The sequence below is a fragment of the Canis lupus genome, chromosome 1 (genome assembly GCF_048164855.1).
Source record: "Canis lupus baileyi chromosome 1, mCanLup2.hap1, whole genome shotgun sequence".
Taxonomy (NCBI): domain Eukaryota; kingdom Metazoa; phylum Chordata; class Mammalia; order Carnivora; family Canidae; genus Canis; species Canis lupus.
This window is the reverse complement of record NC_132838.1, coordinates 17,790,757-17,908,573: the sequence shown is the minus strand read 5'-3', so window position 1 is coordinate 17,908,573 and position 117,817 is coordinate 17,790,757. Positions and strand designations below refer to the sequence as shown.

At 46.6% G+C, this 117,817-nt stretch overlaps 2 protein-coding genes across 16 annotated transcripts in view; both read left to right on the top strand.

Moving 5' to 3' along the window:
* The window catches only part of ZNF532 (zinc finger protein 532), a 108,618-nt gene extending 91,719 nt beyond the window's left edge, over positions 1 to 16,899 (top strand). For 12 of the 14 annotated variants that reach the window (XM_072822042.1, XM_072822067.1, XM_072822048.1 and 9 more), the window contains 3 exons: positions 10,446 to 10,558; positions 12,629 to 12,776; positions 14,293 to 16,899. In XM_072822042.1, coding sequence (XP_072678143.1) covers positions 10,446 to 10,558; positions 12,629 to 12,776; positions 14,293 to 14,787 — 756 coding nt within the window. In that variant the 3' untranslated portion in view covers positions 14,788 to 16,899. The remainder of the gene's footprint in view (positions 1 to 10,445; positions 10,559 to 12,628; positions 12,777 to 14,292) is intronic. The other 2 variants (XM_072821999.1, XM_072822080.1) reach the window with 2 other exon arrangements.
* Positions 16,900 to 25,200: 8,301 nt separating this feature from the next.
* On the top strand, positions 25,201 to 94,482 carry LOC140630948 (O-acyltransferase like protein-like). 2 transcript variants are annotated; one of them, XM_072821965.1, is made up of 15 exons: positions 25,201 to 25,403; positions 43,468 to 43,607; positions 44,938 to 45,016; positions 55,090 to 55,231; positions 56,393 to 56,601; positions 60,601 to 60,780; positions 61,758 to 61,860; positions 68,434 to 68,535; positions 74,394 to 74,559; positions 76,175 to 76,254; positions 83,764 to 83,877; positions 85,842 to 85,974; positions 88,873 to 89,059; positions 93,526 to 93,668; positions 93,883 to 94,482. In XM_072821965.1, the coding sequence occupies exons 1-15, from the start codon at positions 25,250 to 25,252 to the stop codon at positions 93,895 to 93,897; spliced, it is 1,947 nt and encodes a 648-aa protein (XP_072678066.1). In that variant the 5' UTR covers positions 25,201 to 25,249; the 3' UTR covers positions 93,898 to 94,482. The 2 variants fall into 2 exon arrangements, with proteins under 2 accessions (XP_072678066.1, XP_072678059.1); XM_072821958.1 differs by having other exon boundaries at positions 25,202 to 25,403; positions 93,949 to 94,482.
* Positions 94,483 to 117,817: the final 23,335 nt, after the last annotated feature.

Sequence of the window (117,817 nt, the reverse complement as noted above, 5' to 3'; positions counted from 1 at the left end):
TTATTAAGTAAAGGCTTACTTACTTACTTACTTACTTTATTTATTTATTTATTTATTGAAGATCTTAATCAGGCTCCATGCCTAGTGCAAGCCTGAAGCAAGGCTTCATCTCTCGACCCTGAGATCATGACCTGAGCATGAGTCTCAGGTTTAAATGACTGAGCCACCCAGGTGCCCCTTGTTTGTTGTTGTTTTAAGCAAGCATAGCAACTAGCACATACTTGTCCTTAGGAACATATTTTCAAGGCTGTTACCTCAGCGATCTAGACACAGCACCGTGATCCTGGTGGTACTCAGGACATATTCTGAGTCTGTCCTCAGAAAAACAAACCCTTCTCCTTACTTCATAGCTATGACTTGTTTTTTTCCTAGATTGATTACCTACTCTGTTAAATAGATTTGGTTCTGACTTACTGAGACTTGGCTCTGGTTTTTAGAAGAGTGTGAGACAGTGATCTAAGTCAGGGCTCTCAAACTATGGTTCACAGGCTGGCCACCCATTTTTGTAAACAATTTATTGAAACACAGTCACACCCACTCATTTATGTATCGTTGTGGCTGCTTTTGAACTGCAAGGCATAGTTGAGTAGTTGCAACAGACTTTATGGCCTGCAAAGCTTAAAATATTTACTGTCTGGCCCTTTACAGAAAACGTCTGCCAACCTCTGGTCTAAATTTATACTCTGTGTTTAAATATTTCCCCAAAACCACTCTGTTCCAATTTGTAGAAACTTGGATGGTTTAGTACTCAGAGCTTGTTGGGTTTTTTTTTAAAATGCTTTCAGACATACGCAGTCTGAGTTTCCTATGCTGTGCTCAGCTGACTACCAATTTATTTGTGTATTCTTGGATGTAGTGAGACCAGATCTCGCTTGTGTCCTAGATATTAAATTCTCAGAAAAGACTTTAGCATTTATGACTCACAGTATTCCATACTTAGGGGAAGGCTACCTGTCCGTGTAAAAGACCATTTTCTAGGAGATGTGGGTGGCTTGGGTAGGTGGGTTTGTTTCTTACGTTACCCTCTATAACTATAGGTGTAATTTGTGCAAACAGAATGAGAGTGCCCAATTTTGTGGGCACATACTGACAATACCCCGATCTCAGATGAATAGATGAAGACCCGAAATCCTTATGAAGCGTTATATTTTATATACCCTGGTGAAAAGTTTCAGGACCTCTCAGAGTGAAAATTATACCTTTATTCATTTAATACATATGCTAAGGATATTACATATTTCTTCAGTGAATTTCTTCTTTTTTAAAAGCGACTTTATTGGGTTGTAATTTATATGTAACCTCAGTACATTTCTATTCTGTAGAAAAGCTAATTTATTTTACAGGCAACATAGACTAGATTTTTGTAACCTGTTCAAATTAATCTGTACTGTTTATTTCTCTTGTTCGGTCTTTGGTTTGTCTGGGCACTTGCATATTACAGAATAATGCACAATTTTGAAACTGTTTAGAATGGGCCATTCATCTGTACTTTGGGCATGTTTAACTTTTAATCATGTTTATTCTCTGTGTACCTTTTTTAAAAAAAAAATTCTATAAATATTTACCAAGTTGCACAGCATTTGTTATGGCAGAGAACAAATGATATAATTCTTGCCCTGCAGATGCTTACAATTGGGTAGAAAAAGAAAACATAAATATTTTAAAAGCTGCAACTAATATGAGGCTTAGAGGAATCACAACGCAGTATGTAATTAAAACTAAGCAATGGGTGCTTCCAGTTCAGATTTCTGCTCAATACTTGCTGAGGTTCTGTGAATGGAGCGAGTGATAAAATACAGTCCAGGCTTAAAAGAAGTCAAAGGAGGACAGAGTGAAATTAAAAATTAAAGTTGTGCAGATACATGGAAGAGAAGAATTAGAGTCATGTCTGAGGTACAAGGACGCAGGGATTTGAGCATCCCTGTTTCCTGGGGAATTGGCAGGGTTTGGGAGATGCCAGGGAAGGCGTCCCAGAAGAAATGCTACCTAAGTAGGTAACTGGAAGACACACAGGAAGAAGAGCCAGTGTATGAGCAGCAAACGGAGTACGTGCGGTACAAACCAGCGTGACATTCCAAGTGACTGCCAACAAGTAGTTCTGGAGTGTGAGGTTCTGGAAGGTGCGGAGGGAGGTTAGGATTGGCCAGGCAGGCAAGTCCAAAGACTTGAGCCCTGGAAGGTACAGAGAACAGGAGATGAGTTTTAGGCAGGAAGCGAAACATTGATATGTGTTTTCCAGTGGTTTCCTCTGGTAACTGTGTTGGGGTACGGGCGAGGGAAGGAGAGGCTTGTGGCCAGAGAGGTGAGGAAGGCCACCAGGGGCTGAGAGGTGAGCCGGCCAAAGGGGCCAAAGGGTTCGAATGCTTCTCGAGGGAGAGGGAAGGCGGTCTCTGAAGGGCAAGGGAGGAATGCGTCATTGGTCTTCAGAAGATGTGAATTTGAGTGACTTTGAATGTACCATTTATGAAGTCCTAAGAGATGTAGTCAATGGTGGACTGAGGATTAGATTGCGGACAGTCTTGAAAGCCAAGAAGTTTGGATTTTGCCTCACACCTGAGGAGAGACAGGTGATGAGAAGCCCCTTGTATCTGCACGTGCGTACTCCTCCCTGACCTGTCACCAGGGTGGCTCTGTGTCCCCGTGAGGCCCACCCCTCTGCACTGCAACCAGCCCCCTTCTTGGGCCACTGGGGGACCTCACAACCCTGCTCGTCCACTCTCCTCTGCATCTCCAGCTTTTCCTGGATCGTTCTCAAAATCCTCAGTTTCGCCATGGTACCTCTTCTGACTGAACAGCCTTCCTCACCCACTCGCCTACTGCCACCTTTCCTCTGCTTCCCTATGCTTCCCTCTACAGCGAACGTCCCTGAGATCACTTTGTGTCCCTGTGCTCCCCACGTCCTCCCCTCCTGTTTAGGTGTTCCTGTAGCTGCTCCACAGAAGCTGCTCGTCGAGTTCTGCGTGTCCAGGGACTTGTGCAGAGGGGTTTTGGCGTTCTCAGTGGAGTCATTTGATCTGAAGCAGTGGCAGGCCAGGTCCTTGTGGAAGTGCTTTCTGTGCTAGGCCTCTTGGTTCTCCTCTTGCCTCACTGATGGGTCCTCTCTGTCTTTCTCCTCTTCCCAGCCTGTAAATGTTGGTGTGCCCTTTAGTCTCAAAAATTTCTTATACAGGTCCATGACTTTCTTTTTATTTACTTTTTTAAGAGATTGTATTTATTTACTTATTTATTTGAGAGAGCAAGCAAGAGAGTGAGAGAGAGCAGGAGCAGGAGGAAGGAGCAGAGGGAGAGGGAGAAGCAGACTCCTTGCTGAGCAGGGAGCCCGAGGTGAGGCTCCATCCCAGGACTCTCCATCATCTACGAGAGTGATGGGAAGACAGCAGTGGGTTTGAGCAGAGGACTAATATGATCAATGTATTTTATATGGGTCAGCCTGGCTGCCAAGTGTGGAAGTGAAGAACCAGTGTGGTTGCTGTCTGTAACAATCCAGGGGACAGAAGAAGTGCTATGGGTTTGGAAAGTAGAGGTGATGAGAAATGACTGGATCTGGTATATACCTCAAAGGTAGATCTGTGGATGGGCTGAATGTGGGTGACAAAAGAGAGAGAAAAGGGAATCTGTGTATCACTCCACAAAGTATCACTCCAAATTCCTTGGCTGGGCACTTAGTAGAATAGTTACCAGTTACTAACTGGGAAAGTAGGAGAGAAGCAGGTTTAGGGATGGAGAGGAATCAAGAATTGCATTTTGGATACATTAAATTTAAGAAGCCAAATGGAGACCTATGTAGAGATGCTAACTAAGTGGTTAGATTCAAGTCTGCAACTTGTGGGGGAGCGGTCTAGGCCATAGACAGAACTCCATGAATTGATTGATTATAGATGCATTTAAAGTCATGCTCCTGGGATCCCTGGGTGGCTCAGTTGGTTAAGCATCCGCCTGCAGCTCAGGTCATGATCCAGGGTCCTGGGATCGAGCCCCACATTGGGCTCCCTGCTTTTCGGGAAGTTGCTTCTCCCTCTGCCCGCTGCTCCCCCTGCTTGTACTCTCTCTCTCTCTCTCAAATAAATAAATAAAATCTTAAAAAAAAAAAAACCGGTTACAAACTAAGATGTATAACGCAGACTCATTCTTAGAAGTGCACATGAACATGGATTCAGAGGAGAAATAGGAAACTGGAATTTGACAGTGCTTATTGCGATCGCTGAGATTCAAAGCAGTCTGTTTTCTCATTTATTTTATAGTAAGTTATTTTTATAATCGGAAACAGTAAGAGAAAATGAAGGCTGTATTACCTGGATGCACCACATGTACTTCACTTTGAAATGGAAGCTGCCGGCCAGGAGTTCCCTTCTATATCCTGGTCCTTTCTCCACCTGCCCCCCTGACCATAATGAGCATTCCACCTGTCTATTGATGGCACCTTCTTTCCAGTCCCACAGGAAGACTTGTTCTTCCTTCTGTCTGAAGTACCCCTCCTGTCTGGCTCCTGTCTGGCCTCTGTCCTCAGTAGCTTCGTTTGTCCACAGGCTCTGATTATCCGTACTTAACCACGTTCACGTCTGTCCCATCTTCCAGAAACAAGCCGTGCTTTCTCTGTGTTTAGCACGTTACCCGAAATTTGCTAGTCTAGCATTAACTTTGTAGAACCTGTCCATATTTTTCCAGTAGATAATTGTGTTTTCAGTGATTCTTTCCTTTATTCATTGACACAATAAACATTTGCTGAGTATTTTCTGTAGCTGAACGCCGGGGGTATAAGGGTTAGTGATGTCTGGCTTCTGTTGTCAAGACATTTACAGGGCACTAAAATTCCTCCTGAAATAGAAATTAAAGACTAGAAACTTGTAGAGTTCCAGGTTTTTCTTTGGAGGAAGAGGTACACTATATGAGTAGATGTCTTGTCTTGTCTCCTGAAAATCTTTTACCTTAATACCGTTAGTCATCAGAGAAATGCAAATTAAAAGCACAGTGGAATACTCCTAGGCACCGTGTAGAATGGCCACAGTGAAATGGCGGTATCGGCAGAGGAGGAGCAGCGGGAGCACTCCTGCATTGCTGGCGGAAACGCAAAGTACAGCCATTCTGGGAAACAGGTTGACAGTTTATTTATTTTACATATGACTCCACAGTCTCGTTCCTGGGTATTCACCCGAGAGAAATAAGATCATATGTTCACGCCACAATTGTACGTGTGTGTTTGTAGGGGCTTTAATCCCTAGCTTCCAAAAGCTGGAAACAACCTAGATGTCCTTCATCTGGGAAGCAGATAAACGAAGCGGAGCAGATCCGTAGCACAGCATGCTGCTCCACGGTGAAAGGGGATGGGTTGCCGACGCGCTCAGCAGCGCGGATGAATGGATGAATGGTGCAGGTACAGGCCCGTGAAAGGAGCCAGATCCCGAAAGCTACGTGCTGTACCACATGGTTCCATTTATGTGACAAATGCAGGAGACAGAACAAGGGGATAGAGAAGACAGATCAGTGCTTGCCAAGAGCTGGATGTAGGAGCTATAAAGGGATGTCGGCAATTTTAGGGGAGACGGAACGGCTCTTTGTCTCCACTGTATGACTTTACCAAAATTCATAGAACTGTACATGAAAGAGAGTGAATTGTACGTTTTGTAAATTATACCTCTGTGTCCCTGATTTTTGAGGCACCAGAAGAAGGTTTTTTTTTTTTTTTTTTTTAATTTGGACTATGTTCACATTTTTTGACTTTGCAAACCATATGAAGGAATAAGGTGAAAAGCTTCATTCCTACCCTTGCCACCCATCATCGCTAAGTTCCTTATGTATCTTAAAATGTCTCTAGGCAAGTATCATCATATATGCATATAGGTTCTTTATTTTACTTCTTTCTCATGCAGAACACAGCTTATGAATATAATTATCTGCACTGATTCCTTCTCCATATAGTGTATGTTCTATTCATATCAGTACATCAAGATCTTCCATTCTTTTCCACAGCTGCATGACAAGAATGTTGTTGTATGAGTGCATATGATTTATTTTACCAGTTCTCCCTTGATGGAGCCAGATTTCCCCCCATCTTTTCCCATTATATGCAGTGCTGCCCCAAATAACCTCGTATATACAGTCAGTTCTGCTATCATGCCTGTGTTGAAAACAGATTTGTTCACATGCAGTTGATCTATCAGGGAACAGTTGGAGCCTAACATGAATTCCGAGTTTGCTCATGTGTGATTACATCCCTGGGAAACACTAGGCGAGCACAGAAAATCGTGGAATGGAGTTGTGTAGGAATACACAAAACTCACAGCGTGCACTCACCTCAGATTGCCGTCCACGACATCATCTTCCCATTGGGTCACACTGGTCCGCACCTGGTATTACACTTTCCCTTCCATGCTCTGATCTCAGGTGACCCTCCTTCCTCCACTTCACAAAATCTTAATAAGCCTCAACCCTCCCTTGCCCACTTACACAGGTACCCTGCATAACACCGTGCCACTGTTTTTATTAAGTGTGACACGGACAAGTGTCAAGTGTTATGTCCCTACTTCATTTTTGCCAGAAGCCCTGTGATTTTTATTGCGTGATTTTGTACAGTGCAGTGATTTATGACCTGTGATATATATGAATCATGTGATTTGAACGGACTGTACCGTGTGTGGGCGTATCTGTAGAGTAGATTTCCAAGTGGAAAGGTCCAGAGTTTAGAGGAGTTCTATCCTGCGGGATTACTGCTGTGATAGGTTGAAGTTTATGCAGGTGGCTTGGGTTTTCCTTTTTCATAGAAAGTGTTTATGGTAGAGCTGAAGGGTGTGTGTCAGCGTGGGAATAATTCTCCCTTTCATCTTAAATCTGGGGGTGGTTCTGGATGTATGATGGTAGTTGAGGGAGGCAGATAACCCTTTGCATGTCAGGGGGAGGCGGATAACCTCATGAAGGCAGGAATCTCAGGAAAAGACCAGAATGGATGTCTGGCTAGATGGATGTCTGAAGTTGAGACTTTTTTCCTTCTACTTCTTCAGAATCGCCTGAAACAGAAAGAAGGCTTCAAGCCAAGACAGGAGAAGGGCTGGTTATCAGAATGGGACGTGTCTGGTGTATGTGCCCATGGCAATTCAGGACACATTCACCCAGTGCCCTCCAGAAAGAATGGCCTTCAGAGGCATTGCAAATCCCAGAGCTCAGACCTTGAGCCCAAGGCTAGGGCACTTAGGGCAAAGGAGTTTGTTAAGAGGAGCTGATGCTTTCTTTCCTAAAGAATGTGAAGGTAAAAGAGTCAAAAACTAGAGATTAGGGAGAAATTTTAGGAAATGTACCCAAGTGTTTGTTTTATTTGGTATTTAAAGTTTTCAGGGATCCCTGGGTGGCGCAGCGGTTTGGCGCCTGCCTTTGGCCCAGGGCGCGATCCTGGAGACCCTGGATCGAGTCCCACGTCGGGCTCCCGGTGCATGGAGCCTGCTTCTCCCTCTGCCTGTGTCTCTGCCTCTCTCTCTCTCACTGTGTGCCTATCACAAATAAATTTAAAAAAAAAATTAAAAAAAAAAATATAAAGTTTTCAAAAACTTTCAGACCCTGCTAGCTTATTTGTTCACTCCTTCTTTCTTTCTTACTTTAAAATTTTATTTTTATTTTTTAAATTTATTAAAAAAAAAACTTTTTAAAAGATTTTATTTATTATTCCACGAGAGACACAGAGGCAGAGACACAGGCAGAGGGAGAAGCAGGCTCCCCATGGGGAGCGTGATATGGGACTAGATCCCAGGACCCCAGTATCATGACCTGAGCCAAAGGCAGACGCTCAACCACTGAGCCACCGAGGTGTCCCCCGTTCACGATTTCCTTAGATAGTTCTATTTAGAAACAAACAATAATTCATAATTGAATATGACTAATTATAAGGAGTCCACTCGAGGCCCCAGTTCCCGCTGTATCAGCTTGTACCACATTGGAGCCAGGAGGAAATAAATGACCTTAGCAGTCTTGAAAACAGAATGACAGCAGACCTTATGCCTTTTCAATAGTTTCTTTTTTCCCAATTTTGTTTGGTTGATAAAAAATTGCTTTCTGTGTCATAAAACAGCACTATAAACTATTATAATACTGAAGATAGAAGTTAGGAAAATAAATTAGGTAAAGCACCTTTGAATAAGTTAGTATTTAAAATTTAACAAAGAAGGAAGTCATTTGTTTTCTTAGGTAATGGGAAAACGGCAGGTCTGATCCGGAGACTGGTGTTTAAGCCTGTGATTTTCTTGTCACCAGTGATTTTGAAGCCCTGCTCCATTGTTTGGGGATTGCATGGCTCATTTCTGCATTTTTTCATAAAGACGTTGGAGAAGAAGAGTGTCTCACACATTGTCAACTCTTTCTGAAAATACTAATTATTGATTCAGCTAAGGTGCTCTTCGTTTAATTTTTTACCTACTGAGGATTTCTTTACTGATATTTCTCTATTAAAGTTTCGTTTGATATTAATATAATGACACTATAACAAGAAGTGGAATTTCAAACCCTTCATCTTAATGGAGAATCCGGTCTGCATTCCTCTGAGGCCTCTTGCCCTGTTGTATGGTTAGGAAGATACATGGCAGTTCTCTACATGTTTTATAGTTATTTGCTATCACTGTCTTGCTTTTAGAAAAATGTCTTGTGTTTTGACTCTCTCAGGTGATCATAACACTGTCCATCTTATAGGTACAGAATTCAAGAATTAGATATTAATACTTAAATACCTTTTTTTTGAAACATAGGACTATTCATGACTGACTGTTCTTAAATCTTTATTCTGGAGAAACTTCTTACTCATTCTCTGGCTACATAAATGTTAATCCAAGATACTAGGGATTGTCTAGGTCATGTGATCAAGATGTTTATGAAGGAATACCTTTGGGAAAAGATTGTGGCTCAGAGGCATTAGTTGGTTATTTGCTTTGTTTTCTCTCTCTCGGCCCCCCAAGATTATTCTCATAATATCCCAGATTATATGCTTAGGAAAATGATAAAAGCAATAGTATGACTTTCACCTTGAGTATAGAGAAGAAACGTCCTTCTTTGCCTCTGTCTAGGTTTTTGAATACTTGAACAGCCATGTGTTTTATTTAAAAGACAGTATTTTCCACTCTTGAGACACAACTGGATATACAACTTTATTATTATTCACTAAAGAATATTTTTTGAGGATTTCTCTGTGTCCCGAGGACTGTGCTGACTCTCTCATTCCCTGCCCATCCCTCCTTCCCCCACGCCCTCTGAGGAAGGGACTGTAGTGATCCCCAACTCTCAGTTTGAGGAGTGGATGTTTATGGAGAAACTTCCCCAGGATCACACCGTTCAATTCGTGAGCTGTAGAGACAAGGCACCAACCCATTTGTAGGTCTCTAGAGCCAGACTCCCATCACTTAAATAGCTGTGCTTACCAGTTTGAATAAGGGCATGTTTATCAGGTGATTAGTATAAAAACATTGTTTAAAAATATTTATCATTTCTTTAATCACTTTATGCACAATTGCTTGCTTATCTCTTCTTATGCCAAAAATAGTAATGTTCTTTCACACGAGAACTTGTTTCTACTTCAGCCCCTATTTTTAAGGAGGATTTAGCCAAAATTTATTCCATGCACGAGGCTGACGGTTATTTCTTGATCTAATTTCCTTGTGATGTGACATTGTTTGATTCCAGGCTGCAGTGCATATTGTACCCAAAGAATGTGTTTTAAGGTGAAGCCACTAATTTTACTTCAAAGGTTCCACATGAGGATCTGTTGAATTAACATAAGTATGTCATAGCCAAAGTGGAAACTTTTAAGTTTATTTTTATTTCTCTCACTCTGTCACTGTTCGCTAGCACCCATGCATACATATACTAACGGCAGCCTCCATAAAGTGGTTTCAGACTTTTGTGTTCTTGAGTAACTAAATGGTATTCTTCAAAAGGCCTTTTGGAAAACTTTACTCTTATGTAAGGAATAATTAATCATCAGGGGGGAAAGTCAAAATGTCTAAAATCAGCTAGTGATTTAATTTAAAATGGCACACTAGATAAATTCTTTCTGGATATTGCAAACTAAGTAATGGTTTTATTTGGTATTTATTGAAGAATTATGTTTTCATCTAGTGTTTGCTGTATGAAAGATTAAAAATAATGTTTCTATCTCTTTTACAAAGAAAATTTAGTATTTTCAAATATCTGGGGGTTTGTGTTGAATTAAAACCATAAGTGTTTTGAGAAAAAAATGTAAAAATTTTACTCTTAGGACAGTGATCCTCCCATTCTCTAGATTAGACCCTTTGTGGTTACCCCAACCCTGTCCTTCCTTTTTATTGCATTTTAAGAAGCATATTTTAGTTTTGTCTTTGTATTGCTTAAACAATATGGTTATATAACTTAAACTATTATGAAGATGTTCTTAGTTTTTAAAGCAATTCTGGTTTTGTTCTCTTAAGTGACTTTCTATCTCTTTTCTTCTAATAAAGCAAATGAAAAAACACCCTTGCCGCCAGTGTGACAAATCTTTCAGCTCCTCACACAGCCTGTGCCGTCACAATCGGATCAAGCACAAAGGCATCAGGAAAGTTTATACCTGCTCGTAAGTTGTAATTTCTACTGTGGGAAGTACAGTGAAAGGCTAAAAGCTGGAATCTCTCTAAGGTTTTTCATATTTTGCCATTAATTTTCCATTTCTTGGCTGCAGTTTATAGATTTCAGTTTTTAGTTATATTCTGTTGTTTGGACAATACAGCTCCTTGGCGGGGTTGTAACACTTAAAAATAGTAAAATGAACAAGCCCCTTGCATACCCTGTGTACATTCCTGGGTTCTTACCTGTTGTCCAGAAGCATATATTTTCTTTACCTGAGCATTTTGGAGAAGTGATTGATTGGCAGGCACACATTTGAATGAGATACTCCTTGGTCTCTGAACACACAGGGAGTTGCCAGGTTTGTTGGCAGGTTGACTGGCTCTTTGCTTGGTTCAGAGCAGACCTTAGTAGGGCCTGGTCATGGAGTTAGTCCAAGGCTGGACTATTTGTCTAATGCAGGACAGCCTTTCCTCAACACTCACTTTTGGCTAAGAGACCAAATTCAGGAAATTGAGTGGACTAGTACGCTGACGAGTTGGTGGTGCTACTCTGGACAGTCATGAGCTACTTCTTTGTATATGAGAATCAGAACTCATTATATCATTAGTGAAAGAGCTTTATCACCCACTCAACCAGAACATGCCTCAAGTGACTTGATAGAACAGGGTTACTTGCTTTGAGACACTTGTAAAAGAGAGGACTAACAGACACAGAAGCCATGTAGCCAGCGTGTAGTGTGTGATCAAAGCAGGGCACAGCGTACTGTGTGGCTCAGGATGCTCATGAAGGTTGGCTGTAAGTGTGGCGGGGGCTTCACTGTTCTGGGTTAGCTAGGGAGAGTTTCTCGGGCGGGAAAACTGAGACATAGACTTTCCTTCAGTGAAACAGAAGCTCGAAGTGATTTTGATGAGATGAGAACGTTCTGTGAACGAGGCCTACATGTTTGAGACTGCACTGAGAGGTTCAGAGAATGAGAAGGAAGCCCTGGCTGAGAAGAAGGTAGAAAGGGAGCTTTCTGGCCCCTGGCCTGGCTTTGTCCTTCCTCGGATAGGCTTGTGTATCTCTCTTTGGAGTCCCTGTAAGGCAGCGAGATGCTCAGATTGTCCGGCCAATTTCCTTTATTCTTTGGTGTTGGTGCTGGCTCCCAAGGCTGCCCTGGTAACGGATCTCTAACACGAAATCATCAGGGTGGGGGGCCAGACACTAACAAAATCTCCAGAAGCCTTTTTGAAGGCAGCACATTTGATTCTGCATATGACCAAGAGGCGTTTTTCCCTCTCACTGCAGCGATATTCTTGATGTCCACCTTACAGCATCCATAGTCACCACGGTCATTAACTTTTTTTTTTTTTTTTTTTTGTCCATTTCATTAAGAAAATGGTGAATTCATATCTTCTAAAGGAAAAACTATTCATGATCTACAGGTTTGGGGTTTTTTTTCCCACACAAGGTGAAGTGAAAACTTAAAAGATTGGCCTATTTGGATATCTGTTCATTTTCCTACATTTTAATCTCCTGAATGAACACATGATTCTGAGCCCTGTGCTACTGTGTTTGTGCCTTGGTGAGGAATTTGGCAAGGCCAGACACCCTGGCTTACGGCAGAGTGGGCAGGCGTAATTAACATCCACATGAAGGAATCAGGGAGGGACTTTTTTCATATTAAAATATCTCTTAAGACATAAACTCTGAGAGAACACTGAGTCATTGTAAAGAAAACTTTTGAAATTTGATACTCTATTTAAAAATTAAAGCCGTCTAGAATTATAAATGAAGTAATACCTCAGCCAAACCTAGAAAATAAATCCTCCATCTGAACCGAATTAGGCTGGTCCCATAAGGGCACAAAGAGCAACAGAATGCCTTTTTACAAAAAGTACAAAAATTTTACTCGCAAATTGGAAACTGCGATTCAGAGCGAATTTGCTCTTTTGTTTCGGACCATTGGTATTCATGCAGATGGCCTTGACCCCACGGAGCGTACTGTTGGCTGGTGGAGGTCTTTCATCAGTGAGTATGCTCTTCAGCGTGGGTTACGTTCCAGCAGGCAGGTTACCTCCTTGTCTTTGCTCCACAGGCACTGCCCAGACTCCAGGCGTACCTTTACGAAACGGTTGATGCTGGAGAAACATATCCAACTCATGCACGGTATTAAGGATCCTGACTTGAAAGAAATGACAGAAGCCACCAATGAGGAGGAAACAGAAATAAAAGAAGATACCAAGGTCAAACATTGCAGATGTTCTCTTTACAGTGACGTTGTGTTGACTTGCTCTTTCCATTCATTGTCTTCATTTAAATTTTTCTAAATCCAAGACTCTGCACGAAGGTATAAAGTGATAGGTCATCTCCCTGTACACCCATTCTGATCTTTCATCTTGTTCCAAAAAGGTATTAAGTTCCTTCTGCATCTGTCCAGCAACAGCTTTAGGGACCCACTTACGAATAGAAGCTACAGAATTTTGTGCGGACTCACATACACGGTCTCTTAGCCAGGAGGAATGTAGGGAGCTAGATTCCTTCTCGTTGGCAATCTATCGGTTGTGAAAGGTACCTGGTAAGAAGGAAGAGGTTTTTTTGTTTTGTTTTGTTTTTAGTTTTACTTTGTAATAGTAAAGGAAAAAAATCACACATCTCTGCATTGTCCTTAGTTCAGCGGATAGTGAACTTGAATCAGCATATATACTAATCTGTGCATCAGGCATGTGTGTGCCAAAGTGCTGTTCGAGGACGGAGCAGTTCGGCAGACATTAGGGAGGTTCTGCTGTCTTTGGCACTGGGCTGCGTCTGGAATGTACCTGGGTAACAGCCTGTGTGTGCGTTCAGGGAGTTAATCATTGAGTAAATCCTAATCAGAATACAAGTCAGACAAGAGTCGCATTCAGTGGTAATCTTTTCTCCCCTCAAGTGATGGGGTTGGTGGAGGTTGGGATGGAATGAATCTACGTGCAGGGGCAGCTTCAGGTCAACGGTGTATGTGAGTGGTGCCTTGTCCACACGGCAGAAAAGACGGGCCACTGAGCAGGGAATGGCCCTCTGGCTTGGACTTTTGGGGAGCTGGAAGTGAGGGGGTTGAATGTGGGTGGGATTTAGAAAGCCGAAAGGAAGGAGAAAAGCATGGGCCGAGGGTCAGCCGTGAGGCGAAGGTGAACGTGCAGGGAAGGTGAGTGTGCAGGGAAGCTCGAGTGCTAGACCAGCTGGGGCCTCCAGGGCCTCTATGCCAGTCACAGAAAAGGCGAAGCCTTGATGTTTTCTCAGCCTGCCCCTGGCCTCCTCTCTGTACCTCCTGCCTCAGTTCCCCGTGCCTGGACCCTTGCCTTCAAGTATCCCTGTCACTGGGCCACCCCTCCTGCTCCCCTGCTTCCCATCCCCATCCCATGCCCTGCTTTGTTTCCCTGGGGTCTGACACACTGTCGACCTCCTGGCTTGTGGTTTTCTGTCCTGCTCTACGGGAGCCCCCATTCCGTGGAGGCAGGGACTTGTTGGGCCCAGTGGCTGGGGTGGTGCCTGGTAACATAGGAGCTCGGGTCCCCCGTGTGGAGTGGATGAAAGGCGCTAGACTTGTGGGGAGCAGGGGTTGGGGAGGGGGTGCAGACACACCGCTGTAGGAAACTCTGAATCCCGAAACCCATAGTACTGGTTGCCCTCGCAACTCGGAGGGCCTGGAGAATGGGGCATTTGTCAGAACGTGTGGGGCAGAACGATTTTCACTCGTGTCATCCACTTTGTTTTTTCTCAAAGGTTCCCAGTCCCAAGCGGAAGTTGGAAGAGCCAGTTTTAGAGTTCAGACCTCCCAGAGGGGCCATTACCCAACCACTGAAAAAGCTAAAGATAAATGTTTTTAAGGTCCACAAATGTGCCGTGTGCGGCTTCACCACCGAGAATCTGCTGCAGTTCCACGAACACATCCCTCAGCACAAGTCAGACGGCTCCTCCTACCAGTGCCGGGAGTGCGGCCTCTGCTACACGTCCCACGTCTCCCTGTCCAGGCACCTGTTCATCGTGCACAAGCTGAAGGAACCGCAGCCCGTGTCCAAACAGAACGGGGCCGGGGAGGAGAACCAGCAGGAGAACAAGCCCAGCCACGAGGACGAGTCGCCCGATGGCGCTGTGTCAGACCGAAAGTGCAAGGTGTGCGCAAAAACGTTCGAAACTGAAGCTGCCTTAAATGCTCACATGCGGACACACGGCATGGCCTTCATTAAATCCAAAAGAGTGAATTCAGCTGAGAAATAGCCACAGCCCTTCCGTAAGGAAAATCCCTGTCCACATTGGAATAAAAGAGACATTTTTGTTACAAAAAGTTTGCAGTATAATAGAGTTAACAGTACTGTCTAGGCTGTTGCAATATATTCTCTTTGAGTGTACCTTCCTCACCTCGTCGTGTATATCCTCGATAAGTATTAAAACAGTATTTGAGTTTAAAAGAGTTTGTATATATTTAAATGAATAACTTTTTATACTCTTTGTTACATGTTTGTATCAGTATTTAGTGGAAAATGTTTTGAGGTTTTATTGTTTTCTTTTTTGTTTTTGTTCTTGTTTTTGTTCTTTTGGGTTTTTATTTTGGGTTAGAATTTTTTTCTTTTTTTTGTACTGTTCCTTTGACACAGAGTTCTTAGTAACAGGGGCAGTTCCTGAATTCAAATAAACCATTTTGTATGTTACCGATTTGAATGGGTTAACTAATTACAGGCTAAGATAAGGCCTTTTTTAGTGTTTTTAATTTTTAGAATTCACTACATAAATTGTAGGTATTGTGGGTCTCAAAAACACTAGAGACTTTTAAGTGTCTTAGCACTACCCTCAACGTGCCTGCTCTGAGTCAGCGAGTGCACCTTTTCGCGTGTAACTGCACTCTGGCGTGTGGCATCGTCTTCCAGGCCACGCCACACGGTGTCTAAAGCAGCCCTGCCGGTAGCTTCTTCCCCAGTGGCGGATTAAAAAAACAAAAACAAACAAAAAAAAACCAAACTTGAGCCAGAACTCCCGTAGGAGCGTGGATTTCCTTAATTCCACTGTAGAATGCAGAAGGAAGGGAGCACCAGAGGCTGGCGGTTCTCTGGGCATCTAGGTTTGCACGGCTGGCTGGAAGAGCACAAGGAGGTCACGTCACAAAAGGGCTGGACTACTGTAAAAGTTACACACATGTAGTTAGACCAATAGATTTATATAGTCGAGTTTTTTGTCATGTAATTTATTAACTATTACAAAGACACAACTAAAAATATCAAGTATTTCTCTGGCTCTTGACAGGAAAAAAACAAATCACAGTCGACTTAACCCTTTGCTATCTAAAGAGTTGGCATTTCCTGTTCTGGGTGCTACTGCCAAATGTTCTGGTACTTGGAGTTGGGATGTACAACTTCCACCACCGACCTATCAATGCAGCGAAGTGCGTGTCGCGATTGGCCTTGCGGTTACGCACCGGAGCCACTGGGCTTCAGTTCGGTCGTTTCGATAGGCATCTTTACAATATCAGCAGTTCCGCTTCATCGAAGTGCAGCAGGGGTATTCCTCTGTCCCTTCCGTTTATAGTTCTCTGGGAGAGTTCTATTTTTCAGTTTTTGTTTCTGTGTTTTCTTTTGCATTTTATATCTTGTATTTATCCCTAAACATGTTTTGTACCTTTTTTTTTTTAAAGAAAAGAAATGCGTTTGTGTATATATAGATACTTGCATGATATACTGTAGTCAACGTTCGGTTCCTCAAAAGGTCTTGCTGCTGTCAGGTGTTATGCACTACATCCATCATAACTGTATTAAACACATTTCATATGTAAATAAACGTGGGACATTGGCCCTTGTGCTTCTGTGAGAGAGTTATTGATGGTGGGTCTCTGACATCTTCATGAAGGTTAGGAAGTGATTAATTGCAGGGACAGACTACAGGATATTGTAGATTTCTTCCCCCTCAGAGGAGTGGCATATTCGTTCTCATTAGCAATCAGCTCTTTTGTCACTTCCTCGTTGACTCCATCAACTCATGGGTATAATGCCAGGGCGGGATTAAGTATTCCTACACTTGAAATTCAATTGCTGTTACTTGTTATATTTATACTTGTATTGCTCTAAGTTGTATTCATAGCACTTTTCATGTGTTTCTGCATTTGAACCTTGCAATAAACCTGTGTGGTGGGCTGCACGGGTCCTAATAATCTAGTTTTACAGTTTGAGGAAGCTGAGCTCAGATTCCGTTCTTTGCCTAAGCCCTCACAGCTGGTAAGTGGCTTTGCATATTAGAACCCAGATATTCTTGCTCTAAATCTTAGTGCTCGCTCTCTGTGTTTATGTACATATTGACAAATATTCACTTATTCAACAAATAAAAAGTATGTGCAAAACACGATACTAGAATTTTTGTTTGTGGCACTATGGCTCTTATAAGAAAGTGGAAGTCTCTACTCTTCAATACCCAGAAATGCTTGCAGCTGTAAAGTAAGCATCTATAAATGCCTAGTTGAGCATCCAAGAAAGTTTTAAAAAAAATGCCCTGAGATCCGAAATGAAGACGAAATTGAAATCCAGAGTAGAAAAACAGCACAGAAGCCTGGAGCCCTGGGAGGGAACCCAGATGGCTCAACTGAAAAGAGAATTGGTGAACCGGAAGATCAGTCATGATGAAATTACCTGGAATACACCGAGGTAAGGAGATGAAATCTATAGAAGAGATTAGAAGCCAAAAGGACAAAATTACATAGTTGGTAGGAGTTCCAGAAAGAGGGAACAGAATTGGGAAGGACCTGTGTGGAAAATTTTTAGCCATTAAAGACAAGAATACTTGAGTTAACACAGCGAACACTGAGCAGAAATCCAGAGTGAAACTTGTGAGCTCTACCCGTTTGTCATTAGTGGCGGATTTGGATGAAGTTGTGGATGTGAGCACTTGAGAAACGGTATGTTCAGGCCAAAGGCAGAAACTGCGGCGTGCTCCATGAATTCTTAGGAAGCCCATGTCCTCTGTTGGTTGGGGAAGTGGAGCTGAGGCTTATAGCGTAGGTTCAGGCCAACATGTAAAAAGCCTTGAATGATGGACTAGAATTTGTACTCCGACAGAGATGAGTTTTTTGGACAGAGGAGTGATAGAGCCAGACTAGTCAGTGGCTGCATTTAGGGTGGAAGATGGAGGAGCTTATCAATAAGGATAGGTTAGATTATGCAATGGTTAACAGTCCTAAATCTTAGTGTCTTAAAACAGCAAGGCTTGTTCTTGGTCACATTTGATGTTCGTTGTTGGTTGACTAGGGACATAGCTCCAAATCCCCTTTGACAAAGGGAAAGTGCCAATGTTCTGGCCCAGAAGTGAGAGATGTCATTCTTCACAGTTCACTGGCCAAAACTGGTCCCGTGATCCTACCTCCTCACAAGGAGGCTGGAAGTACGATCCTGTGTGCCCAGAAGGCAGAAGGCTGCACACGTTTGAACACCATAAATGGCCATCACAGTAATTGGCATAGGCATGGTGCTAGCCCAGCCATGGTCATGAGGACTTAACCCGAGGTGGTGAGAGTAGGCCTGGAAAGAGGCTGTGGTTGCAGGCGGCATTTCAGAGGTAGTACCAAGAGGATTCCATGCTGTGGGGCACAGAGGAAGGGAAGAGAAGTCTGACTTACTTGGGTGACTTCTTAGATTTTTTTTTTTTTTGCAAGGTTTAGATGACATAAATAGAAATATGAAAGTCAAAATGATAGCTAGATATGGGGAAGTTGGCACTTTCGACAATACAAGATACGTTTTTGCTGAAGGTGTGGTTGGATGATTTTATTTTATCAATAATTGAGTAACAGTAATGCATAAAGAAGAACACCAACAAGGGGATGAAGATTAAGAAAATGAGAAGGAAGATGTTGGCTTAGACTACATGGTGTAGACCACTTCCTCCCAGACACATTTCCTGCCAATTCTTGGCTCCTACTCCAGTAAGTATTCCAAAGAACAACTGTTCCATCCAAAGCTCCGGTGGGCGTCTCTCTGGGTCAGCGGGCTAGTGATTTATGTCCCAGGATCTTTGACCAACAGGAAAATTGACTGTTGGAATCTTTGGCCAAGATTAATATATCATTTCATGTTAATGTGTTCATCATCCTGTGAGCACTGTGACTTTTTTTCTTTTAATGCCGAAGTGGAAGGGGGGAAAAAGGAAAATGTGTTTGAAGAATTAAGTAAAATAGGACTTAATGGACCATCCCAAATGGTCTGAGAATGATGAGGGATGTGCTAAATGTGGAGAGCTGCTTGTGGCATTTATAAATGTTACACAAAAAAAAAACCACAGTCACTTGGGAAACATGATGAAAGGGTCCCCTGTTGGAGCTCTTCAGCCTAACGTACATTTCCTACACAAGGAACGTAGGTGTCGTTACCTTAAATACGTGGCTCCTAATCTATACAATTATCTCCTTGCCTAAATGGACCCTTGACTCTTCTTTACTTTAAGTTTCTTCTTGCAGTTAACAAACCTCCTGTCCCTCCAGCGTTTATTGTAAACCTTTGGGATAGGACAGTGTGAACTTAGGTCTCTGCAAAGGAGAGACCTAGGAGCTTCTAGACTAGCCAGTTGTAATTCTATCGTTAGCAGTACTCCCAAACCTCTGATCTTGATTGAGTAGCCCCGCCTTGGTCCACATGAGTCGGCTTTGAAGCTCAATCTGAAACTTGGCTACTGCCAGTCTTCCCTATAAAACAGAACATTGTCTTTTCATATCCATTTTTGCCTTCTACTGTCCCAATAGATTTTGATGAACACTTCAGTGGACTCAAAATACTGGATGATAAAAGTTTCATCATATTAGCCTGTTTTTCTAGGAATGTGTTCATTTATATTCACTGCCTTCATTGGAAAGGTAGATCTGGGAGTCCCCAGCATTAGATCCTTTATGAATTAGGGTCTTAGCAGGACACAGCCAGCGCACAGAGAAAAGTTTCACTTTAAAGAAATTAAGGAAGGGACTATTACAGAAGTGCGGGCTGGAACAGGTGATAGATAGCAAGGCACTCGGGGACTTAGCAATGGTGGGGAGCCCTCACCTCCTTCAGGCCTGCTGAGCCGGGGTGGGTCTAGAGCCATGGAACAGGGCCTTGATCAGAGCCCTGGCAAAGCTAGAAGAGTGTAGGATGGAAATTATAGGGAGGCTGTTGAGACACTTAAGGATCTGTCTTCTGCTCCCATTGGTCAAAGCCAAATAAAAGCAAGAGAACAAGCAAGGCTCCGTAATCTCTTATATCAGTGTGCTGGGCACAGAGCAGGACAGAGAAGGACACATGAAGGATCTGGGTGGAGAGACCTAATAATTGGAGACACCGAGCATGTACTTTTGGAAGCACCTGCCATATACTTGTTTTATTGTCCACATGCAGTTTATCCCCTATAGGCTTGCTGTTAGCTGCGTCAGGGTACTTTGGGTTCCACATTGGCTTTTTCTTTCTAATTACTTCTCCAGGTTTATCCTGGAATTATACCCTTTCCTTAGTGGTTATTTTTACCTAAGGAAACAGAATAGCGTTTCCCAGAAAATATTCTTTGCTAGTTTCCAATTCAATTTGCGAGGTTAGTTCTGACTCCAAACAGTACTATTTATAATGTTTCGCAGCATTCAAAGGAACTGATTATTCAATTTGCTTTGCTATTTTATTGCGAGCTGCTTATCCTGGAGCTTTTCTTATAATTGTAAATCACACTACTGTGGCAGTTCTGTTTCTAAAACAGTCCTTTGCAAGACTATGTATTTAGGGGAGCTCTATAATTACAGTCCACTATCACACTTCCAACTCAGTTCCAGAAAGTGTGGGTTTAGTCCAAGAGTAATTTTCTGACCTCCAGGTCAAGTCAAGTTGGATTGGTTATTTCTGAAGAATAAACTTTTTTTTTTTTTTTTTTTTTTAAAGAACAAGGAAAACAGAGATCCGCTGACTGGAGAGGATGGTGTGATGTTGACAAGTCGGGAGAAGGCAGAGCTGCATGTGTCTTAGGGCAGAAGAGTGTCTCTCAGTAGGGATAATGGACATCTATCCTTGCTCTTGTCAGTTCTGCATCGGACCCCTTCCCGGGGTTGGGGAATGTGCCATGGCTTGAATCTCAGCAGGAGATGGGTCTTGCCTCCTCCTCCTGAAACCAGAAGGTCACTCTAACCCCCAGCAGCCGAACCTCAGGCATGGGTTGGCCACCACTTGGCCAAAATGATGCTTCTGCTTTGACTTTCAAGTGCAAGACATAAAAAAGATGGGACGCTTTGAATTCACTCATTCCGGTGGCATGGTGGCAATGACATTGCTCAGCATCTCTGTTAGCAGGCCATCGGTCGGCCTTCAAGGAACCACTGAACCGTTCGGGATCCAGACGGTGCCAACATCATGGTGGGACATTCAAAGCTTAGGCTCCCGCTTCCCTCTGTGTAAGACACCATGGAAGCAGCATGACAGTATTGGTTATTTTTTTTAATGATTTTTTATTTGTTCATTTGAGAGAGCACAAGCAGGGGGAGAGGCAGAGAAAGAGGGAGAACAGACTCCTCGCCAAGCAGAGAGCCTGACGTGGGGGTCGGTCCCAGGACCCTGGGAACATGACCTGAGCAGAAGGCAGATGCTTAACCATCTGAGCCACCCAGATGCCCCGGTATTGGTTATTTTAGAAGAGACTCAACCAAGGTAAACAAATGTGTGCCATCAATAGCCATGTAGACCCCAGCAGACCTGTCCCCACATCCTGCCCCCCCAACCCGAGTTGTTCCTGTCACACCCTGTTCCCATTCCCTTCCCAGGGCCTGGCACTGGCTGTTTCCTCCGCCCGGAATGCTCTTTGCTCAGTTGTTATTCCCACATGGGCCTCTTCCTTTTTTTCTGGTTGGTTCCAAAGTCACCTTCTCGGAGAGCCTTTCCAGGTCCCCTTGCGGGACCAGGTCCCCCTCTGCTAGCAGCACACACCCCTTGTGGTATTTAGCAGCCCCGGTACATGCTCACTTGTCAGCTGTCTGTCCTCTGGATACATGTGCTGAGCTTCTGCATGAGCTCTACCTGCTTTGTAATCTGTGGTTGCCATTCCCTCTCATCAGAAGAGGCACAGCCTGAAAGCAGCAGGTTCTAGAACGTTCTCTTTTTCCTCATCAGGTTGATCCTTACTCTTGTTGGCAAAGACAAATGCTTGTTCCCTCAAAGTCAGTGCCAGAGGAAGAGCGGCTGAGTGCTCTTTCCTGGAGAGCTACTTACTTGAACAAAATGACCGTGGCATTAATAACAGCATCAGCTGATTGCTGCTGCCTCGGGAAATGATGAAGCCCTGCTTTCAGGAAGGGAATGCATAATTTACTTTCACGTCCTATTTTTATGCCCAACGCATTGCCTTGCATGAAGCAGGTGCCTACAATGTCTTCGTTAAACAACCAAGTCTCCGTGAACCTCCACCGGTCATGATTTTATTTCTCAGGGTTTGGGACAAACACTAGAAGGGTCCTGAGCTATTAATTGCCCAAAAGTAAGATTCTCTTTTTCCTTTTACATGGGTGGTATTTTAAAAATCATTTTAGATTATTTTTATTACTAATGATTGAAACGTGGATGTGTGTTCCGCTCATTATGTATTTTCCCCCAGATAACAAAAGATGGGAGTATTTAACACTGAATTCTAAGAGCTGTACCAGTCCTAGTTTCAGTGACTATAGACCCATTGACAATGGAGTTGGAAATTGATGCAGGAATCAGAGGTTTTTTTGCTCATTCTTTTTTTTTTTTTAAGTAATCTCTACACCCAATGTGGGGCTTGAACCTACAGCCCTGAGATCAAGAGTCGCATGCTCCATGAACTGAGCCAGCCAGGCACCCCTGTTTAGTTATTCCTAAATATGCAAATTATCTACACCTCTAATGTGGGGACCCCCCCCTTTTTTTTAACATAGGAAGATAGTTAAGCCCAGGAGATACATTTGGAACTGAGAGCTCAAAAACTCTCAGTTGAATCCTATTCGTTTAGGACTCAAGAGCTCTCATTTAATCTTAAGAAACAACTGTGTGAGGGAGGATGGTTTTATAATTTCACAGATGGGGAAACTGAAGAAGTCAACCACTTAACCCTTGTTTCTGGTGCTAAATTAAATCTCCTTTTTAGTGGACATTGCTGCATTCTCTATATAGCTCCAGGTTGGATCTTAATCTTTCATTTTTTTTTTTTTTTTTGCATTGAACTTTCCATTTCTGCATCAATTTAAGTACAACTGTAGAGTGTGTGGTGACAAACTAATGCATTAATGGCGGGAAATAATTTTGAAGGAAGACTCCAAGGGTTTCAAGGTCAGAGAAGACTTTCAAGGTTGTTTGTATAAGAACCATTTGATGCTGGATCTCTTCTCTAACACCACGATCCAGTGTTCCTCCACTACTTGAGCACTTCCAAGGTTGGAGAGTTCTGTGCCATTTGAAAGAGCCCAGTTCATCTTTGGGTAGTTTTGGCTACTAGAAAGTTCTTTTTTATTGTTTTAAGTCCCAGGGTGCCTAAAGGGCTCAGTCATTTGAGTATCTGCCTTTGGCTCAGGTCATGATCTCAGGGTCCTGGGATCTAGCCCCTCATCGGACTCCCTGCTTACCAGGGAGTCTGCTTCTTCCTCTCTCTCCTCTGCTCATGCTCTCTCTCTCTCTCAAATAAATAAATAAAATCTTAAAAAAAAAAAAAAAAGACTGTCCCTTTGTAGTATTAGATCTGATGATCTATTTTTTCAAGGAACTACTTGGCCTGTGTACCTGAATCCTTTTTTCTTTAGTCCAATAACAATGACAAAGAATAATAGTAAGTTGTCACAATAGTTATTGTCTATTAAGGGTCTACTATGGGTCAGCCACTGTAAAGTCCCCTTGTGTATACATTATCTGGGTGTCTGGTGTATATACTATCATCTGCCATGTGTGCAAGGGGCATTTAGAATATAAACATAATAGCTAATACATCTCAAGTATTCATGATAGGCCAGATGTTCTCTTAGTATCTTAAATGTTTTATTTAAATTGCAAAATAACTCCAAGAGGTTGAGACTATTGTGATCTTAATTTTCCAGGGGAAGTAAATGAGCAGAGACTGCCCTGGACACAAATGTTAACTTTGCTCTTAGCTGTGATATAAATCCCCTCTCAGAAAGGCACAGGGGAACGAAAAGAGCGCAGTCTCTGCCTACATGGAGCTTCCAGGCTATGGGAGAGGGGAACACAGAGGAAGACATACTCCAGTGTGAGGGAGTGAAGGGAGTCTACAAAGGCAATGGGGCAGCACAGAGAACAGGCACCTCTCCTCACCTACGGAGAAGCCCAGGAGGACTCCTGGAAGAGCCAATACCTTAGGAGTGGTAAGGTAATGCCTAGGAGGTGGTGGGCTTGGAGAGGCGTACCAGGGACCTAGGGCATAGCATGAGCAAAGGAACAGAGGTGAAAGACAGTGGAGCATGTGTGAGGGAGAGTGCTCTGGTCTGAATGTTTGCGTCTACCCCCACATCCATATGTTGAAATCCTAAGCCCCAAAGATGGTGGTATTTGGGGGTGGGGTTTTGTGGAAGTGATTAGGGTCAGAGGGTGGAGGCTTCATGAATGCAATTTGTGTCTTTATAGAAGAGACTCCAGAAAGCTCCTTCCCCTGCTTCACCCTGTGAGGGCACATGGCCGTGGCCCTGGAAGAAGTTCTTCACCAGGATGTGATCGGGTTAGAGCCTTGATCTTGGACTTCCCAGCCTGGAGAACTGTGAGAGATGAATTTTTGCTGTTTATAAGCCACCCAGTCTGGGGTGTTTTGTTAGAATGGCCCCAACAGACTCGGACAAAGGGTAGCGGTCTGGGATGCTAGAGGCTGCCCTGAAGCCAACGAGCTGAAAGTACAACTGAGTCACGGCCACCCACACGGGTGGATGTGTTCTGGCTGTGTAAACAAGGTTTGCATCACATTTTAAATGTAGTTAGGGAGGTTACTATTTAAAGAAAGCCTTTCTGGAAAGAGAATATTGACAGCATGAGAAATCCAGATTCACACATTTGATGTTTTCCTAAAGTAGATGAACATCATTACCATGGCCTTTTGTCAGCATCATTTCCTCCCCAGGATGTGTGTCTGAGCCCCCACATGAGGAAGCAGGAGCTTATTTGTCCTACTGCAGGGCCGTCTCTTTCCGTGGGGGAGTTTATTCCTCCCACACCTACATCGCTCTCAAGTCCGGCAGACACATTCACAGATGCATGAGATATCCAGATGATCATGAAGAAGCCCTTCTTCGCTTGTGACTTAATCTCAGTGTCTTAGAGGTCGGATTCATAATCATTCCTGGGGTAAAAAAAAAAAAAACACAAATATTGCCACTTAACATCCGCCATAGATTTTTTTTTTTTAAACCCAGAGACATTTACAAGAGCATCTGGCTGGGGGAAATCTGGCCTATCCATGTTAGCTGGCAGTGTTAATCTGCGTCGCTAAAGGGAGCCAGGTGGTCAGCGGCCCCCACATCCACAGCGCTGAGTTTAGTGAACAATAACAAGTTGTGTATAAATCGGTTTCCATGGTTTGTTCATCTCAGCTGCTTTGCAGGTGGCTGAGGACACACAGCTTGTCTCTGCATGTTAAGGAGTGAGCAATATGACAATGTCACATTTCCCCCCACCATATTAGAGACTGGGGTTTCATACATATAAGACTCTTTGTCCAAGAGGGGAGTTTTATCCTGACCAGTTAAGGGACAACGATGGTCCCGACTTTATTATTTTGTCTTTTCTCTTTTCTGTTTCAATTACCTTTTGTGTTTCCTGCAGGAAACATCTCTCTCAAATGCAGGCAAGACACTGATGAATTCCTTTCTGATTTGAATTCAGTGGAGCCCAAAGAATACGCTCTAAGAAGTAAGTAGGGTTTTTTTCTGTCCTGTTGGGTAGGTGAACACAGGGCAATCTGAGGTTTGTGCTGGGAGGATTCTGGAAAAACTTGATAATTAAAAACACAGAACCATAGATGGAAGGCAAGATGAGCCTCCATTTACGAATTGCTCCAGGAACCAAGGAGGGAGGAGGAATTTTTTTTTATTGCATAAGGGCAATAGAGGAAGTGGTATTTAATTCTAGCCAGAAGGAATCTCATGAGGACCAGCCTCTTAATAAGATGAGAACTGTTTATGAACTGTAAGGTGCTGTTTACTAATATTGAAGTTGGTAGCATTTTACTGTCATATGAGAAACTTTGTTTTTCTAGACATTTAGTCTGTTTTTGATCATGAATTACCTCATTGCTTAGGGAACCAGTTTTGCCCATTATGTATGTGACAATAAATTCTGAGGAGCTTGTTGGTGAAGGCTGGACTGACCCATGCTGGGAGAAGATTGACTGTAGCCAAAGCTCTTTGCATGTGGTAGGGGCAGACTCAGGCCACCGTCATTTATTTTTTGTTAGTTTCTCAAAATTATTCTCACAAGTAAAGGGACACATACCTTCCTGCCAGAAAGGGGCAGGAAATCCGATTCTTTTTCAGTGGGGTCACCTCCTGGAGAATGATTCATTGTTGATGCTAAAGGAAACCACTAACAAGGAGAAACATAGAAACTCCATTCTCTCCAAAACTATCATGGCAATTTCCATTTGCATTTAAACACGACTGATTTATTTTGTATTGGAAAACAGTAGCAAATACACATCGTAAAGATAAAAGTTTTTCTCTAGTATTGGGGAATTCAGAGTAGCACACGATTGGAAGCAGTTGCCATTCTACACTGGATTGTATGTCCTGATATTTAATAAAACATTGGAAAATATATAAATCTAACTAATTCAAGGGCCATCTTCAAATCCCATTTTAGAATTGTTACAACACTTACTGAAACCAACAGGGAACATTCTGACAAACCTGGGCCAAACACGCTCGCCAAGAAAATCCCGGAAGGTACAGGGATTGGCTGAGACCGGCGGTGATGAGGTGGTGGCACATGTTGTCATTGTTAGTCACCCAGCTGTGTTGACACTTTCTTTGCCTTACAAGTTACTCCTGGTCACGTTCCAACAATATTCCATCTGTAGGGGCCTGGAAATTCTTTCACTAAAAAAAAGTTTCCCAAGGTGAATGGTCCAAGAAAGAATCGGATGATTTGTATACATGGTGATAGATGACCATTACTTAATTTACTAGAGGAATACCATCTGTAGTTGTTTTAATTGATTTGCTGTCTACCGTACCAGAGAATACTTGACATTGTTGCTTTGACATGTTGTCTGAGAGTTTTGAGCACAGAGCATGGTTCTGACCTTCCTTCTCGATATGGTTTTCCTGACAGTCATGTGGATGGAAAAATGATGTGTTCAGTATTTAGAGAGCACTTTTACATGGAGGACAGTTCCCAGCCTGTGAGAGGGTTGTCCTACAGAGTCCTACCTGCCCCACCACGAGCAGGGAGTTTTCTCTGTTTTATAAACGAGAAAATGTAGCTGCAGAGATGTAAAGTATCTTGCCGGAAATAAGTGGTAGAGATAGGATTTGAGCCCAGGTCATCAGATTCCCAAGCTTCCGCTTTATTTTTTTTTTAAGATTTTATTTATTCATTTGAGAGAGAGAGAGAGAACGAGAGCAGAGGGGAGAGGCAGAGAGAGAGAGGGAGAAGCAGGCTCCCTGTGGAGCAGGGAGCCCAATGTGGGGCTTGATCCCAATACCCTGGGATCATGACCTGAGCCGAAGGCAGATCCTCAACTGACTGAGCCCCCCAAGCTTGCACTTTCAATCTCTGCCTAAAATAAGCAATGAGAGAGACGAGAAAAAACATGGCAAAAAGGAATACAGCAGAACCACATGTAAGGGGAATATGCAGAAGGAACAGCAAGAAAGAAAGTTGTAGAAGAATGAGGGGATGTAAAGGTGCCAAACATGCAAAATAAGGTGCTGTGTGGCTCAGGGAGACATGTATGTGTCAGACAGACAGTGGAAGAGATGCATGAGGATGATGATCTCCAAACTGAGTTAGACGTGGCCTCGGAGTGAGAGCTGCTCAGGCCAAGGGTGTGACTGAGGTCCCCTCAGATGTCAAATGATGAGTCATGTTTCATTTCTTAACTTGGGCAGTAGGAACATAGGTGTTTCTTATTTTCGTCTTTATGCCTTTTAACATATTAAATGTCACATAATCATGTGTTAAAGCTCCATCCCCAAGCCAAAGCACTGAGATGACAGCAGCAGGATCTCTGATAATGGGCGAGGGTCTGAGGAACACAGTGGGGAAAGAGGGTTCGTGAGAGTTCAGGGGAAACCCAGGCAGGAATGGTCTTGCAGGAGGGAGCTGGAGTCGTGGTTGGTTGGGGCGGGGAGAGACTGACATTAGAGCCAGATACCAGCCAGCTGCGGTGGGGGGTGGGGTGGGGGTGGGTGAGGGGGTAGGTCAGGGTGTGGAGGGTGAGGGGGGTCAGGGGGAGCAGAGGGTGGGGGGTGGAATGGAGAATGCATTAAGGAGTATAGACATGACTAGAGGGACGAGTATGGTGCTGGGACTCCAAACTGGAGTTCCATTTCTTTCTTTGCACCATCTCTTTCCAGTTGCTTTCCAACACACATCCATCATCTCAAAGGGAACAAAAGCAATCAAACACTATTTGTGTGCCTTGATTTTGCCACCCTCTCGGGTCACCATCTGGTTTTTATGCCTCCTTTGTTGCTAAAGTTCTTGGTTTTTTGTTTCTTGTTCTGCTTTTAAACTCCATGATCCACTGCAATCTACATTCAGTTTCACATCACATACAAACGTGGCCCCCTCAAAGACCTCTGGCCTCCTCCCTCCTGGATAATCATTTTTCTGCCTCTCAATTACCTTTTTCCATGACCACTATGGCATTATCTGCCTTCCTCCTTAAATGCATCTATTTCTCTCTTTTCTTTTTAATGATTTTATTTTTTTTTATTCATGAGAGACACAGAGAGAGAGGCAGAGACATAGGCCAAGGGAGAAGCAGGTTCCAAGTATGGAGCCCGATGTTGGACTCGGTCCCGGGACTCCTTCTGTGAGAATCAGTTGGTTATATGTGGAATTTATAATAAGTTTTGTTGATTTCATTATTATTTGTAATTTGTGTGGTTTATGGGCTGAATTGTGTTCTCCAAAATTCACTTGTTGAGGTTCTAACCCTAGTACTTTATTTCAGAATGTGACTCTATTTGGAGGTAGGTCTTTCAGGAGATCCTAAATGAGGTAAAATGAGGTGATGAGAATGGGTCCTAATCCCATCTGACTGGTGCCCTTATGGGAAGAAGAGATGAGGACATGATACTCACGAGAAGGACCAGGTGAAGACACAGGGAGATGATGGCTATCTATAATCAAGGAGAGAGGACACAGAAGAAATCAACCCTGTTGACACCTAAATCTTGGACTTCAACTCCAGGACTGGGAGAAAATCCATCTCCATTGTTTTAAGCCACCTCATCTGTGGTGTTTTGTCATGGCAGCCTGAGCACATTAATATAGTGTGCTATACATCTTTTATATCAGTATAACTAATGATAATCTTCCTATTTTATATATATATAAAGTTTTTTATATATATATAAAATATATAATAATGTGGAAATATAAAACATAATGTGGAATGATGATGTGGAATATATATATATTCGGAATATATATATATTTTCAATTTGGGTAGAGAGCAGCTTACGAGACATGGACCACCACTGCCAAAGCCCCATCCAGCTGCTAGCTGAGCCCTTAGGAGCTGGACCTAAGAATCTGAATTTCAATTTCAGCCTCTTGTGAATTTTGATAATTGTGATGGTTAGATGAAAATAGGGACATTTTCTGGTAGTTACTGGTAAAAATATAAGTCAGACAAGTTACCAAAAGTAGACACAAAACCCAACCCCTTCATATTAGCTTGTTGGGGCTGCTGTCATAGTTGGGGGACTTAAGCAAGAGAAATCAATTTTCTCACAGTTCTGGAGGCTGGAAGTTGAGGACCAAGGTGCTGGAAAGGCTGGTTTCCTCTGAGACTTCCGTCCTTGCTTGCAGATGGCTGATGACACCTTGTCCTTGGTGTCACTCTGTATGTACAAATATGCTTGTCTATGGACACCAGTCAGAGGGGATTAGGCCCCATCCTAACAGACTTGTTTTCACTTAATCACCTTTTTAATTTCATTATGATTTTGAGAGAGAGAGAGAGATTGGAGGTGCAGAGGGACTCAAAGAGAGAATCTGAAGCAGGCTCCACGTTCAGCTCAGACCCTGACATGGGGCTCGATCCCATGACCTGGGATCATGACCTGAACCAAAATCAAGAGTCAAACCTTAACTGACTGAGTCACCGAGGTGGCCTTCACCTTTTTTCAAGACCCTAACTCCAAGGAGAGTCACAGGCTGAGATACTGAAGGTTAGGGTACCAAATAAATATTGGAGGAAATATTCAGTTCAGCCCATAACACCCTGTAAAGCCCATGTTAGACTTCTAAATTCCAGAACTATAAGGTAATAAATTTATGTTGTTCTAAGCCACAGAGTTCTGATAATTTGTTATAGCAGCTGTAGGAAACTCCTACAGATTTACACAGGAAGCTCACTTTTATGATTTTGGCCACACAGCTCAGTGACCACATGCCTATCCTTTTGTTCTATGACCACCTTCCATTCTATGCTCCCACATGTTGTTTTTCTTGCTGTGTTTTGAATATTGGCCATAATGTGGAATGATAAATTTATAGAATTTAGTGACTATGTCCTAACTGTAGCATTTAGTGAATAAATCCTTATTAATTTATAGATAAGGATGGAGATATATCCATACATCCATATATCCCATTGGGTTGTTCTATTTGGGGACTTACTCCTTTGGGCTTTGTATATGTTCTAAAATAGTGATTTCATGGGTTTTGTTCTGTCTTGTCTTTTCTCTGGAGAAAGGGCTCCTGGAAGCAAAGGCCTGTAGTTTATGCCCTTATATATAGGCATTTGGCAATAAATGCAGTTATATGTTCTACCCCTGAGCTATATCTCCATAGGCACTTGGTATATATGTACATAGTTTTAAAAAATTTATTTATTTATTTATTCATGAGAGAGAGAGAGAGAGAGAGAGAGAGAGAGAGAGAGGCAGAGGGAGAAGCAGGCTTCATGCAGGGAGCCCGACATGGGACTTGATCCCCGGATTCCAGGATCAGAAGGCAGGCGCTAAACTTCTGAGCCACCCAGGGATCCCCATATTTACATAATTTAATGAGCAGATGACCAGAATGCATGATAGAAACTACTAAAAGGAGATGTTGAAGTTGTGTTATGTTTCTTTGGTCCTAGGAGACACCTGATTGGCTGTTTCTGCAGATCTTTTCCCGTGGCCCACCAGGTTCTCCAACATCCATTATCCTGGGATCGTATCTCTTTATAAACTTATCACACCTACCCTGAGCACATGGCTGCTTCTTGCCTCCAGGCCCTCAGCATCCCCAACCAAGTCACACAAACATCTTTGGTTTGGATTAGAATACCCAACTGGGAAGTGCTGTGGGTTTAATTGTGTCCTCCAAAAAGATATGCTGATCCCCTAACCCTGGTACCCGTGAAGGTGATCCTATTTGGAAATAGGATCTTCACGGATGGGCTCAAGTGAGGATGAGATCATGCTGGGTCACGGGGAACCCTAAGACAATGGCTGGTGTTTTTGTAAGAGGGAAATTTATACACAGAGACCCACAGGGAGAATTGCCATATAAGGATAGAGACAGAGATCAGAGTGATGCATCTACAAGCTAAGGAACGCCAACGATTGCCAGCAACCACCAGAATTTAGGGGAGAGGCATAAACAGATTCTCCCTCAGAGTCTCCAAAAGGAACCAACCCTGCTGACCTCTTGATTTCAGACTTCTGATCTCCAGAACTGTGGCACAATACATTTCTCTTGTTATAAGCCACCCAGTTTGTGGAAATTAGGAGAGCACCATGAAAAACCCAGAAAACTATGGGCTCCCAAACACACCCTCCAGAGTAAAAAACATTTGCCTCTATTTCTGAGATGAAAAACAAAACAAACAAAATATGCAGTCTCAGGTAGGTCCTGGAACTCATTTTCTTTGGGATGTACTGGGCTCACGCACGCCCATTTCATAAAATCCACTCGGACCATTTATACCCCCATCTGCAGTAGAGGCCTTTCAGGGGATGCTGTTTATGTGGAATTAGAACTGTGCTGAGCATAGCGAGGCCCCGTGGGTTCACACGACGTCTGCATGTTCCTGCGCTTTATTCCTCAGGGATGGAATCGGGGCGGGGGGGCCTCTGGTTCCCAAGTAGTCTGCAGGGCTTTTCATTTCCTGTTTTCTCTAATCTCATAACATCCTTGAAATCTTCCCCAAGAAGCTATTTGTGCTTTAAAAATCTTTAACCCTTTAAGTCCCTGGTCCCTGTGTCAAGTTTCTCAGCCCTCCCTGACCCGGGGGGTGGGGGTGGGGGGAGGGTTACTGAGCTTCCTTCTTTGATAACTTACTCGCTTAGGCTTCATCTCTCTCTTTCTTTCTTTCCTTCCTTCCTTCCTTCCTTCCTTTATCTTTCATCTCTTGGAATGATTATTTCCTCTCTCCTCCCTGTGTGTCTCATCTTCTTTCCTGGAAGGGAAGGCCCATGGTTTATACCCTGTTTCAGGAGGCAAGCTGTAGGTAGGTGCTCACTGGGCTAGCTGGTCACTGATCCCAGCTGAGCCTTTGTTCTCTTGTTATCATTGGAGGACTGACCATCAACTTGGTTTGGATTCTCAGACGTTGCCTCTTTTCCCATCTGACTGTCAGTCTGGAGGCTGTTTTACTCAAGGCCAGCCCCTCCACTCATGCTGGAACTAGGAATAGAAAAAATGCTTAAACAAATAAAATCTTTTAATAGAGAAAGGGTGACACAGTGGCATCCACTGACATCTCTGGATTAGCTGAATTTCAGACACATCCATGCTGTGGTAGGTTGAAACACAGCCACGCAAGTGATTTCAACATTCTCATTCCTGAGACCTGTGAATGTTACCTCATATGGAAACAAGATTTTGCCCGTGAGATTAAGTTAAAGATCTTGAGATCTTGAGGAGAGATTATCCTGGATTATCCAGATGGGCCCTAAATGCAATCACATGTACCCTTAGAAGTGGGAGGCACAGGGAGATTTGACACACAGAGGAGTAGGTGATACAGCCACAGAGGCAGACATTAGAGTGATGTGGCCACAAGCCAAGGGGTGCCAGCAGTCGTTAGAAGCTGGAAGGGACAGGGACGCCTGGGTGGCTCAGCGGTTGAGCATCTGCCTTCACCTCAGGGCGTTATCCTGGAATCCCGGAATTGAGTCCCACATCAGACTCCCTGCATGGAGCCTGCTTCTCCCTCTGCCTGTGTCTCTTCCTCCCTCTCTGTGTGTCTCTTCATGAATAAATGGATAAAATCTTAAAAAAAAAAAAAAAAAAGGCTGGAAAGGGCAAAAAATGGGTTTTCTCGGGGATCCTCCAGAAGGAGTGCGACTCTGCTGACATCTCGATTTCTGCCCAGTGATACTGATTTTGGACTTCTGGCCTCCAAAATTGTGAGAGAACAAATACCTGTGGTTTTAAGCCACCAATTTTGTAGGAATTTGTAATAGTCACAGAAAACGAATATACCTGCTATTTGTATTCTCCAAGTCCAAGATTAATAGTGACCAGACACAAGGGGGACTACCAGAAGGTGTTTGTAAAAAGCTGCTTTAGGAACTTTGGATATCAAATTGATTAACACCTTCAGATCTCTTTCTTACTACCAAGGAGGTCTCTGGCAACAGAGGGCTAGTATTTTATGTGTATGCCTTGTATCATCCTCTATAGTGCAAGGACTATTCAATTCTAGTTTTTAAAATTCTCCAGTGTAACACAGTGATCTGGTGGGTGCATAATAAATATTTGCTGTTAATGCTGTAGATGATAATTTCAGAATTTATTTGTGGTTTGGCATTCTAGAAGCTTCTGCTGCCTTCAGCTTCATGGTATAAGTGCATTCATATTTTAAAATATAAGACCACTGGACCAGGGTCTTTCTTTCCTCCTTTCAAACTCAGAAATTAATCAGCTCTATATTTTAATATCTGCATATCATCACCACCATGTGAGAAAGCAAATCTGTCTGCCAATTAGCATTTCCATTCTGGCAGAATGGAAACGAGTTGTTTTTCATCTTTTGGAGATGAAAATTTGAAACAACTGCCATGTGATTTGAAGTAGCAGGTGGGATTAATCATTAGTTTATCCTTTGCCTCCCTCCCAAGACAATCACTTTGTATTTTTATTTGGATGGTGCCTATGGCCCAGCATCTCAGCTTCCTGACAAAAACCAATTAAGCAGGAGGCAGGGAAAGGGCAACTTGTCCGATTGAGTTCATAATCAGAAAGGAAGCAAATGCAATTGGAAATTTGCATAGCATTCAAAATAACCTCAGCCAGAAAGCCATAAATCCAATGAGTTTACAAAGCAGAACCCCAACAAGAAAAAAAAAGGCGGAATTTGATCTTTTCAACTGAATAATTAGGTACCCCTCTCTATTAATCCTTTAGAGTTTTATGTAAGGGTAAAGTCAGGCTTGGTATCGGCATCTCTCTTGTTTTAATCTCCTTGGACTCTTATTAGTTCCAGTTCCTTAAACTTCCAGCTACAGTGTTTGAGATACTCAGTGATAGAGAATGAAACCAGGGAATCATTTAGCTTATCTCTAATAAATACATCCAATATTAAAAAATTATTGCTGGTTTTCTTGACACATGGAGGACTTCAAAATATATTCATGGAGCTGGATTTTTGGCATTTAAATTTTATTTTTTGAAAGTTTAATTCATCTCAGCAAATGTTTTTTTGAACTCCTCCTCTGAGATATCCATTAGTGGAAACACAACCCTTCCCTCGCATGGGAGACAGACAGGTGAACCATTACACGCCTTTTAGTGTGATACACCAAGCAAGGGTCTAGACTCCATCCCAGGGGAGACCACCTTTCTGCCAAGACCCAAAGGATGATTCAGCATTTGCCAGGCAGACAGGAAGGAAGGGCATTCCAGGCAGAAAAACAGACAAGTGCAGGCCTGGTGAGTTCTGTATAATGGAGCAGAGGAAATGGGTGTGGGTGTGGGAGGATGAGCCTGGAGAGGCAGGTTAGGTCATGAAGGGCCTTTTAAACCACCCTGAGGAGTCTAGAATTAATCCTAAAGATCAGAGCCATCCAGCCTGGCTGCACAGAGTATCACCTGGGAAAATTTAAAAATTAATGCCCAGTTAATGCCCAAGCCACACTCGGAGCTCATTCTTTGTGAGGGTGAAGCCTGGGTCTTAGTATTTTTTAAAGATACCGCAGGAGATTCCAGTGTCTATGCAGGCTTCAGAATCCCAGCTCTGGAGAAGAGGTCTGCAGTATCCCCCTGAATGACCAGATAGTAAATATTTCCCTTTTGTGGGAAGCCTTTGTTGCAGCTACTGAACCCTGCCTGTATCTCTAGAAAGCAGTGTTAACAACGTGGAAACATGCGAGATGCTGTATTCCTATAAAAGTTTACTTACAAAAAACAGGGCCACAGTGTGCCAGCTCCTAACTCTACATAATGAAATACCACTGAAGAATTTAATATATATATATATATTGATTAAAATTTTTAAAACATATTTTATTGTTTATATATCATATTTACTAAATAATATATGTATCTATTCTCGCTGTAAAGGAATCAAAAAAATACAGACCTTTTTTTTTTTAAGATTTTTATTTATTTATTTGAGATAGAAAGCACGAGCAGGGGGAAAGGCAAAGGGAGAAGGAGGGGGAGAAACAGACTCCCCCCTCAGTAGGGAGCCTGAGGTGGGGCTCGATCCCAGGACTCTGAGAAAATGGCCTGAGCCGAAGGCAGATACTTAACTGACTGAGCCACCCAGGTACCCCTAGTACAGACCAAGTTTAAGCAGTTTCTTGTTTCCTTATTTAATTCTCAGTCCCCAGCTGTTATCAATAGGTATCTATCCTTCTAGAACTTTCTAGAACCTTCTCCTTGTATTTTTGGGTCTATATATCTACTAGGAAGATATCATATTGTTTTGTAAAATTAAAAAGTATTTTTTAAAAGATGAGATTATTTGAGAGAGAGAGCATGCGAGCAGGGAGTGGGGCAAAGGAAGAAGGGTAGAGAGAGAATCCTCAAGCAGACTCTCCACTGAGCATAGAGCCCAACATGGGACTCCATCTCATGACCCTAAGATCATGACCAGAGAGAGGTGAAATCAGGAGTTGACCACTTAACCAACTAAGCCACCCAGGTGCCCCTACATTTATTGTTCCTGAACTTTTTCCCATCAGAATAGTATCTCTTGGAGCATTTCCTATAGCAACAAATAGAGATCTATCTTATTTTAGTTGTTGCAGAGCATTATAAAATATGAAAGTACCATACATAGTTCATTGCACCTTTGCTTGACAGAGCAAATTGAAATTTGAAATTTCTGACATTAAACAGTTCTTGTCCCACAAAATGGACTTTTCATATGGTCCAACCTAATAGTTTGTGTCTATCTTTTCTTTGCCTTTATGGACATTACTGCCACAACCATCTTGCAGTTGCATGCTCGTATGTGTTTCCCTGGGGCAGATCCTGAGCTGCTGAATCATTTGCTGGATCAGCTTGCTGGATCACTGGGGCTATCAGTTAGGAAGGAGTCTTTGGTTCAACCACAGATGCCAACTCTGAGAAGTGTCAGCAAAAAGGGGAGTTTATTGGCAGACCACGAGGCAGCTCACAGGATGATGAGGAAGCCCAATGACCTGCTGAGCTCAGAACTGTGCCAATACTTACCATGGCCGTGCCCAGTCTGCAGCCTCCCAGCCGACCACTGGTAGATGAACAAAGCCCAAGCTTTGCCTTGGGCCTTGACTTTACTCCACACTAGCGCCGGTTGACCTCATGTCACAGGGAATGGGAGGGTAGAGTGACAGCAGCTACCAGGGACCCCACTGGCTACTAGTGACAGGAAAGAGCACTTTGATTGTCAAGACTGTACACAGGGAATCCCTGGGTGGCGCAGCGGTTTGGCGCCTGCCTTTGGCCCAGGGCGCGATCCTGGAGATCCGGGGTCGAATCCCACATCGGACTCCCAGTGCATGGAGCCTGCTTCTCCCTCTGCCTATGTCTCTGCCTCTCTCTCTCTCTCTCTGTGACTATCATAAAAAAAAAAAAAAAAAAAAGTGTACACAGTAGGAGAGTGGTAATTGTCCAAGCACCTAGTTGCTGTTAGCGGGGAGGATAGCTTCTAGGAGGCCAAACTGATAGAACTAATTCTTCATATTATTACTAACATTTAATTCCGTCAACCTTATAAATTTTTAAGCCATCAGATGGGTAGAAAAGAATGGTGTCTAATTGTGGTTTGCTGGTGAGACTGAACAACTTTCTCATGTTTTTTGGTCACTGGGATTTCCTTCTCCAAGAGTTGCCTGTTCATATCCTTTGCAGATTTTAAGTTAGCTTCTTTGACTTTTAAAAAATAATTGATTTGTAAGGGTTCTTTATATAATCTGAATACAACACTTTGTCCAAGTTATTGATACGGTAAATATGTCCTCTTTTCTGAAAGTTACCTTTTAACTTTATTCTTAGTGTCTGGAAACAATTGTGACGAGGGACGGGACATGGTCAGTCTTGTAATTCAGACAGTTTAGCTTAAAAGATGATTGCTGGCTACAGATGACCAGATGGATGCCAGCTCTAAAATTCGGAGTGGTCAGAGATTAGAGAGGGGGGAATAAGGGAGGGTCAGCTATTGTCATTATAGCAACAACCTGGAATAGTTAGAATCATTTAAAGAGGCCAGTGATAACAGACACCTGCTGGCTCAGCCCAAGTGGCTTGAGCAGCAGAGCTGGCCAGAAGAGTCGGGAGCTCCTGGCGAAAGCCTGGATTGCTCATCAAGGACTATTTGCCCAGTTCTGGCTAGGAGATTTTTAAAGTAATGTATAGGTTGTTTTTTTTTTTTTTTTTTTTTTTTTTTAAAGCACAGCATGGTAAGCAAGATAGAGTTCCTTCAATTTGATTCTTAGGTTAACTCTCAGAAACCCAATTATTAGTAAAGACAAAGGCAGAAATGCAAGAAGAGGTGCATAATTTGCCAAGCTGTAGGTGGGGTTTTATTCCCCACTCATCCTAAGGAATATCATTATCTTCAGTTATATATATAAGAACTTATATAATTGACAAAAACAGAGTATTTTGGGGTACTTCGGAGGGCAAGAGTCTATGGGTTCAGGTCAAGATGGATTTGAATACACGGCTCTGATCCTTACTAGCTAAACACCCAGCTCTAATTCTTGTGAGCAGTTAAGAAGGGGCAGATTCATGTTGTTGTTTACATCTTTTGCCTCAGTTTATAAATCTGTAAAATGGACAGGAAAATGATTACTCATAATCTCATTGGATTGTGTGCAGGGTAAATGAGAAAATGCACAGAAGGCATTCAAAACAGCGCCTGGCACATAATAGGCTCCATATGTTGATTATTGTTGGCATAATGTGAGGATTATAAAATACCAAGTAATTTTAAGGGAAAGTGATTAACTGAATCCTATTAATCAAGCTTAAAAGAAAATCCAACTATATCATATTTACTATATTCTTGAAGCTAATGACTATGAATTGAACAAATATGAAGCTGAATTATTGGAACAGATATGTCATCAAAGATTTAAAATAAACACAGTAGGGGCACCTGGATGGCTCAGTCAGTTGAGCATCTTACTCTTGATTTCCACTCTGGTCATGATCTCATGATCAAGAGATTGAGCCCCGCATTGAGCTCTGTGCTCAGAGGGGAGTCTGCTTGGGATTCTCTTCATCTCCTTCTCCCTCTGCCTCCCTCTTCTTTCTTTCTCAAATAAATAAATAAATCTTAAAAAAAAAAAACGAACACAATAAATATAATCAGAGCTAATGAAGAATACTGGTAATATAAAATATGAATAAGAAATCATAAAGTCAAGGGCTGCCTGGGTGGCTCAGCTGGTTAAGTATCTGACTCTTGATTTCAGTGCAGGTCATGATCTCAGGGTGCTGGGATCGAGCCCTGCATGGGGCTCCCTGCTCAATGGGGAGCCTCCTTTAAGATTCTCTCCCTGGCCATCTGCTCCTTCCCCCACTCACGTGCAAATTCTCTCAAATAAATAAATAAATAAATAAATAAATAAATCGATCTTTTTTTTAAAAAAAGGATCCTAAAATCAAGAGGGACTATTAGAGTAACAATAGTTGAAATAGATAAATAGCACAATAGATGGGATAAATAGTAAGGTACATTGAGGCCAAGGAACACCAGGAGCTGGATGATCCATTTAAGACGACTCTCAAAATGTAGCCAGAGGGGATAATGAGTTGGGAAACAAAACACTAAGAGATTTTGAGGTCAGAAATGCCATCAGAAGGAGAAATGTAACAAAACAAGCAGAAGGAAGGAAATGTTTAACAAATAATAGCAATATTTTCTCCAGAATTAGAAGATAAAAAATGTCAGACTGTAATGGTTTACAGATCGCCAAACCAGACTGATAAGGAAAATTCACATCAGCGTACACATCAGGACAGACCTAGAATTGAGAACATGAGAAACAATGAGGAAATTGTGAAAATTTCCAGAAAGAAAGATAATCAGTTACTTGACTTTGAAATGACAAAAGCAGAGCTAAAAGAGAAACCCTACATGTATGGAAACCGAGTAACATGTTACTAGAGAGCCCTTGGGTCACAAAAAGACACCGTAGTGGAAGATTAAAAACAAACATGTTTACAAAACACTTAGAACACTGAATGACCATGAAAACCCCAGGTTTCAAAATTAAAAACTCTGAAAAGGTAAAAGCCGCTCAACACTTACTTTTTAAAATACCTTTTTATTTTTTTTAATTTTTATTTATTTATGATAGTCACAGAGAGAGAGAGAGGCAGAGACACAGGCAGAGGGAGAAGCAGGCTCCATGCACCGGGAGCCCGATGTGGGATTCGATCCTGGGTCTCCAGGATCGCGCCCTGGGCCAAAGACGGGTGCCAAACCGCTGTGCCACCCAGGGATCCCTAAAATACCTTTTTATTTATTTATTTATTTATTTATTTATTTATTTATTTATTTTTAAAAGATTTTATTTATTCATAGAGATGCAGAGAGAGAGAGAAAGAGGCAGAGACACAGGCAGAGGGAGAAGCAGGCTCCATGCAGAGAGCTCGACGTGGGACTCGATCCAGGGTCCCCAGATCACGCCCTGAGCTGCAGGCGGCGCTAAACCGCCGCGCCACCAGGGCTGCCCTACCTTTTTATTTTTAAAGAATGATAGATTTACAGGAAGTTGCAAAAATCGTATAGAAGAATATCAGTTGTGCCTTGATTTATTTTAGGCTTTAATTTTTGGAGGTGACTGAGTGACAACATGAAGAGGTCAATGCCATTGGAAGATTTTTATTACTTCTATTTCCCAAGGTGGGGGCATGCCATGCGTGTCGAGGGACCATGTGGGGAAGCATTTGCTCTAAGAATTGGGTAACCGTAGGAAGGGTAGTCTCTCCCCAGCCAGGGAGGCAACAAATGTCAGAGCATCACAAATACAAAAAATAAGAAAATGTGGTTAATTCAAAAACTGGCCCCGTGATAAAAGGATGCCAAGGGAAAAAATACAGAATCTAGGAAAACATGGAATAAGAGGGGCCCCATGTCTTTCCTCCAGTTCTTCCCAATGGTTGCTTCGAACGTTATTATAGTACAATATAAAAAAAAATTGCCACGGGAACCATGTGTGTGGATAGCTCTGTCATTTGAGCACATGTGCAGATTGTGTGACCCACACCACAGTCAGGGCACCGAACTATCTATCACCACGAAGATCTCCTTCATGTTGCTGATGTGTGTAACCCCTCCTTCTACTATTACCAACTCTTAGCAACCAGTATTAATTATGGTTGTTCCAGAAACTACGAAGTATGAAAGCTGCCCAATGCACTTTATAAATTTGATTATAATTTCAATTCCAAAACTAGAAAAGGGGGGGGGGGGAAGTGGTATAAGAATTGACGAGGAAGAAATAAGATTGTGAAACTAATAAGAATGTTCAGCAAATGTGCCAGATGCCAGAACCCATTACAAAAATCAATGGCATTTTTCCACACCAGCGACAATCGATTGGAAAATATAATTGAAAATAGAACATCAAGGAAAACAACCAACTATACACCATCTAGGAATTGTTTATACAATCTGTTTTAAGATTACCAAGGAAAGATGTAAAATTTCATGTTAGAACACATAAGAGGACTGGAGTAAATTGCATGACACCCAAATGATGCCTTAATACAAAAATGGTGTCAACTTACCCCCACATCATCTATAAATTTGAAGCAATTTCAATCAGTATTCTAGTTAGATGTTTCAAGGAGCTCAATACACTTTTTCTGATATTTTCTGAATACAAAGTTTCCGAAATTTGTATGAATGCTTAATGGCCTACAAATTAGCTCAACTTTGAAAAGAAGACTAAAGGCAGATACGTAACATACTACAAATCCATATTAACAAAAACCATATGGTTCTGGTTTTGGAACCAGGACTGGTGTCCAAGACAGGTGACCTTTGCAGTTACACAAGGCCCCACGCGTAAAAGAGTCCCATGCTTGCTTTAGGTATAATTTGTTGTCACCATCTCGACATTCTTAATAATTTTTAAACCGGAAGCCCTGCATTTTCATTCTGCATTAGCCCTAACAATTACGTAGCCAGACTTGAGCAGAACAAAGATTGTTGAAAGCCTGGAACAGAGAGTGCAGACTTGGAAGAATGGATTTCTGTCCAACAGAGGACGCCATGGGTAAGAAACCTGCAGATGAGTCTGAATGTTTTCAGTGACTCGTGTAGACAAGGACAAGTAGATAGAGTAAGAAGGAGCTCTTACACATCAAAGAGCAAATCTATTAAAAATGGGCCAAGGATACAAATAGTACTTCACATTAGACAAGACTTAAATGGGTGGCTGACAAACAAAAATATCCCAATTTCTTTATATTAGAGACATGAAAATCAAAACAACAACTGGATAGCATTTAATTTTAATTTTTTAGAATGATTTTATTTTTTTATTAGAGGGAGCATCAGTGGAGGGAGGGGCAGAGGCAGAGGGAGAAGGAGAAGCAGATTCCCCACTGAGCAGGCAGCCTAATGTGATGCAGGAATTGATCCCAGGACCCTGAGATCATGACCTGAGATGAAATCAGATGCTTAACTGCCTGAGCCACCCAGGTACCCCCGGATAACATTTTAGCTATCTTCCCCCCCACCCCACCAACACACTCTACACTCAACATGGATCTTTAACTCATGACCCTGAGATCAAGAATCATATGCTCAAGAGCTAAAGCCTCGCATAGGTCTGTATGGGGACACTCTGGGTGTTTCTGTGGGTTAGAGATCATCTCTGTCACCCAGGGAATAGCTAAGTCTAAGATTCTTTTTTTTTTTTTAAGATTTATTTATTTATTTATTTATTTATTTATTTATTTATTTATTTATTTATTTATATGATAGACAGAGAGAGAGAGAGAGGCAGAGACACAGGAGGAAGGAGAAGCAGACTCCATGCCGGGAGCCTGATGTGGGACTCGATCCCGGGACTCCAGGATCGCGCCCTGGTCAAAGGCAGGTGCCAAACTGCTGAGCCACCTAGGGATCCCCTAAGTCTAAGATTCTGATGAATTAGTACAGGTAGTTAGAAGGTCTGGACTGTGAGAGCACAGTAACACCATAAATATAACATGAATAATACTACAAACATAGCACTGAGTGATATAAAATCCTTTATATGAATTATAAATTCACTTACACAAAACAAGAACACCTATGAATGAGAGGACAGACATCAAATGTATGGGGTGGGGGTAGTGATGAAGGGAGAGAGGAAGGGAGAGATGAAGAAAAATGAAAGAAATTAATTATTTAAACCGAAGGGCACAAGGACATAAATGAGCACAAAGCAAACAAGAAGGGATTTGCTGGACCAGAGTGAAAAGTGCCATTATCAGTAGAGCCTGATGACTGCTCTGCTCCTGAGGGTTTAAAAAAAATAGGGGTGCCCCGGTGGCTCAGTTGGTTAAGTGTCTGCCTTTGGCTCAGGTCACGACCCTGGGGTCCTGGGATCGAGCCCTACATTGGGCTCCCAGCTCAGGGGGGAGTCTGCTTCTCCCTCTCCCTCTCCTCCTCCCCCTGCTTGTGCTTTCTTTCTCTCTCTCTCTCAAATAAATAAATAAATAAACAAATAAATAGTCTAAAATAAGTTCCCATAAAACTGGATAAAAAAAATGTTAAAGACTGTGTATTTTCTCCTGGCTATATGGAGGAGAAAGAAAATCTACCAAGTTTTATTCCTGCATCTTTTTTTTACTCCCTCAAAGCATTTATTTATTTTTTTTATAAATTCATTTTTTTCTTTTTTAAAAAGGTTTTATTTATTTTCTTGACAGAAAGAGAGAGACAGAGAACATCAGGAGGGGGAGCAGCAGAGGGAGAGGGAGAAGCAGACTCCCCCATGGAGCAGGGAGCCTGATGTGGGACTTGACCCCAGGGCTCCGGGATCATGACCTGAGCTGAAGGCTGACACTTAGACCCCCTGAGCCACCCAGGCGCCCACATTTATTATTTAAAAGAATTCAAATTCCTAAGTTTTTCCCCCAGCAACAGACCATGCAACCGAATCGAGAACATACATCGTCGTTCTCCCTCAGTGACGACAGGGGCTGCGGATCCAAGATGCAGCCTCTAAGGATGGCCTCTGAATGCACCTGCCTCTCTGCGGTCAGCTCAGACCGATTGCTTGCGAAGGTGGAACCGAGGGCCTATAAATTCATCTGAAAGTAACACCGCAAAGCTAACCTCGCCTACTTCTTTTGCTTTGAAATTCAGTGTATGACTCCGCTGGGAAGCTTGGGAGCAATGTTCTTAACGGAAATGTGGACAGGCTGGGATCCTACAGCGAATGCCTCTCCAGCCGGGCTCCCTCGGGGAGTTTCCAAGGGCAGTACTGCAAGCTTCGTTTCCTGCAGGTGAGCTTGGGGGGTCTGCACGCATGCTCTCGGAGGACAACTGAACTTCATGATAGGGAGCCCCATACAACACCATCAGTTGCTTTTCTTAATAAAAAAAGCCCCAAAACTATTAAGATGTTTTGCAGAAAGTTAAAACTAAATTGCAAACAGCTGCACTTGCATGTTCTGAGTGTGGAACGTTCTAAGGGGCAGTTGTCCACAAACCGCATAGGCCTTCAGACATTCTTCCCGCCACAATGTATGGGGCAAGACTTCTGGACAACCTTCATGCGGAATCCAAGGGCAAGTCCCAGCCCATGTCTCTGGGCATTAACTCCTGACTCACCATCTGTTTTTGGAAATACCAAAAGGAGGCCGGCCTTCCCATTACCTAAAATCTTGTCCCAGAAACAGAGCTCTGAGCTAGGAATTTGAGGTTATTTTAGCAGATGGGCCAGAACTTCTATGAAAACATCCCTACATCTGACTGAGGTCTGTGACTGAGGTCACAGGGCTCACCAGCTCCAAAGCACGTTAATTCTTCTGCTGCTGAAAAATAAAACCGGGAACAACATGGCCTCCTGTCAAATACAAAAATAGATTTTATGATGTCACACGACACAAACAAAAAAATAACAGGCTGGCTAAAAACAGCCATATAAAAGAGCTATAAGAAATCCAAGCTCTAATGCTGTAGAACGGTCTTGCACTGGTTACTAATTAGAGAGAAAGAAATTAGCACCCAGCTCCCCTTATCCCACTGAGGGTGATGACTTGAGGGTTTGATCAGAGGGTACAAATGTCATATCTTATTTTTGAAGCAGATTAATGGTTTTGATGTCAGGCCAAAAGGTCAGGCGTAGGCAGTCATATAAGTTACACGTTTAGAAGAAGCATTCTGGAAATGCTTTAGTTGTGATTTGATCTTTTCTTGATTGGGACGGGCCTTCAAGTCATGGGCTTGATTGATTAGCAAAATCTTTGCTTGGTATGTTGTGTCCAAAGAAATTGCAACTTGGCGATTCTGTTGAAAACTGTAGGACTGTCGGACCTTACCGTGACCTGTCCTGTGGGGGACAGGTTCTCCCGGGCAGATTGTCCCACGAAGCAGGGGGGTGGCTTTTTAGGTAATCTGCGTACTTTGATTTAAATATGAGCGCAGCATCTGATCCTCTGTGAATTTACTCAAACCACTCTGTGATGGGAAAGCCATCTCCCAGATGTCAGCAAACTTCCTTCAGTCCCCTTCTCTCCTCACCCCAATCTTAATTCTCGGGCAGCGCTCAACAGCGGCCTTAGAGGTGACGGTGCACGTAGGCTGAGCACGTTGTGACATTGCGTTTTCCAGGATGGAACCGAATACAGCGTGGGCGTGTGTGTCCCTGATTCTTGCACTGAAGAGGATGTGACCGTGATGTCCCAGTTGGGTAGGTCTGAAAGATAACCGGGGAAACTATGGTCGCAGCGTTAAAGTTTGAAAGGCACCCCCCGCCCCCCAACTCCTTGGAGCCAGGAAAGGCCATTCCTTCAGGAATGTGCCAACCTTTCATCCTGTTCAGTCCAAGAAATGGAGAATAATGGCTTTTGGGGGATTTGGGAATGGAGGTGGTGGGAGGGGAAGGGAGTAGGTAGGAAGGGGGAGAAAGAATAATGAGAAGGCAAAGGCTAAAATTTGACACAATCAAATTTTATTTGATTTTTAAAAAGATTTTCTTTATTTATTCATGAGAGAGAGAGAGAGAGAGAGAGAGAGGCAGAGACACAGGCAGAGGGAGGAGCAGGCTCCATGCAGGGAGCCCGACGTGGGACTCGATCCCAAGTCTCCAGGATCACTACCTGGGCCGAAGCCAGATGCGCAACCACTGAGCCCCCCAAGTGCCCCGACACAATGAAATTTTTAATGTAAACGATCTCCCGTCCCCCACAGCGCCCGGTTGGGCCTGGTTCTCTGTGGTGAGCCTTCTGTGCCGGGGCCCAGGGGTGGGAATCTGTCCCCTGGCAGATCCAGGCCATTCCGGACCCGGATGCTGGGGAGCCGCTGTGTTGTGATGGATTAGCACTAGGAGGCCCCAGTCTGGTCCCGGGGTGGCCTCCCCAGCTGTGCGATCCGGCCTGGGGCAAATCACTTAATCTCCTGGGGTTCCAGCCACTTCCTCTGCAGGGAGAAGGGAGCCAACAAAGCTCAGTGAGGCTCCATCTCGCTGCAGCCTCACAGGCTCTTCTGGCCTTAGCCTCTTGGGATGAACATATTTCAGTTCCAACTCTTCTAGAATTTTCAAATGGAGAGTTTTAAAGCCCAGGGCTTTGGTTGCTAGGGTCTTCTGTATTTATTACGGTTTTACAAATAGGAGCTCACACAACACATTCAAAGGAAGACCCTCTTTCTCTATTCACGGAACACTTCTGACCCCAAATGCGTGTGTTTCCCCAGTCACCTTGCACAACCCTGACGCTACCTACCTGGAGACAGTGCTGATCCCACAGGTGAAGGGCTCGTTCTCTCCCACAAGACTATCCCCCCAGCTTCAGTCACCAGTGCCAAGGAGGGGGTCCCGGGGTTACCCACACTCCTGTCTGATGTGCCTACAAATCCGGGGTTCCCATGGTGTCCTCCTCAGGTTTGATCATTTGCTCTCATGGCTCAGACGCTTTACTACAACTGGCTTATTATAAAGGAATAACCAGATGGAAGAGATGCCCAGGGCAAGGCATTGGGAAAGGGGTGTGGAGCTTCCCCGCCCTCACAGGGTACCCCCCAACCCGGTACCCATGTGTTCACCAACCTTGAAGCTCTCCGAGCCCTTTTGTGTGGGGTTTTCATGGAAGTCCCATTATGTAGACACACTTGATTAAGTCACAGGCCATTAGTGATGAACTCAGCCTCCATCCCTCCCGGAAGTGGGAGATGGGCTGGAAGGTTCCAATCCTGTAATCACAGCCCCTTCCTCCTGGAGTCATCTTGTTAGCATCAACTCAAGTCTGGTTGAAAGGGCCTTATTGTGCATAAGAGGACGCACTCCTCCCACCCCTGCTGCTCAGGAAATTCCAAGGGCTTTACGAGCTCTGGGCCAGAGCATGTAGACCCGGCACGAAGACCGAATATAGATTTCTTATTATATCACAATATCGCACGCTTATTAAACATCTTCTTTTAAGTGTTCATCCTGCAGTTAGTTTTCAATGACCTGACACCGTCCTCTGAATTTATGATCTTCCCTACAGATTCAGGTCGAGTATCTGTCTATCTAGGCCAATATTTTATGTGCTGTTAAAAAGAAAACCAATTGTGAAGAATTAAATTTCAATTTCAGTTCTGGTTGGCGAGGCCATCAATATCCTAGCAACGAAGATGAATGCACAGGGGGTTGTTATTAGATTAGCATTTCAAGTGAATAAATGGCTCACTAAGTCTGAGTTAATGTTCATTATTATTTAAGAGATTTATCAATTAGCCTAGTTTTTCTGGCAAATGCTTAGCTGATTAGCCGGAGTTGACATTAGAATCAAGTGGAAGGTGAGCCGCTATTATCAATACAAAGATACCTTGATGATTACCTTTTGAGGAACTGGGCAGAGGAAGGGCCCTGCTCTGGGGTGGTTGGGGGGAGGGTGGTGGATATAACGGGGAGCTTCCTCTTACCACCGAGGGGGTCGCCAGCTTCTGCACAGAGGCAACAGGTAGAAATGGGAGCTTTTTTTGCCCAGGAAAAAACGGTCTCTGTCCGGAAAGGATTCGTTGGCTGTCCCTCAAAGCTTTTTGCTGGAGTAGCCAATATTCCCTTTACAGATGTGGGGGCAGCCAGCTGAGCAGTGGCGCCCGTAGGTAGCTGTCTACGCAGGCCTCGCTCACCCAGAGCAGGAGAGCAGGGAGTTCACGTGTGGGGACCATATGGACAAGCCAAGAAGAAATGAGCCCGAGACTGCAGAGAGAGGGAAGAAGGTTCTGGACAGGGCACAGTGTATTGCTTCCAGGCAAAAAAACAAAAACAAAAACAAAAAACTGCACAGCGTGGTTGGCGTAGGATATTCTAACATTTCAGCTACCTGACTTTGTGCGAGCTCTGGAGAAGGAAAGTATGTCACACCAGGGTGCTGAGCGTGTGGACCCACAGAAGGCCAAGCCAAGTGGGTTAGCAAACCCTTTGTTCGTGGTCTCCCTGAGGACTGTGGCCCAGGTTGTCCTGAAGAGCAGCTCCGAAGCCTGTAGCTGCAGGGGAGTCTATACAGGCAGTAAAAGGGGGACCCACGCCCGCAAGCGGTTCCCCAAATATGTGTGAGTCACAAGGCATGATTTGTTTGGTCGTAAAAGTAAAGGTTTTCTCATTTCCACGCAGACACGTGAAAGACCCTTAAGTCGTCTTACTCGATTTCTGGGGCACCTGGGTGGCTCAGTCGGCTGGGTGTCTGCCTTCGGCTCCGGTCATGATCTCTGGTCCTGGTGACCCGGGAGAGCTTGGCTCTGGTCTCACGGAGTCGAGGAATGAATCTTGCGGACACGGGGGAGTGAGTGAAGGGTTAGAGGTTTATTAAGTCAAGGTCCAGGGAAAGCTCTCAGAAGTGAGCGGGGTCCTCGCAGGGCTGCCCCTGAGGGTTTGTAGGGTTGGCCTTTTATGAGAGCCTAATCGGGGAACCTAAATCCCTTTAACGTTATCTGTTGGCATCACCACTGAGTAAGGACTAGTGACACCATCTTTAATGGCTCACTTCTTCTTTGGGGTCTGGGTTACTCCTTGTTGGTCGCAAGTAGCTGTTCTAACAGGGCACCCTCCCCACCCACCCCTTTGGGCAGGGTGGCCTGGCTTGTTCCTCTATCTCCAGTTTCCTTATACCTCAGCATTTTTGGGGTTTTTGTGAGCCTGCTTCCGTGCCCCCCTGCCTAGCCCTGCCTTGCCCCACTTGTCCCTAACTCACTGGGATCGAGTCCCAGGGTGGGCCCCCTGCTCAGTGGGGAGCCGGCTTCTCCCTCTCCCTCTGCTGCTCCCTCCTGCTCATGCTCGCTCACCTGCTCTCTCGCTCACCTGCTCTCTCTCAAATAAATAAAATCTTAAAAAAAAAATACATTCTATTTCTATCATATCTGTTCCAAAATAGAGCCTGGGTGCCTCCGCTAAACTGGCTTTCCGGTTCTGGCATCTCCTAGAAGTCGCTGGAGAGGGTCGAGGAGGCTGACAGTCACCTCCGGCACGAGGGTCCAGATAGAATTTGGGGGTGAGGAGCTCAAACCCGGTGATGGCCCGGGTGATGGCTCAGCCCCCTGAGCGCCCCCGGCCTGGCCCGCTTGGGTCCTGGAACAAAGTGCCACAGGCCAGGTGGCGCATCCCTCCTGTCTTTACCTCCCTGGTTACATGGCTTTCCTCCCTGTCTCTCTGCTACCAAATTCCCCTCTGTGTCTGAGGGCCCAGGATTTAGGGACCACTCACATCCTAACCAGGGAGGACCACATCTTAAGTTGATGGTATCCACAAAGACCCTGTTTCCCCCAAGGCCACAGTCATAGCCCCGAGGGGTTAGGGAGCTGGGAGGGGGCGGGGGGGGGGGGGGGGGAGAAACACAATTCAAGCAGGACTATTTTCAACCCAGAAGGCTACCCAATGCCTAGTTCCTAGTTTGCCTCCATCCCTGAGGTCCCTTAAATGCCACAGGTTGTCGGGAACACAGTGACTCACAGCCACAAACCCTGGGGCCCTGCACTTAGAAGGTGCTTGATACAAGGTGGGCAAATCGGCCTGGAGTGTAACGGGGGAGCACAGAGCTGGAGAAGCAGGGGCCTTGGGGGAAGGGTCTGTAAGCTCGAGTTAGCAAATTTTATCCAGACTCCACTTTGAAGGGCTACATATTTCCATTCTTGGGGACTCACTCTCAGTCTCCTGTCTCATGGAAATTTTATTTTATTTTACTTTATTTTTAAAGGTTTTGTTTTTTTATTCATGAGACACAGAGAGGCAGAGACACAGGCAGAGGGAGACGCAGGCTCCATGCAGGGAGCCCCATGCAGGACTCGATTCCGGGTCTCCAGGATCACGCCCTGAGCCGAAGGCAGATGCTTAACCACTGAGCCGCCCAGGTGCCCCTATTTTATTATTATTTTTTAAAAGATTTTATTTATTTATTTGCTAGAGAGCACAAGCAGGGCGAGAGGCAGGCAGAGGGAGAAGCAGGCTCCCCACTGAGCAGGGAGCCCGATGCGGGGCCCGATCCCGGGACCCTGGGATCCTGGCCTGAGCCGAAGGCAGAGGCCTGACCCATGGAGCCACCCAGGTGCCCCCTTCACGGAAACTTTATGACATTATATGGTGGCCACTGCGTCTCTGTTGTCAGTGGCCCAAAGCAATGAGAACCGGGCTGCCGACCCTCAATGTGTGACCGTCCCTGACACGCGTCCTCTCTCCCGGGCTCCCTTAGGCTGGTTTATCCCTCCCTGCCTCGTGTAATCAAGACTAGGAGCCTCTATAGACCGACGGCGCTGGCACGTCGAGGGGTGACTTCTCCCCCTGCCCCCACTGTCTCTCAGGGAGTCCCTGAGCTCTGATTGAGAAAATGGAGCTATTTTAATAGCGTCTCCGGCATCACCCACACGAGCGCCTCAGTAGGACTCAAAAGGCATCCGAAACGTTTCTCGGAATACCAGTTTCTCAGTTTAATCCAGAAAATATTCCTTGGCCTCTTCCCGTCTGGCCTTTGTGTGCTGTCACCTGTGTGCACCGGGAGAGGGAGAATCAAAGGACTTGGGAGGCGCTCATTTGGGGGACCCTACAATCTAGGTAGTGGGGGAGGTGTGTGCCTGGAGCAGAAGGCTGCGGGGCAGTCGGCGCTGGAGCTCCCACCGAGGGCTCGGGTCGGGCAGCCGAGCAGAGGGGCTCTGGGGTGCTCTGGGGTGCTCTGGGGTGCCGCGGGGCTGCCGGGAGAGAACCAGGGTGGTTAGGGTGAAGGGGCGTGTGGGGCAGAGCTGCCCTGTGTTCCTGAAGGGGCTGCAGATGGTGCGTGGAGAGATATTGGTGGGAAACAGAGCAAACAGAGCTCTCCTGTTCCCCCTGTAGAGACCTAGAATCTGGCAGTGTAGACACTTCCACTGGAGGTGCACAGGCCGCCGGTTGGGCTTATTCTGGCGGCAGGGTTTAGCACGGGACTTGGTGCTTCTTCTCAATGCTGCTAGGACTGAGGACGTTGACTCCGGACCCTTGGGGAGGGTGGGCGAGCCCAGGAAAACCAACTGTCCACCCACCCTGGCCCGAGTGTCCACTAATCGAGTGTAGATACGGGGCGAGTCTCCGGATTGTTGGCCAGAGCTGCCCCAACAAAATACCACAGGCCGGGGCACTCAGCAACAGAAATGCACCTCTCGGGTTCTGGGGATCCGGGGTTCAGGGCCCGGGTGTCGGCAGGGTTGGCTTCTCCTGAGGCCTCTCTGCCGGGCTCGCTGGCTGCATGTGTGCCCACGTGTGTGTGTGTGTGTGTGTGTGTGTGTGTGCGTGTGTCCAAGCTTCGTCTCATATAAGGACCCCAGCTGGACCAGATCCCTTTCACCCAGTCCCCTCTCCAGAGGCCCTACCTCCAGCCGCAATCTGAGGTCCTGGTGGTTAGGCTACAGCAGGAATTTGGGGGCACAGGGGGGGACACGATTCAGTCTGTAACAGTGTCTTCTGGGAGTCCCTTTGATTTTAGGGTCCCTTCCATTCTGTTCTACTCACTCTCTTCCTCTCCTGACCCTTGGGCTCCCTGATGCCCTGGGATTGGCCTGAGAGGAGGGTGAGTGCCTTGGAGGCTGGGAGAGGGGTGCCGTCTGCAGTGCAGCCCTCGGCCCTCGACCCCACACTTTAAGGGCCACCCCTCCGGCCTTCCTCTCGCTGTGTCCTCCCCATGGGATGAGGTGTCTGCGGGGCCATGCCCACCTTCTCTCCTCTTCTAGTCACACTCTGGGCATCTGGAACCCCAGAATTCCCTGCCCAGCTGGCTTCCAGCCCCTGCTTAAGTAGGGGGGGGCTATGGGCGGTGGGTAGGGAGATGGGGCTTAGGTTGTCCACACTCCACAGGTAAGGAACTTAGTGGTTTGGAACAGGGAGAAGGTGGGAAGAGAAAAGTGTTGGGGTGGGAGCTGGTGGGGGCGTCCCGCAGAGCCCCCCACTTGTGTTGTTGCCCCGTGGGAATGAGGAGGGGCCCGAGTGTCTGGAGGCCAAAGCTGATGACCATTTCAGTGCGACCGAGGTCAACCCTTTCTGCTACGTCCCCCAACACACACACACACACACACACACACACACACACACACACACTTGCCACATTGTTCTGGCTTCTTGGGCTGGCCCAGGGATGCCTAGTGCTCTAATGGTTGGTGTCCAACAGCCTGGAGTATGTTTGGGGTCACGGCGGGGGGCAGGGTCATCCCGCTTCTGGCTGTCCAGGTCTGGACACTGTTGCTCAGCCCTTTAGATTTCATCCAGGGGCGACCGCTGACCTCCGGGAGAGATTCCCCCGGGGAGACTGAGGCAACGTGGGTTGTAAGCGGCTTTCGTGGGCCTCGGGGCCTGTGCAGACTCCCCATGACGGGAATGCAGGGAGACCATCATCTAATGGATGAAGAAGATGTAGTCTATGTACACAATGGGATATTCCTCAGCCATTAGAAATGACAAATACCCACCATTTACTTCGACGTGGATGGAACTGGAGGGTATTATGCTGAGTGAAGTAAGTCAATCGGAGAAGGACAAACATTGTATGTTCTCATTCATTTGGGGAATATAAATAATAGTGAAAGGGAATAAAGGGGAAAGGAGAAAAAATTAGTGGGAAATATCAGTGAGGGAGACAGAACATGAGAGACACCTAACTCTGGGAAATGAACTAGGGGTGATGGAAGGGGAAGTGGGTAGGGGGATGGGGTGACAGGGTGACTGGGTGATGGGCACTGAGGGGGGCACTAGATGGGATGAGCACTGGGTGTTATTCTATATGTTGGCAAATTGAACACCAATAAAAAATAAATTTGTAAAAAAAAAAAAAAAAGGAAGACCATCATCTGAGATGACGCGAGCGTGTTCCAGCCTCCTGCAGCCTGTGCCCCTGGAGACGGGAAGCTGCAGGTCTCAGGAGAAGCAGACTTTTATTTTTTTTTAAAAAGATTTATTTATTTATTTTATTTATTTATGATAGACAGAGAGAGAGAGAGAGGCAGAGACACAGGAGGAGGGAGAAGCAGGCTCCATGCCGGGAGCCCAACGCAGGACTCGATCCTGGGACTCCAGGATCATGCCCTGGGCCAAAGGCAGGCGCTAAACTGCTGAGCCACCAGGGTTCCCGGAGAAGCAGAGTTTTAAAAACAATGGAAGACGAAGGAGGGAAGTTTAGTCTGGCAGCCCAGACAGACGTACACTTTATCATTTAATTCCTAATTCCGTGGTCTTGTGGTTCTCATTATGTCCAGGGCCTCCTGGATTAAAAAAAAAATTTTTTTTTAAAGATTTTTAAGAGTATGAGCTACAAGGCTTTGTAACACCTCGGTTTTGGATTTCTCTGTGGCCTCCAGCACGTGCTGCGCAGTTCGAGCTGACAAAGGAAGGTTCTGGTTGTTGTGGCCTCCGAGGATGCTTGCTGGTCACCACAGGGATGGAGCAGGGCTTTGCTTTGTAGGTCCAGGAGGCTCCCAGTGCGTCCGGAGTCAGGCCGGAGGGCCTGCTACAGCCTCCCCAGAGGCTCCCGAGTGCTTCATGGATCGAACAGATTGCCAGTTGATTCCTTTTAAAATTAGACAGAAAGCTTCCAACGGGGACAGACAGGGCGGCTGGTGCGCACGCTTGTGTGTCAGTGGAAGAGTCTGGTAAATTCAAGTACAGCCAGGCAGCAGCTGGGCGGGGGCGTGGACTCCGAGCAAATGGAATCAGATACCGAGGAGTCTGCTGCTGTGTCCCCCTCTGGGGACCTGCGTGATGGAGCACCCCCCCTTGGCCAGTGCCGGGGACACCTGGACAGCTCCGCCTTCCTTCCTACCTCCACCCTTAGCAGGTTACAATTAAGAATCACGGTTAATACATATTATTAATCTTGTAGTGACCTATTGGCACAGTTCAGAAACCCTCTGGTCACACTCATGGCAACGATGGGTGTTGGAGGTAGAAGGGACATTAGAAGACAGTGTGTCCCACCTACACTTCCTCATTACCCAGAGGGGGACTCGAGACCCAGAGAGGTGAAGTAACTTACCCAGGGTCACACAGCAAGCTGGCTCAAACCCGAGCCTCCTGAGTGCCAGTCTAGGCAATGCGTTGTGGTGAACCGAGGTAGCCTGAGGACCACGCTCTTCAGGTTCATACAGACCTGGGTGAGTTTTGTCCCGGCCACGTAGCAGCAATAAGAGAGACAGCTGACGTTTATTGAGCTCTGACTGTACCAGGCGTTTGCTAAGTGCTTTACAGTTATTGCTACATTTGGTTTTCGCAACGACCCTGTAAGGAACCGTTATCTCTGTTTTGCAAAGGGGGAAACTGAGGCACAGAGCAACGAAGTAACTTGTCCATGGTCATATTATAAAGGGTAGATGCAGGCTCGCAAAACTGCAGAACCTGTATTCTCAGCTACTATGCTTAAGTGCGTGAACTTAACCCGAGGAGAACTTTCCCCGTCTGTAAAATAAGGTAAATAATAGATCCTTGTAGGTTTTTGATGGATTAAAGGTAATGACCGAAACACGTCTCATACCCAGTGGGCGCTTAATATTTTATTTTATTTTTTGTTGTTATTTATAATCAGATTAGCTGTTTGATGAAGCCACACTGTGTCCCCCCAACCTTTGCTGAAGCTTCGCAAGTTTGCTGGTCGTGCAGTTCTCAGTGTGTGCGCCCTGGTCAGCAACATGAGCACCTGGGTGTCTGCTTAGAAAGTTCTCAGGCCCCACCCCAGACCTACTGCATCAGCCTACAGGGGAGGGGAGACAGGGAGCCCTGGATGGAGCGGCAAATGGATGATTTGGAGCACTCCAAATCATCCACATGATTCTGGAGCACTCGAAAGTTTGGGACCACTGCCCTCCTTTTACCACTAATGTCCCTCCGTACTACTTGCAATGACAATTAGACATGCCCTGGGTTGGTGCTTCTAAGCTTCAGTTTTAGGGAGCACCTTTCACCGGCCTGGGGGCTCCCATTGCATTTTTTTCATCTCCTATTGCATTTCTCTCCCTCTTGTAGGAGCTTGTTTACAAACAGATTTGAGCTGGCAATGGTGCCTTTTGGATCATCCTTCCCAGCGCTGTGCCGGGGGAGGATGCGGGAGTCTGGGCTAAGAATTCTGGGGGGCTCGGGCCACACCAAGTGCTGGGCTGGGTTCCTCCTTCTGTGAATCTCAGCATTTTCGTGCCTTATTTTCCCCATCTGTACATTAGATTTATGAAAAGCCAACTGCCCTTTTAATATCAAAGTTTTGTTTTGAAATAATAGACTTAAGGCTCTTGGAAAAGTCTATTTATCGTGTTATTAACACGATCTCTCTTTTTCTCCCCCCTTCGTAGATATTTTAAGAATCAGAAACACTTCATTTTTGGCCCCTTCTCTCTCCCTCTTCACAAGAAAGCCTTCCTCCTCATCTGGCACCGGTGTGGCTAGATGTGCTGCTGGAATGTTCCCCCTCGACACCTTTGCTGCCGTGTGTCTGTGAGTATAGTCACGTGCATCCGAGGTACCTGGTTGGGAGGTTTGTGTCCGGGCCGTGTCATCAACTGCCACTTGCCAACTACGTGGAGTCATTTACTTTTTATTCCTGATTGATGTCTGGCCACGTGCTCCGTGGCAGGTCACCTTGTACCTTAACCCAGAAAATTTGGAAGTGTCGGAGGGGAAGGCTGGCCACACCCATGTGTGATTGAATTTCAGAGTCACTGAGAAATGTCTCCCGTCCCAAAATACTCCTGTTCCTGTCATGTGACCTCTGAAGATTAATTTCTTTTGTCTGAGGCAGGGCTTCTCCCACAAGCCCTCCCCTGTCCCGCCTGTTACTTTTTGTTTGCATCACACCTTGGTCCTCAGGATACATGGATAGAATTGGCCCGTAGCTGGAATTGTTGGTCAGAAAACCTCACTTATGTGACTGCCCCCTCGGAGACATCCACGTCTATACCACCACCCCATCACCCGCATCAAAAGTTACCTTTAGGGGCCCCTGGAGGGCCCAGTGGCTAAGCATCTGCCTTTGGCTCAGGGTGTGATCCCGGGGTCCTGGGATCGAGTCTCGATGGGGAGCTGCTTCTCCCTCTGCATATGTCTCTACCTCTCTCTGTGTGTCCCTCATGAATAAATAAGAAAAATCTCAAAACAAAACAAAACAAAACACAAAAAAGCCACCTTTATTAAAACTGGTTACCAATTAGGTAGGTTAAATAAATTGGTTTAACTAACATTTAAAAAAATGATAACAAAGAGTTTTCTCCCCCAAGTTTATCTGATTCCTACCTTTCATTCCTCTTTCCCCATGTGTGTATGAGTTGGGTTCCTACTGATTTTGAACCCATATAATGTAGATTAAAGATAGGAATCCTTAGTCCTCTCAGCTGCAAGTATCTTCCCCGGTGTTTAGGGTGCTTTGGCTTATGATCTTTCTTTACAATTATAGTACAGAATTTAGTTAAATCCATTAATCTTTGACTTTATCATTTTTCATTATTTATTCTCGAACGCCACCCCCCCCTTAAAACTGTTAGGTATTTATCTGTATTTTAGTGAGGGTATAGTGGTTTGGGTGTCACTGGGCTGTTTTCTCTGCATGTTCCTTGGTGCTGGCGTGATGAGGCTTTGCTCACACGAGTCTTCTCCCTGCAGATGCCTCACCGCGCTGGGCCTGGCCCTGCCCCTGGCCGGGACTGTCTACGAGGCAGCCAGGCGGAGGGGGTCTGACGGCCGGGCCTCCCCGCTGCCTCCAGCCACCGACCCGAGTCTGCCTTTGAGAGAGATGCAGAGGACTGAACCGAGACACGGAGCGGGGTGCCTAGCCCAGCTCTCACTATCAGGAACCCCAAGCAGAGGAAAAGGTAGGCATTCTAAGAACCTAAGGCCACTCACGAGAGGTGACTCAGACGAGTTGCAGTCAGAAAATAAATCCTTCGGTGCTGGAATCTAGTGAAAGCCCAGCAGCTTCCAAATGCCAGTGTGGAGGTTGGGTCTCTGCTCTTTACAATCCCATCTTTGTTTGCTGTCAAAGTGTTGAGGCGAGGTCACTAAAAATGCTGCTTTCTTTCTTGGGTACAATTATCCAGTGTCCTTTGTGCTCCCCAACGACTAGGTCGGAACAGAGCTTGGGTTTCACTGGAGTAATCCTTTAAAGGACAATCCCATGATCCCAGTGCCTATTTGCAGTGTCACAGCTACGCAGATGACTCACAGAACCTTCCTGGCATCACTAAGGTAAAGGATTTACGTGTCAATCGAAGCCAGGGAGTCATTGTGCAACCGGTTAGAGCCTGGCAGGGGCAGCTGAGCCAGGACCAGATAACCAACCCACTTAACGAAGGGCGAGCTGGACCCCAGTGAGCAGGTGGCCGCCTTGCATTGGGTTGAGGTTAAAAGTCAAGTGCATTTCCTTCATTTCTGCCTGCCCATATGGCGAGGCAGAGACCACACCCCCCCTCTGAAATAAGAATAGCGTCCCCGTGCGAACATCTTTAGAATATGGGGAATCACGTCCAGCAGAGCCCCTGGAGGGGCACGTAGCTGACCTTCCCTTACTCCAACTAAGAGGATAAAAAAGACACAACTTCAGTGACCAGGCCAACAGATTATGACTATGTGATCGAGCAGCTTCAGGCAGCATGTCCACCTGCACAATGGAGGGCACAGTGATGATTTGATCAGATCCTTTGGATCTTCAGGCAAAGACAAAAGCGAATGTTAACACCACCACAAACTCCCAACAAGGAAAGCAACACAAAGCACGCTTTGTGTCAGGATGACATAATAGAAGAGCTGAGAATGCTCGCCCTCCTTCGCGTGTCCGAGGGCGCCCAGGGGCCTGGTGGGTCCCCGGCACCCATTGTCCTCAAGGGAAGTGTTCATTGTTCGGCTCCTGCACGGGGGTCAGTCCCTGGGCTGCTTCGTAATTCCTACCCACCGGCCCTTGTTTTGCCCTATTTTTACTCCATCACATCAGATACCGGGGACTGATATGATGGGCCCCCGCCACGTCTCAGAGTTCCCTGCTCACTCCTCATGTGACATGGCTCAAGAACTCGGCTCCCAGGCTGCCACCTAGAAGGTTCCATGGGCATGGCACAACCAGCACATGCTGAGTGACCCCCCCACCCCTTGGTCAAACCTGCCTTGGTTTCTAACTCTGCCCTTGGTCAGGTTGTTTGACCTCTAGGAGCTCAGTGTCCACGTGCATAAAACAGGGGCATACGCTGGGATTTGCTGAAGGAAGTAAATGAGATAATGTGAGCTGTCCTCCTCCTGATTCATTGCTCATTTCTTCATTCTCTTCCCTTAAGCCAGAAGGAGGAAAGGGTAGCAGCTTTAATTGGCCAAGACCTCTCACTAACACTGACCTTGCTGAGGTCAGCTGGGTCCCGGGCACCTGCCACATGCTTCTGGTTGTCAGACTGGGGGTGAGCCTACAGTCACCAAGATTCACCCTCGGCTAATATTCAGGGGAAGGCTGAGCCTCAGAACCTGATGTTCTAAGGCCAGATTGCAGGATTTCAGGCAGGCACACCTGGTATGGTGTCAGGAATGAGCCTCTGAGACGTTAGGGTTTTAATCCAAAATAGGACTGTCTGTGATGGGGGCAGGAGGGTCATGTTAGCTTTTTCAGCAGCCACATTTAAGTGTGGCTTCAAAAAGGCATATTGGGGGGCGGTGTCTTCTGTGTTCTGTTGCTGTAGCAATTTTTTTTTTTTTTGTATTTAATACCATCAGAGTAAAATATCACATCTTGAACGGTTGGAAATAAAAATCAAGGCAGAGAGAGCCCTAGGGTCGGCATCATTTTCCCTCTCCACGTTTACACTCACCAGCGAGTCAAATCAACGTAAGACTACCGTGTCTTCTCGAAGTTCAGAGCTAAATTGGGTATTTCAGATTCCTGGTTCTTTATCCTCCAAATAATCATTGCATTCGCTTAGGGCGGTTTCCTGTTACATGAGCCTGTCCTTTCCTACTTAGATGACAAAAATATGAGTTCGTGTTTGAGGAAGTTTCCATGAAGTAAATAGCTGTGGATTTCAGCCCTTGGAACAGGGCTCTTGGTCTGTGGTCCGTTGCTTGAGGTGGGCTCACCTCAAGTAATAATCACTGAGAAAATCCAAAAGGGCCACCAGGCTTCCCAAAGCACCGGCACACCCCACGGTTCTCAAACTTTGGGGAGCATCGGAAGCACCTGGAGGGCTTCAGCACATCACAGCACAGATTGCTGGGCCTGGTCCTCGAAGATTCTGAGACAGTAGGTCTGGGATGAGACCTGGGACTGTGCCTTTCTAACAGGTCCCCAGGTGATGCTGAAGCTGCTGGACTGCGAGCCCTCACTTTGAGAACCACCGACCACATTCTCCCCACGCCCCTTTGGCTCATCCTTTCCATCTACGAATGGGTACATGGGGCCCAGAGGCCATCCTCCCCACAGGACCAGTTATTTTCAGACAATGTTAGAAGCTGCTACTAGTTAAGTTCACCCACAAGTAGAATTTAGATAGAAAAAAGTCAAATGGTAGCAAAACGTATTCAGTGCTTGCTTGCCAAGGTGGGCATCAGGCCAGATGTTTGACAGACGTGCTCAAAGGCTCACAGCAGCACCGCCAAAGAGCGCGCTCAGCTTAAAAGTGAGGGAAGGGGTCCTGAGAGGTGAAGAGTGAGGTGGGGCCGGGCAGAGAGAGCCCGACCACGTCTCTCCGCTGTGGCAGGTGGCTTCTCAGGGCCGGGCCAGGTGCCGGTGAGCGCAAATGCCTCCAGCCGACGGGGTGAGCTCCGAGCCTCCGGGCAGGCCCATGGTGGGAGTGACCCCAGTGGAGAGACTCCTACGGACAGCTGGAACCTCAGAAATGGGCAGAACTGGGCAATTTCATCCTCCCATTTAAGAAATTGGCGCCCCGTGACAAGCCAGATCTCATTTGTAAAGAAGTCTCAATTCTACACCCTTGCACCTGCAATGTTTAAGCACCAAAGCTACATCCAAGAGGAAAATAGGAGTCTCTCGGAGCAGCTCACTCAAGCCTTCCTTCGGAGGTGCTGGCTCATGATTCCAGCTATTTGGAATTGATCTAAATGCATCCAATTAATTTTTTTTAAATGAGAAGACATGAGTTAAGGAGAAGGGATTAGAGCAGCAGGGCTTAATGTAGTGAGCCGAGCAGGTGTGCTAGCATCTCGTTTGTTCTTCACGATATTCCTACGGTTGTAAGATCTACGTCGATTCCCGTTTTGTAGATGTGGAAACATAGGCTGGAGAATTTGACTCACTTGCCAGAGGTTACAGAGCATCCAACAAAGGACAGCCAGAGTCAGAGCCACGAGCAGCCAACTATAAAGCCAGCATCCTTAGCTGCTGCACCACCTGCCCCTGTTCTCACACCTGTACTTGACAGGTAGGGATGCTGTTTGCAAGTAGTGCGTTCTTGAGAGGACGGAAGAAATGCCATTGTCAAGTGAAATGCTGGCTTTATGGAGCATGTGGTTTCTGAAGGATGCCTACGTTCTCTTCCCCACCCTCCTCCAACCCGCCACTTTTGTCCAACAGGACTGGGGTCAGGTGTTGGCATCCCGGGGGCCTGAGCTCGGTTAGCATATTCTGTGCGTGGCAGTGTGGACACCAACGTCAAATCGGGCACGTTAGGGAAAAGGAGGGAGAACACACCCAAAGGTGCACAGATACATCAAGAGGGGGCCGTGGAGAACGGGGTGGAGCAGTCCAGGGTCACAGCAAAGGAGTGTCCATGTGACAGCCAGGATCACTGGTGTGTGTGTGTTTGGACTCCTGTTTGCGGGCCAGCGTGTGGGCTGGGCTGGCTCTCAGCGTGGCCTGTAACACCTGTGCTCTTGTCCAGGGTTTTTAGGAGCCACGGGGCGTGCGCTGACATGCTTTTCTTGGCAGAAGAACATGCTGGCCATCTGGACCGCAAGGACGCCAGGAAGCACGTGCTCCGCGCTGAATGGCATCCGAGTTCTGAGCCTCCTCTGGATCATGTCGGGGCACACCAGTCAGATGACTGCGTGGCTGTCTTTGGGTGAGGAGGACTGATGGGTCTTTGTGAGCAGTCGAGGAAGAGAGACGCTCTCAAGTGAGGGGAGCACGTTGGGCCACGGGACGCGAGGCTGCAGCCTTCCCCAGTTTTAGAGACAGAGCCGTGCCCGCCCACGAGTGAGTTTTCCAGGCCAACAGGCCGGTGCCCGTGGTTGCATTACCTCCCCCCGAGTGTGAACCAGGCACCTGATTACCAGGTGAGCAGTGATGCCTGAGGATTGTAGGTTCGTTGTCCAGAGAGCTGGGTTCCTTCTAGTGATGATTAACGAGGCCAGAAACGAACGCTTCCTTCTCCTGGAAAAATAGGCATAAATAAGGATTGTGCGCTGGTGTTACACGAGCGTTTCTCGGCCCTCCGCCGGCTGCCTCCCTGGTGGAAGGCCGCCAGCAGCAGCAACCCTGCGTAAGCGTGGTCAGCGTTGAGGGGAAGGCCAGCCTGGGGGGGCTCGAAGGACCCCGTGGGGGATCGGCACCCAGTCTGTGGGCAGGCGATGCAGCTGGGGCCCCCGAGTGGCCGTGGGCACCGTGAGAGCAGGAAGCAGCTTGAAGCCTTGGTCACGGTTCCACGGTGCCCCTGTCACCACCTCCAATGCCAATCTACCTTCTCCTCCTCTTTTTTTTTTTTTTTTTTATAAGATTTTATTTACTTATTTGACAAGAGGGAGCACTAGTAGGGGGAGCTGCAGGCAGAGGGAGAGGGAGAAGCAGGCGACTCCCCACTGAGCAGGGAGCCCGACTCGGGCCTCGATCCCAGGACCCCGGGATCACGACCCAAGCCGAAGGCAACTGTCTAACCAACTGGCCACTCAGGTGCCCCTACCTTCTCCTCTTAAGTTGTGGGGTTGCCCAAAATCCCCTTGATGCTATGAAAGCTGAAGGCATTCCTCTTGGTTTTTTGAAAACATAAATCACATGACTTTCTTCCGTGAAACCAAGACACTGTTTTTATGTTTGTTGCAGATAATGTGCTCGAGTGGAAGACCAGAGTGCTTAAAAACCCACTGTACCTTTATTCTCGGAGTGGCCCGTTCTATCTTGGGGTTGACACGTTTTTCCTGATCAGGTAAACTAGGGTGTTTTCTCTGCTACTGTACGTGTCTCTGTTTGTCGGGGGACAGGTGCATGTCTGGGATGCCATTATCACTTTAGTGAGAAAAACGGAATGACTCCTATTTATTTCCTCACCTGGCCTTTGCTTCTGTCCCACTGTGGATAGTACTGCTGTCATAAGCTCCTCTCTTTTGTATCTTCAGTTTATTAAATGAGTTAGAATGGCTCTCTGAATTTTTTTTTTCCCAAAAGGTGGTTTTATTTGAATCAAAATTGATTATTTCAGTGGTTCTCAAATTCCGGCCCGTGGACTGATGAAAATCCGTGATAAAGTTGACAGTTCTCACTAGAGTGAAGTGTGAACAAAGATGATGTGACATTTCATGAAGCTATCTTTATTTAATTTAACTACTAGGAGGTACATCTTCTTAATTGTGTGATAAATGTCAGGCACCGTGTTGAGGGCTGCAGCGTTACCTCACTTAATCCTAACGATGTCCCCATACAGTGGGGGGTGGGGGCCACTGTTAAAATCCCCATTTTCTTCTCTTTTTGTTGCCAAGGTGAAATTCACATAACAAAATTAAGCTCCTCAAGTGAACAATTCAGTGGCATCTCGTACATCTCCAGGATTGCACAACCACCCCTTCTAACTAGTTCCAACACACTTTCAACATCCCCAAAGGAAACCTTATATCCTTCAGCAGTTATTTCCTAACCCACTCCCCACCCCAGTTCCTAGAAATCTGCTCTCTGAATCCGTGCATTTACCTCTTCTAGATATTTTGTACCAATGGGCCACATAATGCTTGGCCTTTCTGTGCCTGGCTTCCTTTATTTAGCATGATGTTCCGGACACTCAGGTACATCGTGGCACGTATCAACACTTCATTCCTTTTCACGACCAAATAATATTCCATTGTATGAATAGACTACAAAATCTCTACCTCCAAGGTAAGACCTCTGAGACTGAGGGAGATGGTCCTGGTGTGGACTCGCTATCCAAACCCAGGCAATCTGACTCTAGAGTCCATATTCTTAGTCCCCACGCTGACGTGCCTTGGTCTCTTTGGGAATAAATGCCTCTTCCTTCACAGGGAGATGGTGATAGTAGGTGGCAGCTGTTTTTATCAAATGCTAAGCATTCATCCATCAACCATGATCTTCTGAGTCCCTGTTTGCGGGGCATCGTTCTAGCCGCTCAGGGAGACAACCATGGATAAAACAAACAGGGACTTCTTATGGGGTTTCCAGTAATGTGTGTGTGTGTGTGTCCAGCAATAAGCAAGCAAATAAACAAGAAAAAATGTTTTAGTAATAAATACTAGGAAAGAATAGAACAATGGTTGTAGAGTAACTATTTTGACTCATCGGAGAAGGGGCTACTGGATCTAAGTGGCAAGGGGAGCTGGACACGGGAAAATCCAGGATGAGAAGGTTTCAGGCAAAGGGAGCCACTAGTGCAGAAGGGCTAAGGAGGGAGAGAGAGAACGTGTGTGTCTTGTTAAAGGAGCAGAAAGAAGGCTGAAGCATAGCGAAGGTGGGGAGAGAGGGAGGAGAGGGAAGAGCGAGCCAGGCAGGGCAGACCCCAGGGGACCGTGTAGTGAGACTCAGGAGTTTGGGCTTCGACTTGGTGGGACAAGAAGTGGTTGGACAGTCTCCTTTGAGAAGCCGTATCATCTGACATTTGAAAAGCGATCACTCTGGCTCCTGTGTTAGTCACAGGCCTAAGGATAAAGGCCGGGATGGAAGTAGGGAGGTCAATCGGGTGACCTTGGCTGTGCTTTGGATGAGAAACAATAAGGGGACGGAGGAGGGGTGAGGGACAGAGGGAGAAGGTCACGGTCAAGATAGGCTCTAGAGGCAGAAGCAGGCCTATTGCTCATCGGACGAGATGTGTGAGACAAAGGGGACTGGAGAGGGATTTCTGGTGTGGCTGGGTGACCGAGGTCACGGAGGTGACACTCCCTGAGTGGAGAGCCTGGAGGAGAAGCCGGGTCTGGAAGGAGACTCAGGCTTTCTGCTGGAATCGAACGGTCCCCACCAAGTGAAGATAAAGGGAGTCCACGTCGAGGTGTCGGCAGGGCTCTGCAACCTGGAGCTCAGTGGGAATGTCGAGGCTGGAGAGGGTGACCTTGGAGCCCTTGGGTTACGGGCAGCGTGGAGGCCACAGAGCTGGGCAGATTGTGCCGGATGGAGAGCGGAACGGCGGGTCAGGCCTGGGTGCCAAGGCCTCTGCCGCCCGGCCTGCAGGCTCCCTAGGGAGTCTGAGAAGGAGTGACCGGTGAAATGTGAGGACAAGTGCGACGCTGCAGGCACCAGGGAGCCAAGACAGGAAAGTGGTTCACGAAGGATGGGCGTCATCAACAGGCCCGCAGGACAGGCATTGACTGTGCACAGAGGCGACCTCTGTGTATGGCTCTGGGGTGGAGGCTGCTGGGGTCCCCGTATGGGGCCCGGGGGTGGCCGCCCGGCAGGTGCAGCAAGGACGGCGTGGCGTGGAGGCACTGACCGTGGCAGGGGTGCCGCGCCGTGTGTGGGGAGGGTCCCAGGAAAGACAGGGGACCCCACCACATACCTGCATCACATGCTGGGAAGGACCCAAGGGAAGCACCGCGCAGCTGCACAGTGGTGCTGGCCAGAGGGTCTCGCAGCCAGCTTCTGGTAAGGGCCTCGTAGTTGGCTTTTTTTTTTTTTAATTAAAAAAAAAGTTTAAAAATTTTAGTCTATGATATTCTTGGGACGCCTGGGTGGCTCAGCAGTTGAGTCTCTGCCTTTGGCGCAGGGCATGATCCTGGAGTCCCGGGATCGAGTCCCATGTCGTGCTCCCTGCATGGAGCCTGCTTCTCCCTCTGCCTGTGTCTCTGCCTCTGTGTGTGTGTGTCTCATGAATAAATAAATAAAATCTTTAAAAAAAAAAAGGTCTATGAAATTCCAAAGTGTACGAGCCACCAGACTAGGAGGGAGCTAGCCCACAAACAGGGCGGAGCGTCAGGAGGGGGCCTACTGACCACCAGTTTCTGCAGCACTTACCTACCGGGTGGCTTGCTCCCCGTCCTCCTCCAGACGTTCGCCCAAACGTTCCCTTCCCAACGACGCCTTGATTGTCCTCCGTGTCGGAAACGGACCCACCAGCACTCTTAGCTTCATTTTGCCTGATTTATTTTTTCTCTTTATCATACATGCTCAGAGATGCCACTTACTTATTACTTCGTATTAATCATCCGTGTCTCCCCACTGGAGCATAAGGTAGGACTTTTTCTGCTTTGTGTCCTGCTGACATTGGTGCCTTAAATCAGTGTCAAGTGTATTGCTCAATAAGTAGCTGTTAAAATTATTTTCCTTCTTTCCTTTTTTGTTTTGGAAATGATTTCTTAATTGTTTTAGCCCTAGATTCTGGTGTGATAGTTTCTTGGGGTTAATGGAGAAAAAGTAGGGTATAGAACGAGCTGAGACCGGGCCACCAGGGCAGCAGCTCATGCTAGGAGGTGGCCAGGGTGACAGTAGAATGGCCCACACAGGCAAGGGTCAGAGGCCACTGTCTGCAGTGATATGGGAACCACTAGGCACCAGACTTTCCAAGGGGGCACAGCTGAGTCTAACCAGGCAGGCAAAACCCAACTGCAGGGACCTGGTGGGTGGGGAGGTCTGCCCCAGAGACAGCTTTCAAAGTCTGGACCTCTGTTCCCTGCAAGACGACTGTAAGAACAAGGCAAAACAAGACACCAAATGCTGGATGGGACTGAGTGGCACAGCTCCAAGCCGTGGGAGGGAGGCTGGCAAGGACGGATCGGGATGGCTGGAAGCAAAGCCAAAACTCAAGCTGGAGGACTGCCACCAGGAGGGAAGAATGAAGGCCTGAAAAGCCACTGGTCGTGCCTGGACTATGGTGCGAATCTCTGAGACAACAGGGACGCCATTGGGTCAGCCCTGAGAATCCCAAAACACAGGCCAGGGCCCTGAAATTTCAGATGTTCAAGAAAATGACAAATATGCGCCCCTTTATTGTAAAGACTACATATCTGACTCCTGGCTCGCTCTGGGGCCTGGGAAGTGCCGGGCCTTTTATTGGTTCTCAGAATATAGCCCCAATGCAGTTGTTCCAGCATCGTCTGGAAGGCTGTTAGAAATGCAGATTCTCGGGCCCCGTCCCAGACCCACTGAATCATACAGTCTGGGCTGTAAGAAGCCCTTGGGGTGCTGCTGCCATCTGCTCAAGTCTGCGAACCATGGTGTGAGGAGCTGAGGAAGGCAGAGTGGAAACCAGCAGCTCCTGACCCAGCCTAAGAGATCAAGGCAACTGTCTCTTTTCCCTTTTCTCTTTCTCATAGCCTGGCTCAGGAACTGTTTTTTCCCCCCTTCAGTATTCTTTTTTTTTTTTTTTTTTTACTTAGAAAGTGCACATTGGAGGTGCCAGTGTGGCTCAATCGGAAGAGCAGGTGACTCTTGATCTCAGGGTCGTGAGTTCAAGCCCCACATTGGGGGGCGGGTAGAGATGACTTAAATAAATAAACTTTAACAAATAGAAAGTAAAAAAGAAAGTGCACATATTCTCTTAAATAAAATTTTCATTTGGACAATGGACATATTACTGAGTGATTCCTCGTATTGCCATCACGCTAAGAGCCTACGATTTTTTTTTTTTATTCCATTTACTAAACCCAGGAGGTTGGAATGAATATCATGCCCGTTTTTACAGCTGGGAAAGTTGATGTGCAGAGATGAAATAACTTGCCCCAGTCCCCCCAGCTAGGAAAGCGAGAGTCAGAACGGAAGCATAATGTCTGTTTTGTGTCCGAAGCGTGTCTTACCCACCATGTCACTCATATGTTTACGTAGTACAACTAAAGACTTCTGACTCTCCCTGGTGACAGCTGGGGGGACCCTTTCTAGCCCTCGAGCTGACTTCGCGCATCTCTACTGCGGGATTGTACTCTTCCCCAGTGGGGTCAGGTCTCTGGGTCTTCCCGGCATCCTATAGCGACTTCTGCTCACAGCCTGTTTCCTGCCAGCCTTCCTCTTTGTCCTCCGGATGAACTGAACGGCTGGATGGTGCATGCCCGCAGAGAGGGACCCCGATTCATTCTTTCCTGAAATGAAGAGGAGGCCAGAATTGGAATTGGCTGTCCTACTTCCACATCCCAGTGCTCCCTTCAACATGTCTCTATCAATTGTGTTCCTATTATAGTGAACCCAACTTGCTGCGTTTCAAAAGAAAATCGTGCTGGCAGAGAACAAAAACATTCTCTCACCCTCCCTGATCCCTTCCAACACACACACACAGCCTTCTTTCGCAATAGGAAATGCATTCGTTCCTTAGGGAAACACCCACAAGGATCATTGGCATGAATGTCGAAAGGTCAGGAAACTCACTCACAAACTTGCTTGTCATCAAGTTGGCACTCAAGAGACATAGCCTGTTTCTTTAGCTGAACATTCTGGGGAACACATTTGTCATCAGGATGTGTTGGTTGAGAATCTTGGGCAACCTCACTGAGTCTTTGAGCCTCTATTGCCCTACAAGGTAAGCAGGGATCGTAATATCTTCCCTTTTACCAATCACTCACTCAACAAACATTTATTGCCAAGTAGTTTGGTATTGCCCTAGAAGCAAAAGCAACACCATTAGTGAAAGTACTTTGAAAATGAGTGGCACTGGGACGCCTGGGTGGCTCAGCGGGTGAGCATCCGCCTTCAGCTCAGGGCGTGATCCCCGGGTCCTGGGATGGAGTCCAGCACTGGGCTCCCTGCAGGGAGCCTGCTTCTCCCTCTGCCTGTGTCTCTGCCTCTTCTCTCTCTCTCTGTGCCTCTCATGAATAAATAAATAAAATCTTAAAAAAAACAAACAAACGATGTGGCACTATAGAAGTAGAGGGCTTTGGATGTTATTACTTCAAAAGGCTAATGTGGTAGCTCTTAGAGTGGTTCACCAAATATTTCTGGTTCTCTTTCTTCTAGGCCCTTGATAACAGTCTACTACTCCCGGTCCCACTGCAGTTGGGTGGGAATGAGGTCTGGCCGATGATGGGTACCTGGTGTTGCCAGTATGCTAAAGGGCTTTAAACATGTCACTTCTGGGCTAGAACATTTATTTTTTTTTATTTTTTTAAAGATTTATTTATTTATTCATGAGAGGCACACAGAGAAGCAGAGACACAGGCAGAGGGAGAAGCAAGCTCCATGCAGGGTACCTGACATGGGACTTGATCCCAGGACCATAGGATCACGACCTGAGCTGAAGGCAGATGCTCAAGAGTTGAGCCACCCAGGTGTCCCTGGGCTAGAAGCTTCCATTGCTGGTTTGAAGCCCTCTCGCACGCTCTTGTTCTCTGCCCTGGTTGCTGGTGACCTTTTGGATAGTGACTGCTCCCTCAGCCTGGGTCTCCTGGTGAGGAAGATGCTGACCTCAAGCATCTGGCCATGGGCATGCGGCCTAAGCACGATAAAAACCTATGGTTTTAGTATTGGAGGTATCTTGTTACTACAGCATAACTTACTGTACCCTGATAGAGAGCCAAGTTAACCATCCGGTGAACTGCATCACTGGTAAGTTCCTTCTGTGACTGGTCTTCTCTCTCTCTCTCAGTGGCTGGTTAAGTGCAAGGTCATTTTTAAAGATACACCAGGATTCAGACCAAGGAAGAACCCTCAGCGTCATACTCAGATATGTCCTCAGCCGCCTTACAAGGTAGGTCTCTTTGTATAATCTCTTTTTAAAAAAAGATTATTTATTTATTTATTTATTTATTTATTTATTTATTTGAGAGAGAGAGAGAGAGAGAGAGAGAGAGAGTGTAAGCAGGGGGAGCTGCAGGCAGAGGGAGAGGGAGAAGTAGGCCCCCCGAAGAGCAGGGACCCCGATGCAGGACTCGATCCCACGACCCTGGGGTCATGACCTGAGCCGAAGGCAGACGCTCAACCGACTGAGTCACCCAGGCACCCTGTATAATCTCTTAATTCATTATTACTGTGTAACAATTTATTACTTTTTGGTATTTAGCCCTCTTTTGAAATAATTTTCAAAGAGAAACCGAGAGACATAGTTTTCTTCATAAAATTGATTTTTGCTGGCTTAATGGCTTTTGCCAGTGGAAGATTCCAATTTTCCTGCTATTTGTCCTAGGAGAATTTGAGCTATATTAAAACAGCCTTATTCCTCAGCTGACGGGCAGCAGATTTCAATAAATGTACTGTCAGTTTTCCCTGGAATGTGTATTCAACAGGGGAATGTGCATGGCTCCTCTAAATTGGTAGTAATGGGTCCTATAAGTCAGAGTACTAATGGTAATGATAAAAAATAAAATAAGATCGAACAAGGAGAGGGGCAGGTGAAGCTTGAGACGGTGGTCCTTCTGCTTGGAGCGAGGCAGGGAGGACATGGTCCTCTTCACCAATGTGTGGGTGGTTGGGGCGGGAGGGGATGCGATATCAGGACGGAGGATGGAGTCCCTGGGTGGCAGACAGGTAGTGATGCAATCAGACCCACAGAGTGTAGGGAGAAGAGGAGACTTCAACTCAACCCTTTTGTACATTCTCTAAGTCATGGGATGTTGCCGGCCGAGCTGGACCAGCTCTCGTTACTTATGGTCCATGCCTCTCCTGCTACGCTTCACTGTCACGAAACAGGAAGGGGGGACAGTCTTCTGACCTAGTAAAATGCAGTAGGTAAGATCTGACTCTGCTCAATCCCCCACCAGCTGTGTGACCTCGAGAAAGTGGCTCCACCTTTCTGTGTTGGAGTTTTCTCATCTCAAAAAATGGGAAGAATAATGGCATTCATGCCATTGGATTCTCGTGAGGATTAAATGAGAGAACGTGTGCTAAGAACTTAGAAAAAATGTGTGACACCCAGTAAGCCTTCCATAAGTACAAGCTGCCATCATTATTGTGGTTGCTACTTGCACCTTGTAACTTTTCTGGTAAATGAGGTAAGAATGAGTCTGAGCTAAGAATAGACCTCTACTGATTTCTTTTCACTATGACCTTTGTGGTTTCTTCCAAATGCTATTAAATCCAGCCCCTTGACCTGGACACTTGGCAGAGTGCTTAGTCTTTCAATATCTTTTGGGTCCTTGGCACTGGGTTTAGCTTATTCTACCCTGGGGTCTTCTGTAGAGGGACCGGCATTCAGACTGGAGTTTCTTAGTGGGGGATGTTGATGGGTTGTTAGGGGTGGGGCGTGGGATCCAATGGCACACTGGGTTCTGGCTGGGAAACCTGCATCAGAAGGAAAGTCCTAGAGCGGGGGACTGAAGAGTGGGAAGTGTTTTAGCCGGCAGATACAGCAGTAGTGGGGGCAGAGAGAGAAAGAGAGAGAGAGAGTGTGTGTGTGTGTGTGTGTGTGTGTGAGGCCTCATGGGGCAAGATGGCGGTGAGGATCCCATAATTAAATTGTTGCCATATCTGGGCTGGACAGCAGATCTGGACTGGTGTTGGCATTGGGAATGGAGAGAGGGCAAGTCAGGAACACTCAAATTTTCTAGCCTGAACAACGTGGTGGATGGTGGTGATGCTCTTGAGATAGGGAGCTCTGGGAAGGTAGCAGACAGGAGCCAGGAAGAAAGAGTTCAACCTAGGACAAAATTTTGTTGAAAAATTAGAGGAAGTAGGGATGCCTGGGTGTCTCAGTGGTTGAGCGTCTGCCTTTGGCTCAGGGTGATCCTGGAGTCTCGGGATAGGTCCTAATCGGGCTCCCTGCATGGGCCCTGTTTCTCCCTCTGCCTGTATCTCTGCCTCTGCCTGCGTCTCTGCCTCTCTCTGTGTCTCTCATGAATAAATAAGTAAAATCTTTAAAAACCAAAAAAAGAAAAGAAAAGAAAAATTAGAAGAAGCACCACCAACTGAGTTTGAACTCACTCTGTGAGGTAAACCCAGTGAGAAAGCAGCCACGCTCCTAGCCTGTTTGATATTCTCATTCTTGTTATTATTCACTTACGATGGATTGCTTGCCTACTTACCTCCAAGAGGACTGGAAGTAAGATCATTTGTTCACTCTCTCCTCTGTATTTGAGGCCCCACACCGTGTGCCAGGCGCTGTTGTAAGCCCTGGGGACTCAGCAGCCTGAGGGTTACATTCTAGTGAATAGAGACAGGCAGTCAACAAATAAACAGGCAACATTAAGTTGCAACGTGCAAATACATTTATTACAGGTCAGTGATGAGAAGTGTCACACAGGGCTAATGTGGAGAGGGAGGCATGATGCGGTCTTCCTCTGGAAGGGTAGTCAGGGAAGGTGACATTTGTCAAAGGAAATAAAAGAAGGTTCTTTTTTTAAAATATTTTATTTATTTATTCATGAGAGACACACAGAGAGAGGCAGAGACACAGGCAGAGGCAACGGAGTCAAATTTGAACTCGTCTCCCTGCGGGCCATGTAGGGAGCCCAACGTGGGCTCGATCCTGGGACTCCAGGATCACGCCCTGTGGGCTGAAGGCAGGCGCTCAACCGCTGAGCCACCCAGGGATCCCTTAAAAGAAGGTTCTATGCAAAGAGAAGGCTGTGATGGAAGAAGGGCCTATGTGAGGAGTGGGTGCAGAGAAGGGAACACGGTTGATGTCTTTGAGAGGGGACGCCTGGGTGACTCAGCAGTTGAGCATCTGCCTTTGACCCAGGGCATGATCCTGGAGTCCCAGAATTGAGTCCCCTGTCGGGCTCCCTGCAGGGAGCCTGCTTCTCCCTCTGTCTGTGTCTCTGCCTCTCTCTGTGTGTCTCATGAATAAATAAATAAATAATCTAAAAAAAAAAAAAAAAAAAAGAAACACACAACCCCAGAGAGCCCACCAGAGTGGAGCGAGCAGCACTTGGAGAACAGAAGGAAGTGGGGTCAGGAAGGTGGGCGTGGGCTCCAGGGCCCGGGTTGGGTCATTCCGGACCTCTTAGCTGCCTTAAGGACTTTCTATTTTATTTGGAGACAAGAAGGCTTTGGAGGGTTCCAGGAGGGGAGTGGCACGGTCAGATTTACATTTTCCAAGAATCACTCTGAGACTAGATAGTGAGGGACAGAGGCAGGGAGGGGAGGCAGCTGGGAGCTTTTGCAGCTATAAGAAAATGCAAAACCCAGCTTCCAGGGGCAAATGAGAACAAAGATTATGTAACTGGAAATGAGGGAAGTAGATGTTCCTGACCCTTAAAACTGTGTGATTATTCCAACCAGGAGCCACATTTTAAAAGTCAGGAGGTAAAATAAAATAAAATAAAATAAAATAAAATAAAATAAAAGTCAGGAGGTTCTTTTTTTTTATGTAAGTAAAAAATTTCTGATAAAAATGTCTGTAACAGAAGGTTATGCACTAAAAGTAAGGACACCCAATCCCGTCTCACTCCCCGCAGGCCACCTCTGTTAACAGCTTCTTGTGAATTCTTGCAGATGCTTTCCATGTATTTATATACATTGGTTTTTTTTCTCATTATATGCTGTTCTATTTTGCATGTAGCTTTTTTTTTTTCACTTAATAATTGAATGTTGGTTGTTGGTATGTCTCTGCATGAGAGGACCCACCAAAAAAAAAAAAAGAAGAAGAAGAAGAAGAAAGAAAGGACCCACCTTACTGACTTGAAAGGTTGCCTGGGAAGGTGCCATGTGGGTGGGCCATTGGGAGCTCCACCTGTCACTATTAATGGGCATGGCGGAACTTCCAAGTTTTTTGCTATCTTAGACAATAATACAATGTCTATACATTTTTGTGCACTTTTCTGAAAGTGTTTTTTTTTAAAGATTTTATTTATTTATTCATGAGAGACACAGAGAGAAAGAGAGGCAGAGACACAAGCAGAGGGAGAAGCAGGCTCCTCGCAGGGAGCCCGACATGGGACTCGATCCTGGGTCTCCAGGGTCACGCCCTGGGCCGAAGGCGGCGCTAAACCGCCGAGCCACCCAGGGATCCCCCCAATCTGAAGGATTATCATCCCCCCATTTCCTCTCCAGGTGAAAGAGAGAAGTCCTGTAATTTTCTCAATGTGAAAATTTAGACAAAACTAGAGCACACATCTCTGGAGCCTTGCTCCTCAAGATGGGGCCCACCCCAGCAGCTCTCCTGCCTGCACAGGCCCCACTCCAGAGGCTGCCCGTCGGGGAGGCCAGTGCCCCTACCCTGTTCCTTCCCGAGGGCATCTGACCTGAACTCTGGCTCTGAGGGGAGCAGGGGGTTGACTTACTCTCCCCGAGGGAGGTGACAGATGGTGGGGAGAGAGGCTTGGGAAGCGGAGCCCAGGCCTGTAGGAGCAGCTGCGGGGCAGCACGGTCAGATGGCTAATGTGGCAGGGCCCAGGCCCAGGGAGGGCTCTGAGGTCGCTGTCTGAGCCGATCTGGGGAGACGCGTCTTGGCACAGTCGGTGGCCCTTTCTGTCTGACTGTGATCTGCAACTCCAGCCTGCTCCCTGCATGCCCCCAGCCCTCCGGCCTACCAAACACATGCCAGGATGTTATCGTTGTGGGGAGGACAGGAGGCCACCAGGTCTGGGGCCTGGGACCAAGTGGAGGCTGGGTGCTGCCCTATGACTCTGCTGGGGGGTGCGCCTGCAGCAGTCCTGCCCTTCCCATCTGTCACCACCCACCCTAGGCCCTGACGCGCCCCCTGAGATGTTCGGAGATGCTGCTGGGCCACATGCTGTACCCTGAATTTTGACATGTGTTCTTTTACAAGATGGCTGGGATCATAGCTCACCCAGAATGCCAGGACTGTGTCCCAACCTCACTTCTAAACTGGACACCAGTGTTGTCCAGTAAGTACCCACCAGACACGTGGCCCATGGCAACGTGCGGCGAGAATGCAGTTTACACACCGGATTCTTAATCAAAGAAGAAAGGATATAAAGCAGCTCAGTAATTTTTTAGATTGATTACTTATTGAAATGACAATATTTTGGATTCATTGGGCCACATAAAGTATATTATTAAAATTCGTTGTAGCTATTTTTTTCCACTGACAAATGCGGCTGCTAGAAAGTAAAAACCAGGTGGCAGGTGTGGCTCTTCTGTTTCTAAAGGACACCTGTGCTTTTTTTCCCCCCCATCATCTTTGTAGCTGCTTCAAGTCCTGCTTGGAAGGGGGTAGGGTATGAAGGAAGGGAGGGAGAAATAAAGCAATGAAGGGAGAGAGGAAAAGACAGAGGGAGGGAGGAAAGGTATTGTCCTGGCGCCGGGGCAGAGAGGACCGCATGTCCCATCTCAGCTCTGCTGTATGGCCGGGCCACCTTGGCCAAGTGGCCACAGTTCTCAGAGCTCTAGTGTCCCCATCAGTAGAGCAGAGGTACTATGTCCCTGCCAGGAGCCTTCCGAGGCGTAGAGGCATCTGAGAAGCCCTAGTGCAGTGGCCCCTTGCTCAATGATTGAGAGTATTTTTTGCATCGCGGCCCCAGAGGTGGCTCATGTGGGAGCCCACGATGCTTTACCTATGAACGGAGGAGCCTTGAGGCGTGGGTGGGTTGCTGGCCTCCCACCCGCACAATGTGCTTTGGAGCCTCTCTGTGGCTCACCCAGGGGACGGAGTGGGACCAGCGCGGAGAGTCACCCTCCCCGGCCCCCACCCCCGCTCTCCCCTGCCAGGTTACAGCCTCTGCACATGTATTCCGTGTGCTTGTTGGTTGGATTGTTCTCTCTGGCCCCCTGGGGGCCCGTCTGGGAGGTGCCCAAGTCCCACCTGGATAACTGCCGGCACGCATGGTGGACAAATCTGCTGCTGCTCAACAATTTCCTGTCCGTCGGGAATGCGGTGAGTCCCAGGTTCTCGGCTGGGGCCAGGCCGGGGGCCGTGAGCAAGCCCGGAGCCTCACTTCACCCGGTTTGGTGAGCTTTCCCGGGGCCAGCCCTAGTCTGATGCCCTTTCTTCTGGCACATTCTCTGGAGTAACAGTGAAGCCACGGGAGGGTGGGCTGCGGGCAGGGAGACTAGCCTCCCAGGATGGGTGACTGCAACCAAACCGTCTGGGCAGGTGCAGCTGCTGTGAAAAGCAGCGGGAGAGAGGGACGGAGCAGAGCAGTGGGCATCTAGGGCCCAGCCCTCTGGGTGCACGTCCCGGATGCAGCGGCCTGGCTCCGCTGGGTTCCAGTTTGTGTCACCCCGTCGAGATAGGACACTTTCTCCACCTCCATGCAGATGGCCTGTCACTGGGACGGAACGTCGCACTGCACCTTCCCTGTGATGAGTTCTTTTCCGCTTCCAGCCAGATGTGGCAGGGCCACCACATCTGCGCACGTTGGTTGTGGCTTCCCCAGGGCCCTCCCAGCCTCGTGATGACGCTGGAGTAAACGGAAGGGAAATCATTCTGATTAGATCACGTCACTGACTTTTGCATATGCCTTGAAAGCAAGGCTGCAGAGAGAACCACTAAAGTGTGGCTAATCCCTGCATGTGACGACTTACCAAGTGGGTGGCTGCCTTCCGTGAGCAGGTGCCCAGCAGCTCGGGCAGGGCGCACATCACAGTCTAACTGCCTTCGGGTGGGTCTGCGACAGGGCCCCGGGAGGACAGGCTGGCTGTTGGCCCAGATGCACACTGGCTTGGCCCATAGGTGGGAATCGGTGGCAAGGATGTGAGCCAGCCCACCGTGGGCCCCTGAGAGTGGATGTGAGGGCCGTCAGGCCTTGAGTATTCACAAATTTCCCCTTCAAGGGAACTTCTTCCTAACTGGGACAAGGAAAGCTGTCCCTTCCAGCAGATGAGTCTGGTCTCCCTTGGAGTGGGGGGGTGGGGGTGGATCGGATGCAAAAGGAGATTTATCTCTGAAGCCCTGGAGAGATTGAAGAAATACAGGTAACTGCCTCGCTTCACACAAACACAGGCAGCCAGCGGACCGATGGGGCTTCAGCCAGCGGATCACCTGTCAGGCATGCGTGGGCACCCTGGGGCTTCCCACAGAAAGTGGATGGGGCCAGGCCTCCATCCTAAATGAGCACACCCCTCCCCTGGAGTTGGGGAGGGCTGGCAAGGCCGGGAAGAGGGAGCAGCATGGACCCTTCCCACCCCGATGGCACCAAAACGATGACTGCTCCTAACATTCGTGTCATGGGAGAGCACTGAGCTCCCACAACCATCCTGGGAGCTTAGCTATTACTGCTTTTTCCAACAAGAGGAAAAACTTGTCTGCATTTCCATCCTGTAAACTGGCAATGATCATCCCCACCACGCAGGCTTGTTAAATGAGTAAATGAGTGAGGTACGTGAAATACCTGTAACCCCAAATTCCTTTGTCTTTCCATGGAAGCACCCCACCCTCCACCCACAGGTGCCCTGTGGATTCCTCCTCCAACCAGCTCCCGACAGGTGAGACAATGTGGGGCGGCCCCGGGCGCCAGGGGCAGGAGTAACCTCGGCTCCTCTCATTTCAGTGTAATGGTTGGACGTGGTACCTCGCCAATGACTTTCAGTTCCATCTCACCACGCCGGCGATCGTCCTCATCCACAGAAAGTGAGTGTCCCTGCGACAGGTGTGTCGCCCCGTGGGATGTCTGACCTGACCTCTCAGCAAGCGCTGCAGTAAAAGGGCAGCTTTTATGATGTAGGAGACGAACCTTTTAGAACAGTTCAGACACCGAATGCTCCTGTTTACCTTTCTCTGCATCCTCCTCTGATCTTTGTCCTACACAACTGCCTCTGTGTTCTTGCAGAGTTATCACCAGCGGGCACTAATAGCCTCTGCTTTTCCCACTTAATGGTCCTTGTAAACATTTCCACATAGCCATCTGCCTACTTCTCAATTTTAGGAGTTCTGTGCCATTTTTGTGGTTGGCCATCTAGATTAGTTCTAATTTTTCGTGACTCCAAACGACACCCCAATACTGTCTTTGTGCTACTTTTCCCTCATTCATTTCCTTGGGGTCCTATTTCCAAGGGGAATTACTAGGTCAAAGGGTAGGAACGATTTTGTGGCACTTGTGACAAATTGTGTGGTTATTCTCCAGAAAGAATGAGGTCATTTATAGCGCCCCAAGCAATGCATCAGTGTACCTGTTCCCCATATCCGATATTTATTAGCTTAATTTTTGTTAGTTCTAGAAAAGCTCTAAGGCCTCAATAATACACAAGGAGACTTCTAGCTTATGAGTTACCCATGCCATATTTTAAAAGATATCTCTTTTTTGTTGTTGTTCAAATACTTGTTCAATTTAAGAAACACGGGAAGAGAATGGGATGAAGAGAGGGTAAAACCCTATCACCCTTGATCCGTTCCTCACGCAAGGAAAGGACTCTCTGTAAATATCTTTGTGTTTATCTTTCTGATCTTTTCCTGCACAACTTATTTTTTTTTTTTTAGGGAGAAAAAGCCTTTATTTCATGGTTTAAAAAACAAAACCCAAAAAGAACTGTTTTTAAATAATTGAAATGGAGGAGTAAAAACGGACTTAACAATATGAAAATCATGGTTAGTAAGTAGTGGTCCCCAGTATTTTTAGGATACAGAAAACCAAGATCAGTATTCCAAGGGAAATACCACTAGTAGTGTATAAAAAAATTAATTTTAAAGAACAAGCTCTATGTGAACTTGGAGATATGCACTGGCCTCACTGTGGCAGGTCACCTCAGAAGTCCCAAGACACTGGGGTAAGTTTCAATAACACTATTATTGGTTGCAATTAGGATATAGTAACTTCTTTTTTTTTTAAATAAACTTATTTTTTATTGGTGTTCAATTTGTCAACATACAGAATAACACCCAGTGCTCATCCCGTCAAGTGCCCACCTCAGTGCCCGCCACCCAGTCACCCCCACCTCCTGCACAACTTCTTATACGTGAAAGGAATCTGTATCTCTACACTAATATCTTTCTTTTCTTTTTTTTTCAACTAATATCTTTCTTTTAATAGTTTTATGACATAAGCAATTTCCTAGATTATTTTACTTCTAAGTAAACATAATTTTAATGTCTGCATAACACTCCATTCCATGAATGAACTCTAATTTAATCAAATCTTCCCCTATCATTAAATACTTGGATTATTTCCAATTTTATGCTTTTATCAATAATAGTCTGATAAATATTTTCATGGTAACGGTTTGTCTCCAATTCTGGTATTTCTTTAGAATGCATATCTTTAAGGGGAATTACTGGGTCAAAGGAGCATGAATGGCTTCTAGGCTCTTGAAGCATAAAGACAAATCACTTCCCTTAAAGGTCTATCAATATTCAGTCCTCTGGCCATCTAATTACACTGTTGCCAGTATGGAATGTCAATACTAATACAAAACAAAATACAAACCTTGCTATTTTGATATGTAAGAAACAGTCATTTTTCACATCTGACTTCCAAGTCTTCACTTAGTAGCGGTGCAGCTAAGTTCCAAATATGTGTTGACCAGCTCTGCATCACGGTTACCTGTTAGTGCTCTTTGAAGGAGAAACTTTTTTTTTTAAAAAAGACTTCATTTATTTATTTCTGAGAATATACAGAGAGGAGAGAGAGAAGCAGAGACACAGGCAGAGGGAGAAGCAGGTGCCATGCAAGGAGCCTGACGTGGGACTCGATCCCGGGTTTAGCAGTGCTAAACTGCTGAGCCACCCGGGCTGCCCCTGCAGGACAGATTTTTAAATCACAGGCTGACCCACGATGTTGCCCATTCCAGCCACATGCAAACATTCAAGCATCCTGGGCAAGGGAAATGCATCCTAATTTTTTTAAAGATTTATTTATTTATGGGATGCCTCGGGGGCTCAGTGGTTGAGCAGCTGCCTTCGGCCCAGGGCATGATTCTGGAGTCCTGGGATCGAGTCCCACATCAGGGTCCCTGCATGGAGCCTGCTTCTCCCTCTGCCTGTGTCTCTGCCTCTCTCTCTGTGTCTCTCATGAATAAATAAATAAAATCTTTTTTAAAAAAGATTTTATTTATTTTAGAGCATCCTAATTTTCATTTAATCTAAGAATTAAACACCTAAAAAAAAAAAAGGAAAATCTGCTTCTTCACATATCTTAGACACACAATGCTTTCTAACTTTCAATGTAAAGAGGTGTTTTGTTTGTTTGTTTACTAAGTCATTAAAAAAAGTTCCATGAAAAAAAAAAGAAAAAAAAAGAAAAAATTTAAAAAAAATAAATTAAAAAATAAATTAAAAAAAAAAAAAGTTCCATGGCTCCCACTAAGCACAAAGGCAGTTTGCTGGTATAGTGAGTTTAAGTCAGAAGACATGGGTTCAAATTATGACTGGTAAATCACTGGCGAGGGGACCCCGGGGTAAGTTGTGAGACTCTCATCTTCAGCTTTCATGTCCATAAAATGGAGATGGTGGTGCTTCAGGTCGGGGTTGGAGGACAAAGCAAATCATACACATGGGAACCAGCACAGGGCTTGCCTGTCAGTAATGTGCAACCACATGTCACTCAGCTACCTATTATTTGAGATTCCATGTGATCACCATTGTCCCCAGCTGCTGTCCCCAAGCTGGGGCAGCCCTTTGCTCCTCCCAGTCGCACAGGGAGGTGGGGGAAGGGTGGCTGGATAAGCCACTGTGAGCATCTGCTTCACTAAACCCATTCAGGAGTGGCCATCTCCCTATTTTCTCTGCACCATCCCTATTCCACAAAGGGTCGCCTTATCTGGGCAATTGGTCCCCTTCCTTGGCTTTTTCTCAAAACACCCTTTCCAGAAGGTGCTGATGTGGAGCAGTTCTTAATGAAGGCTTCCCAGATTGAAAGGTCTGCATTCCTCTTCTCAGCCTCACCCCTTCCCATACACTTGCCGCTTCACCCCTTTTTCATTCCACTCCTCTGAGGTAGGTGAGCCTGTGTGGAGACCCGAACCAGTGCCCGGTGCTGGGGGGTGTCTGCCTCTGTGTGATTGCTGTGGGGAGAGCGAGGAGGTCCAAGTTCTCCCTTACCCAGTCTCCTGAAACAAAAGCATCTGAATTCAAATGGTTTATTTTCTCAGAGGGGAGGTTCAGGGGCAGGGAGTATACTTTTTGATAGCATAACAGAACTGAGAAAAGCATATGAGACTGAAATAAAACCTGGTAGGGACGCCTGGGTGGTTCAGTGGTTGAGCATCTGCCTTTGGCTCAGGGTGTGATCCTGGGATCCTGGGATCGAGTCCCACATCAGGCTCCCTGTGGGGAGCCTGCTTCTCCCTCTGCCTGTGTCTCTGCCTCTTTCTCTGTGTCTCTCATGAATAAATAAATAAAATCTTAAAATAAAAGAGAGGCACCTGAGTGGCTCAGTTGGTTGAGCATCTGCCTTTGGCACAGGTCATGATCTCAGGGTCCTGGGATCGAGTCTTATGGCTCCCTGCTCGGTGGAGACTCTGCTTCTCCCTTTCCCTCTGCCTCCCCCACTGCTTGTGCTCTCTCTCTCTCAAATAAATAAAATCTTTTAAAAAGAAAGAAAAGAAAAGAAAAGAAAAGAAAAGAAAAGAAAAAAAAGAAAAGAAAAGAAAAGAGGAGAGAAAGAAAATCTGGTAATAAGATGGAAATGAGATCTAATAATTACACTGCTATTTATTTTGGAAACAGAGATTTAAAAAAAATAGCTCTGAACATCCTTTGGTAGAAGAAAGACCTACCACTGGATGCCTGCTTAATTTATACTCACACGTCCCAGGATGAAATCCCCAAGAGTGCTGGGAATTAGGGATTAGTGTGATCTCCTACCCTCACCCTCACAAGGATGGACAAGGAAATTCAAGATAGGTGGTAGAGATAGCTCTGGGATGCTGACCAACCCCCCGCCCCCAGGCCCCTTTGAGAGGGCAGGCTGATTCCTGGGGTGCTCCTGAGTCGCTGATCTCTCCTGCTGCCTGAACAGGAGCAGAGAGGCCTCAGGCCCACAGAGGTGGATTCTCCCTCCTACAAGACAGTGAACCCTGAGAGCTCTCTAGGGGAGGGGGAGCTGCTGGGCCCAGCAGAGCCAGGCGGACCAGTTCTGGGGCGCTGTCACAGGCATCGGCTCCCTGAGGGTTACGGCTGCTCCAAGGGCTCTGGAGACCTTGGCAAGTGCCTGTGGGAACAGGTGCGTGAGGTGCAAGGCCTCAGCAGGCCCGGCAGCCCTGGCAGGGGAGGAAGGGCAAGCCTCTGCAGGTTTCCTCGGAGGTGGCATTTGCAGCAGGACGTGCTGATTGCTGCTCCAGGTATTTGTGAAGAAAGAGCGAGAGAAATCCTGTAGGGGATCCTGGCCAGGACGCTGGGGGCTGACAGCTTGCAAGGAAGACTGGGATCTTCTCAGACACAACTACTTTTCAGGAGACACTACGCTATTCCTTCCTCTTGGGCTATGGCCCCTCAATGGACCTTGTTGAGGGACCAACCTCTGGAGAGAATGAGGATGGTGGTCGGCGCCTGAAGCTCTGGGGTTTTCTCCATCCCATGGTCACAGGACTAGTTCCCTCAAAAAGCCAAAAAATATAACTGCTGACCTGAGGTGGCAGGGGAGCCCTTTGGCACTGGGCCATTTGTGCTGTGGGCTCAGGGGCCCAGGAGGACGGGACTCACAGGACGTAAGGCGGGGCACAGGGCACCGTGTCCCTGTCTGTCTGTCCTGGTACCTACGTGCATTCGCTGGCTCGGGCTGCGTGACAAGGTGCCATACATGAAGGGGCTGACACAACAGAAATTCATTTCCTCGTGGCTCTGGAGAGTAAACGTCTAAGATCAAGGTGTCAGTAGGTTTGGTTTCTTCTGAGGTTCTCCCCATGCCTTCACATGGTCTTCCCCGTGTGGTTGTCCGAGTCTTTTTTTTTTTTTTTTTTTATTCATGAGAGACACAGAGAGAAAGGCAGAGAGAGAAACAGGTTCCCCACGGGGAGCCTGATGCGGGACTTGATCCCAGGCCCCCAGAATCATGCCCTGAGCCAAAGGCAGATGCTCAACCACTGAGCCACCCAGGCGTCCGGGCTGTCCGAGCTTAATCTCCTCTTCTCAGGAAGGTATCATTCAGATTGGATGAGGGCCCATCCCAATGAGCTCATTTCACCTTAATTATCTCTTTAAAGATGTTGTCTCCGGATAGACTCACATTTAGACTCACATTCGGAGGTTCTGGATGTTAGAATTTGGGGGGTACACCATCCAGCCATAATAGTCTGTTTAGGAGGCTTTATTAGTTTTATTATAGCAGCGGCTGGCCAGTGGAGACCCGTCGGACTCCTGAGAGGAGGTGCTGTGCACTGGGCTCAAGTCCCCTGGGGAGTTAGACAAATATTTACTTGGGTGAATGTGGGTTTTTATTGGATGGCCTGACTGGATGGTTTACCACCCACCTGAGACAATGAGGTCTTAGTACCTCCCAACTCTAGACCTGGTGGGGACCTACTTGAGTGGCCTTGTGACTCAGGAGCCCTGGCCCCAATATCAGCATCTTCCCTGGAGGCTGTCCTGGAAGGCAGATTTCAATCCCTCAGCTAGAAACCAGCACTCTCGGGCAGCCCTGGTGGCTCAGCGGTTTAGCACTGCCTTGGGCCTGGGGTGTGATCCTGGAGACTCGGGATCGAGTCCCACGTTGGGCTCCCTGTGTAGAGCCCGCTTCTCCCTCTGCCTGTGTCTCTGCCTCTCTCTCTCTCTCTCTCTGTGTCTTTCATGAATAAATAAAATCTTAAAAAAAGAAAAGAAAAGAAAAGAAAAGAAAAAACCAGCACTCTCCAAGCTTGTGGCCGTACAACTACATTTAAGCTTCTAAATGGTGGGAGGTGGGCAGCCCGGGTGGCTCAGCAGTTTAGTACTGCCTTCAGCCCAGGGTGTGATCCTGGAGACCTGGGATTGAGTCCCATATCGGGCTCCCTGCATGGAGCCTGCTTCTCCCCCTGCCTGTGTCTCTGCCTCTCTCTCTCTCTCTGTGTGTGACTATCATAAATTTAAAAAAATAATAAAAATAAAAATAAAAATAAAATAAATGGTGGGAGGTATGAAAGGTAGGGCTTCTTTCTTTGGAGAACCCACTCGTATGGAATGCCAGTAATTCAAGGAGGGCAGTGCTAGATGGTCTGGCAAAAAGGCACAGTGAGTGGACAGCATTGTTGTCATAACTTCCAAGCCCACGCTCACAGCAGACATGACTAATCCATCACAGCACCACCGAGCTACCACTCCTCCGTTCCAAGCAGGACTGGGACTCTGGAGGAAGATGGTTTGCTCCCTGCTTCCCTCACCATATAGGGATGGTACCTTATCCCCTCTGCGTGAATAACCAAGGGCAGCTTCAAGCAGCGGCATGGGATTGTCAGAGGCATCCTCCCTGCCGGGCTGTGCCTGGACAGCCTCGCACCTGTGCTTCACATTGCACCTGTGCCACTGCAGATCACTTGGGTTCGGGCCCTCATGATTCTGAGCAGGTACAACCAGACATTGCCTCGCTCTGAGCCTGTGTCTCTAAGTCTCATTTCCTGCCCCAGAACCTCCTACAGCTGAGACTCCTTCAGGACTCCTTTTGTCTTTAGTCACAAAAGTGAGGGAGAATGAGTTTTTGTGGGGCCACCCTTGACTCACAGGGGATGGATAGAAGACACTAGAAAAGGCTTCTTTCTTTCGTCTCTCAAGAACAGTATTCGGGCACATTGCCTGAGGCTCCATAGAGCATTCTGGAAGAGCTGAGCATCAGCCACCTGGACGGGCAGCATCCTTGTATTAGCTTGCCCTGCCTCCCGCTTCACACCCCATCCCTCATTCCCAACCCCCTATCGACTACCAGCACCCGGATATTTGTCTCAGATTGCATCCGGGTGGGGGAAGAACCCCGGGACCCCCCTCTTGCGCTGCCCCTTGTCCCCCTGTGCCTGGCAGTCACCTCTCCCCAGGTCACCCCCCACGACGTCCCTGTAGTGCCTGGTGGGCGGCAGGGGACCTCCACGCCTGGCGTCCCTTGGGGCTGCAGCGGGAATTTCCGGGGCGAGCCAGGAGATGCAGCCTGGGGTCCCAGGCCTGCAAAGGGCCAGGTGCGCGGCCCGGGGCCCACAGGCGGCAGGTGCCTGGCGGCCGCGCACCTTCCCGTCCCTGTCTCCGCAGAAGTAGGCGGGTCCTCGCGCTCCTCGGGGCCGCGCTCCTCCTGGCACCTGCCGCCGCCGCGGCCCTGCTCACTCGCGCGCACAGCCTCCCGGTCGCGGCGGTCAGCGAAGCCAGGTGAGCGCGGGCAGGTGAGCGCGGGCGGGGGCCGGGCGGCCGGGGGGCGGGGCTCGCAGGGGGCGGCGGGCGGCGGCCGGGCGGAGGCGGCACCGGGCAGCCCCGGAGCGGCCCAGCCCGCAGACGGCCTTGCGGCCAAACTCGAGAGCCTTCCCACGTGCACTAGGGGGGATGGGGATGGGGGAGATGGGGACGGGGATGGGGACGGGGATGGGGGATGGGGATGAGGGTGGGGATGGGGACGGGGACGGGGATGGGGATGGGGACGGGGATGGGGGTGGGGGGTGGGGGGCTGTCCCGCCTGAAAGGGGCCGCCCCGTGCGAGTGCTTCTCGGTGGAAGAGAGCGCCCCCACGTGGCTGCCGGGGGTTCTCCTCCGCGGCCCGCTGGGGATGGAGAGGCTGCCACGCAAGGACGAGGGAGTGGAACCCGCGGCCCTACCCGCTGTGCCATTGTGCTCCCCCCCCGGGGGGGGGGACGTGCAGCCCTTCTCCCTTATAACCAGCCTGCCTGTCACATGGGGAACGTGGGACCATTCCTCGCGGATCTGCTCTCCGAGCAGCCGAGTGGGGCAGATGGAGCCCCCATCTTCTCAGTCACCTGCTCCAATTCCTCCCACGGCGCCGGTTGCTCTCGAAAGTGGAATTCCTGCTTGACCTCACCTGTCACTCCCCCACCTGCTGGCTCTGGACCAGTCAGACTAGCCTTTTAACGTCCACACGCCAAGCATGTTCCTTCCTCCACAGGCCCTTGCACCTGCTGTTCTCCCACACAGAATGCCTTTCCTTTAGAATCCAGATCGTGGCAGGGCTTGCGCCTTCATTTCCTGTAGGTGTCGGTGCAAACAGCGGTTCTCAGAGCGGCCTTCACTGACCTCCCGATGTAAAATAGCCCTGAACCTTATCTGGCATTCTGTGCACAGTGTGCACTCTGTTTGTGAGGGGAAGGAAGGAAGGAAGGAAGGAAGGAAGGAAGGAAGGAAGGAAGGGAAGAAGAAGAAGAAGAAGAAGAAGAAGAAGAAGAAGAAGAAGAAGAAGAAGAAGAAGAAGAAGAAGAAGAAGAAGAAGAAGAAGAAGAAGAAGAAGAAGAAGAAGAAGAAGAAGAAGGAGGAGGAGGAGGAGGAGGAGGAGGAGGAGGAGGAGGAGGAGGAGGAGGGAGGGAAGAAAGAAAGAAAGAAGAAAGAAAGAAAGAAAGAAAGAAAGAAAGAAAGAAAGAAGAAGAAGGAAGAAGGAAGGAAGGAAAGGAAGGAAGGAAAAGAAGAAAGAGAAAGAAAGAAAAAAGAAAGAAGAAAGAAAGAAAGAAAGAAAGAAAGAAAGAAAGAAAGAAAGAAAGAAGAAGAAAGAGGAAGGAAGATGGGAGGGAAGGAGGGAAGGAAGGAAGGAAGACATCCCAGGTTTTGTGACCTGGGAGCACCATGCCCTTCTCCTCACGTCACCAGCCTCTGTGGGCATTGCCAGGTGACTGAGGAAGAGGCTCATTCCCACCTGCCCAGGGGTTCTCAACTCTGGAAGCACAGAGAGTCACCTGGGGAGATTTGAAATCCACCGCTGCTTCCAGCCAGCGCCGCCTCAGACCACCTGAATCGCAATCTCCAGGGGTGTGGCCCAAGCAACCAAATTCTGTAAGAGCTTCCACGAAGAGGTGCAGTCCTGAGAACCACGTTTCTAGAGCTAGCCTGGCATACCAGCTACCAGAAACAACTCCCTAAAAAATGGATGCAGTCTTCATATTTCCTTGGGAGCCAAGGTGGGGTTGCCCAGGGAAATCTGGAATTTTAGCAAGTCAGCTGTGTCTCTAAGGCAAGATCATGAGATTATTGTTTGGGGATCATTACTGAGGAAATGAACAAATGTACCCCAAATTTTCCTTTGGATTTGCTGACTGTACCAATGGACATCTGAGAGATTCCCTTTCTCAGGTCCAGATCAAAAAGAAACTTTTGCCTTCCGTTTTTGTGTTTTTCAGTGAAAATGCGACCGTGTTGTATTTCTCGGAGTACTACACTAAGCCCTACTGCAGATATGGGCCATTCCTCGTGGGCCTCTTTCTGAGCATTTTCATGCACCAAAACCACCAGGCAAACATTCTTAAAACCAAGGTAAGCCTGCCCCCTACCTCGCTGTAAGGCGGGGTCGGCTTGGGACTGGAGTGGCCCATTTGGCCAGGCTCGTCACAAGCCATGGGCAGGAATCAGACTGCTCAGTACTTTATTGTGCTGTGGTATGTTAGCAATGTTTCTTGGCTCTAGAGAATAAGAGAGACCTTATCTTCCTGCCGGATCCTGATTCTCTGCTTTCCTCACTGAGTTCCTTTAAGAAAGCTCCAGAATTGACCCCCTGTGGTGTTTCACCCATTGGAGCCTTAGTACAGACCCGGAGAACTCACTGCTATAGGAAAAACACACCTAGTGAATTTGCAGTGGCAAGGCTCTCTTCTGGATGGGCATAGTTATTTTTTTTTATTGTTATTATTATTTTTTTTTTTTAGATTTTTATTTATTTAATCATGAGAGACAGAGAGAGAGAGGGTCAGAGACACAGGCAGAGGGAGAAGCAGGCTCCATGCAGGGAGCCCGACGTGGGACTCGATCCCGGGTCTCCAGGATCACGCCCTGGGCCCAAGGCAGGCTCTCAACCACTGAGCCACCCAGGCATCCCTAGTTATTTTTTAAAAAGATTTTATTTATTTATTCATGAGAGACACACACACAGAGGCACAGACATAGGCAGAGGGAGAAGCAGGCTCCATGCAGGGAGCCCGATGTGGGACTCGATCCGGGGACTCCAGGATCAGGACCTGAGCCCAAGTCAGATGCTTAACTGCTGAGCCACCCAGGCGTCCCTGGAAGGGCATAGTTACCTTTTAATAGCACAAACTCCTTGGTTTCTATAGATAGGATTCTTGGTCAAATTCAATGGTTCCATCTGGGAATCAAGATGTCTAAGGGGAAACAAGCTGTTGCTTTGTCTTCCAGGTAAAATTGCTTCCCAGGTAAAAAATGGGTAATTGTTCTGGTTTGCCACTCAGGCTTATTACTCAAGCCAGAAGCCTGGGTTTATCTTGGACATGTCCTCCTCATTGACCACTCCTCCCATGCAAATGTCCACCAGGCCCCCCGTTATTGTTTCTTCTGCTGTCCTCTCTTGGCCTAACTAACCTCGCTGAAGCTCTTCTCATCTCTTGCCTTGACTTCTTGTCTTGTCCCTCTCATAATCCACCCTTGGGCCAACCTATTTAAAACTCTACTTTGGTGTTGCTCTTGAACTGTACAAAAGCTCTTCATGTGGCTTTCATTGACCCTTAAGACCTTGAGGTCTGACTTACCACTGAATTACCAACATCTGATTCTGAAATCACTGAAAGCACTTAATAAATGAATGAATGAAGGTTAATTTGCTTTTCAATGGGCAAAAGGCCAAAAATTTCTTTGCACTATTAGAGTACAGTGATAGCCCCAAATCTCCTCTGCTAGGCCCTACCTTTGTTTACCTAGTCTTGTGTGTGCCTCACCTAGATGCTCCAGTGAAGAGGCCTCTGTCCTTGGAAAATCTTGTGTTGCTCATGGCAGGAACAGGAGATAGAGCTTCACAAGACAGAATGGATACACAAAGGCTGCGTGACTTTTCCTGTAGGCTGGAGTTATGCTGATCCCCTGAAGTCGCATAATCCAGTTGTAGATTAAAACAGAATGCCATTAAAGACATGCTTCAGTGTCACCCGGGCTCCATGGTACCCAGGGAACAGTGGGGGGACTTAAGACGTGGACAGAGCATTTGCGAATCTTCCAGGGGTTGAGTCAGGATCAGGGAGTTTGGAGCCAGAACACAAGTCAGGCTGAGCTGGAGATACAAGGTAGAAGGGATGGATAGACCAAAGTCAAACCTCTAGAAGCCAGGAAAGATGGACACAGAGACCACGCTGGAGGCAGCTGGGGCCTATGCCATATGCTAGGAATGAGATGAGACGGGGCATGCTCAGTGAAAGAGTGAAGGGGACCCTAGCCTAAAAGAGAGGGCTTGTGGGGAGCTCCCGAGGACAGACCTTTCTTCTCATACAGCCAGAGCTTAGTGCAGGAATCTGAGGCCAAGGAGGAGAGAGCTTCTCTCTGGAGACTAGATGGTGGACTGATAAGATGCTAATTCGGTTCAATGGAGAGGTCATCATAGCAACTTTGAAATTGGAACAAGCTAGAAAGATTCTTGGAAGACAGGTCTGGGTCTAAACGGTCAATTAGGTGACATAAAGATCTAAGATCTTGAACTGAGCCCATAATAGAATTCAACCCACGGGGCTGTTCTCTGAGCTGAAGAGTTCTCCATTCTCTCGCTCTTCCACTATTTTATGACCCCAAGGACAAGGGTTCAGCCCAGGTAGAGACCGTGTGCGTTGTTGGGAGACACAGAACCAGTCAAGGAGCCTTATTAGGTCAAGGAACAGAATGGGAGGTCAGGAGTGGGTTAGAACATTATCTTTCTTTCTTCCCTTTTAACTTTCATTTCATAAGTATTCGAGGTTCACGGCAAGTTGCAAAAACAGCACAGAAGGTCTTGTGTGCCCATGACCCAGGTTCTTTCGCTGGCAACATGCTACAGAACTATGGCAAATGATCACAGCCAAGACATTGACACTGGCACAATCCACAGGCCTCAGGTCCACTAGTTTTATGTGCACTCATTCGTGTGTGTATATAGTTTTGTGTAATTTCAGCACGTGGAGATTTGCATAACCACCACCAAAAATGAGGCACAGAGCTCTGCTGTCACAGCAAAGAGCTCCCTTGTGCCACCTCTTGTTGGCCACACTCCCCCCCTCTCCTACCCCGCCCTAACCTCTCATAACCACTAGTCTGAACCTTCTATTTTAGTCAAACTTGGGCGCCAATTGGGGTTTACAAATCGATACCTAAAGTGACAATAGTAACACAGAAAAGTGAATTACTGTAAAAGAAAGTAGATGTCCAAAATGGGCTTGACCCAGGTCTCTCCTCTCCCTGTAGGCGCAGGCTGTGCTGGGGTGGATTTGCTGCCTGTCTACCCTGTTCACAGTGGTCGCTCTGGCGTACGTGGTGGATGACACCTTTGCCACCTCTTCACCTGCTGTGGCTCTGTACCAGGCTCTCCACCGGACCCTGTGGGCGGCAGGCGTGGGCTGGATCATGCTAGCGTGTCAGGAGGGCTACGGAGGTACGGCACAGCACGGGGTGCTGCTCATGGGCTCACACTGTGTCCCTTTAAGGGCAAAGAATGTGAGAACACGGTGTACACAGAGGGGCTTTTTTGTTTGCTGGAGTGTTTGGTGAATGACATCAATTTGCTTCTATCTTGGGGGTGGGTGGGAACTGGCCACATATTCTGTTTAAGATTTTTTACCCTGGTTTACGTACAAATGCAGGTTCTGAAAGAAAAATCTGCAGTCTCTCCAGTGAAGCTAGTTCAGAAGCTGGAGGAGAACAGGCAGGGGCTTATGGTAAAAACAAAATACCAGTGCCAGGGACAGAAGTTCTGGTCACACTCAGCCTGGGCCTCGGTTTCCTTATCTGAGGGTGTAGACCGAGTAGTTTCCAAGATCCCCTTTGGCCCTTTGATCTGGGAAAAACCGTTTCTATTGAGCTGGTTTTCAGTGTGTGGAAAGGTCAAGAAAAGAGCTGAAATGGAAAGGAAGGAATTTTCTCCAGATTAGAAATGTCTATCCAAGTCACCTGACACTCTTTCCTTTTCTTTCCCACTTGGCATGAGGTAAGAACTGGGTACTTGAGGTGTCAGAAAATGACAGGAGAAAGCCTGGCAAGAATTATCTAGAAAAAGTTCTGGCCCCACAGTGCCCAGAAGCTCCAAAGCGATGGCTGTACAGCCAGGTGCAGCCATGACACCTTGCGACCCTAGGGAAATAATCAGGGTGAGTTTACACCTGGGCCTGTGAACGCCACCCAGGTAGCCTCAGCGAAGGTGTTTGGAAATCATGGTTTAAAGAGAAAAATGATAAAAATGATCACAATTCCTGTTGACTGAGCGCAGGCTTATGCCAGGCCCCATGGAGAACTTCACCCAGAGGATCCCGGGTGACACTGGCCACAGCCCCCATGGGTAGAGCTATCAGGAGCTGTTTCTCTGTGAGAAAGATGGTGCCTGGAGATGAGGTAACGTGTGAAGGTCACGCAGTGCAGTAGTCACTGAGCTAGAAAATGAATCCCAGACCAAGCGCAAAGCGATGCCCAAAGCCCATGATCTTCATTTCTGTGCAACAGTACCCTTCTCAGACATTTGATTGGTAAAGTTGTTTTTGAATTTGGTGATGAACGATTTGTTCTTTAATATTTCAAATTTATAAGCTTTTCTTTATATGGAGAAATGACATTAAGGAAGAAATGGGCTGCATTCTCTCTGACTGAGGTATTTGCGTTTCTGGGCAGCTGTTGAATCACATGACCACACCCCAACACTGCTTCCACACGGTGACAATGACCCTAAACTGTCCCTAGAGCCTCAGAATATAAGCAGCTACTCCCCCTGGCCCACGATGGGGTGGCAAACACCACAGTACTCCCGTCTGATGTGGAGAGTCATGCTAAATGAAGAACTAACCTGCTAGAGGGAGTGACTTCGGTCAAGTTAGAAGACTAATCGAATTTGCGGCATTACTGTTACAGTGGAGCTAGTCAGTGCTATCAATCATCAGGCTGAGTATGGATGAGACCTCTATTAATCCAGGCGACAGACCAGCCCTTTGGTTGTTCTTGAGTGATACAGCTTTTCTAAATGTGTTGTCATTAGCCAATCACAATTATCTAGGTGTGACTGATGTTCTAGGTTTGCATCTCCAACACTATTTTCAGGTATCAAGATTGGGTAGTAAGTGAATGAATGTACAAGATACAATTCTAGAAAATATGTGTCTACCTGATGACCTTCAGAAAAGTACATCTATAAAGGAACACTTGAAGAAGAAGTGTTTCATGGAGGCTCTCAGGGAGAGAAGGGATCCCCATGGCTCGAATCCTCTGTCGTCATCTCAATCGGGACCAGTGTAGACCATGTGGGTCTGGGTCTGTGCAAAGTCGTGTTCTGTTGAGTTGCCAGAGGCATCTTCGGGCATGTTACTCCTCCAGTTAAAACCTTTCAGTGCTGGGCCCACTCTCCTACAGCAATCCTCAAGCTTTAATACCATATGGACCCATTCCAAAGGAACAAGAAGTGTTTTAGATCTTTAGTATTATTGGCTTAAATTAAATTTTAATTCTAATTTTACCTAAGCATGAGAAAGCATAAGCCTAGACACAAATTTTTATGTTTATAACACATGAATTTATAAAGCCAAAACAAATTTATAAAGTAACCATATAAATGGAGCACCTGGCTGGCTCAGTCAGTAAAGCATGTGACTCTTGTTCTTGGGGTTTTGAAGTTTGAGTCCCAGGTTGGGTATGGAGATTAGTTAAAAATACAATCTTATTTTAAATGTCACGTAACATAATTTGACCTATGGTTAAAAAAGATTGCTCTGGATTTTGCACGGGGTCTATAGGGTGACAAGGACGAAACAGAGAGTCCAACAGATCTGCGAGGAAGCTACGGTACAGGCCCATGGAGGAGGAACCCATGGTGGAATCAATGGGGTGGGGGGTTAGTGGAGGAGATGGGGAGAAATGGTCTGATTTGCGATAGATATTTTTAAGGATAGATTGGCAGCACTCTGTGGGATACGGGAGGAAGAACAGAATCAGGGATGGCGCCAAAGATTTTTGTCCTGAGCAACTGAAACAACATGATACCTGAGCTGGGACTCTTGGAAAGGAGAGACGGAAGTTTTTTACTTTTTTTTTTCCCTCTCTCTTTCTCTTCTTTCTTTCTTTTGTGGCTTAAGACAACAGAAATTGATTCTCTCATCATTCTGAAGAAACCCAAAATCAAAGTGTTGGCAAGGTCCTTCTAGAAGCCCTGGGAGGATCTGTTCCGAGCTCTCTCCTGCCCACCCTCCCACCCCCACCCCGTGACTGCCAGCAAGACCCAACTTTCCTGGCCCGTGCGTGCATCTCTCCAATCTCTGTCTCCGTCTCCACATGGCCTTCGTCCCATGTGTCTCCTCTGTGTGTCTGTGTCTCTTTTTCTGTCTCTTATAAGGACCCTCATTTTTGGATTTGAGGCCCACTGTAACCCTGGATAATCTCATCTCGAGTTCCTTACCTTCATTCCATCTGCAGAGACCCTCATTCCAAATAGAGCAGGGTTCTAGGCGGACACAGCTTTTGGGAGGGCCCTATTCCACCCACTACAGAGATCAGCAGAAAGTCCTGTGCAGAGAGGGATTTCTCGCCGTGCTTTATTTTAATTAATTTTTAGTTTATTTTTAAAAGATTTTATTTATTTATTCATGAGAGACACGCACAGAGAGAGAGGCAGAGACACAGGCAGAGAGAGAAGCAGGCTCCATGCAGGGAGTCTGATGCGGGACTCAATCCCAGGACTCCAGGATCATGACCTGACAGGGCTGAACACACTCAACAACCAAACCACCCAGGTGCCCCCAAAACCAAATATTTCTAATAACCATGTCTTTATAAGGACTTTAAGACTATTCATGTGAATATCAGAAATCCTGTTTTGAAGGAACTTTCATCTCCTAGGCCGGCCAGAGCAGGGAAGAATGGCCTGGGGCTGCATTTTGCTTTGGATTAAGGAAAGGACAAAGTGCTGGATATTTTAGCATATTGTGCAGGGCAGTTTGGGTAGATCTGTATGTTTTTATTACTAAAAATGTCAATTAAATTTTAAAAATTTATTGATTATGATTAAGAATGTATTAATATAGGCTTTCAAGTAACAATGGAATTTTTTATGTAGTATTTTGTGTTTTTTAGATCAGCTCATAAAATGTCGAATTCTGCACTTTTTGTTCTTACATTTATTAAATGAATTTTTTCTTTTTTAATTTTTAAAAAAGATTTTATTTACCTATTTGTGAGAGACAGAGACAGAGAGAAAGGCAAAGACACAGACAGAGGGAGAAACAAGCTCCCTGCGGGGAGAGGAGCCCAATGTGGGACTCGATCCCAGGACCCTGGGATCACGTTCTGAGCTAAAGGCAGATGCCCAACCGCTGAGCCACCCAGGCACCCCTCTTTTCATTAATTAAACAGCCTGAAGTGGGCTGTGGCTATCATGTGGGACAGCACAGTTCTAGAAGTTACACCAAGTTACAGAATTTTTGTCCTGAAAGGGACCTAGAAGCCCCAGTGCAAGCCGGTCCCTAGCAGATGACAAGTCAGCAGCCTGGCCATGCCACCACCTCATCCTGAGGCCCAGTGAGCAGCCCCTGTGCTGCACCCAGAGCCGGAACTGCAGCTGGCACCGGGCCTGTGCACCTGGTTTTACCTGTGGCATGTTTCGCGCTCCGGGCTTGCCATGTGCTAAGTAAACCGACTGTAGACTCCTGTTAGCCTCTCTTATTTTTTCCCTACTCCTGCAAAGGGAAGCGCTTTCTGTTTATTTATTATTTTTTTCTTTTTTGGCACATTCTCTTAAAAATTGGAATAAAGATCTTCCTAGGGGAAGTTTACACACTTAGGCAGTGGGGCCCAGAGGCCGCAGTGACGGGCCCGGGGAGCCAGGGAGGACCCCGTGCCCCCAGGAACCACACTGCCTGTTCCCTCCAGGCCCGGTGAACCGGCTGCTTTCTTGCCGTATCTGGACCTTCCCGGCCAGCATCAGTTACGCCTGCTACTTGGTACATCCCATCCTCATCCTGCTCTACAACGGGCTGCAGGAAACGCCCATTCACTACACCGACACCAACATGGTGAGTGAGTCCCCGCTCTTGGCTCTGCTGTGCCTCTACTGTCCCTTCTCTGCTGGAGCCACCAAGCCGCCCACCGGCCTGGCGAGAAGCTTGTTGCATTGGTGTGGCTAGGAGCCTACTGTCCTTTGCCTTATTTGAGGGAAGACTTCGGGATAGTAGCTTTCTTTGATTTTATTTATCTTATATTTAATGTTTGGGGCTGTTGGTCTTGCAGATCGATATCCTATAGCCAGGAATCCGGTAGCAAGATCGTGTCCACTCTGCCCCTGTTTCTCTCCAGTTCTATCTTTTCTTTGGACACTGTTTGCTGACCTTCGTCACTGGGCTGGCCCTGACGCTGTGCATTGAGAAACCATGTCAGGAACTGAAGCGGTACCTGCTGGGACCGTTGCCTGCGGGGCCATGAAGGTTCTGGTAAAACCTGCAAGAATGGATGGGTTTGTTCTGTCGGTGATGAGTAAAAGCCAGCATGGCTTCATTTCTGTAATGAATGTGTGCTCCTCTGACAAGGGGTGTGAATCCAATTTTGTGAATGTTTAAGATACACAACTTCTCTGTGCTCAATATATAAGAGTGTTGAGTGTTTACTATATAAAAGAATTCTGTGACAGCCTATTGTAGTAGCACAATAATCACCTCTGATGAACCTTTTCAGGAAAAAGAAAAACCAACCTGGATTTCTGGGGTCTCATCCTACATGTATTTTCTATACCAATGATCATAGGAAAACATCAAACTTAGCAAATTGAATGAAATTTAGGTTACAGTGTTCACTTCTCTTGGTAAAAATCACAGCATGCAGTTTTTCACATCATAATTGTCTTTGTGTTATTATTTGTAGACCTGTAACTTTATCCTGGAGCCTAGGATCCTATGACCCATTGGCGTGTACAATTCACGGGTGCGTTGTTACAGGCCTTCCAAACATTATCTGTTTTACGGCGTGGTCCCTGGGAGGGGTTGAATGTGTCACTGAAAAAGATATAAAGTCCTAATCCTATAGTACCTTAGAATGTGACCTCTTTGGGGGTCAGGGTTTTACAGAGGTAATCAAGTTATTATTATTTTTAAAGATTGTATTTATTTATTTGAGAAAGAGAGCATGAGCAGGGGGAGGAGCAAAGGGAGGAGAAGCAGACCCCACACTGAGCAAGAAGCCCAATGCAGGGCTTGATCCCAGGACTCTGATCATGACCTGAGCTGAAGGTAGACACTTAACCCACTGAGCCACCCAGGTGCCCCAGAGGTAATCAAGTTAATGTGAGTTCATGGGGGGAGGTGGCCCTAATCCAATATGACTGGTATCCTCATAAGAAGGGAAAATCTGAACATAGAGACAGATTTGCACAGATGGAAGATGTGAAAATGTACAGGAATAAGGAAGCCACCTGCCAGCCAAGGAACACCAAGGATTGCCAGCAGACACAGAGCTAGACGAGGCGAGGAAGGACCCTCCCCTGGAGCCCTCTGAGGGAGCATAGGCCTGCCGACACCTTGAGTTAGGACTTCCAGCCTTCCAGAACAGTGAGATGGTGCATATCTGTGGTTGTAAATCAGCTAGTTTGTGTTGCTTTGTTATAGCAGCCCCGGCAAAGGAATACAGTTGGTCGACAAAACTCCCAGTGGAGAAGGATGAGACCCTAGTGAGTGGCTTCCATCCCGCCCCTTGATTTCCAGCAGCGAGGCCTAGAAACGGAGAGATTTATAAAGCCAGGCTGTCCAGGCTTTCAGGCTTGTATTCCTTCCTGGGTGTGTGATTTCACATTAACCATCCCTACTCATGGGACGCTTGGGTGGCTCCACGGCTGAGCGGCTGCCTTCGGCCCAGGGCGTGACCCCGGAGTCCTGGGATCGAGTCCTGCATCGGGCTCCCTGCATGGAGCCTGCTTCTCCCTCTGCCTGTGTCTCTGCCTCTCTCTCTCTCTGTGTGTCTCTCATGAATAAATAAATAAAATCTAAAAAAAAAAAAAAATCCCTACTCACATATGCTTAACATCACTTACAACAACACTCTCTTTGTGTACTTAAGAATCAAAGGATTTATTAACAATCATGAGGCTACAAGGAGCTAATTAGCACCGAATGCTCCCCATCTCTTAGGCACTACTTCTCTCCAAGTGGATCTGCTAAGAGGACCATTGGGGGTAGGGGGGGCTGCTAACTTCCAATCCTTTGAAAGAGCACTTGACAGCTAATCTTGTCCTTTTCTAGCTCGCCTTGGGGAGCCATATCTCCCAGAGGCCTGATCTATTCTGCTGAAAGAACCTGAGGTAAGCGAGGAGGCAGGTCCCTGCTGCCAGGTTCAGTATCTGTATTAGATAGAACACACCACGTGGGCTCTTTGGGGAACCCCAAGGTTCATGGAGTTCCTTGGGAGCCCCCTGGTGGCTGATGTGGCACCTGACCCCTCCGACTTCATTAGGCCTCAGAGGAGGGCCCGTGGCATTTACAGGAGGAACACTGCAATCTGGACGGACCCCGTGGGAAATGACTGGCCTACCAACACTGCTGGGCAGTCAAATTGCCAAGTGCTTCTAGTTATGAGGCTAGAAACCTGGGGCCCGTAGAAATAGCTTTCATAACTGCTAGCAACATCGCCTCTGTAAGTTTTCTTAATAAGGAAAAAAAAATACCCTCTCCACTACTGCAATTTCATAAAATATAAAGTAGGGACAGAGAAATCCAATTTTGCTCTGGCTTTTGTTTCGATCGGGAAATCCCTAGGAGTTTAAGATTTATAGAATAGGGGGACCTTCTTTGGATTCCAAAACAAGCTGTAAAAAAGCACATGACATTTATGAGACAGCTGGAAATTTGAACACTGCCTGTATATTTGATCATCTTAAGGACTTATTAATTTTTTAATCTGATATTGGTATTGCGGTCATGTTTAACAGCTCTTATGTTTTAGATGCATAGTGAAATATTTATGGACAAAATGATAAAAATTTCGTATTTACCTCAAAATAATATCGGGAGGAAGTGGGATAGACGAAACAAGACTGGGCATGTCGTGATAATTTTTGAAGTTGGGTGATGGGTACGTGGGACCTTATTATACTGTTTTTTTTCTAATTTTGTATATAATAAACTCAAACAAATAATAAACTAGAGCAAATTTATAGAGGCAGCAACATCAGCATAGAGTAAGACTCAATTGATAGGTGCCTCCTCTAATTCTTCCTAAATTTTGAAATCCATGTTCGTCCCCAGGTACCAACCCATGGATAGAACAGGTCACATTGACAGTATAGTCGTTCCCAGCAGATCTAAAGGAACTCCAGTCCTCCTTAAGTTCCTTCCGGCTGGTCTTGGGAGCATCTAGAGATATCTTGCTTGTCTTATAAACACCTGGACCCTCCTAGTTCCTTTTTTAATGGGGCTGGGTCTCCTCAGAGCTGTCCCCTCCCCAAGTCCTGCCCTTGGATTGCTGAGACCTGCCAGTGGGGTCAGTGCCCCCTACACCTGCTGTCCCCACTCCACTCTCCAAAGCATGCCACCTCCTCCTCTGACTTCTCTGGGCAGCTGGTGGGCTGGGCTAGTTTGGTGCTCAGGCCACTGTGTCCATTCAGAGCACAAATGATCTCCACAAATACCACAAGCTGTTAAGTCCCCTCTGTCCCCCCTTAGGCCACCTGTGCTTTCTCATTCAGGCTTTGATGCAGTGCTGCTAAGTGCTCAGCTGCTCAGCACATTTTTATAGAAACTGCTCTTGCAGATTTGCCTTATTCTAATAGAGGTCATTCTCCCTTGGGTGCACTGCGAGTTTATGGGCGCTCAGAGTGACAATTGCTTCCTCTTTACATTTGCATCCTGTTCACCACTAGCCCTGACCACCATGGCCGGCACCCAGTAGGTGTTTGATAAATGGCAGCTGGCACAGTGTGGAATCAACTACTTCTTTTTTGGGGAGTGAATTCTTGCACAGGAGGCTTCTCATGCATACAGGCAGACACCTCTCCACCAGGTCTTGGATGCAGTCAGTGTTTTTTTTTTGTTTTTTTTTTTGTTTTTATTTAATTTAATTTATGAGAGACACAGAGAAAGAGAGAGAGAGAGAGAGAGGCAGAGACATAGGGAGAGGGAGAAGCAGGTTCCCTGCAGGGAGCCCGATGTGGGACTTGATTCTGGGACTCCAGGGTCACACCCTGGGCCAAAGGCAGGCACTAAACCACTGAGCCACAGGGGCTGCCCTGATTTATTTATTTTTAAGATTTTATTTACTCCAGAGAGAGAGAGGGAGAGAATGAGCAAGAGAGAGGAGGGAGGGGTAGAGGGAGAAGGAGAGGCAGAGAATCCCAAGCAGACTCTGTGCTGATGCAGAGCCCCAGGCGGGTTCCCATCACTCCACCCTGAGATCGTGGCCTGAGCAAAATCCAGAGCTGCACGCTTAGCTGAATGAACCACCCAGGTGGCCCTCTGTCAGCTTGTTAGCTCCTCACTCTTAACCATGAGCGGAACAAACAAGGTTCCCACGAACCTACGAAAAGTCTTTAACATCTGGAAGACTGAGTCTAAAATGAACACACACAAAGCAAAAGAATTTGGAGGGAAGAGGTTACATAGGAAAAAAGAAAAGCTACCAGAACCATCACTGTCCTTGAAGAGATGAGAAGAGATGAGAGAAGATACTGCCTCCAGTAAAGATGTGGAGACAAAGACGTGATCCTTCTTTCTTTTATTTAGTCATTCAGTCAATGACCAAATATTTCTTTTTTTTATTTTAAGTTTTATTTATTTATTCATGAAACACAGGGAGAGAGAGAGAGAGAGAGAGAGAGAGAGGCAGAGACACAGGCAGAGGGAGAAGCAGGCTCCATGCAGGGAGTCTGATGCGGGACTCGATCCCAGGACTCCAGGTTCATGACCTGAGCTGAACACACTCAACCACCAAGCCACCCAGGTGCCCCCAAAACCAAATATTTCTAATAACCACGTCTTTATAAGGACTTTAAGACTATTCATGTGAATATCAGAAATCTTGTTTTGAAGGAACTTTCATCTCCTAGGCCGGCCAGAGCAGGGAAGAATGGCCTGGGGCTGCATTTTGCTTTGGATTAAGGAAAGGACAAAGTGCTGGGTATTTTAGCATATTGTGCAGTACAGTCAAGATAGGTCTGTATGTTTTTATTACTAAAAATGTCAATTAAATTTTAAGAATTTATTGATTATGATTAGGAATGTATTAATATAGGCTTTCAAGTAACAATGGAATTTTATGTAGTATTTTGTTTTTATTAGATCAGCTCACAAAATGTCGAATTCTTCACCTTTTTGTTCCTACATTTATTAGATTAATTTTTTCTTTTTAAAAAATTTTTAAGGGGATCCCTGGGTGGCTCAGCGGTTTGGTGCCTGCCTTCGGCTCAGGGCATGATCCTGGAGACCCGGGATCGAGTCCCACGTCGGGCTCCCTGCATGGAGCCTGCTTCTCCCTCTGCCTGTGTTTCTGCCTCTCTCTCTCTCTCTGTCTCTCATGAAAAAATACATATTTAAAAAAAAATTTTTTTAAGATTTTATTTACCTATTCATGAGAGACACGCAGAGAGAGAGGCAGAGACACAAACAGAGGGAGAAGCAGGCTCCATGCAGGAAGCCTGATGCGTGACTTGATCCCGGGACCCCAGGATCATGCCCTGGGCTGAAGGCAGGTGCTCAACGGCTGAGCCACCCAGGTGTCCCTCTTTTTCTTTTTTAAAATTAAAGTATGATTTATATACAATAAAATCCACTTTTTAAAAAATGTACACTTTTCTGAGTTTTGACAAATCCATATATTGTCACCACCATAGGCAGGATATAGAATTCCATCACCTCTCAAAATTTCTGGGGCTCCTTTAGAATCAACATCTATACTCACCCCCAGCCCTTCACAATATCTATTTCCCATCCCTGTAGTTCTGCCTTTTCCAGATATATTTATCTTTTGAAGTTTAATTTTAAAAAATAAATATTTCAAACATTCCAACAAGTCTAAAGAAGTGAAACAATTGACAGCCCACACATCCATCATCCCTAATAAACACAGGCTTAACATTTTGCCATTTTTCTTTTAAATGTGTTTCTTTTTATTTAAAAAATAAAACGCAACTGTAGACCTCCTGCATCCCATTTCCTTCCTCCCTTCTTATCCAAGTTTCATCCATGTTTTTATATTTTTACTAATAACACACATATGTCTATAAATGTTATACAGTATGTTGTTTTTAAGCACGATATAATTGGATCTATACTGTAATATCCTTTTGAAATATGATTTTTCCCCATTAAACATGGTCCGTCTAGCTGGCAATTCATTTCTCATGTTCATAGGGTTTTACGGAGTGCACGTGTGCCTTACATATTTACATATTTATCCATTCACCAGATAGTAGGTAGGCATTTGCTGTTTCCAGTTCTTTATTTTTGCATACAGAGTTGTAACAAACTCCTCACATGTGTTTCTTAATGGAGATATGTTAGTTGTCCAGGGTGTAGTGTCAGGAGAGTAATTGCAGGGTGAAAAGGTATATGTACATTCAACCTTTCCTGATCACACTACACAGCTTTCCAAAGTGATTTTGCCAATTTAAGCTGCCACTAGTGGAGGAGGGGAGTGGATGCTATTAGTCAAGACCCTCCCCAAGGCTCGGTTCTATCCACCTGTTAATTTACTATTAAATCCCTGAGGAATGTGGGGTGGCGTCTGATTACTTCAATTTGCATTTCCCTGTTTACTAGCGGGGTTGAGTGTTTCCATGTGTGTAATGGCCCTTTGGAGCTTCTCTTTCAGAGACTGCCTGCCATATCCTTTGCCTGTTCTTCTACTGAGTGTTTTTCTTATTATTGATTCTAAGATGTCCTTTATTCATCCCAGAGACTAATCTTTTGTGGATTAATTGTGCTGCAAATACTTTCTCCCAATCTGTGGCAACATTGTAAATGAGAAGAACTTTACCTCTTAATGCAGGCAAAATTACCCCTTTTCCTTTTGTTTTTTGTTTTGTTTTTTAAAGATTTTACTTATTTATTCATGAGGGGTGGGGGGACAGACACAGGCAGAGGGAGAAGCAGGCTCCATGCAGGGAGCCTGACTTGGGACTCGATCCCGGATCTCCAGGATCATGCCCTGGACTAAAAGGCAGTTGCTAAACTGCTGAGCTACCTGGGCTGCCTCTTCTTTTCCTTTTGGCTTGTACATTTTTGGGTTTTGTTCATGAAATCCACAGAAATATTTTTTTTTCACAGAAATATTTTTAAAAATATTTTCTCCATGGGGAAAAAGGCTCCAGTAAAAATTCCTGATCTCATGCTACAAGCCCTTTGATTCATTGTAAGGTTAGGTATATAATGTAATACATTCGTAAGGTTAAATAAATAAATAGTGCTTAGTGGGGCAGAGGGGATGATTTTGTCTTTCCAGGGGAGATATGGCAATGTCTGCAGACGTTCTTGTTGTTATTTAGTGGGCAGAAGCCATGGATGTTGTTCAATATACTATAATGCAGATGCAGCTGGTTGGCTCAGTCAGTTAAGTGTCCAATTCTTGATGTCAGCTCGGGTCTCTATCTCAGGGTTGTGAGTTCAAGCCCCACAATGGGCTTTACAATGGGTGTGGAGCCTACTTAAAAAAACCAAACAGACATGGAGGTGGGGGGAGATAGGGTAATTAGTTGACCAGCATTAAGGAGGGCATGTGATGTGATGAGCACTGAGTGTTATACACAACTGATGAATTATTGAAAACTACATCTGAAACTAATGATGTACTATATGTTGACAAATTGAATTTAAATAAAAAACAAACAAAAAAACCCACAACAAAACAAACTCCAGAAAAACCAAACATACTACAATGCATGGGATAGCTACTTCTTCCCTCATTAAAGAATTATCTGATAAAAGTCAATAGTGCGCAGGTTGCAAAACTCTGAGTTTGGAATGATTGCTTTGATTGCTATGTTCTCAAAACCAGGAACTCTCAGGTGCAGAGTCCCTACATGGAGGGACTTGGCATGGTGTCCGGGGCCACCAACACTTAGCCAGGTAACACTGGGTCATTCTGTGTTGAACTTGGCAAATACACCCCAGCCAAGTGTACCAAGTCTACTGGAGGAAACTTGACCGAGTCTGCCAGACAACCTGATATCCTTGCTCAGATCACAATAGGAGGGAGAAAGGGTGCTGCCCAGGCTTTCTCCTCAGGGCCTTATTGCCATGCTGATGAACCCCAACGAGCACTATTTGCATCATGCTCTGTTTCAAAAGGCACCCCATATTTTCTGGTCCCAACTAAATTATGTTTTCTTTGTAGTTCATTAAAAAAAATCATGCTATCAATCTTGGCATGGTGTCAGTGTGTCTCTGTTTCTTTCTCTGTACAATGATGACATTTGGCAAGATGAGAAGTTCTCAAATGCTGGTCTGTGCAGGCTGCAGAAACACCTGAGGAGCTTTGAACAAATGCAGGCCCCCAGGACAAACTCTGGGGGATTTGCCGGGGTGGGGGTGGGGGGTCGGACTCAGAAATCTATACTCTCGAAAATTCCTAAATGATTCTAGTAAGTAGCCAACTGTGTTTCTGAACCATCAGACTCAATGAGTGATGGGATTTGTTCTATGCCACAGAGTCTGAATTAATGACACTCATGTGCAAATAGCAACTTCTCCAAGGCATGCACAATCTTTGGCTCAAAGTTAGCTTTCTCGTGCCCAAGGGGACACTCTACAAGGCTCCCCATGGAGTCATAGTCAATCCATCAGGCTATCAGGTATCCTTTGGCCAAAAGATGTCTTCTATAGTGAGTTTAGCAAGGGATCTGGGGCACTGGCTCCCTGAGGCAGCCTCCATTCATGCTCAGATGCAAGTGGGCACTCACTCATTCACTCACCCATTCCTTTGGGAATTATATGTTCAACAAATGTTTATTTGCTCCTGTCATGTGTCAGGCACTGTGCTAAACAGTGGGAATACAGTGTTGACAAACACAGAAGCAACGTCCACTCTTTGATCTTATGGTATCCCAGGTGAGGGTAATAATAAACACCACCACAATTCCCTAATTACAACTTAGGTGAGACCTATGAAAGCCTGACTAACTGGGAGGCCACGGAAGGCATTTCTGGGAAACTAGCCTCAAGCTAGGATTTGAAAGACAATAACAACTGTGTTTCTCAAGGGCTATAACATGCCACAGACTGTTCTGGGCACTTTGTAGAAACCTCAGCGCTCTGAGGGGAGGACTGTTCTCATCCTCACTTACAAAGACACTGAGGCACAGAATAAGTCATTTGCCCAAGGCCACAGCCAGGTGGGGCCACCAAGATATAAGCCTGAAAGATTGGAGTCCAGAGCCCACACTCTCAGCTACAACATTCTGGGGCTTTCAGGATGAGGAGAGGAAGTTCCTCTTTCTAATGTGCTGCTTCTCCACAGCTCAGGCTCCCTACGTCTCCCTGGAGGGCTCCCTTGCTCCCTCCACATTCTGCAGACATGCTCAGGGGCTTCACAGATCTGGGCCAGAAGCCATGGAGACCCTTCCAGAGGTTGGTGGCCTGTGATTTCCAGATACACGCTGGGAATGGAATGGACCTGTACAAGGAGAGCCGCTAATTCTTCCCGTGGCATCAAATGAAGCTCTTGGCCTCATGAAGCCTTCTGAAACATGGAGATGCCCCTTCTTGGGAAATGTCTTAATTTCCAGAGAATGACCCGAGACAAACGTGCTTCAGGTCACACAGCAAATCAGTGTCCCACATGAGTGATCCAACCAAGTCTTATGAGGGAGCATCTTTATTCTGAATGGATGCCTATTACCATCTCTGCATTGGAAAGGAAATCACACTCCACGATTTCACTTCCTAAAACCTCTAGGAGAGATGTTACAAGGAGCCTGTGAAGTGTCTCGATATTTTACCCTTTGGTGCTTGCTCTTGGGAATGTGGGAGAAATACATCAGTCATTAGCTAAATTTTAAAAATCCCAAATATTGGGATGCCTGAGTGGCTCAGGCCCAGGGCATGATCCTGGAGACCTGGGATCGGGTCCCATATCGGGCTCCCTGCATGGAGCCTGCTTCTCCCTCTGCCTATGTCTCTGCCTCTCTCTCTCTCTCTGTCTCTCATGAATAAATAAATAAATAAAATCTCTTTTAAAAAAATCCCAAATATTGTGCTCCATCACAGGCCTGATGGAGAGACACTTGGTTGGTGAATTTAACTATCCCCAGTTCCTGAAATGTGATTCGCGAGTTACTATTTGGTGCAAGGCAGGTAAGCAGGTGTAGTGATCGCATGGAGGAGGATAAAGAGATGGAGCATATCTAGGTACAGGCAGGTATCAGCAGTTTCCTCGGGGCGGGGGTGGGGGGAGGTGGAAGGTGGTGACAGAGGGACCAGATGGGAAGGGCGGCAGCAGCGTCTGCCTGCGTGGCTGCAGGAAGCCGTGCAGTTGGCTGAGACCGGAGGGAACAGGTGGACGCTTTCTCCACTTTGGAAGAGGGTTTGCAGTGGAGGCCTTCTCTCCCCCCACTGCGCCTTCCCGGCTGGGAGTCTAGGAGCCGCGGCCCCTCTGTCTCCTCGGGGAGGAGCGCCTGCTAATACGAGATCTCCTCCAGCCTTCTGTTCCCCAGCTGCCTGCCTTCTTCATCAGCGTGATAACTTCTGGGATGATAGAGAGGATGCTCTGAGGGCACAGCCCAGTCTGTTCTTGGGACTCTTTCCCATAGGAAGCCTGAGGCCACGCTCACCCGGCATATGGCTCTCCTTGCGGGTGGTGGGGCTACCGGCCCGAAGCAGAGGTCACAGCCAGGTACCTCCACCAATGGCACCTGCTACCCGAGCCGCAGCAGGACCAAAAGCTCGAGGTTGCCTTGCTTCCACCTCTTTCTCTAGCCGCTCGGTGCTGGCTCAGCAACAAAGTCAACAGCAAGGTGGCGTGCTGGCTGCCCAGCGAGAGGCTGGCTGACATCCACAGAATGTGCCATCTTGCTCCCCTGACCATTAAGAGCTTCATATGTGCTGTTTGGGGACAGTCACATGGGATGCAATTATGTCACCCTTGGGACTCATTCTGCGAGGACCTTCTGTAGAACTTTTCCCCAGAAGTGTCAATAGCTCCCCTAGTCTCACTCCTTCCGAGCTTCTAGCCACCCAGCCAGATCATTAGCTCCACCCAAGACCTAGTGAAGAGCCAGGTGTCTGGCCACATCTCCCTTCAGGAACCCAAAGTCCTGCTCGTTGCAAGGATTCCTCTGCCCTATGGGCTAATCCTCAGTGGGTATAGTCTTCTGCCTCACAGACTATTGTGCAGAACCTTCTGAAGACCAGACTCAACCTCTTAGTCAGCTGGTCCAAAGGATCCCACCATTGGCCCATGAGGTCGTAGCCAAGGGTAGAAGGCAGGTCGCAATGCGGCAGAAGGTGTGCCAGCAACTTAACTCTGCCCCAGGACCTGCTCATTTATTCCATTTCCACTCAGTGATGGGGTGCCTCTGCAAGCACCCAACCTTATGACGTGCTGGGTCAGGCACAGGCAATTCATGATGGATGGCTTAAAGCACGTGGCCACCGACGTCCCATGGCCAGGGACTCTATCTTCACCGGTAGTAAGTTAGGAGCTGTTTCTCAAGAGGAGAAGATGCAGAGCCAGAGAGAGCTTGGCTTTGATCCTTGACCTCTGGGTCCCATGAGGGCTTGTCACGGGCTCCACAGAGCACCTTGAGCTGCCCCAGGCCCTTGGAATACCATCATGTCAGCTGGGTGACGGGCGCCAATTGGCAAGCCAGATCCCTGGAGAGCCTTCTCTTGCTCAGAACATTCAGGAATAGTTCTCAAAGACACACTTCGGTACCATGAGAGCTACTTCCTCTTCTGTGACCAGAAAGTCACCTGTCAGTATGGGTACTCAGCCTAGCAGCTGCTAATCCCAATGCCATGCTTCTGTCGCCATATTTTGGAAGCCAGCGTAGCTAGGAACCTGCCGTGATCAGGAAACCAAGACATCAGAAACAGCCATGGCCAGGAAGCTTCGCAGAAGAACCAGGCACGTCCAAGAGGGTTTCCAGCAGATACTACAGACTCAGCAGAGGTTTTGTGTCTACCTCCCTTCTGCCTTCCAAACCTCACAGGAATGCCTATTTGACCGAATCTAAATCTCAGTCACTACCTGTATTAGTCTGCAAGGGCTGCCATAACTAAATACCAAAGACTGGGGCGGGGGTTGGGGGTAGGGTTAACAACAGACGTTTATTTTTTACTTATTTTTTTTAAATTGAGGAATATTAGTTTCAGGTGTACCACATAGAGATTCGATATTTGTCTATATTGTGAAATGATCACCGCAATGAACCTAGTTAACAACTACCTCCTCACATAGTTACATATTTTTTCTTGTGGTGAGAACTTGTTTTTAAAGATTTATTTATTTATTTATTTATTTATTTATTTATTTATTTATTTAGAGAACGAGAGGTGGGTGGGGAGAGGGAGAGAGAATTTCAAGCAGACTCCATGCCGAGCACAAAGCCGGATGCCAGGCTCGATCTCATGACCTCCGAGATTGGGACCTGAGCCAAAACCAAGAGTTGGATGCTTAACCGACTGAGCCACCTGGGCGCTCCCCTGGTGGAGAGAACTTTTTATTTTAAGGATCTCCTCGCTTAGCAATTCTCAACTATTCAATATAGTAACAGACATGTATTTTCTCACAGTTCTGGAAGCTGGAAATTCAAGATGGAAGGGCCAGCAGGTCTGCTTTCTCCCGGGGCCTCTCTCCCGCTATGGCTTATCAGTGGCCACCTTGCTGTGCCACCTGGCCTTTCTCTGTGTGTGCTCCCCTCTGGGCCTCTGGCCTGTCTCCCTCTTCTGATAAGGACACTAATTCTATTGGATGGGGGCCCCGCCCTGAGGACCCCATGCAAGCTTAATTACCTCCTTAAAGCCCTGTCCCCCAATACAGTCACACTAGGGGGTTAGGGCTTCAACCTGTGAATTCTTGGGAGCATAATTCAGCCCCTACAAGGACACTAGCTGCAAATGAATCTGAGGAAGGTAACGTTTGGCTTCCTAGACTCTACAGAGCAGTGGTTGGAGGAGGAGAGGGATAATTCTGGGCCAATCCCCCGCATCCCACCTGCAGCTGCTGGCAGGAGGCGCTCTGTCGGGGGCCCTCAGCCAGAGAGCCCTGCAGTCGCACCAGGACACCTTGTGCAGCCTCGCACGTGTGCATCTTTCCCGGAGCCTCAGCTTTTTCAGATCCGCACAGATGTAATGCAAAGCAGCCTCATTCTTCCTGGGCTCAGGGAAAGTTTAATGCCACCTAAGAAAATCCTTCTGGCTTAAAGGTGTTGAAGTCAATCTTCCTTCTCCACCCTTTGGAACTAGGCCGGTGGCTTGGTAACCACTGTTAGCCTCCCCTCACATGTGAGATTGCACTGACCGGGCTCCAGGCGCATCCCCCGTCCCAAGGTCCCTCAAACTTCTCTTCTCTTCGAAGTTGATACTATTACTCTCCTGGTTTTTGGTCTCAGGACCCCTTTACACCTTCCAAACTATTTGCGACCCCCACAGAGCCTTCGTGTGCGTTCACAGTGTGAGATAAAATTGAAGGAAATTTTAAACACGTATTAATGTTTTTTTTAATTTTAAAAAATTTATTTATTCACGAGAGACACAGAGAGAGAGGCTGAGACACAGGCAGAGGGAGAGGCAGGCTCCACACAGGGAGCCCGATGTGGGACTCGATCCCAGGTCTCCAGGATCACACCCCGGGCTGCAGGCGGTGCTAAACCGCTGCGCCACCGGGGCTGTCCATAAACACATTTTAATGTATTTGAACATAACTAAATCTATTACATGCTAGTGTAGCATATTTTAATGGAAAATATATTTCCAAAACCAAAAAATCATAGTAAGAGGGATGTCATTGTGTTACAGTTTTGAAATCTTTTTAATGTCCAGCTTGCTATATCTGCTTCTTATATCTGCTGCTGCTTTCAGCCTGCTGCAATATTACACATCACGTGGATTCTGGAAATCTCCAGCGTATACCCATGAAGGAATGAGAAGGTTAAAAAAAAAAAAAAGGTGGGGGGAATAATGTCTCAGTATTATGAAAATAGTTTTGACCTTGTGGGTTCCCTGGGAGGCTCTTGGGGACTTTGGGGTATTAGGAAGGGGGGTACCCTAATTATACTTTGAGGATCACTGCCCTAAGGTAGTATGTAAATTAAAGCAAAGGCCTGGAGTATCACCTGCCTAACGGAGAAGCTCCTAGGTGAAGCCTGACCCCAGCAGCTCCTGCAGGAATTTCTAAGGAAGGGCAGGGCGCGGTGAGGCCCACATGGAAGTTTTAGGGGAGTGTGAAAAGAGGGAAGAGAAAAGCAGAGACAAGACCATCGGAATACCCTTAAGTGAGATTCAAACAAGAAAAAATGGAACTTTCTTATATAATACTGAAAATCTCAGAAAGAGGACGGCACTTTACTAAGCCAGAATGACAGCAGCAGGAGCGTGTGGCTGGGGGACGTGGGGAGAGGCGGCAAGGAAGCAAGGCAAAGGGGACACAACGCGCAACAGCTGGGGCGTCTGAACTTGAGCGAAGACCAGGGGTTTCTCTTCCATTTTCTTTTAAGTCATTTCGGAATCTGGAAGAGGAAGGGGCTTTGGCCACTCTCCGATGGCAGCTGCCAGCGAGGCGGCTGAGGCCCAGAGAGGTTGGGACCCACCCGGTTCACACAGCAGTCATCCTGCTCCCCGTAGGAGGGGCCCCGAGGGCCAGACAAACCCCTCAGTGTCTCCCTGTCTCCCTGCACCTGCTCCCCCACGGATGCACAGCAGCACACCTTCACGTCCCCTCCCTACCTTGCAAATGTCCTGTTAACAAAGTCCAGGGAAATCGGTGGGCGCTGCCTGGAGGATGCTCTGGCACCTCCTTGGTGCACAAAACATCAGGAAGCCACAGCCATGGCAAGAGTTTCAGACTTCTGGAAACCTCTGTGGGTGGCAGGCTTCTGCCACCCTCCCCCCTTGGAGAGAGAGGTCAGGCCTGGTCTGGGCTCCCCCACTTGGAGGGGCCGGGCCCCAAGCCTCCGTCTGCGTGTGTCCGGGCAGCCACCAGAGGGCAGCGCCTGAACAGCCGTGCGGGTCCCTCTGCCTTGGGGGAATGAACCAGAAGCTTCCTAGGAAAACTAGCCTTGCCCACCGCTCCTTAGAGGGGTCAGAGGATCCATGGTTGCCTCTCAAATGGCCAGTTTACTGGGAAACTTAGACCATCATCGCAAGGGCCGGAGTAAGGTTCCCACTGAATCCTTTTGGAAATGCATCTGTCATTTCTAATCTAATCTGTTATTTTTCAACTGAAAACAACTTCTAATCTTCTCAGTGATTTCCACTGCCTTTTTTTCTGAAGAAGTTGAAATGAAGCTGATGTTTCATGTATTTTTTTTCAGTTGTTAAGATGAGGACGGCCTGTCACACCTGACCTCAGAGTTCCTGGATCTTTTTTTTTTTTTTTAAGATTTTATTTATTTATTCGTGTGAGACACACAGAGAGAGGCAGAGACACAGGTAGAGGGAGAAGCAGGCTCCCTGCAGGGAACCCGATACGGGACTCGATCCCAGAACCCCAGGATCACACCCTGGGCTGAAGGCAGATGCTCAACTGCTGGGCCACCCAGGCGCCCCTGGAGTTCCTGGATCTTTGATACGCAGCACATCAAACACTCAGAGGTGCCCTCTCCTCTCCTGCACCCACGCTGGCTCTTTGGTGATGGAAAGGGCAGCTGGGAGGACTGCTCAGCCCCAAGCTGCTCTCAGGGTTTTAGGACCTGTGATCTCATCTGACTGTGGGGCCAGCCCAGAGATAGCAGGAACCTAAGGACACACCTGGAGCCCCCTTGGGAGCGAGGGAAGGTCTGAGTGCAGACCCCAGGGGAGGCTGAGCCCAGACCAGCAGCAGCGACTGCACCTGGGGACTTACTAGAAATGCAAATTCTCAGTGTCCACCCAGACCAGCAGCATCAGAGACTTGGGGGATGGGCCTCAGCCCGCAGGGCTTTAGCAGGGCTTCCAGAGAGTTCTGATGCACACTCAACTTTGAGAGCCAGCAGAGCAGTATTTCAGTGGTGATGTTCATGGTTGCAAAGCCAGGTGACGCTTGAAGTAAATTATGGAGGAAACCGAGAGAAAACATAGAACAAGAAGAAAAACAGAAGAGGGGATCCCTGGGTGGCTCAGCTGTTGAGCATCTGCCTTTGGCCCAGGTGTGATCCTGGGGTCCGGGGATCAAGTCCTACGTCGGGCTCCCTGCATGTGGCCTGCTTCTCCCTCCGCCTGTGTCTCTGCTTCTGTCTCTGTTTCTCATGAATAAATAAATAAAATCTTAAAAAAAAAAAAAGAAGAAGAAGAAAAAAAACAGTTCCAAGCACACGTGGAATGGCAGGGCTTCTCCTACCCTCCGGGGTGGGTGAGGAACGCTAGTCCCACCTGCCGCAGGGTATTGTCAGGTGTCTGTCTAGAGCTTTCCACTCTACTATGTCAAACTGATGTGGCTAAAAACGACTTTTGTGGGAGTGACCTTTTATTCGGCTAATATTACTCCCCTTGCTGCCTGCAAAGCACACAGAGAAATTGCAGAAAAGATGAAAATCCTTAAAGTCTACTCAGTACTAAAGCCTCCCAAACACTGTGTGCTTTTCAGAGAGAGTCTCTTTTTATTGGTTTTTCGGATTATTGAAAGGTTATCTGGGTCCTGTTCCTAGAGGGATTAGACTAAGACAAAAGAGAGAAGAACACATCGTGATGTGTGTTGTGTGCTGTCGTCCCTCAGTGCGCCGTGCCCGTCCGACCACGGCGTGGGCAGCCGGGGGGAAGAATCAGATCATTCCAGAAAATATCACCATGAGCCCAGGAGGCTGAAGCTGATGCAGATGGTTGCTCAGCAGTTCTCCCCAGAATGAGAAAGGTCTCCCGCACGGAGTGATCCCTTCCAGACTTCTGCAGCTCCAGCTGCGGGAGGTGCGCGTTACTTCATCGGGCCTCAGTTTCCCTTTCTGAACAATGAGAACCTCAGGGCCTCAGTTGCCTCTGCCATTCTGCTCGTCTCTGTTCCTTCTCTCTTCTCTCATCGCCCCCCTTGCTCTGTCCTGTGTCACGGTCACCTCCACTCCTTGAACTTCCTGCTCTAATCCACATGTGTTGTGTTTCACAACCTTAATTTTCAATCCAGCGAGCTACTTGCCCCGCTTGTTTGAACCCCATGAAATCTATGCCTTGAGGTACAGATTTGGAAGTCAGAAGACCCGGGTTTCAATCCCTAAGCAAGCCACCTGAGTTGAGCCTCAGTTTCCCCATCTGTAAAGTGTTTACCACCTGCCGGACAGGATTACCTCCCTAATCCTCACAACAACCCTTTGACCTAGGTAGTAGACATCCCTTTGAAGTAGACACTCCTAATATCCATCCTAGTTGGTGGAAGTGAGGTTCAGAGGAGTTGAGTGAGCTCCCCAAGATCACACAGCTAGCAAATGACCAAGCTGGGGTTCCTCTCAGGCATCTGACCCTGAGGCTGTGCCCTCAGCGAGTGTCATTATTAACACTGGCTCTTCCCACCTTGCAGTTTCGTTATAAGAAGGACATGAGACAGCATCTGTGAGAAACTTTGTTAAACCTTATGAAAAGGGAAGGAAGCGTGCTGTGTTTTTTTCAAAGCTGGTAGGAAACCCCACATCCCATCCTCCCTGTCCAGCCACTCGTACCGTTCAAGTTGTCTCATCAGATGACTGCATCAAAGTGGTCTAATAGGAGGGAACAAGAGGAAGATGATTTTTAAAAGTCTGATGCACCAGCTCACAGACAGCGGCCACAGGATGAGCTGCAAGTGCAGGCTGGTGAGACAGAGCAATCGGATGGGCTGCCCCTTCCCTGCTGAGTCACAGACCCCCAAAACCCCAATAGCAGAGCAACAAACAGAGCCCGATGCCACGCAGCGGCAACTGAGCAGAACCCCACACGGGCCTCGAGGTCATGACACTGAGATCATGACCTGAGCCAAAATCAAGAGGCAGACGCCCAACCGACTGAGCCACCCAGGTGCCCCTATCTACACACTTTTTCCCTCCTCTTTATGAGAGAGCCTGCTATTTGTCCACATCCACTTTCTCCTGTGTTCGTAATAGCAGACACTTAATAGCTAGGCACGTGGCTGCCCATGTGGAGGCCATTTCCAGCCTCCCTTGCAGGTAGAGCCGAGTGACCACGCTCCCACCAGTAGATGAGTAGAGGTGCCAAGTGCCGCCACGAGGTGTGTGTCACATCTGGTGTGCTTGTTTCCTGGGCTCTTCCTTCTTCCTGTAGCCTGGAACCCGGACTTAGCGAAGACCCACCCTTGACTATCCGTGGAATGACAGGACCGTCGGAGATACAGAGGGGAGCCTTCCTGCAGCCATTCACATGAAAGCGAGAGAAACTTTTCTGTCCTTTAGAACATTCCATCACTGGGCACCCAGGTGACTCAGTGGTTGAGCAGCGTCTGCCTTTGGCTCAGGTTGTGACCCCCCAGGGTCCTGGGATTGAGTCCTGCACCAGGATCCCCAGAGGGAGCTGCTTCTCCCTCTACCTCTGTGTCTCTTGTGAATAAATAAAATCTCTTAAAAAATAAAATAAAATATTCTATTGCTGAGTCTCTGCTACAGTAGCCTTGCATAGTCCTAGTGAGTACAGCTGTCCCCCTCGTCATGTCCTCTTACCTCTTCACACTCTTCTCTCTTTTCCATTTTCACCTTCCATCCCCCTGCAAGGTTCTATAAGCAACTCTACTTGGGACTTCTTGACAATCACATACACACGGGGATTCTCTTTCCCTTAATTAACAGAAAGGTCAGAGACTATGAGCCTCGTTATTTCCCTCTCAGAAGATCATTCTCAAAGAACTGTTAAAAATAATTTTTTTCTAATTATAAAAGAAACACTGGAATTAATAAGCAATTCTTTTTTTTTTAATAAGCAATTCTAATGGGGTTGCGGGATATAAGGTTAATATACAAAATTAAATTATTTTCCAGTGTAGCGACAATGGGCAAATGAAATTTAAAATTAAAAACACCAAACCACTTATGTTAGCATCCAGAAAAATGAAATACTTAGGTGTAAATCTAACCAAGTATGTGCAAGATCTATATGAGGAAAACTATAAAACTTTGGTGAAGGAAATCAAAGAAGTAAATAAATGGAGAGGTATTCCATGTCTGTGCATAGGAAGATTCTGGTATTTTTGAGGTGTCAGTTCTTCCCAACTTGATCTATAGCTTCAACACAACTCCCCGAATCCCAGTAAGTTATTTTGTGGGTAAGAACACACTGACATATGTGTGTGTGTGTTGTTTGCACTATTATTTACTTATTGATTTCACCGTGCTAGAAGAGGACTATTAATGATTGGAGGTATTTACTGATCACTTACGTTAGGTCTCTCCATGCCCTGTGCTCAAATCACCTCTTTCTCTCTTGCCCTTTCTACTCCTCTTGGGCTGGGGAGTCCAGGCCTGCAGTTTGGGGGCTGGGGGCTGAGAAATCACTACCGTTCACAGCTCCTCACAGACATAACTGACAAATAGATTCTAAAGTTCACATGGAGAGGTAAAAGATCCAGAAGAGCCAGCAGTTTTATATTTAAAGATTTTATTTATTTATTCATGAGAGACATAGAGAAAGAGGCAGAGACATAGGCAGAGGGAGAAGCAGGCTCCCTGCAGGGAACTCCTTGTGGGACTCATTCCCAGGACCCCCGGGTCATGCCCTGAGCCAAAGGCAGATGCTCAACTGCTGAGCCACCCAGGCGCCCCTAACCAGCACTGTTTTGAAGGAGAACAAAGTTGGAGCACTGATGCTCTCTGAGACTTTCTATAAATCTGCAGTAATCAAGACCATGATATTGGTGAAAGATTAGATAAATAGATCATTGGGACAGAATAGAGAGTCCAGAAATAGATCCATGTAAATATAGTCAACTGATGTTTGACAAAGGAGCAGAGGCACTACAATGGAGCAAAGACGGTCTCTTCAGCAAATGGTGCTGGAACACCTGGATTTCCACTGGTAAAAAAGTGAATCTAGATAAACCTTATACACTTTATAAAAGTTATCTCAAAGTGAATCACAGACCTAAATGTAAAGTACAAAACTATAAACCTCCCAGAAGATAACATAGTAAAAAATCTGACTTTAAGTTCAGTGATGACTTTTAAGATTTACTTATTTATTTTAGAGAAAGAGAGAGAGCAAGCACTGGCATGCTCACAGGAAGGGGCAGAAGGAGAGAGAATCCTCAAGCAGACTCTGAGCTGAGCATGGAGCCCAATACAGGGCTTGATGCCACAAGATCATGACCTGAGCTGAAACCAAGAGTCAGAGGCTTAACCAACTGAGCCACCCAGGTGCTCCTAGTGATGACTTTTTAGATACAACACCAAAGGCACAACCCATGAAAGAAATAGTTGATAAACTGGACTTCATTGAAATGAAAAATTCCTGCTCTATGAAAGATACTGTCAAGAGAATGAGAAGTCAAGCCACAGAAGGAGACTCAATATTTGCAAAACACACATCTGATAAAGGACGATTATCTAAACTATACAAAGAAGTCTTAAAACTCAATAAGAAGAGGGGTGCCTGAGTGGGTCAGTCAGTTAAGTGTCCAACTCTTGGTTTCAGCTCAGGTCATGATCTCAGGCTTGTATGATGGAGCCCCACAGCAGGGTCCACACAAAGTCTGCTCGAGATTCTCTGCCTCTCCCTCTGCCCCTCCCCGCTGCCCCAAATAAATAAATAAACAAACAAACAAAATCTTTTTAAAAACTCAATAAGAAGAAAACAATATGATTAAAAAATAGGCCAAAGACTTAAGAGACACCTTACCAAAGAAGATATGCAGAGAGCAAATAAGCAGAGGAAGAGATGCCCCACAGCTTATGTCACCAGGGAAATGCAAATTAAAACAACAGTGAGATACCACTACATGCGTATCAGAACGGCTGAAATCTGGAATGCTGACAACGCCAACTGCTGGGGAGAATTTGGAGCCATAGGAACTCTCATTCATTGCAGGTGGGAAAGCAAAATGGCATAACAGTATAACTACAATGGTTTCTTATAAAACTAAACACACTCTTATCATACATTCCAGCAATTGAGCTCCTTGGTATTTACCCAACAGAGCTGAAAACTTATGCCCACACAAAACCTGCACATGGGTGTTTATAGCCACTTTATTCATAATTGCCAAAATTTGGAAGCGTGCAAGATGTCTTTCAGTGGATGAATGGATAAATTGTGGCCCATCCAGACAATGGAAATTACTCAGTGCCAAAAAGAAATGAGCTATCAAGCTATGAAACGACATGGAGAAATCTTAAATGCATGTTGCAAAGTCAAAGAAGCCAATCCGAAAAGGCTACAGACTGTATGATTCCAACTATATGACATTCTGGAAAAGGCAAGGCTATGGAGACAGCAAAAAGGTCAGTAGTTTCCAGGAGTTATTGGGCAGGGAAGGATGGATAGGTGGATCACAGAGGATTTTTTTTTTTTTTTGAGAGGTGAATCTACCCTATATGATGCCTTAATGGTAGAAAAATGTCATTACACATTTGTTAAACCCAGAGAATGCACAACACCAAGAGTGAACCATCATCCAAACCATGGACTTTGGGTGCTAATGATGTGTTGCTGCAGGTTCATCAACGAACCAGTGCTCCCCCCTGGTGGGGGGCATTCCTGATGGCGGAGGTTATACATGTGTAGGGGAAGAAGCACATGGGAAGTCTCTGTAGCTTCACTCAACGTTGCTGTGAATCCGAAACTGCCCTCATAAAGTCCTCTAAAAGAAGCAACACACATTCTCAACTCGGACAACTTAGACCAACAGGGGAAAGAAAAAGAAATGAAACAAAGAAGGAAAATCACTCCAGATTCTACTTCCCCAAGCAGGGAAGAAAATGTTCACATTATAGGGTATAAACTTCCAGAATTTTTTTTTTCCTAAGTACACATTCACTTTTCCCTCTACAGAAGTTTAAATACCTATTTAAATTGGCTTCCAAAGTAGCTTTATCATTTTGTGTCTCAATATATCCATGTTGCCATTGTTGATTTTTACGTTACCGATGATAACCCTGAAAGCACATGATAAAAATTTTTGCTTTGGCATTTGGGAAAAAGATGCCTATGAGTTCACCTAAAAAAGAAAAAAAAATCCCTCAGTAATGGCATGCATATAAGAAAAAGTTGCTATCTAAAAAAAGCCCTTTAATATAGTTTACTGGAAATTCATGTCTGTTTATTTAATATACGTGCCAATATCCCTATTTTGTATTCCTGACTCAACAATTAGAGACAGACGTGTTTGCCCTAAAAAATCCAGGCAGAGGCTCCCTGATGGCTGGCCCTGTAGGCAGAGACTTGCTGGCTGCTTATGAATTCAGCAATATTGATCTCATCTCCTCTCAGTTACTGGACTGAATTCAGATGCAAACCAGCTCCGAGAGAAGGCAAATTCCCAGTGCTTCCCTGGCTGTCGGGCTTGCTCACATTACTTCTATACCATGTCCTCTTAAAGCGGACAAATGCTCTCTCTGCATACACAGGACACAAGTCACCTAATTCTGCCCCCTGGAGACCTGCCCCTGGACCTCAGATGTGGGAAGAGGGAAACACGATTTCCTTTCAGCCGCCTACTGGAGTGTGATCAAGAGCTAATGATCGGTTCCTGATGTGGCCTGCTCGGGTTCACCACTACAGATTCAGAACTCTAACTTGAGCTGTGAACAGGGAAAGTGGGGTTACTAAAGCCAGAGGGGGGATGTTTTCCAGAGGGGACAGGACGACATGGTATTTTCATCAGGTGTGGAAGTGAGCCTATTAAGGAGTTAACATGGCTTGAGGACCTACCATGTACCTGAAGATGTGCTAATCCCTTGAGAGGGATTTTTTTTTTTTTTTAAGATTTATTTATTTATTTCAGGGAGAGCAGGAGCAAGAGCGAGAGTGAGAGAGAGAGAGAAAGAGAGAGAGAGAGAGAGAGCGGGTGGGGGCTGGTATAGAGAGAGGGAGACAAGCAGACTCCCTGCTGAGTGGGGCTTGATCCCAGGACCCTGAAATCATGACCTGAGCTGAAATCAAGAGCTGGATACCTCCCCTCTTTGTATTTGGACAGCCTTCCAGCTCTTTACCTGGCGAATAACACCAACATAGCATCCTAGGTCTGTTTGTCTCCACGAAGCCTGAAGTGCTATTAGCAGAAGTGTTTTCCTGAATTGAAGCGTGGAGGTTAATAGGGACCAACTTTTGCAAACAGTAAACTAAGTCCAGCGGGTGACAAGCGGGGACGAAATCATGTTCCATAATTACCTGTTTGTCCAGAAATCGCATGGGTGTCTGGGGAGGCTTCGTTTAGAGGGCCCTCCCCCCTGCCTGCCGCCCTTCTTGGCATCCGTCATCAAACTTGGAGCAACTGTGCATCTTCTCACTGCCTGTGCCAGGAAAACAGAGGCATGGAAAACACAGCCTTGAGGATCAATTCACCCAGCACTGCGTCTCCTCATCCCTTGTGGTTCTTCTAAAACACTCGGAAGTATGCTTTTACTGTGTTGCTTAAGACTCTGTCTTTCCAGCAGGCTGATGGCATGCCTTGTCCTCACGTTCTGAAGCGGGGACATTGAAGCCCCAGCCTGGATTTGCCGCCTGGCTCCCCTCTGTGCCAGGTGCATTTGTCGGCCAGAGCTACCATCCCAAAGAGTGACGACGGGGGCCTCAAACGACAGAACTTTATGCGCTGCAAACAAAACTCTTCTGGAGGGACACCTGGGAGGCTCAGTTGGTTAAGTGGCCAACTTTTGATTTCAGCTCAGGTCATGATCTCAGGGCCATGAGATCAAGCCCTGCGTCGGGCTCTACACTCAGTGGGGAGTCTGCTTGAGATTCTCTCTCCCTCTCCCCCCTCCTCCTGCTCGCTCACTATCTTTAAAATAAATAAATAAGTCTTATATAAATAAATAAAATGTTCAGGAGGATCAAAAGTGCCTGGCCTCTGCCCCACGCCCGTAAAGTCAGCAAAGTTCTGGAGCCTGCCATTCAATTCAGTTGTAGGTATCAGGAGACATGAGACTAGGAGGCTG

Bases quoted from the DNA above. Each gene is read 5' to 3' on its own strand.
- LOC140630948 (XM_072821958.1), top strand. From the start codon at position 25,250: ATGGTCCCGACTTTATTATTTTGTCTTTTCTCTTTTCTGTTTCAATTA. The intron at 25,404-43,467 runs GTAAGTAGGGTT...TTTGAAATTCAG, and splicing joins CAAAGAATACGCTCTAAGAA to TGTATGACTCCGCTGGGAAG. The intron at 93,669-93,948 runs GTGAGTGAGTCC...GTTTCTCTCCAG, and splicing joins ACTACACCGACACCAACATG to TTCTATCTTTTCTTTGGACA.